Below are 144,179 nucleotides of genomic sequence, written 5' to 3'. Positions count from 1 at the left end.
AGTTAGCACGACTGTATTTGAAGGAAGTCGTATCCAGACATGGAATACCAATCTCTATTATCTCTGATAGGGATGGCAGATTTATTTCAAGATTCTGGCAGACATTACAGCAAGCATTAGGAACTCGTCTAGACATGAGTACTGCCTATCATCCACAAACTGATGGGCAGAGCGAAAGGACGATACAAACGCTTGAAGACATGCTACGAGCATGTGTTATTGATTTCGGAAACAGTTGGGATCGACATCTACCATTAGCAGAATTTTCCTACAACAACAGCTACCATTCAAGCATTGAGATGGCGCCGTTTGAAGCACTTTATGGTAGAAAGTGCAGGTCTCCGATTTGTTGGAGTGAAGTGGGGGATAGACAGATTACGGGTCCGGAGATTATACAAGAAACTACCGAGAAGATCATCCAAATTCAACAACGATTGAAAACCGCCCAAAGTCGACAAAAGAGCTACGCTGACATTAAAAGAAAAGATATAGAATTTGAAATTGGAGAGATGGTCATGCTTAAAGTTGCACCTTGGAAAGGCGTTGTTCGATTTGGTAAACGAGAGAAATTAAATCCAAGGTATATTGGACCATTCAAGATTATTGATCGTGTCGGACCAGTAGCTTACCGACTTGAGTTACCTCAACAACTCGCGGCTGTACATAACACTTTCCACGTCTCGAATTTGAAGAAATGTTTTGCTAAAGAAGATCTCACTATTCCGTTAGATGAAATCCAAATCAACGAAAAACTTCAATTCATCGAAGAACCCGTCGAAATAATGGATCGTGAGGTTAAAAGACTTAAGCAAAACAAGATACCAATTGTTAAGGTTCGATGGAATGCTCGTAGAGGACCCGAGTTCACCTGGGAGCGTGAAGATCAGATGAAGAAGAAATACCCGCATCTATTTCCAGAAGATTCGTCAACACCTTCAACAGCTTAAAATTTCGGGACGAAATTTATTTAACGGGTAGGTACTGTAGTGACCCGAACTTTTCCATGTTTATATATATTAATTGAGATTGATATTTACATGATTAAATGTTTCCAACATGTTAAGCAATCAAACTTGTTAAGACTTGATTAATTGAAATATGTTTCATATAGACAATTGACCACCCAAGTTGACCGGTGATTCACGAACGTTAAAACTTGTAAAAACTATACGATGACATATATATGGTTATATATATAGTTAACATGTTTTTATTATAAGTATGTATCTCATTAGGTATTTTAACAATGAGTTATATACATAAAAATGAGACTATTAATTTAAGAAACTCGAAAACGATATATATAACGATTATCGTTATAACAACGTCTTACTAGGTACATATGAATCATATTAAGATATTGATACACTTGGTTAATTATGTTAAATGATAAGTAAATATATTATTAAGTGTATTAACAATGAAATACATATGTAAAAATAAGACTACTAACTTAATGATTTCGAAACGAGACATATATGTAACGATTATCGTTGTAACGACATTTAACTGTATATACATCATACTGAGATATATTATATATCATAATATCATGATAATATAAAAATTTAACATCTCATTTGTTATAATAAACAATGGGTTAACAACATTCAACAAGATCGTTAACCTAAAGGTTTCAAAACAACATTTACATGTACCGACTAACGATGACTTAATGACTCAGTTAAAATGTATATACATGTAGTGTTTTAATATGTATTCATACACTTTTGAAAGACTTCAAGACACTTATCAAAATACTTCTACTTAACAAAAATGCTTACAATTACATCCTCGTTCAGTTTCATCAACAATTCTACTCGTATGCACCCGTATTCGTACTCGTACAATACACAGCTTTTAGATGTATGTACTATTGGTATATACACTCCAATGATCAGCTCTTAGCAGCCCATGTGAGTCACCTAACACATGTGGGAACCATCATTTGGCAACTAGCATGAAATATCTCATAAAATTACAAAAATATGAGTAATCATTCATGACTTATTTACATGAAAACAAAATTACATATCCTTTATATCTAATCCATACACCAACGACCAAAAACACCTACAAACACTTTCATTCTTCAATTTTCTTCATCTAATTGATCTCTCTCAAGTTCTATCTTCAAGTTCTAAGTGTTCTTCATATATTCTACAAGTTCTAGTTACATAAAATCAAGAATATTTTCAAGTTTGCTAGCTCACTTCCAATCTTGTAAGGTGATCATCCAACCTCAAGAAATCTTTGTTTCTTACAGTAGGTTATCATTCTAATACAAGGTAATAATCATATTCAAACTTTAGTTCAATTTCTATAACTATAACAATCTTATTTCAAGTGATGATCTTACTTGAACTTGTTTTCGTGTCATGATTCTGCTTCAAGAACTTCAAGCCATCCAAGGATCCGTTGAAGCTAGATCCATTTTTCTCTTTTCCAGTAGATTTATCCAAGGAACTTAAGGTAGTAATGATGTTCATAACATCATTCGATTCATACATATAAAGCTATCTTATTCGAAGGTTTAAACTTGTAATCACTAGAACATAGTTTAGTTAATTCTAAACTTGTTCGCAAACAAAAGTTAATCCTTCTAACTTGACTTTTAAAATCAACTAAACACATGTTCTATATCTATATGATATGCTAACTTAATGATTTAAAACCTGGAAACACGAAAAACACCGTAAAACCGGATTTACGCCGTCGTAGTAACACCGCGGGCTGTTTTGGGTTAGTTAATTAAAAACTATGATAAACTTTGATTTAAAAGTTGTTATTCTGAGAAAATGATTTTTATTATGAACATGAAACTATATCCAAAAATTATGGTTAAACTCAAAGTGGAAGTATGTTTTCTAAAATGGTCATCTAGACGTCGTTCTTTCGACTGAAATGACTACCTTTACAAAAATGACTTGTAACTTATTTTTCCGACTATAAACCTATACTTTTTCTGTTTAGATTCATAAAATAGAGTTCAATATGAAACCATAGCAATTTGATTCACTCAAAACGGATTTAAAATGAAGAAGTTATGGGTAAAACAAGATTGGATAATTTTTCTCATTTTAGCTACGTGAAAATTGGTAACAAATCTATTCCAACCATAACTTAATCAACTTGTATTGTATATTATGTAATCTTGAGATACCATAGACACGTATACAATGTTTCGACCTATCATGTCGACACATCTATATATATTTCGGAACAACCATAGACACTCTATATGTGAATGTTGGAGTTAGCTATACAGGGTTGAGGTTGATTCCAAAATATATATAGTTTGAGTTGTGATCAATACTGAGATACGTATACACTGGGTCGTGGATTGATTCAAGATAATATTTATCGATTTATTTCTGTACATCTAACTGTGGACAACTAGTTGTAGGTTACTAACGAGGACAGCTGACTTAATAAACTTAAAACATCAAAATATATTAAAAGTGTTGTAAATATATTTTGAACATACTTTGATATATATGTATATATTGTTATAGGTTCGTGAATCAACCAGTGGCCAAGTCTTACTTCCCGACGAAGTAAAAATCTGTGAAAGTGAGTTATAGTCCCACTTTTAAAATCTAATATTTTTGGGATGAGAATACATGCAGGTTTTATAAATGATTTACAAAATAGACACAAGTACGTGAAACTACATTCTATGGTTGAATTATCGAAATCGAATATGCCCCTTTTTATTAAGTCTGGTAATCTAAGAATTAGGGAACAGACACCCTAATTGACGCGAATCCTAAAGATAGATCTATCGGGCCCAACAAGCCCCATCCAAAGTACCGGATGCTTTAGTACTTCGAAATTTATATCATATCCGAAGGGTGTCCCGGAATGATGGGGATATTCTTATATATGCATCTTGTTAATGTCGGTTACCAGGTGTTCACCATATGAATGATTTTTATCTCTATGTATGGGATGTGTATTGAAATATGAAATCTTGTGGTCTATTATTATGATTTGATATATATAGGTTAAACCTATAACTCACCAACATTTTTGTTGACGTTTTAAGCATGTTTATTCTCAGGTGATTATTAAGAGCTTTCGCTGTCGCATACTTAAATAAGGTCGAGATTTGGAGTCCATGCTTGTATGATATTGTGTAAAAACTGCATTCAAGAAACTTATTTTGTTGTAACATATTTGTATTGTAAACCATTATGTAATGGTCGTGTGTAAACAGGATATTTTAGATTATCATTATTTGATAATCTACGTAAAGCTTTTTAAACCTTTATTGATGAAATAAAGGTTATGGTTTGTTTTAAAATGAATGCAGTCTTTGAAAAACGTCTCATATAGAGGTCAAAACCTCGCAACGAAATCAATTAATATGGAACGTTTTTAATCAATAAGAACGGGACGTTTCACGTATTATAGGTAAAATCTTGCTCGGTCCCGTGTGGTGGGGATTTCGCGCATGGTTTGTAATGCTCGAGTTCACGAGGTGAGTGGAATAATTATATGCGTAGGTATATAATGTATTTATTTGTTGTAGCGTGCGATGTGAAGTGTCGATGTGCTAAGACACCACATTTCATGTGACGAGTGAAGTGTCGATGTGCTAAGACGCCACTCAAAGTAATATGACGGGTGAAGTGTTGATGTGTTAAGACGCCACCCGGGGTGAAGTGTCGATGTGTTAAGACACCACCCGGAGTGAAGTATCGATGTGCTAAGATGCCACTCCAAGTAAGTTGAAGGGTGAAGTGCCGATATGTTAAGGCGCCATTCGAGGTGAAGTATCGACGTGTTAAGATGCCACCTCAAGTAAAATGAAGAGTGATGTGTCGAAGTGTTAAGACACCACTCAGGGTGAAGTGTCGACGTGTTAAGACGCCACCCAGGGTGAAGTATCGACGTGTTAAGATGCCACTCGTGGGGTTAGTGTACGAAGTGTTAAGTGCACTAATGGTTGTTATGAACTCCGACGGTCTTTAAACACCGTTCCCTCATTCGATTGGTCAACCATGGTTATTGTGTTGTAGTGTAGCATATTATATTGTTCGGGTTATATATATGCTATTGTTGTGCTAGCTTGTGATATTAAAGGTTATAGCTTTGTACTTGTGATGATAAGCTAATTGTGTTGCTAGCATGTATGCGGTATGTGAGTAAGTGTTTGCAAGTAGGTATATTATATATATATATATATATATATATATATATATATATATATATATATATATATATATATATATATATATATATATATATATATATATATATATATATATATATGTGTGTGTGTGTGTGTGTGTGTGTGTGTATAATTATTGCATTCACTAAGTGTTAGCTTACCCTCTCGTTGTTTACATTTTTATAGATTTGCGCGGAGGATGGCTCGGGTATGTGTGCGGGACTAGTGGACTTGCGTAGTTTGCTTTAGAAGACGTGATGTTGGATTTGATTAGGATTGGGTAGCGTATTCCTAATCGCCATGCTCGGTCTATGTTTTGTATTAAACTAAAATGGGTCGAAATGGTCACTTTGTCGTAATTTGGGTCGATGTGGTCCCGGTGATGTAAAACTCGATTTTATTGTGGGAAACTCTTAGTTTTACTTATATTGACGTATTATGATAAATTGTTTCATTTAAAAGAGTTGCGGAACGTGTTTTACGAACGAGCATAAAAAGAAAGTGGACAGGCCACTTTGGAGCGGCGCGCCCCTATTTGTAGCGGCGCTCCATATGCCTGAAACTGGATTGATTTAAAAAAAAAATTAACCGTTGTCGGTTGGATAATGGGTTAGGATGTTACAGATACCTATCAGTCCCCAGGTAGAGGAAGTCATCCCTCCCTATTCTGTAGAGCAGAGAGGCTGCTTCCTAGGGTTGGCTCATTTAATGTGTTGTTGTTATTTTCGCTGAAGTTTGGATGATTCCTCCACCCTGGGTTGTAGACTTGTAGGTGTTAGAATATGGATCATACATCCACCCTTAGACCTTTTTTCACTTACTCTTCCATCACTGATGATATCCCCCTTTTGCAACCGTTTACATAATGGGATGGATCTCCACAAATTGAGCACACGTCTTGAACCTGTACAAAATGGACACTACCACCCTGGTTCGGGTTGTTAAACATGGGAAGCAACATCTTTATCTCATCTAATTCCTTTTCTAAATTCGTAGTTGACCCTCCCGAATTAGACACATGGGTTAGCATGGGAAGGATTTTGAGTTTTTCATGCAACTGAAGCTTGGGTTTTTAAACCCTTACTTAGTTGTTCAAAGAAAGTCCATTCATCATCACTGGTTCGGGTTAGGAATGCCCCACCACTAGCGGCAAAAAGGAATTGTCTATTTTGAGAATCCAAACTATCATATACAACTTTGACCAATTCCCATTTTGGTATCTCGTGGTGTGGAAAATCTCTAAGTAATTCCTTAAGACGTTCGTACGCTTCATGAAATAGTTCACCAGGCAATTGCCTAAAAGATTAAATTTGCGTACGCATGTCCGAGGTCTTACTTATCGGGTAGAATTTCTCAAGGAATTTCTTATTCATCATCGCCCAAGTAGTAATACTCCGGACGGGCAAGGACAAAAACCATCTCTTAGCTTAATCTTTTAATGAATAAGGAAAAAGATGATGAAGTACCTCTTCATCAGTGAAGCCGTTTACCTAATTTGTAGCGCACATTTCATTGAACTTCGTTATATGCTCATATGGTTCTTCATTAGTCGCACCACGGTAGGTAGGCAAAATAGCAATTAATTGAGGTCGAACCTCAAATCGTCGGTTATTTCCCGCATTCAGAGCGGGGAAAACAATGGGTGAGTGATCCTCATAATCACCCGGTTGGTAATATGAGTCCTCTCCTCTTTCTTGTTCTGCCATTATGGTTGGTTGAACAAAAGTTTCCTCCTCGTCTTCGGAGTCTGTCTTAGGAGAATTTGGTGGAACTACTGAACGTGATTCCGGTGGTAGTTCTATTGTTGGTTGTGTTGATGCTGAAGCCACTGTCGAACCTTTCAAAATCCCTGTAGCTTTCCGATTAGCTTTTGCAGATTTCTCGATTTCTAAATTATAGCAATATTGAGGTTCGATTCTTGCTCAAAAGTCTGATTTCCTGATTTCCGAGTTTGCATACACTAACCTGCAGTTTACAAAAACAAGAACACCAAGCGTAAAACTGACAAAAACAAAATAAGAAGAAAGACAATATTTTTAGGTTTTTCTAGTTTTATAATTTTTAGGTTTTTTATAATTTTAAAAGAAAGCAATTAAATTAAGATCTTGCAATCAAGCGCACACTTCGCCGACAGCGGTGCCAAAATTTGATCGATGACGAAGGACCGGTAAAAAATGAACCTAATTACTCTACTTTAGATAGGGCAAGCGGCATTCGTTCAACAGAAAATAGTGGTTAAAAGCAAACAATTCTCAGGAGTTTGGTTTTATGATTAACTAAATAATTACTAATTCTAAGATTATCTAAAGACTTAATGATTCAAGAGATATGATCAATTAAATAACTAAAGTAAATAGTTGTAAACAATGATTTAAAAGGCCTTTATTCCTTCACAATCCCAATTATGCATGCATTCATTCAAACAAGTCTTGTGTTCAATAAATATTGATTAAATCTCATATACAAGAATTATTAAGGTTATTAATCACAATTATCTTATGCTTGAACTATATAATCTAGACACTTTGTCTTTCTCCTTAATCTAATTAACACTAAGTCGGATCAAGCACACAATGTTAAATTACTATAACTCAACTTGCAATAATCAACAATCAATGAAACTTGCATTAATCAATATCCAATTGGTTCATAGAATCATAAAAACAAACGACTTAAGTCTTACAAAATCATAAACCACACACTAATTTGAATGAAACAAATACATGCACTAATTGTTCATGGAAGAAATAAAGAGAAAGAAACTAACCACTCATGATGATGATGAAAAACTTGATCTTTTGATGAAAAAGCATGAAGAACACCACTTGAATCCTTGAACTTTAATAATGAATGATGAAGTTGTTGGTGTTTGCCTTCAAAATAAGCAGAGAATGGTCCCCAAATCGTGGTCTAGGGTTTGCTATTTATAAATATCATGTATCTTGTTCCCGAAGCAAAAATCCCCTCAAATTCGGCCTCAAAATATATCCAGAAATTTTCCCAGCCGCAATTTGCACCCGGTGGCCGCAAATTTCGGCCTGACCGCAAAAGTGGGCACAAAAAGGCGCCAGAATTGACTCTGTCAGCATCCAAAATCCACCAGCCAGCCAAAAATTGCGCCTGGCCACCGTAATTTGCATCTGGACCCATTTTTTCTTCTTTTTTCTCATTTAAACCCCATTTTTCCGCGTACTTGTCTCGAATCGTCACTTTTTATAAAAACCTCATAAACTAGCATTTTAAACCTCAAATATTCGCGTAAACTTCAATTCTTAATAGCAATATTGATCGACATTTATGATCCAATCAGTAGTCATCAAAAGGTTTCGGCCCCTCGAGGGCCCCGCCACTTTTTCCAACTTCTTGATGTTGTCGTGGCTCTTTTCCCCCATACCCAACTCAAGACACTCGGATTTCTGCTGATGCTCCTTTCGAAAGTTAAAACAAGTAATCATCTTAGAAGAGGAATTGGTACGATCACGGGCTATATGACCCCGCTGCCCGCAAGTGTAACACCTTGGGACACCATCACCCGAACCACCCTTCTTTACACTCCCCACACTCTCAGCCCCACTCTTCCCCTTCGTACTAGGCGCACTATTCGGCTCAAACTTCCTCTTACTAAAAGTAACAACATTCGCTTTCGGAACATCGGACTCAAAGCCTTTGGCCACATCAAATAACTCGGAAAAAGACTTAACGTGGCCAGGACTAATCTTCTTACGCATATCATCATTCAAGGTCTTATGGAAGTCTTCCATCAACATGCGGTCATTCCCCTCATACTCGAAGCAAAACCGTACCTTAGCAAGAAAAGTAGCCTTTAGAGTATTTAGGTCCATTGACCCTTGCCGCAAATTTCACAACTCATTCTTAATCCGAGTATGATCGGCTTGAGTGTAGCGACCCGACAAAATCGTCATTGACGGCGCCGCTAACTTAGGTCCCGTTACGTGGTCGCAGTCCCTATTTGAGACTCGTTTGACCGAAATTATGTCGCATTCATTTGAAACGTATAAGACTTGAAAATTTTAGTTTACAAAACTGCTCGACAACAAGTTTAAGTTTACAAAGGTATAAAGTATAAATGAAATAACTTGTGACATAATTAGTTTAAAATCACGGTTGCTATAAATAGCGTAAGTATGTAAACAAAATGTTTGGAACCAAAGGTGCTATCACTAGCGTATGTATGTATCTATGCTTGACTCCAAGCAAGTAATCAAAGTGTATGCATGTATGCTTGACTCCAAGCAAGTATAAGTGTACGCGGAAGCATGTATCAAATAGCCATGTATGAACCTGAGAAACATATAGAAAACTGTCAACGAAAAACGTTGGTGAAATCATAGGTGTTTGTAAACGTTGTTTTTGAACCACAAGATTTTGTATTTCCATAACGTTGATTATCTAAATCGTTTGCATTCCAAAAATTGTTGTTTGTATCGCGAGCACCCAATTATCAAGACTTAACTGTTTTGCACCCTTTGCATAGTGTTAGAACATACACTAGACCCGAAAATATATTTCATCCGCTAACGGTAGCGAACCGTCCGAATGAGGCTCGTCAAGCCCATGTGATCACATAATATAAGTTCACGTTTACACCCTGCAAGTGTAACTAATGATAATTGAATTGAGGCTTTTTGTTCAAACTCGCACGTGGAATGCTCTTTTCCGTACTTGTGTTCAAAGTATAAAAGTATGATACGTATATGTTTCTCATCCCATAGTTTCAAGCATAAAAGTTGTTTGAAAGATGGGACTATGATCTCACCTCGAGTGCACGAGTATAAATGTACTTCACAAAGTAAACGTGTGCATGAAAGTTTCTTAGCCTTAACCTAAACAAGTAAGTTGTATCAATTAACCGGTTACGACACAAGGTCGGGCGAAAGGTGTTCAATTAGTCATATGGCTCGTTACGACTCGAATATATAGCATGTGAGTCACGTTATCAAGTTTCATGCAAGAATCAAGTATGAAAGCATGTTAGAACGATTGCATAAGTGTTTTGTTAAGTTTTACTAAAAGTCAAACTTGGTCAAAGTCAACGGGGTCGGGTCCCGAACTATTTTCCTAAGCTTAGAAATCATATATGAGCATGTTGTCCAAGTTTCATGTTGATCGGGGGTGCGTAGCATGCTTAGAATTGAACAAAAATTGACGAAAATGGGCAGTTTGCCTCAGATGCGCCGCATCTGAGGCAGATGCACCGCATCTGCACCTGTACCAGCCATTTCTGGGCAGTTTAGCACTTAGGCGATTTCAACTTCAAACGATCATAACTTTTGACTCGTTAACATTCAAAACACGTATCTTATATCATTGGAAAGGTAATTTAAAGAGGAACACAACTAAACATATTTCATGAATCAAATTCATCATTAACAAAAATGAAAACCTCATCAAATGATCATTAAACGTTCAAAATCGAAGTTTCAAGTTCATAAAACGCATTTCTTAACTCGGGAATCCAATTTATACATATGATACATTGTTTTGAAGGTAATGAAACATACAATATAATTAAATACTTACTATCAACATTAACAAGCATTCAATGCATCAAAATCCCGTTTTAAAGTTCATCAAACCCTAACCAAAATCAAGAATTCAACAATTTTGTAAAGGAAGCTTTTCTAAATCAACCTACACATCAATTTGAAGCTAATGATACTAGTAACACTTTTAATACATGAACTTTAACATTTAAACAACATTAACTCATCCAAAATCAAAGATTAAGCACACCTATTTCAAGTTCATGCTAGTTACTCCAAAAACAACAAATCGAGCAAACCAAACATATATTCATGTTAGACTTGAGCCATAGACACTAACTAACACCATTTCAAGTATATAAAATGAATTTAGAGAAATCTAGAGTTTTTAGAAACCTTACCCCAAGTAGTGAAATCGGTACCAATTCGAAGAGGATGAAGAGAGGATCACGAATATGTAATTTATTTTGATGTTTGCTTGCTTGAATTAATTTAGATGATGAATCTTTGAAGATGTTTAAAATGGTTTCTTGGTAACTAGAGAGAAAAGAGAGAAATGGAAGAGGAAGTGAATGAGTGGTGGTAGTGGTGGGTTGACTAGTTGACCTAGTCAACTAGTTTGCCCACTTGACGCCAATAGTCCCTCGAGTTTAAAAGCGGGTGCGGGAATTAACCTAGCGGATATTTTAAACACGCGAGAGTAAACGGAATGTGTTATAATCCAATAACGGAAATATTAAGAACATTAGTTAACGAAAGTTTTAATTTAGATAATGGAAGATATTATCAAAAAAAAAAGACGGTGTTAAAATAAATTTAACGAAAAAACGCGGGATGTTACATTACCTACACCTTAAAAGAAATTTCGTCCCAAAATTTAGTTGGAAGTAGTAGTAGTTGTTTCTTCTCCGAAACCTTGCATTTCCAATTCCACGAATGAGTGAAGGTACTTCCTTGGACATTCCAACGAACTTTGACGGTCGGGAGTTTACGTTGTTTTAAAGTTTGATTTCACGATTCAAAATTTCAATCGGTTTTTCTCATGAAGTGGAGTTTGTTATCGATAGTAAGCTCATCAAAAGGAATAACAAGTTCTTGTTTGGTAAGACACTTTTTCAAGTTCGACACATAGAAAGTAGGATGAACGGAGCTCAAATGAGTCGGAAAAGTCTAAACGGCTAGCAACGGGTCCAAACGCCCCAAGATTTTTAAAGGATCAAAATATCGTGGATTTAGCTTTCTACATTTTCCGAAACGGATTGCACCTTTTCAAGGTGCGACTTTTAATGTTACGCGGTTACCCAAATGGAATTTGGGAGGTTTACGTCTGCATAGTGGCGATTACGAGCCGTCTCGAGCCTTTCTTGGATTTGAACAATTTTAACGGTTATTTCATGAATGAGTGCGGGTCCGGTGATTCGATTATCATTTACTTGGTTCTACAAAAGGAGAATGACGTTTCCAGTCACATAAGATTTCAAAAGGTGTGACGTTAAGACTTGAATGATAACCCTCGTCGTAAGAGAATTTAGTTAAGGGCAAAGACTTTTCTAAAGTAAATTTGAGGTTGATAACACAAATTCATATTATGGTTCCCGAGGTTCGAATCGTACATTTTCTTTGTTCGTCGGTTCATGGATGACATGCGGTACTTATGTCTAAATGTGGTCCCGAGACTTTTTGTAAGGCACCCCGAAATTTAGAAGTGAAACGAGGATCTCGATCCGAAACGAGGTACATTTCATTAAGGTATGTTTGAAAAAGTTTGTTAGGACTTGAAAATGTTTGTTGGAACAAGTTTCTGTTTCTCAAGAATTTCACGCCGCGGAAGATTTTTCGGTTTTCGAAAATGTTCGTTAGAGCATGTTTCTTATCTGGTTCTGAAAAACGTTCCTTGGGACTATTCACCCTCGTGGCGAATACTAGTATAACGTGAAGAGTCTCTCTCTCCATTGAGAATTTAGAATAAAGATTTCCTTAAACGGAAGTACGAGTATAAGGCGAGAGAAGTTTCCGCCTCGATATGAGCATACCAAACATTTTGTAGTTCGTCGATAAAACTGCTCGAAGACGAGATAGTATACACGTGTAACGTATGTTTGAAGTTGGAAGAATTTGTCATTCATTCGGAAGCATAAATATGGTTCGACAATAATCGATGATGTGTCCCGGGTATGGTTGTTATCAGTATTCTCGGAGTTTTCAGATATCCAAACAAGAAAAATAAAAATGAAGTCATGTACATGGCAGATGGTGGTGATTAGGTTGATCGAGTCCAATCACCATCACGTGTCATTAGAACTTTGGTATGACTTACCATAATATAACCACGTTGATCGAGTGTCATTATATTATGCTAACTCATACCTCCATTCTCACATCACTCCATAAAATCAAGTTCTTGTAATCGTGAAGATTTAAAATGAACAAAGTGTAACGACGTCTCAAACGTGAATCGTATTAATTGTAAGAATTAGTGCAACTCTATAGAAGCGTTCCCCGAGGGAAGTGTATAAATGATTGTTCACGTCCATGCGGTTCAAGTCAAATAATAATGTATTCCGGTATGAGAAGTGTAACGAATCATGATAACAAATAGTACGCAACCGTAGTGATAAGTAGTGACGACGATACTCACCTAGAGTAGTAATGGTAGTAACAAGAAGTGGTAGATAGTAAGGAACACCGGTGTGACACCGATAGTAAGTTGAGACGGTGGCGAATAACAATGTGGGAGACAGAGTTCCTGAATAAGTGTGACTAATGAAGTCGTCGTCATCCATACGCATATGAATCTTGAATTTACGTGTGTTACCAAAAAGTGGCAGAATACGGATTCGTACGATGAAAGTTTGGTACCATTAAAAAGTTTGCCTAAGAATGATTCAAGTATAATGCACAAGTAGTCAAGTAAGTGCTATCTATAGCAAATGTATGTCAGAATGCAATGGCTAACTATCCGGTTGTAGTCTAGATTCACTAATGCGTCCTAACGACTCTGTCAGACACACTAGTGCACATCCTAGATCCCTACAACCAATGCTCTGATACCATCTCTAACATCCCAGGTAACACGTTCCCCGTAGCATGATATTGTCCACTTTGCCCGTAGGCGCACGGATTTTTCTTGGCAACCACACACGACGAGCACTTTTCCAGGAGGTCACCCATCCTGGTAGTGCTCTCGCCTGAGCACGCTTAACTGCAGAGTTCTCATGGGATCTACTGCGCTTGTGGTCCCAAAATGCGTCATGCTAGGAAAGGTCTCCACACCCTTATAAGGCATGCTTCGTTCCCCTCTCCAACCGATGTGGGACGGATGTAACACGGATGTTACAATATTTCTGTAACACCCCAGCTTAACATGACCACAATATTGTCCGCTTTGCCCGTAGGCGCACGGCTTTTTCTTGGCGACCACACACGAGAAGCACTTTCCCAGGAGGTCACCCATCCTGGTAGTGCTCTCGCCCGGGCACGCTTAACTGCAGCGTACTCACACATCTGCTCTGCTTGTGGTCCCAAAACGCGTTGTGTCATTTAAGCGTGAGTATTACCTTATAATCCCATGATCACTCATGTATGTGGGCGATGTGGGATTTGCCTAGGGTGTTACATTGAGTGCGATACTCCAAAAAGAATTCGGTCTTGAAATCATTCCAAGACAAACTCATGAATTGATCTTCCCCCATCACAAGGATATTATCATCCAACCACGTCTTTATCGCACCCCTTAATAAGCTTGTAGCAAGCCTTGTCTTTTTATCGGGTGGGTACTCGTTTACCTGAAAACACCATTCAACGTCGGATATCCACCTAGTGCTTATGAGAGGATTGAGATTCCCTTCAAAGATCAGAGGCTTAGTTAGCTTAATGTCTTTGTAACTAAACCCCCTCCCATTGGTATTGTCGGGAACCCCATGATTAAGCGGCCCCTCATCGGCACCACCCTCGAATTGAGGCGTTGGAAACCTCTTTTCGAATTTTTCTTTCACCGCCTCACCTACACGTTCACGTATGAGATCAGTGATTTGTTCATCCACGGTTTGTTGAAATATCTCTTTCACCTTCCCGGTGAACACCGCAGAATAACTTTCAAGAGCGGCCTCAATCGTGGCTGTAAGATCATCATCGTTATTACCCTCATTGATTGGAACCTCATGATCCATTCCACTTCGTGTCCTCATTCTAATGAATAAAATATATTAGAACACAACATGAAAATAAACTACACATTTATCAACCCAATCTAGCTTGACGCTCATCGTACTTCATTCGTTTGACACGGCGTGCAACCATACTAATGGTGGCCAATCATTAATACACTTGCGCATCCTATCAAACTCCTTGATACAACGACCATCTCACTTGATGTTATCATATACACATAAATAAACAAACACATACACTAGAGTGTCCACATTAACCCTGTGGGCTCGTAACCCTACTAGTCATGCACAAAACACCAACTCAACCTAAGTCTAGCCACCCATCCCAAGGTAACCTAGATCCCTTAGGTCATGATCTGATACCACTTGAAACGACCCTGAACCGATTACACAAAATACTTGTAAATTATTTTTTTTAGCTGGGACGCCTCGCGTCGCGAGCCATCACAGTCGCGCCGTGAGGTCAAGTGCAAAATAAATGACGAGTGCTATACTAGAACAAACCACCTGACCAAGTGTATTGTCGCGTTGCGACCTTGCATGGTCTCGTCGCGACACCTCCTCAACTCAGCTGGTCTGGTCCTTAAATATGCTCGACATTCAAAACATACTGCGGGTCGCGTCGCGACATGGTAGTGTCGCCCCACGACACCAAGCTATTCCAGATTCTGATCATTTCCATTTTAACACAAGTCACAAAAATCCACAACACAAGTCCTTGATCTCCAAAACCTACTCATATGTTAAACATATTTCAAAATACACCAAGTTACATGTTTACAACATCAGGAATTCAAGTCCCACAAATTTAACAAATGTTTAACATGGCCCGTTTAACCAAAGTAACCCCAAAAGTGAGCATGACCGTCTGGACCATTACCAAGTTCTTCCCACCAACACCTACACGGAAGCTAAGCTAGTCCCTTACCCTTGTCCTTCGAAGTGCCACAATATATAAAAAGAGGAAAAGCAACTAGGGTAAGCAAAGTTTAGTGAGAAGAATAAGTACACGAATATGCATATAACTTACCAACTTGATTCACCACATAAAACAACACATATGCATATATATACTTAGCAACACAACTACCTAGCACAATAATTCCACAATAGCATGCTAGACACCAAAATATAAATCCCGCACGTCATGGTTAACCATTAGCACAAGGGAGTGGTTTATTAACATGACCACCGATCGTTCATAACAACCGTTAGTGACACGACACACGTTTTGTACTAACCCCGTGGTGACAAGACACACGTTTTCACTATAAGACTTATGTGGTGTCGACACACGACCTTGAGTGAGCCCCGACACACGTGGTAACACTCTAGTAAACCCCGACACACGCGGTAACACTAAACCACATCAAGCTCAAGAAAGTAAATTATACACATAAACGCATAAATATTCCACTCATTTTTGACAATTTGAGTTAGCACCAACACTTGAGCTTCGATATTCACAATTATCAAGTTACCTAACAATTACACATTACAAGCTATAATCAATTATAGCTCTTGCAACCCAAAACATGACAAGTGCAATTTAAACCCATTTTTGCACCCTAATTACCAACTTGGTCTAGCAAGACCCCAATACCCCAAAATCGCTAACAGCTAGTGATTTTGGCTCTAGCTTACCAAGATACAACAAATGGTCAAGTACTAGAAGTACTTCATGACCCAATTCAACCCATAAGACTTATTTAGACCCATATTAAGGACAACACCCAAAAATCAAGTTCAATGAACTACCAACCCACCAATTTGCAAGTGTTCAAGTGAACATCAAGCCATTGCAAGTCCATGCACTTGTAAAATCACCATTAAATCCAAAATCACGGATTAGGGTTCATACACCCAAATCATACCCCAAGAACCCTAATACTTCATGTAGTTAGGTCCTCGACTCATCTCTAACACAAACTCTAACCAAAATACGAAATTACACACAAATGTAGAGCTGGAGTCCTTACCATAAGTGTATAGAAACACTAGAACGTAGCTACAAGCAACTAGAACTTCAATGGAGGTTGGACTTTGAGCTTCTTCTTCACAAAATCAAGTTTCTCACTCTAGGGTTTCTCTTTCTAAAATTTGTGAGTGTTTGTTAAGAGAAGTGTGTGAGAAGTGAACTCAAAACTTATCCAAAAAGCATCCCAAATCGGCCATGCAAAATTGCCAACAAGTAACCCAACTAATTTTTATTTATTTGCAAAACAGTCCCTCCTAATCTGTCACACGTCGCCCCGCGACAAAGACGTGTCGCGCCGCGACGCCTCACTATTTCAGATTATTCGGGTTGTTACATAAATGCCTACCTGATCTACTTATTTAGGTTATGTATATGCTCATCAATATTACTTGCTTGCCGTGTGTCACGACCCTACTTTTTACGTTATTTTTTTATTAAATATTTAACTTTCGTTAGCGGGTATCCTTGCCATGTCATTTTTATGGGACTAGATTATATTCTATATAAATTAAATAATATTCCTATATTATTTATTAGATGAAAAGATGTGATTTCGTGTTAGTACGTTCCTACCTATAACGTTTATATTCGATGAATCGTCTCGGTTTCTAAACCAACGATTTTATATATTCGTGATTTCCAAATCCGAATTCTTTTATATGACATTCCTATGTCATTCGAGATAATAAAAATATTCCTATGTTTTATTTCATGAATTATTATTCTTCTCGCGTATTATAAATCGCGTAATGATTTAATTATTGGATCGAGTTCATTTTATCGTTCGGGTCAAGGTGAAAAGGCCGAGTTAATGAATTGGGCTATTTTAGCCCAATTGGCCTAACCATTTTGGTGGCCCAATGGGTTGTCCATTTCTTTCTTTCAATTTGTTTTAGCCCAAGTTCAAAATTTTAAATTATATTGCCCAATACCATAATAATCGAGTTTTCTTGTAAATGGGATTTTACTAATATAACAAGTATTATTATTATATTATGGTGACAATATTATGTAGCAGTGGCGGAATCGGGATTATTTTTCACCGGGGGCAAAAAACAATTAAAACAGTGGCAAGTTTTTTGGGCAAAATACAGAGTTTTGAAGGCAAAAAATGAAGATTTTTAGGCAAAATATGTAGGTTTTTGGACAAAATTTGAAGGTTTGTGGGCAAAATATAAAGTTTTTAGGGCAAAATTTGGAAAAATTTGGGAAAAATTCGAAGGTTTTAGGCAAATTATGTAGATTTTGGGACAAAAAGAAAATCCACTAAGAGCAAATTCGAAAAATCTAAAATTTTAACACTGAAAAATGCAAATTCATTGAGGGTGGGCGCCCCCCTCCCCCAAATAAAAACGCCCCTGTATGTAGCCAAATGTAAACTTAGAAATACGAGTAACTCGTTGGGAAAATTAGAATGGAGTCAAAATGCATGAAAAAAAAAAAGATAACACCAAATCTTTTATATTTGGAACATGAGTTGTACTTCCAACCAAAATACAATCAATTCTTTATATAGAGTTGTAATCCTTTGAATTCAATAATTTCCTTGAAATTCAACTGAACAATCAGAGCGCGATATATGACGCGACAATCAAATGTGATTGAAAAAAAAATTCAATTTTTTTTAATTAAAAGAAAATTAAAAATTTTTAAAAATTAAAAAAAAAATTATTTTTCTTGAAAAATTTTTAATTTTTTTTTTTTAATTTAGCATGTCAAATCCAATCACATGTGATTGTAAAGCCCAATCGCATGTGATTGTAAAACTCAATCACATGTGATTGTAAAACACAATCACATAAGATTCTGCATGTCAAATCCAATCATATGTGATTGAAAAAAAAAATTCAATTTAAAAAAAAAAATCAAATTTTTTTTTTCAAATTCTTTTAACCGGAAACAGAGTTCAATTCGTTGATTTGATCAAGGTTGTTAGCGTTTCGTGATTATATCTTCAAAATTTCAGACTTTAATTCAGTGATTTGATCAAGTTTTGATCAAAAACTTGGTGTTTAAAGGTTTTAGCACAAACTTACAGAAATTCGTCATTTTACTAAAAAAAAAATTTCAATCACATGTGATTGGATTTGACATGCAGAATCACATGTGATTGGGTTTTACAATCACATGTGATTGACATGCTGAATCACATGTGATTTACTGCATGTCAAATCCAATCACATGTGATTGGAAAAAAAATAAGAAAAAAAAAATTTCGAAAAAGTTTTTTTTTTTTTAATTTGAATTTTTTTTTTTTTTTTTCAATCAAATGTGATTATCGCGACACGTGTCGCACTCTGATTGGTACCTTGAATCTCAACTTAAAAGTTGATTTCATTTGAATATTTCTCTCTTTATATAATATTACCAATTCTCACAATCACAAAAAAGTGTACGGTCGTATAGAGAATATGATTGGTTCATAGTAAGAACGGAAGAGTTCGAAGTTAAAGTTGTCATATTCCTAGTCGCCCAACTCCTAAGGTAACCGACTAGCAATTTAATATTAATATATAATATATATGTTTATGTTTATTGTATTCTAATTATCTAATGTTCTTATATGTAATCGAAGTCTACCAAAACTAAGAGTTAAATATATTGTTTTGTTTATGATGTCAGGGACTGAGGACAAGTCTTGAAAATAAATCAACTTGAGGTTGTTAATCGAGGTCTAAAAGTTGTGCATATTACATCATTTTTCATATATATATATATATATATATATATATATATATATATATATATATATATATATATATATATATATATATATATATATATATATATATATATATATATATATATATATGGTAGCATTATTCCTGTGAGAATGTTTACACAAATATATATCACGAGAACAGGGATATATACTTAATTTTAACACCCTATTTTCGAGCATTGAATATTCAAATTTTAACTCTGATGCAAACTTACACAAACTTTATATAGTTACGTTTGCAATCAAACGGTATATATCCATTCCTTTAATCCAATAATTTACTCTTTAATTTATACTCCGTATTATTCTTCCTACGATGCAAATGAACCAGAATCAACATGACAACAAAGGATGCATGACATCATATTCCTGATGAGATTGAATAGCTTTAATAATAAATCACACAACTAATTATAAGAAAGAAAGAACACAAAAGATTTAAGTGGTTCACCTTTAAAAGGTTAATCCACATCAGCACTCCACTAACACAACTTGATTACAAAATGGAGACACTCATTCTCAACAATTTTGAAATCCTCACAATGTTTTCTCTCAAAAGGTTGCTCTCTCTTCTCACCCTAAAACCTAAAATGTAACACTTATATTTAAAGGCTACATTACTTGTTTCAAAATGGGCCTACAACTTATAACTTACACATTTAGGAAATATGAATAATACTTAACAAATCCTCCCTTGATTCAAATTTCCTAACACTTTATGTTCTCCCGTGAAATGTACTCTCTTATCGGTCTTCTTAACTTCGATGCCTTCACCATAACTCCTTCCTTGTAACGATTCTCCATCTAAGTAACATAAGTTCTTCAAATTTTTTCTCCCTTGAAGAACTAGTCTATCACCTCTATAAACCTTACAAGTATCTCCTTCTCCAACATAATGATACCCACGAGATGTCAAGACTCCAAGTGAAAGTATGTTCGTTGTCGCGCTTGGAACATAATTCACATCCAAGACGGTTCTCACATGACCATCATGAAGCTTGAATCGTACACGCCCAACACCTTTAACCTTCATCTTCTCTTTGTTACCGACTTTGATCTCTTCGAAATTTCCATCCCCATTTAATGTCTCAAACAAAGATTGGTCATTGCAAATGTGTACCGAAGCCGCAGAGTCTATGTGATGACCCGAAAAATTTAAACTTATTTAAACCAATTCTCTATACGATTTATTATTTTGACACGTTAAACAAAGTCTGTTAGATTGAGTCTCAAAATTTTAGAACTGTTTCATATATTCAATTACCTTTGACTACTCTCGACGATTCATGAACAATTATATGTATGTATATATATATTATAAGATATACAAGTAAAAAAATGACTTTCCTACAGTAAAAATGACTTTACTACAGTAAAACACTATTTGCTACAGTAACACTATTTGCTACAGTAACACACTATTTGATGTCGACAAACTAGCAAACAAAAGCGGATCAGGCGGCCATGCGAGCGCATGGCAAAAACACTGAAAACCCATGCGATCGCATGAGCTACAGTAAATGGAAAAGTACTATAAATACGCCAGTTTGCTCAACGAGTTCTTTACACCTTCTTTCTTTATTTTCTTCTGAATCTATATTTATAATTTATAATTTATAATTTATAATTTAAGTTTAATAATAATAAAGTATATTCGAGGGTGTTTTAATTCGGGTTTCAAATCGTTTTAAGCTAAGAAAATATTGGTTATTGTTCGGGGTATTGTTCTTGAATCCAAGGTCAACCATACAGTCGTCTATCATCATTACGTCTACGCAATTTGCCTACAATATTGAGTCTCAATATTGAACAGTGAGTTTATAGTCTCCCTTTTTAAATACTTTAAATATTTTTGGGCTGAGAATACATGCAATTTATTTTAAACGCAATAAGACACAAGTACATACTAAATTCTACACTGAGTTAAACCGAAAATCCCTTAGCTTTGGTAACTAGTAGCTGCCAGTACATAGGATATGGACTGGTGGGCGCGAATAATTGTATATTTATCCATAGGGCTTGACATCCCCGTCCGAACTAGAGCGCTAGCCTTTTAACGGACGTATGTTATTTGAGTTTATGACACGTTGGTTTGCGTGTATTAAAACGAATGGGGTAATTTTCATTATAGCGTTAAGTTTAGTTACGAGGGTGCTCTGTTACGTAGAATCTATTGATAAACTTTTGATGAAATCTTGTGGTCTATCTTTATATATATTTATGACTCGAGCAATTAAACCTATAACTCACCAACATTCGTGTTGACCTTTTTATCATGTTTTATTCTCAGGTCCTTAGACTGCTTCCGCTGTGATGTGCTTGTTGCCTGCATGGAGTCTCTCATGCTTTGTATAAAGTTTATTGCATTCTAAATAAAAATGCGTTGTGTAATAAATAATTTGACTGTGATGTCAAACTGTATGATAAAAACTTATGTATTTTGGGGATTTGCTTATACCTAAGCACTCACCCACATGTTTATAACTTTCTATGTTTAGAAAGTCACTTATTTTAATGAATGCAATATTTTATCAAAACGTATCATATAGAGGTCAAAACCTCACTGTGGAATCAATGATTAACGTGTCACGTCAATAGCGATTTTGACGGGTCGTTACAGTTGGTATCCGAGTTTGAGGTTATAGGGAACCAGAATTTGCATTAATGTGTTTAACTGGTAATTGTTAGTATGCATTATTGAGTCTGGACTATGACCATATCTGTTTTTACTGATTTTTGCTTATCATTTTGTCAAAAACACTATATATGATATATTTATATGCTAACGTAATTGTTGTTTCAATTATGTGATAGATGATTACTTCTAATCCTATCATTTTGTATGACTCGGAATCAGACACTGAATCTATTCTATCCACAACTAAAAAGGGTGTTCCAATACCTATTAAAGAAGAAATTGTGTTAGCCGGGGAATCTCAACTCCCGGTAAACCCAGAGGAGGTTCCAGCTCCACCCAACTCTAGTTTTCCGGAGCCACAGTATCGTTGGCATGGACTCATGATCCCTGGAACAAACGAGGATCATCCATTTCTAAACGAACATGGACATTGGGCCAGATACACCGCCGACGGGCGGGTTGTGAAGATTACGCCTGGCAGATTTCGGTTCATGACCACCGGTACATATTCTCGTACACATGATTCAGACAGTTCGTCATCATATGCTCCTACACATGACTCAGACAGTTGGTCATCAGACGAGATCAGTGAGGAGGAGGATTTCGCTAATGAAATAAAAGAAGTCACTAAGGAGAAATTTCAACTTGCTATAGATAATAAAAACAACCACAATAATAAAAAGTCCTTAATTATTAAAAAGAAACATGACCATTCGGTTCGTCACCACCCTTACCATAGTAAACCCACTGAGGCACCGGGCACCTTAAAACCCCAACCAAAAATTAAATACACTGCTAGAATGTCTGTCGGACCATGCACATACAAACAATTGGCAGAGAGAACCAAATGGGAAGAAGTTTCTGATAGTTCTGAATAAACGACCTCGTAACCATAAATCTTCCATGCGCTATTCTATTGCTTATGTGTGCTACTCTATCTTGTTATGTAGAATAAGCATATGTAAAATATCGATATTGTATGGTATTGTATTATTTTGGTTTATTAATAATAAATGCATGGAATGATTATTTGTATTATTACTACTTCTTATTATTATTATTATTACATAATAACGTAGTAACTCGCTATAATTTTTCATATTGGAATATTATTAAGATTTTAGTAGTTAATTCCTTGTACTAGCTATTATGTATGAACTTAACGGGTAGGTAATACCCTAGAAATAATTATAAAATGCTAATAAGAAGAAAAGACTTTTATAATAATTGGTTCGTATTATTAATATGCTACGATTAACTATTGACAACTCATTTTACCTATAATATTCTATATGATTAAATTATCTCTGTTGTGTTTATTGAAGAAACATGTCTCAAATGTCGGATGCTGAGTTTGAGGAACAAGTCGAGAAACGTGTGAATGAAAGAATTGCTGCAGCAGAGGCAGCAAAAACAGCAGCCGAAGCAGCAGCCAAAGCAGCAGCTGTGAACACAAACTCACGAAACGGATGCTCATACAAAACTTTTCACGAGGGACCAGTCGGTCTAACCCGATGGTTTGAAAAGATGGAGTCCGTTTTTAAAATCAGTAATTGTGTGTGATGACCCGGAAATTTCTGACCAAATTTAAACTTTATCTTTAAATGATTTAATGTTTTCGACACGATAAGCAAAGTCTATGAAGTTGAATCACAAAATTTTAGAACTGTTTCATGTATTAAATTACATTTGACTGCTCTCGACGATTCATGAACAATTATATGTATGTATATATAGATATGTACAAGTAAAAACAACTTTCCTACCGTAAAACACTATTTGCTACAGTAAAATGACTTTGCTACAGTAAAACACTATTTGCTACAGTGATTTGCTACATGTAACAACCCGCCTCCGATAACCGACCAAAAACAGTCCAAAAAAAAAAATTTAAACTGCCGCTCAGGTGTGGTGCGCGGCGCGCTCCACTGAAAGTGCGCGGCGCGCACAAGGCGTTCCAGGCTCTAATCAAACTGTTTTTAACTCGTACAAAGATGGACCACTTCCAGACATATTTAGACCGAACGCTTTTCACGGCAAACTTATATATGTAAAACTAACACGAATCAAACATAAAACGATGTTTTACAAGCGAGGCCCACACGACCCAAAATACAAGTTTAATACAAGTTTAGAGTTTCGACCACCAAAAAGTTTAAGTTCCAAACTACACAATGAGCATGGCGTTTGGGATTAAACTACCCAACTATCGGTCAAACTCCAAGAGCTACTAAAGCCAAAAGCGTCCCCTAGCATCAAGCGGGATCTCTAGTCCGAACGAATGCCCTTACGCTTATCCACGCCGGAACCTATAGAATGGTAAACAACGAGAGGGTAAGCTAATGCTTAGTGAATGCAATACTTATACATATACATATGTAATTTACCTACACGCATCCACCTACAAAACCATTACATACAACGAACAAACGAGTTAGCATCAACAAACACACGACTAGCAACAACGTTAGTATATAATTCAACACGATAATATACTAAACATAAAAGGGCATAAACACGCTAACCGTTCACCGCTTACTACTACCGACTTGTAGACGACCAAGATCATCGCGTCTCACTCGTACCATGTCACCTACTTGTGACTCGTCATATGGTGTCACCGACTTGTGAATCACCATGTAGCATCACCGACTTGTGAAGCCCCACCTAGTGTCACCGACTTGTGATCACTAAAAAATGTCACCGACTTGTGACTCATCATAAGGTGTCACCGACTTGTGAATCACCACTATTACTTATGGGTCACCGCCTCGTGAACGCCATGTGGCATCACCGACTTGTGAAGTACCACCAAGTGTCACCGACTTGTGAACACTATGGGGTGTCACCAACTAGTGCACCACCCAATACATATGAGGTCACCGACTTGTAAACCTCCAAGAGGTGTCACCGACTCGTGAGACACCTAGCTAGATACTACCGACCCGTAGTTCTCTTCACCCGAATACCAAATAAGCCACCAACTTGTGACATAACGCCCAACACTCACGATGTGGCGCCAAAGGCCCACATCGCGTACGAGTAAATAAACCACATACATACATGTATAAATATTCCACTCACTTTGATTTCAAGTAAGGAAACTTCCGCTTGAGCTCCTAATCGTCCGATGCAAATTACCTAAGTAATTTACAACCGAATAAGCTAAATACACTAGCTTATACACAAAACACCATAAGTGCAATATCGACCCATTTGCACATGCATCACTTTGACTAAGTCAAAACTCGCCCAAAACACCCCTAATCAAAATTAACTAATGATTATGTTCAAACACCCCCTTATGCTCAAGGTTCAACATCAAAACACTTACTTGCATCATTAAGACACAAAAATCCATTTTGACCCAAACTCAAGTCAACACCCATTTGCAAGTTTACACTTCTAATCACTTATAATCTTAATTAACTAGTGATTCCAACAACCAAACATGATTAACAACTAATCATCTTCATTAACAAACCCAAACCAACCAACAATGGTTATTAACACCATTTACTAGCTCAAACATCCAATTAACAACTAATGGGTTTATTTCAAGAACACCCATTTCAAAACCCCAATTATGAACACTAAATTAAACTATGAAAACTCGGAGTTAGAGATTACCAATACCACCACAACGTAGCCGTGAACAAGGTGAACAACTTTAACACTTGCAACTTCGTTTGATTCAAGCTCCTTCTTCCCCAAATGAAGCTTTCTCTCTCTAAGCTCTATTTCTCACTCTAGGGTTTGAGAGTGTGTGGAAGAGATGAAGATAAGATTGTGGACTTGAAAGAGTCCACCAATCTGCCTTTGTGGCCTAAAACCGACCCTCAAGTGAAAAGACCATAATGCCCTTCATTAAACTCAAAACAGAAAAACTGGGGTTCTGTCGCAGGGACAGTGCGCGGCGCTCACCATCACCCCTGCGCGGCGCGCACGAAGGGCTGGACAGGTTATGTCTTCGGTTTACTCACACAATTTTCCCCACACTTCATGCACTCTAATACACTTCTGTAAAATAAATAATCGGGTCTTACAACTCTCCCCCACTTAATTTGGATCGCGTCCTCGCGATATAAACCTCATCGCGAATGAAAACAACTCATTTTCCACAAGTCTTCGAGTTCTCACACAATCTCGGAAACTTTGAGGCCACCGTGCATCCTATCGATCACACTTTACCACCATGCAACGTTCCAATTGCACAATTAACCTTCATGATTTCCTTGGCATACTCCAACTCACGACTTAGAGTTCTAACTCCCATCGCCAATACTCTAGAGAGTTCGTTCCCGAACGCACTCTATCCTAACATGCCCCTACATGAGACAGTCCAAACTAACACTCTACGTCTCTAGTTGGCTCTCAAAACGAGATAACTTACGGCAAATGGCTCAAACACGCCTACCAAACCAAAGAAGCATCGTACCCTCCTGGTACATACTCCCCCACTTAGGGTTTTAACCCTACCTTATCATCGTCAAGATGATAATACCTTGCGAAATTTCAACATTCCACAACATACATGACCGGTACCAACGTCGATCATACTCAAAATTTTCCGCGGACTTACCACAAGATACTCGAACCTAGTCTTTTCGAATCGGCTAAACGTCAACGCCAGCTAGTCGTCGCAATAAACCATGATCGTACCTTCGGGTTTCCTCACCGGTACCCAAGTACAAAGTAATCACACCACCAGAGTGAAGCAGTCCACTTGCAGGTATATGGAGGGCACCTGACGTAGTGTTATGCAACTCCCATTACTACCACCGAGTCTCATTCACTTGCCCCTTTCGGGGTCCATCCTCGGCGTTATATGACACTTGACTATTCGAAGTCACCCAAACCCAATGAACATTACGGCTCAACGCCACAACTCCCTAGCAATCAACTGCTAGTCGAGATCTACCTAGGACACAAAGCAGGCCTAGCAAACTTTCACTTACAAAGGCGATGCTTGGTGCCACCAAGACTTATACCCTACCCGTACCGTCTCGACCGTTAACGCGGTCACTTACACACAAACAAAGATAGTCAACCACCATGACTATACTCGCACACATACAAAGTCAACGTGAACGCCTCTCGAACGGCATACCATTACTACGCTAAACCTTATGGAGCGCAATACAAGTAACCCTCTAATCAAATCACGGTTTCACCCGACTCGGTTAGGCCTCCAACTCGCCCGGTCAACCTACCTCGACCAACCCTTAACAAGAATTAATTAACCCGACCCGGTTAGTCAAATACGCTCGGTCAACCCGCCTCGATCAACACTTATCACCAAATTGATTAACCCGACTCGGTTAAGTCGAACTCACTTGGTCAACCCGACTTGGTCAACACTCCCAACAACTTATTGATTAACCCGACTTGGTTAGTCAAACTATCTCGGTCAACCCGACTTGGTTAATCGCCTAAAAACAATTTGATTAACCCGGCTCGGTTAGTCAAATACCCTTAGTCAACCCGCCCCGGTCAACGCCTAACAACAATTGATTAACCAGACTTGGTTAAGTCAAACACACTAGGTCAACCCGACTCGGTCAACACTTATCATTTAATTGATTAACCCGACCCGGTTAGTCAAACTCACTTGGTTAACCCGCCTCGGTCAACATCCGACATCCAATTGATTAACCCGACATGGCTAATCAAACCGCAATGGACTAACTCGACCTAGCTAGTCACTACAACACATGGATAAACTCAATCATTATCCAAAATCACCCGCATAAAGATAGTACTAAAATCAAATATTACCTGAATCAAGAATCGCTAGATTTTCGCGCTCCGTCACTATTCCACTCGGGACATTCCGACTTCCGGTGTCCCTCCTTCCGGCACTTAAAACATGTGACCTTACCCGACGGACAATCACGAGACTTATGCCCCATTTGCCCACAATTATAACACGCGAATTTAGAACCACCCGTGTCATTCATCTTTACGCTTCTGACACCTTCGGTAGCGCTTTTACTCTTCTTGTTCGAAAACGTCGCCGCTTCGAACTTCCATTTACTAACATCGGACACACTTGGCTTTGACACCTCCGGTTCGAAACCCCGCGCCAACTCAAACAGCTTTTCAAAAGACTTAGCCATTCCCCGACTAATCTTACCCTTCAACTCGTCATTCATGGTACGGTAAAAATCTTTCATCAACTTGTGATCGTCACCAAGATACTCCGGACAAAAACTAGTCTTTGCCAAGAAGGTAGACTTGAGAGTAACCAAGTCCATCGAACCTTGTCGCAAATTGTGTAACTCGTCCCGGATTCTATCAAGGTCGGAACAAGGTCGGAAGAAGTTCGGTATTCATCAAAGAACTCATTTTTGAACTCATCCCATACCAAGCTCATACATTGTTCCTCGCCATACAATTGAAACTTGTCATCCCACCACAACTTGGCTTCTTCACGTAACATACTAGAACCGTACCTCGTTTTCTTCTCGGGAGGACATTCACTAGTACGGAAAGCCCCCTCGATGTCTGAAACCCAACATGTATTCTTCAACGGATCCCTTACCCCATTAAACATAGGAGGTTGTGCATCCTTGAAGTTTTTGTAATGGAAGTCCCGCCTCCCATTTCCTTCACTCCCTTCGCCTCGGGGATAAATATTTCTAGCATCAAGCGCTTCCTCGATTGCGACCTTCACCCTTTCATCAATTAGATCGGTTAATTGCCCATCAACCGATTCCCGAAAAACTTTTCTAACATCCTCGAGAAACTCCGCTTTTTGACGTTTAAAGATGGCATCAACCTTAGCCGTGAACTCAACGTCTTCGTCTTGATCTTCGTTGGCTTGTTTGCTCCTTGTAGTCATTCTAAGAAATGAACTCGGTTAGGAACACAACATGAATAACTTACACACACCACCACGATCAATCGTTCACAAACATATAATATGACACAGTTCGTACATCCCATCTAGTTCAACACTTGTTGTACATCACTTGCATGACTTGGCTTGCAACCATAATAATGGTCGCGAAGCATTATTACGCTCACACGCCATGCCGAGCTCATGAATACAACAACTATCTCGCTAGATATTCAACGCAAACAACACGATTAATAACAACATAATCAATACATAGCTAGTTCACCCATTCTCTAAGGCACTAACTAAATCCCGAACCGACCCGCAATCCTACAAGTCTCGCATAATAGCACACACAAAAGTCTAAGTCTAGACGCCTATATCAAGTCACCTAAATCCCTTAGACCATGCTCTGATACCACTTGTAACAACCCGCCTCCGATAACCGACCAAAAATAGTCCAAAAAAAAAATTTAAACTGCCGCTCAGGTGTGGTGTGCGGCGCGCTCCACTGAAAGTGCGCGGCGCGCACAAGGCGTTCCAGGCTCTGATCAAACTGTTTTTAACGCGTACAAAGATGGACCACTTCCCGACATATTTAGACCGAACGCTTTTCACGGCAAACTTATATATGTAAAACTAACACGAATCAAACATAAAACGATGTTTTACAAGCGGGGCCCACACGACCCAAAATACAAGTTTAATACAAGTTTAGAGTTTCGACCACCAAAAAGTTTAAGTTCCAAACTACACAATGAGCATGGCGTTTGGGATTAAACTACCCAACTATCGGTCAAACTCCAAGAGCTACTAAAGCCAAAAGCGTCCCCTAGCATCAAGCGGGATCTCTAGTCCGAACGAATGCCCTTACCCTTATCCACGTCGGAACCTATAAAATGGTAAACAACGAGAGGGTAAGCTAATGCTTAGTGAATGCAATACTTATACATATACATATGTAATTTACCTACACGCATCCACCTACAAAACCATTACGTACAACGAACAAACGAGTTAGCATCAACAAACACACGACTAGCAACAACGTTAGTATATAATTCAACACGATAATATACTAAACATAAAAGGGCATAAACACGCTAACCGTTCACCGCTTACTACTACCGACTTGTAGCCGACCAAGATCATCGAGTCTCACTCGTACCATGTCACCGACTTGTGACTCGTCATATGGTGTCACCGACTTGTGAATCACCATGTAGCATCACCGACTTGTGAAGCCCCGCCTAGTGTCACCGACTTGTGATCACTAAGAAATGTCACCGACTTGTAACTCATCATAAGGTGTCACCGACTTGTGAATCACCACTATTACTTATGGGTCACTGCCTCGTGAACGCCATGTGGCATCACCGACTTGTGAAGTACCACCAAGTGTCACCGACTTGTGAACACTATGGGGTGTCACCGACTAGTGCACCACCCGTCAATACATATGAGGTCACCAACTTGTAAACCTCCAAGAGGTGTTACCGACTCGTGAGACACCTAGCGAGATACTACCGACCAGTAGTTCTCTTCACCCGAATACCAAATAAGCCACCAACTTGTGACATAACGCCCAACACTCACGATATGGCGCCAAAGGCCCACATCGCGTACGAGTAAATAAACCACATACATACATGTATAAATATTCCACTCACTTTGATTTCAAGTAAGGCAACTTCCGCTTGAGCTCCTAATCGTCCGATGCAAATCACCTAAGTAATTTACAACAGAATAAGCTAAATACACTAGCTTATACACAAAACACCATAAGTGCAATATCGACCCATTTGCACATGCATCACTTTGACTAAGTCAAAACTCGCCCAAAACACCCATAATCAAAATTGACTAATGATTATGTTCAAACACCCCCTTATGCTCAAGGTTCAACATCAAAACACTTACTTGCATCATTAGGACACAAAAATCCATTTTGACCCTAACTCAAGTCAACACCCATTTGCAAGTTTACACTTCTAATCACTTATAATCTTAATTAACTAGTGATTCCAACAACCAAACATGATTAACAACTAATCATCTTCATTAACAAACCCAAACCAACCAACAATGGTTATTAACACCATTTACTAGCTCAAACATCCAATTAACAAGTAATGGGTTTATTTCAAGAACACCCATTTCAAAACCCCAATTATGAACACTAAATCAAACTATGAAAACTCAGAGTTAGAGCTTACCAATACCACCACAACGTAGCCGTGAACAAGGTGAACAACTTTAACACTTGCAACTTCGTTTGATTCAAGCTCCTTCTTCCCCAAATGAAGCTTTCTCTCTCTAAGCTCTATTTCTCACTCTAGGGTTTGAGAGTGTGTGGAAGAGATGAAGATAAGATTGTGGACTTGAAAGAGTCCACCAATATGCCTTTGTGGCCTAAAATCGACCCTCAAGTGAAAAGACCATAATGCCCTTCATTAAACTCAAAACAGAAAAACTGGGGTTCTGTCGCAGGGACAGTGCGCGGCGCACACCATCACCCCTGCGCGGCGCGCACGAAGGGCTGAACAGGTTATGTCTTCGGTTTACTCACACAATTTTCCCCACACTTCATTCACTCTAATACACTTCTGTAAAATAAATAATCGGGTCTTACACTACAGTAAACACTATTTGCTACAGTAAAACACTATTTGCTACAGTAACACTATTTGATGTTGACGAACTAGCAAACAAAAACAGGATAAGGCGGCCATGCGATCGCATGGCAAAAACACTGAAAACTCATGCGATCGCATGAGGTACTGTAGCAGGCCACATACTATAAAAGCTCGATTCATTCCTCTGATTTTTTTTTATATTATTATTATTATTATTATTATTATTATTATTATTATTATTATTATTATTATTATTAAGATTAATATTATTATTATTAATCTTATTATAATATTATTATTAGTAGTATATATACCTAAAATACTACGACGAGGTTATGAGCGTGTCACCTTCAAAATGGGTTTTTGAGCGGGATAGAGCTAAGGAAATTATGGGTTATTGCCAAGGAGGTTATGGGTAATGTTCGAGGGTATATTTGTGAATCAAATCTAGTGATTATCATCTCTGTTGCATCTACGTACTTTCCTACAATATTGAATCTCAATATTGATACGTTGAGATCTACGGTTATTTGGTAATCCGAGTTTCGATCACATTTTGGTGAACGACTTTATATGCTGCTAAGGTGAGTTTCATTTGCTTCCTTTTTAATTGCTTTTGCAATATATATTTTTGGGCTGAGAATACATGCACTTTATTTTAAACGCAATCGATACAAGTACATACTAAATTCTACACTGAGTTTGAACCGAAAATCCCTTAGCTTTGGTAACTAGTAACTGCCAGTTATAAGAACTGGTGGGCGCGAGTAGTAGTATATGGATCCATAGGGCTTGATATCCCCGTCCGAGCTAGAGCACTAGCCTTTTAACGGACGTATGCTATTTGAGAAGCGTACACGTTGGTTTGCGTGTATTATTAAGATGATTATACAAAGGGTATAAAATATATATACGTTAAGTTTAGTTACCAGGGTGCTCAATTTCGTAGAATATTTTGATAAACGTTTCTGGATGAAACAATTGAAAACTTGTGATTCACCTTTATATACAGATTATACGAAACAATAAAACTATGAACTCACCAACCTTTGTGTTGACACTTGTTAGCATGTTTATTCTCAGGTTTACTATACGTCTTTCGCTGTTGCTTATATGTTAGACAAGCTATGTGCATGGAGTCTTACATGACATACTTTTCAAGGAAACGTTGCATTCACCAAATCATCACCATGTATCTTATTTTGACGGCATTGTCAACGAAAGTACTATTGTCAACTATTATTTACGGTGATTGTCTATATGTAGAAATCATCAGATGTCCAAAACCTTTGATTTAAATATTCATTTATGGTGTGCCTTTTCAAAAGAATGCAATGTTTACAAAATGTATCATATAGAGGTCAAATACCTCGCAATGAAATCAATGAATGACGTATTGTCCATTTGGATTTGGAGCAATCGTCACATTGTGCGAACGGAGACAAGTCAAAGTATGCTTCGTGCACGTTGCAAGACGGTGCACTTACTTGGTGGAACAATTATGTTAAAGTAGAAGGAATAGATACGGCATATGATATCTCTTGGGAAGAACTGAAAAAGATGCTAATCGAGGAGTACTGTCCTCGAAACGAGATCAGAAAAATGGAATCTGAGTTACGTAATCTGAAGGTTATAGGCGCGAATCTCAATAACTATGAAAAGCGTTTCATGGAACTAGCCTTGTTGTGTTCCGAATTGGTGCCAAACGAGAAACGAAAGATAGAAATGTATATTGAGGGTTTATCGATCAATATCAAAGGAAATGTTACATCGTCCAAACCGAATACGATACAGGAAGCCATGACAATGGCACACTAACTCATGGCCCAGATCACAGAGAGTTCGATTAAGGCACCAATTACCGAAGTCAAGACAACTGAAGGAAAGAGGAAATGGGAAGACTATAAGGGTAAAAGTACTCACCTGAAGAAGTAAGAAACTTTTAAAGGTAAACAAGATGGGGCAACTGCTAGTCCAAACTATAAAGGACCCCATCCGTTCTGCAAAAGATGTTACACACATCATGCAGGTTATTGCCAAGTGGTCTGTGATAAGTGCAACAAGAAAGGACATGTGGCGAAAGATCGTTATGCCACCGTTTTTGAAGTAAAGACAAAACCGACCGATGTCAAGAAATGTTTTCGATGCGGGAAGCCTGGTCACTTTATAAATCAATGCCCTGAAAAGGAGAAGAACAAAGAACCCTCACATGGGAGGGTATTTAATATTAGTGCCAGTGAAGCACGTGAGAATCCTAATCTTGTCACGGGTACGTTTACCGTTAATAATCAACTAGCTTCTATTATGTTTGATACGGGTGCTGATAGAAGTTATATGTGTAAAGACTTTAGTTCTAAACTAAAATGTGCATCATTGCCTCTAGACGATAAATATACTATTGAATTAGCTAATGGTAAACTGATAAAAGCCGATAAAATTTGCCATGGTTGCGAAATAAATCTCGCTAGTGAAACCTTCAAAATCGATTTGATACCCGTAGAATTAGGAAGTTTTGACGTAATCGTTGGCATGGACTGGATGTCCAAAACAAGAGCGGAAGTTGTTTGCGCTGAGAAAGCGATCCGCATCCCTCGAAAGGATGAAACGTCATTAATGATTTATGGGGAGAAGAGCAACTCGAAGCTGAACCTTATCAGCTGTATGAAGACCCAGAAACTTATAAGAAAACGTTTTTATGCTATTCTGGCACATGTAAAGAAGATCGATACTGAAGAAAGAAGCATTGATGACATGCCGGTTGTAAGAGAATATCCCGGAGTATTTTCAGAAGAATTACCGGGGCTACCTCCACACAGAAGTGTAGAATTCCAGATTGATCTCGTACCAGGAGCGGCACCTGTAGCCCAATCCCCATATAGACTTGCACATTCAGAAATGCAAGAATTACAAAATCAGTTGCAAGAATTATCGGACCGTGGATTTATTCGTCCCAGCTTTTCACCTTGGGGTGCTCCTATTCTTTTCGTCAAGAAGAAGGATGGGTTCTGTGAGAATGTGCATAGATTACCGATAATTAAACAAATTAACGATCAAGAATCGGTACCCATTACCGAGGATTGATGATTTATTTGATTAATTGCAAGGATCAAGTGTTTATTCTAAGATTGATCTGCGCTCCGGATATCATCAGCTGAGAGTGAAGGAAGAAGATGTTCCTACAACTGCGTTCAGAACCCGTTACGGTCACTATGAGTTTCTAGTCATGCCTTTTGGATTGACTAATGCTCCAGCACTATTCATGGATCTAATGAATCGCATCTGTAGACCGTATTTAGATAAATTTGTCATTGTTTTTATCGACGACATATTGATTTACTCGAAGAACAAGGAAGAACATGAGCAACACCTAAGACTGGTACTGGAGGTACTCAAGAAAGAAGAACTGTACGCAAAATTTTCGAAATGTGATTTCTAGTTACAAGAAGTACAGTTTTTGGGCCATGTTGTCAGTAAACATGGAATTAAAGTTGACCTTGCCAAGATCGAAGCCATTAGTAAATGGGAAACACCAAAGACTCCAACACAAATCTGCCAATTCTTAGGTATTGATGGTTACTAACGAAGATTCATTCAATATTTCTCTAGAATCGCCAAACCCTTAACTGCATTGACTCAAAAAGGAAAGAAGTATGATTGGTCCACGGAACAGGAATCCTCATTCCAGTTATTAAAGAAGAAGTTAACGTCTGCACCCATTTTGTCATTACCAGAAAGAAATGATGATTTCGTGATCTATTGTGAAGCTTCGTGCCAAGGTTTAGGATGTGTATTAATGCAACGCACAAAAGTTATCGCATATGCCTCACGACAACTAAAAATTCATGAAAAGAACTATACGATGCACGATTTGGAACTTGGAGCAGTAGTTTTTGCACTCAAAATATGGAGACACTATCTATATGGCACCAAGTGTACAGTGTACACCGACCATAAGAGTCTTCAGCATATTTTTGATCAAAAACAACTCAATATGAGACAACGTCGCTGGGTAGAGTTGTTAAACGATTACGATTGTGAAATCCGTTACCACCCCGGAAAGGCTAATGTTGTAGCTGATGCCCTAAGTCGGAAAGAAAGAGTAAAACCTCTTAGGGTCCGAGCTTTGAACATTACAATTCGTACCGATCTCACAAAGCAAATTCAAGCAGCACAGTTATAAGCTTTAAAAGAAGAAAATGAAAAAGGCGAAATGAGCAAAGGATTAGAAAAACAGCTTGAAGTAAAAGCAGATGGAACCCTGTATTTTGCTGGTAGGATATGGGTACCAAAACATGGTAACCTAAGGCAACTACTACTGGATGAAGCACATAAAACGAGGTACTCAATTCACCCAGGAAATGCGAAAATGTACCACGATCTCAAAAAGTTCTATTGGTGGCCTAATATGAAGACAGAAATTGCTACTTATGTAAGCAAATGTTTGACATGTGCGAAGGTCAAAGCTGAGCACCAAAAGCCGTCAGGATTACTGCAACAACCAGAAATTCCGCAGTGGAAATGGGAAAGAATAACCATGAATTTCATTACGAAATTGCCAAGGACTGCAAGTAGTCATGATACTATTTGGGTGATAGTTGATCGTCTAACTAAATCAGCTCACTTCCTACCAATAAAGGAGACAGACAGTATGGAGAAATTAGCACGCCTATATTTGAAGAAAGTAGTTTCCAGGCATGGTGTACCTATCTCCATCATATCTGATCGCGACACCAGATTCACATCACGTTTCTGGCAGTCATTACAAAAAGCATTGGGAACTCGATTAGATATGAGCACCGCTTATCACCCACAGACAGATGGTCAAAGTGAAAGAACAATACAAACATTGGAAGACATGTTACGGGCATGCGTGATTGACTTTGGAACCACTTGGGTTCGACACTTACCGTTGGCAGAATTTTCATACAATAACAGCTATCATACGAGCATCAACGCAACGCCATTTGAAGCACTTTACGGTAGAAAGTGCAGATCTCCTATTTGTTGGAGTGAAGTAGGAGAAAGACAATTTACTGGACCAGTAATTATTCACGAAACTACCGAAAAGATCATTCAAATACAACAGCGATTGAAAACGGCCATGAGTCGCCAAAAGAGTTATGCTGATGTAAGAAGAAAACCGCTAGAATTTCAAGTGGGCGACAAAGTCATGTTGAAAGTGTAACCCTGGAAAGGCGTTGTACGATCCTATTTGTTGGAGCAGTTGCTTATCGATTAAAGCTACCGCAAGAACTTAGTAGTGTTCATGACACATTTCACGTGTCAAATTTAAAGAAATGTTTAGCTGAAGAGGATGTCGTAATTCCTCTTGACGAAATACGAATCAATGATAAACTCCATTTTATCGAAGAACCGGTTGAAATCATGGACCGTGAGGTCAAACAATTAAAACAAAGCAAAATACCTATAGTTAGGGTTCGTTGGAAAGCTAGACGAGGACCCGAGTTTACTTGGGAACGTGAGGATCAAATGAAGCAAAATTTTCGGGACGAAATTTTCGGGACGAAAAACATGTACGACTCAAAATAGTTAGGGTTCGTTGGAAAGCTAGACGAGGACCCGAGTTTACTTGGGAACGTGAGGATCATAAAACATGTACGACTCAAAATTTCGGGACGAAATTTTCTTTAACGGGGAGGTACTGTGATGACCCGAAAAATTTCGACTTATTTAAACCAATTCTCTATACAATTTATTATTTTGACACGTTAAACAAAGTCTGTTATACTGAGTCTCAAAATTTTAGAACTGTTTCATATATTCAATTACCTTTGACTACTCTCGACGATTCATGAACAATTATATGTATGTATATATATATATTATAAGATGTACAAGTAAAAAACGAATTTCCTACAGTAAAAACGACTTTACTACAGTAAAACACTATTTGCTACAGTAAAACACTATTTGCTACAGTAACACTATTTGCTACAGTAACACACTATTTGATGTCGACGAACTAGCAAACAAAAGTGGATCAGGCGGCCATGCGAGCGCATGGCAAAAACACTGAAAACCCATGCGATCGCATGAGCTACAGTAAATGGAAAAGTACTATAAATACGCCAGTTTGCTCAACGAGTTCTTTACACCTTCTTTCTTTATTTTCTTCTGAATCTATATTTATAATTTATAATTTATAATTTATAATTGAAGTTTAATAATAATAAAGTATATTCGAGAGTGTTTTAATTCGGGTTTCAAACCGTTTTAAGCTAAGAAAATATTGGGTATTGTTCGGGGTATTGTTCTTGAATCCAAGGCCAACCATACAGTCGTCTACCATCATTACGTCTACACAATTTGCCTACAATATTGAGTCTCAATATTGAACAATGAGTTTATAGTCTCCCTTTTTAAATACTTTAAATATTTTTGGGCTGAGAATATATGCAATTTATTTTAAACACAATAAGACACAAGTACATACTAAATTCTACACTGAGTTAAACCGAAAATCTCTTAGCTTTGGTAACTAGTAGCTGCCAGTACATAAGATATGGACTGGTGGGCGCGAATAATTGTATATGGATCCATAGGACTTGACATCCCCGTCCGAGCTAGAGCGCTAGCCTTTTAACGGACGTATGTTATTTGGGTTTATGACACGTTGGTTTGCATGTATTAAAACGAATGGGGTAATTTTCATTATAGCGTTATGTTTAGTTACGAGGGTGATCTGTTACGTAGAATCTATTGATAAACTTTTGATGAAATCTTGTGGTCTATCTTTATATATATTTATGACTCGAGCAATTAAACCTATAACTCACCAACATTCGTGTTGACCTTTTTATCATGTTTTATTCTCAGGTCCTTAGACTGCTTCCGCTGTGATGTGCTTGTTGCCTGCATGGAGTCTCACATGCTTTGTATAAAGTTTATTGCATTCGAAATAAAACTGCGTTGTGTAATAAATAATTTGACTGTGATGTCAAACTGTATGATAAAAACTTATGTATTTTGGGGATTTGCTTATACCTAAGCACTCACCCACATTTTTATAACTTTCTATGTTTAGAAAGTCACTTATTTTAATGAATGCAATATTTTATCAAAACGTATCATATAGAGGTCAAAACCTCATTGTGGAATCAATGATTAACGTGCCGCGTCAATAGCGATTTTGACGGGTCGTTACAGTCTAGCACCCACTTTGATTTTTCCTTTTTCAAAATTCCACCGGTTGAAGTTTCTGCCAACATAAACTCATCATCGTACGTTGTCACTACATTTGTGTCACATTCATCACCCTTCTTCTTTCCCTTCGAATCTCGTAAGCTTCTCAAATCATTACGAAATTGAGGACAACGGAGTTGCATATGACCCTTTTCTCTGCAATAATAACATTCCACGTCACTCAAGTGTCAAAGTTGTCCTCCATGTCAGCATAGTCTGAACAAACGATTTATATGACCTTGGTAATGACGACATCAACAATAAGGCTTGTTCTTCATCCTTCATAATCTTATCCACATTAGATAAACGACAAACCAACTGATTAAACGAATTAATATGATCATGAAGATTACCTCCTTCTTCTAATTTTAGAGTATATAAATCCATCTTCATATATAGTCTATTTGTCAATGACTTGGATGCATAAATACTCGCGAGCTTATCACATATACCCTTCGGTGTGTTTTCCTTCAAAACACTATATCTTATCTCGGGAGCAAGTGCCAATCTAATTGTACTCGAAGCCTTCTTTTGCATCGTTTTCCACATATCCTCTTTTATAGTTTCCGGTCGTGTCTCTAGTAAAGCTTCATCAATACCTTGTTGAACTAACACATCTTCAATCGTCATTTTCCAGAACATAAAATCCATCTTTCCATCAAATATGGGAATCGAGAACTTTGATGTATCGCTAGACATGTTAAACAACAAAATCAGCAACTTAGAACGCTTATATCTCTTTGTAGAAATCTTTTAAATCTACTCCCACTGGTCAGAACCTAGATCTATGAATATTGAACAACATATCAAAAATTCACAATAATCTAACGGTTAACAAACTCACAACGTTCGTTTTGATTTCACGATTGCACAGAAACTAATGCAGTCCAGCAGCAAATTTCGACAATCAATTACTCTTAAAAGAAAACTTAGATCAAAGATCCCAACGGTCAATGTTTAGATCTGAGGATTACATACCAACAGCGTAAATATCACAGAGATCCAACGGTAAACGAACCTGGAATCTTCATTTTTGACAGCTGAGTCGGAATTGATGAAAAAACTGCAGCTAACTTTGACACCTAATAACTCCGAAATGGTAACTCTAATCACAGATCGCAACGGTCAACCTTTAGATCTATGAGTTTCGAACCTACAGCACAAATTTCATAAAGATCCAACGGTTGACGAAGCCGAATCGAACGTTTTTCTGAGACTGCGCAGAAAGTGACGAACACACACAATTTTTTTTTCTTTCTCAAATCCTACTCTCTTGATGTTGTGTAATTTATCTCCACTAACATAGCTCTTGATACCACTTTGATGAGATTGAATAACTTTAATAATAAATCACACAACTAATTATGAGAAAGAAAGAACACAAAAGATTTAAGTGGTTCACCTTTAAAAGGTTAATCCACATCAACACTCCACTAACACAACTTGATTACGAAATGGAGACACTCATTCTCAACAATTTTGAAATTCTTACAATGTTTTCTCTCAAAAGGTTGCTCTCTCTTCTCACCTAAAACTTAAAATGTAACACTTATATTTAATTAAAAGCTACATTACTTGTTTCAAAATGGGCCTACAACTTATAACTTACACATTTAGGAAATATGAATAATACTTAACAATTCCTACTGTTATGAATGATAATGAAGATCAATTGATATGAAAAATAACCAGCGTTTTATATTTTGACCAGAAGCTTATTTTATATTACATTTTGTATAACAACAACATAGAGTTTATAATCAAAATATAAAGCCAATGATTTCAAAATGATGATTGATCGTCGGAGAAGGTGGATGCATTTGAGAGTTCGGGCTATAAATCTAGATGTATCTTAGATCCAACTGATGAATGTAGTCATGTAGATTCACCCGAGATTCAAAGGGATGAACCTAGATGCACCCGAGACTGGATGCACGCACGATTCAAGGACTGAACGTAGATGCAAGACCCCAAGGCTTCAAGCGATGAAACCTGCAGATGCACTCGAGATTCAAGCGATTAACGTAGATGCCCCGGAGAGTTTCAAGTCATTAGATTGGATATACTTGATTGTGAATGGTGATAGTGGATGCACTTGATCGTACGTCAATGGAGATATTGGATGATTCCAACAACTTGAAAACCAGCATGTACATGTAACACCGTGTATTCTCTTAATCTACTCGGAAAAAAATTAGGGCCAATCACCGTATTTTCAGTTAGTAGTACTATCTTTTAATGAAGAGGGAGTCGGAATACATATAAACTTGAATAAATTTAGAGAGAGAAATAGCCAATTGTTGAACTAGAACCGAAATTTACTATGGCGGAGAAGTTTCCGTTGTTTAGATTCCATATATGCCCCTTTTCAATTATTTTAATTCTCAAAAGACTTCACAAATTTACAACCGTTGATTAAATATATCAATTGCCTAGATTTGTTCTCACCAATTTTATAAACGAGAACATTCTCATTTCAATACATATATATATATATATATATATAGTGAAAGGATCCCTAAAGAACTAGAGTATGTAGAGAACCCATAGAACTCATAGATTGAACTTCAATCTATGTGGAGATTGAGCTTCAATCTATGGAAAAAAAAACTGTAAAAAAAAAAACAGCGAATCTGCACAGAAAAAAAAAAGTGAATCTGCAAAAAAAAAAAAACTGCAAAAAAACGTCAATCTGCACACACACAAAAAAAGTCAAATCTGCACAGAAAAAAGTCGATCTGCAAAAAAAAAAACTGCAAAAAAAAAACGCAGATTGACTCAATCTGCTGAAAAAAAGTCGATCTGTAAAAAAAAAAAAAAAACTGGGAAAAATCGTCAATCTGCACGCAGATTGACTAAATCTGCAAAAAAAAATCTGAACAGAAAAAAAAATCTGCAAAAAAAAAAAAATATATATATATGTGAATCTGCACGCAGATTTAGTGAATCTGCACGAGTTCCATGAGTTCTCTACTACCATGAGTTCTCCATGGATCCTCCATGAATCTGTATATATATATATATATATATATATATATATATATATATATATATATATATATATATATATATATATATATATATATATATATATATATATATATATATATATATATATAGGATCAAGGGGGACGTAACCAATCGGGGGGAAGCGGGGGGAAGCAATTTTTTTTTTCGTTTTTTGTAAAAACTTTGTTCACGAACATTATAGATTGGATGAAAATATGAACATTTAATAAAGACACTTTGTGATAAATGTTTTTATTTTGACGGAAAAAAACTCGAAGAAGTAATATATAACAATTATCGTGTTTTTCGAGCATATGTTGAGGTTTTAGATATTATGGTTTAGATATTAGGGTTTAGATATTAGGGTTTATAGGGTTTAGATATTAGGGTTTAGAAATTTAGGGTTTAGGGTTTAGATTTAGGATTTAGATTGCGTTTTTAACACGAACTGTTTAGAATTTAAGGTTTGGTGTGTTGGGTTTATGGAATAAACCCAAAACACCAAACCCTAAACTCTAAATCGGGCTAAATTTTACTTCACAAAACATGAAAAAAAAACGTTCACATTCTTCACGAACAATATTATCTTGAATGTTATTTTGTCGATCGTTTTCCCGCCTAAATAATAACATTTATCACGAAGTGTATTTTCTAAATGTTCATATTTACGTGTGATCTTGATGCCGGAAAAAAAATTCTAAAAAAAACGAAATTTTTATTTTTTTTGCTTCCCCTCGATTGGTTACTTCCCCATTGATCCTAGGGGTGTTCATCGGTTTGGTTAAAACCATTTAAACCGAATACCAAATCGAAACCAAACCAAAAAAATCCAAACCGAATTTATAAAATGGTTTTCGGATCAAGCGAAATCGAAAACCGAATTAAAATTTGGTTTTCGGTTCGGTTTTTGGTTTTGAAATTTCTTAATTTAGTTAACCGAAAACTGAATATAAAACCAAATTTAATTTAGAAATTATAAAATAAATATATTAAGTTATTAATATTATTGTATACATGTGTTAGATATATGATTTGAGTAGATAATTTACATTTTCAAATCAAAGTTTGTTTACTCGATTTGAAATCCTATTTAAATTATTAATTCATATTTTTTCTAATTTCTTTCGTTCCGCATTCTTATACATGTAACCAATTTAAATCGACTTTCTCTTGGTTATTGATTTTGTTTATTTTTTAGATATAATATGTATTGTATTATAATATTTTATATGCTAATATAAACTTATTGTATTTTGTAAATTTGTATATACACGTTCGATTATATATATTATTTTAGTATGATATATTACAAAGTTAATAAAATAATATTTGTTTAGGATAAAAAGTAAAAATTTGATATTGAAAGTTGAATTCGGTTTTAACTGAAACCAAACCGAAAACCAAATATGAATTCGGTTTGGCTTTGGTTTCGGTTTTGATAGTTGAATTTGGTTTAGGTTTAGTTTTCGGTTTTAATTTTCAAGTTTCAAAACCGAAAAAAACCAAACCGAATGAACCGAAAAACCAAAAACCGAACCGATGAACACCCCCAATTGATCTTGCCCATATATATATATATATATATATATATATATATATATATATATATATATATATATATATATATATATATATATATATATATATATATATATATATATATATTTATATATATTGTAACGATCCTACTTTTTTCGATCTCTTTTACCGTTAATTATTTAACGACCGTTAACTGTTATTCGTGCCACGTCATTTTTATGACCTATATTATTATTTTTGTAATAATATATTAATTATTATGTGTTAAATGAATATTTGTATTCATATTTTAAATCGTACGTTTCTACGTGTCGCGGATTTCTATCCGGCGAATCTTTTCGGTTTTCAAACCAACGGTCGAGCTTTTGGGATTTTTAAGTTCTAATTATTTTAAATATGATATTTTAATGTCATGTGAATATATATAGTGTTTATATATATTTTTCGTCACGTATTTGTTATTTCTCCGGATTTTCAATCGCGTAGTCGTGTTTTCGCGTTTCGGGTTTCACTCGGGCTTTCGGGCCACAAGCTATTGATCTATACTTCAAAGTGGGCTAAAGGGAGCCCACTCCCTCCCATATCTCAGCCGAAAACCCCACCCATATGCCAAGGGTTTGTTTTGTCAATTTTGCTAATTATTTCTACACTTACACCACTTGATACATTTTACTTAAACCTAGAAAAACCCTCATTTTTCCTCTCCTCCCTCTTATGGATGACTTACTCCACCTTTTTCATCAAAATTCATCCAACCTAATCAACAATCAATTATTCATCATCTATCAAGATCAATTACATAATCGGATTCATCATTTCGCGATCTTTAATCTCCTTCTTCTCAATTTTTGATTTGGGTATGAACACAAACCCTAGCTTTTCAATTTTAATTTATTTTTACTGATTTTACATGTATGTTAATGTTATAGTACTTGTATTTGATTGTGGTATTGTTAGTTTGCTTAGAAATGCTCGATTTCGTATGTTTTCGGTTGATCAAAATTGGGATAGCAGCTATATCGATTAAATCAGTAACTTTGGCTAATGTTTTTGATTAATTTAAGTGTCTTAATGTGTTATTCACATTGAGTACATAATTTTAGGCTTTGGATTCATGTTGTTTTGAGTTTCGGATCAAAAGTTGTGCCCGATTTAGGGTTTTGTTGAAATTAAAATGTAAAAACAATTTTGATCAGTTGGGGTCCGACTTTGTGACCATATTTGGAGTCTCTAGGGTGTACCATTGGGTTAGGATGGATGATTGGATGAACATTCATGTTCGGGTCATCGAAATCCGAGCCACGGATCACCCGGAATGACTAAAACAAGATTTAAAACGGATTAATGAATATGTTTGGCTAATGGCTGTAGGTCATGACTTATGAACTGAACTTAGGGTGTTCTTGAGCTCACTAATGTGTCAGGTTGGTTGGTAGGACGAGGATATATATAAAATTCATCGAAAACCGACACCCGGGGCTCAAGTTATGACCCGACGAATGTTTAATTAAAACTTATGATTATAAAATGGAACTTATGATATAAATAATGATTTTAATTATTATTAAATTACTTATGATATAAAAGTAATTATTTTAATTAAATACTTATGATATATATATTTATTATATCATTTATTAATTACTTTATGGTTTAATTAAACTTATGATTAATAATACTTTTATTATTAATGAAAAATACTTAAGATAAGTATTAAACTTATGTTATGAGATTATTATTATAAGACTTATAATAAGGGTTAATTAATTATTTAATTATTATAAGGCTTAGTTATTATTTAATTATAATTTAATTATTAAATACTTATGATTTAATAATCATAATTAGAAACTTATGATATGATTGATAATTCATTATTAATTAACAATACTTATGATATGATTTAAAATTTATTATTAATTAGTAATACTTATATTAAGACTAATATTTAATTAATTAATTAAATACTTATATTAATTATATCATTTAAACTTATGTTAACTTTAATAATTCAATTTAAATTAATTAAACTTATGTTATGACATAATTATACATATATGACTTTAATTAACATTATATCCTATATTATTAATATAACCTATATTTTTAAAATTAATGTTGACTATGTTTGACCAAGGTTGACTTTTAAGTTGACTTTTGAGTTGACTTTGACTTTTAGTTGACTTTTGTTGACTTTCTAATTAAGGAAACTTTCCTAACTTATAAACTTTCTAAAAATAGAAACTTTCTAAATATGGAAAGTTTCTAAATTTGGAAACTTTTCAAAAATAGAAACTTTCCTAAAATAGAAACTTTCCTAAAATAGAAACTTTCCAAAAATAAAATTTTTCCTGAAATGGAAACCTGCCAAAAATAGAAACTTTCTAAAAATAGAAAGTACGTGTCCTTACGCTATCCTGATCAAACCGAAGCATACTGAGTGATGTTCTATGTTTACTTGCAATAAGTACTATAGCTATCATACTAAGACTTGACCTAAGTTAATTATTTATATCGACCTGCTTTATTTATAGGTCGGCGTTGTGATCATTCTTGATCACTTTACTTCGTTTGCTGTTTGCTTTTTGTGTCGTTACTTCATTTGCTTTAAGGTGAGTTATAGTCCCATTTTTCTATTTTATATCTTTTGGGATGAGAATACATGCATTTTATTTTTTATATTGGATACAAGTGGGAGTTAGTTTAAATTATTCATTGTGAGTTGAACAAAAATATTCCCTAATCTGGTAATTGTAATCACTGGTTTCTACTGGTGAACGCGAATCCTACGGATAGATCTATCGGGTTTGACAACCCCATTTCGAGCTAGTCGCGCTAGCAATTTATAATCGGAATGTTTAGTACTTCGTATTTAGTTGAAGATACACTTGTTCGGTGTATATTATTTATTGTGTTTGGCAAGGGTAAATAAAAGGTTAAGTGGTTACCAGGTGGCTCACGGAAAATGGAATAATGTTTTTATATGATTTCTAGCATATAATTTTGTGGTCCAAAAAGGAATTTTTATGTTTTCAAACATAAATTGTTATGGTTTAAATTAAATATCGTTTGCAATATTAAACCTGTAATTCACTCAACATTTTTGTTGACAGTTACTCGCATGTTTTATTCTCAGGTTCATGATTGATTACTTCCGCTGTGCTTAGAGAGTCTGCATATTTATGATGGCAGCTTTTGTTAAACATTAACTTGCATTCTATTTTGATATATTTAATAGTGAATGTTGTTGACTTGTTTTGGTCAACTTTTGGTTAAGTAATAATGTATGGTTTTTCTAAACTTACACATTTTGGTAGGTTTCCTTTTATAGGAAATCATTTTTAAATAAAGAATGCAAGGTTATTTATCAAATTCATATAGAGTTATGATCAAGTTGTGGGACCAAGATAACGATGGTCGTCAAGTGTACTTTGACGGGTCATTAAATTTGGTATCAGTGCGTTGGTTGTAGGGAATTAGGCTGCATTGATGTCGTTACTCGAGTCAATAGGGTGCATTAGTGAGTCTAGTCTACAGCCCGGCCTATAATACATTATTATATGTGATTATTTGTATCGTATTGGTATGTATATTGTTATCATATACATCTCTATTATGTTCTGAATCCAGGAGGAACTCCCATTCTGAGTTAAACGTATTCTCTGATTCATGCGAACTTATCCTTATAAGAACACCTCGGATAGTGAAACCGAGGGATGTCATTCTTGACTCCTGAAATTCTCGACATTTCTATGTCATCTATTATGATTATGGATATAACGTTTGAGTTATATTACGCGAGATGTCATTCTTGTCTTCTAAATGCTCGGCATTTCAATGTCAGCTATTATGTTTAGGTATATAACATTCTTGTTATATTACGTGCCTTTGTGCTGTTGTGCCTATGTGCTTTGGTTTTTGAACCGAAAAACGTCATTCTTGACTTTCAGAGATTCTTGGTACTTCGAAGACATTTTTATGTCATCATTACTCCTATTCATTACTTTTGATGTTTTTGTCTTTTGTGCTATCCTTAGCACATTTTTTAAGAAATCGTTTTTAGAAAAATTGTGTGGAAATTCGCGATTGATCGCGTGTCCTGACCTCATGTAGTGCTATTGGAATGGAACTATGAATTAGTGAAATATAATGGCATCAGGCCAACGTGATTATATTACGTTAATTCATAAAGAAGTCCCAATATTGTGACATGAGGAATAGAAAGCGAGTCAAAGAAAATTTTTTACACTACTGATTCAGAAATTCCGATGTATTACATGGGTAGGGAAAACATTCATTATCTTATTTGTTGATATACGAGAAGCTCGTTTTAACCAGATTATCTATCTCATGCTCAATCCTTCATAACTAGCTTGTTAGCAACAGCTTCGCTCAGGAACAGTTTTGGCCCAGGGATTTATGTCCTGATAACAGTCAAAACAACATTTAACTCATTGGTTTTCATGACCTCGTAACATTTGTTGGTCAAATGTCGCACGACGATTCAAGTCCTTTACTCGATCTTCCACGATCTTACTTCAACTTGTAACCTCTGAAATACAGATACTCTGTTTATCATCGGGAGTTTTACACATTTGTTTAATTGGGTGGTTCTCACGAGATTTATGGGCGAATAGAAGTAATGAAATATTTTGTCATGTATACAATTTATAAAATCATATATGTACGTATGGATTCAAATGAATAAATTTACCCTTACCTATTTTGGCTAGTATATACTAAATCACACATTCAAAATTATTTTAAAACCACACATTTATTGAGCTGTTTGACTAAGTCAATTTGTTTTATATAAAATGGTACATGTTGCACCTACTTCTAAATTTACTAAGAACTTCGTTCCGTTTATGTTGTCACATCACACGTTTAAAGCTTTTTCGAAACTCCTTTGATTGAATTTATCAAATTTTCGCATTACTCTACAGAATTTTTGGATCACAGTTCTTCTCATCCTCTATTTAATGATGAAACTTACCATTAAGTTCATTGATAGAAACTCTTACACCACTTTGGATTCTGGTTTTATAAAATTTGTTAGATAGTCTTTGCGCTCATAAAATTTTCCCTCTTATGGTTGGACATGGCCGAAACGTGGACCGATAAACCAATTTTCTGGAGTACACTCGGTGGTCACCCTATTGTAGAAAAGGCGGGTTTCTACCCCAACTGTTGTTATAGTGGGTATCATGGATATATATTACACTAGACCGTTTGAGGAGTTTCTACTCTCAATATTCGCTGTCAATCGCAACACCCTCGTAAATATCAATCCTAGGATTCAATACTTTGAGGTACACGAAATTATTTTTGGAGATTCATCTCACCTGGAGTCGACCATTCTTTATAAACCATGATTCGCGTTCTTTTCATCCGCACATAAATTTAAGAATAAGGATGAATCCTAGATTTCCTCGCTCATTGTACAAGGAAGTTCACTCTCGTTGAAATATCACACCTTTCGTACGTCATCATTTCGGAAATGTAATGAAAATTTACTTTGAAGTCCATGATCCTCGTTATCTCCTTTGAGAGAATTGCCTTATATATCTATGCCACCAATGTGACTACTCCATATATTTCTTCCTTCATTATTGCAACTATATTTCATTCATCCCAGTTCGTCCCCTTGGGGAGCTCCTGTTTTATTCGTTAAGAAGAAAGGTGGTTCGTTTCGTTTGTGTATTGATTATCGCGAGTTGAACAAGCTTACGGTTAAGAACCGTTATCCTCTTCTGAGAATTGATGATCTGTTCGATCAGCCTCAAGGTTTGTCCGTTTATTCTAGGATTGATCTTCGTTCAGGTTATCACCAACTGCGGGCTAAAAAAACTGATATTCCGAAAACCGCTTTCCGTACCCGCTATGGTCACTGCGAATTCCTTGTTATGCTGTCCGGATTGACAAACGCACCTGCTGTGTTCATGGACCTCATGAATCGTGTGTGTAGACCCTATCTGGACAAATTCGTTATCGTTTTCATCGACGACATTCTTATCTATTCCAAGAGTGATGAAGAACACGAAGAACACTTGAAGTTGGTACTTGATTTGTTGAGGAAAGAAGAGTTGTACGCTAAGTTCTCTAAGTGCGTGTTCTGGTTGAAAGGGGTTCAATTCCTTGGACACGTTGTTATTAAGAAGGGAATTCAAGTTGATCCTGCTAAGAATGAGGCGATTGGGAAGTGGGAAATTCTGAAAACTCCTACTCAGATTCGTCAGTTCCTAGGTTTGGCAGGCTATTATAGAAGGTTCATTCAAGATTTTTCACGAGTAGCGAAACCTCTGACTGCCTTAACGCATAAGGGGAAAAAGTATGAGTGGAAGGATGAACAAGAGACTGCTTTTCAAACTCTGAAGAAGAAGTTGACTACCGCTCCGATATTATCACTACCTGAGGGTAATGATGATTTTATTGTTTATTGTGATGCATCACGTCAGGGCTTTGGTTGTGTTTTGATTCAACGAAAGAAAGTCATTGCGTACGCGTCACGACAGTTGAAGATTCACGAACAGAATCATACAACCCATGATTTAGAGTTGGGAGCTGTTGTGTTTGCTCTCAAGATTTGGAGACATTATCTTTATGGGGTCAAAAGTACAGTGTACACATATCACAAAAGTCTTCAACATGTTCTTGATCAAAAATAGCTAATATGAGACAGCGAAGATGGATTGAGTTATTGAACGATTATTATTGTGAACTCCTCTATCATCCGGGAAGGGCCAATGTTGTGGCCAATGCTTTAAGTCAAAAAGAGAGAGTTAAACCTCGTAGGTTTAGAGCCTTGAGTATGACCATTTGAACTAACCTCGCTAGGCAGATTCTTGAGGTACAACAAGAAGCCTTGAAGGAGGAGAACTTCGTAACGGGAAGGTTCGGGGCTTGAGTAAACAGTTTGAGGTACGAACCGATGGTACTCGGTATTTTGCAGGAGGTCTTTAGGTTTTGAAGTTTGGTGATCTGCGACAATTTGTTTTGGATGAGGCTCATAAGTCCAGGTACTCTATTCATCCTGGTTCAGGAAAGATGTATCATGATTTTAAGGAGCTGTATTGGTGGCCTAATTTGAAAGCTGATGTGGCTACGTATGTGGCCAAGTGTTTGACTTGTGCTAAGGTTAAAGCTGAACATCAGAAACTGTCTGGACTTTTGGTGCAACCTGAGATTCCCGAGTGGAAGTGGGAAGGTATTACGATAGATTTTATTACGAAGTTACCGAGAGTTGTGGGTGGTTATGATACCATTTGGCTGATTGTTGACCGACTCACTAAGTCAGCTCATTTCTTGCCAATTAAGGAAACAGATTCGAAGGAGAAGCTTACTCGTTTGTATTTGAAGGAGATTGTCTCTAGACATGGTGTTCCTGTATCAATCATTTCAGACCGAGATAGTCGATTTATATCGAGGTTTTGGCGATCCTTACAGGAAGCTTTAGGAACTAAGTTGGATATGAGCACCGCTTATCATCCGCAGACGGATGGTCAGAGTGAAAGGACCATTCAAACGTTAGAAGATATGTTGCGAGCATGTGTTATTGATTTTGGTAATGGGTGGGATAGATATTTGCCGCTAGCTGAATTTTCTTATAATAACAGTTATCATGCAAGTATTAAAGCCAGACTGTTTGAAGCTCTATATGGTAGAAAGTGTAGGTCTCCTGTTTTTTGGAATGATGCTCAACTCACAGGTTCAGAAATTATTCTTGAGACTACCGAGAAGATCGTACAGATTAAGGAAAGATTGAGAACCGCCAGAAGTAGGCAAAAGAGCTATGCCAATAAGAGAAGGAATGATATTGAATATCAGGTCGGTGACCGTGTTATGTTGAAGGTATCACCTTGGAAGGGCGTGATATGTTTTGGTAAAAGGGGAAAGTTGAATCCTCGTTTTGTTGGACCTTTTGAGATTATTGAGAGAGTTGGACCCGTGGCTTATCGTTTGAAATTGCCACAAGAACTCAGTGCTGTTCATGACATTTTTCATGTATCGAATTTAAAGAAGTGTTTGGCCGAGGCCGATGAGACTATTCCTCTGGAGGAACTTCATGTTGATAAGCAACTTCATTTTATTGAGGAACTTGTTGAAATTATGGATCGAGAGGTTAAGACTCTTAAGCAGAGCAGAATTCGTATTGTCCGAGTTAGATGGAATGCCAGACGCGGTTCCGAGTTCACTTGAGAGCGTGAAGATCAGATGAAGTAGAAATACCCACATTTGTTCCCAGATGCTGAGTCAACCCCTGCACCTTCTTAAATTTCGGGACGAAATTTCCGTAACGGGAAGGTACTGTAACGATCCTACTTTTTTCGTTATCTTTTACCGTTAATTATTTAACGACCGTTAACTGTTATTCGTGCCACGTCATTTTTATGACCTATATTATTATTTTTGTAATAATATATTAATTATTATGTGTTAAATGAATATTTGTATTCATATTTTAAATCATACGTTTCTACGTGTCGCGGATTTCTATTAGGCGAATCTTTTCGGTTTTCAAACCAACGGTCGAGCTTTTGAGATTTTTAACTCCTAATTATTTTAAATATGATATTTTAATGTCATGTGAATATATATAGTGTTTATATATATTTTTCATCACGTATTTATTATTTCTCCGGATTTTCAATCGCGTAGTCGTGTTTTCGCATTTCGGATTTCACTCAGGCTTTCGGGCCACAAGCTATTGATCTATACTTCAAAGTGGGCTTAAGGGATCCCACTCCCTCCTATATCTCAGCCGAAAACCCCACCCATATGCCAAGGGTTTGTTTTGTCAATTTTGCTAATTATTTCTACACTTACACCACTTGATACATTTTACCTAAACCTAGAAAAACCCTCATTTTTCCTCTCCTCCCTCTTATGGATGACTTACTCCACCTTTTTCATCAAAATTCAGCCAACCTAATCAACAATCAATTATTCATCATCTATCAAGATCAATTTCATAATCGGATTCATCATTTCGCGATCTTTAATCTCCTTCTTCTCAATTTTTGATTTGGATATGAACATAAACCCTAGCTTTTCAATTTTAATTTATTTTTACTGATTTTACATGTATGTTAATGTTATAGTACTTGTATTTGATTGTGGTGTTGTTAGTTTGCTTAGAAATGCTCGATTTCGTATATTTTCGGTTGATCAAAATTGGGACAGCAGCTATATCGATTAAATCAGTAACTTTGGCTAATGTTTTTGATTAATTTAAGTGTCTTAATGTGTTATTCTCATTGAGTACATAATTTTAGGCTTTGGATTCATGTTGTTTTGAGTTTCGGATCAAAAGTTGTGCCCGATTTAGGGTTTTGTTGAAATTAAAATGTAAAAACAATTTTGATCAGTTGGGGTCCGACTTTGTGACCATATTTGGAGTCTCTAGGGTGTATCATTGGGTTAGGATGGATGATTGGATGAACATTCATGTTCGGGTCATCGAAATCCGAGCCACGGATCACCCGGAATGACTAAAACAAGATTTAAAACGGATTAATCAATATGTTTGGCTAATGGCTGTAGGTCACGACTTATGAACTGACCTTAGGGTGTTCTTGAGCTCACTAATGTGTCAGGTTGGTTGGTAAGACGAGGATATATATAAAATTCATCGAAAACCGACACCCGGGCCTCAAGTTATGACCCGAAGAATGTTTAATTAAAACTTATGGTTATAAAATGGAACTTATGATATAAATAATGATTTTAATTATTATTAAATTATTTATGATATAAAATTAATTATTTTAATTAAATACTTATGATATATATATTTATTATATCATTTATTAATTACTTTATGGTTTAATTAAACTTATGATTACTAATACTTTTATTATTAATGAAAAATACTTAAGATAAGTATTAAACTTATGTTATGAGATTATTATTATAAGACTTATAATAAGGGTTAATTAATTATTTAATTATTATAAGGCTTAGTTATTATTTAATTATAATTTAATTATTAAATACTTATGATTTAATAATCATAATTAGAAACTTATGATATGATTGATAATTCATTATTAATTAACAATACTTATGATATGATTTAAAATTTATTATTAATTAATAATACTTATATTAAGACTAATATTTAATTAATTAATTAAATACTTATGTTATATTAATTATATCATTTAAACTTATGTTAACTTTAATAATTCAATTTAATTTAATTAAACTTATGTTATGACATAATTATACATATATGACTTTAATTAACATTATATCCTATATTATTAATATAACCTATATTTTTAAAATTAATGTTGACTATGTTTGACCAAGGTTGACTTTTGAGTTGACTTTCGGTTGACTTTGACTTTTAGTTGACTTTTGTTGACTTTCTAATTAAGGAAACTTTCCTAACTTATAAACTTTCTAAAAATAGAAACTTTCTAAATATGGAAAGTTTCTAAATTTGGAAACTTTTCAAAAATAGAAACTTTTCTAAAATAGAAACTTTCCAAAAATAAAAATTTTCCTGAAATGGAAACCTGCTAAAAATAGAAACTTTCTAAAAATTGAAAGTACTTGTCCTTACGCTGTCCTAATCAAACCGAAGCATACTAAGTGATGTTCTATGTTTACTTGCAACAAGTACTATAGCTATCATACTAAGACTTGACCTAAGTTAATTATTTATATCGACCTGCTTTATTTATAGGTCGGCGTTGTGATCATTCTTGATCACTTTACTTCGTTTGCTATTTATTTTTTGTGTGATTACTTCATTTGCTTTAAGGTGAGTTATAGTCTCATTTTTTTATTTTATATCTTTTGGGATGAGAATACATGCATTTTATTTTTCATATTAGACACAAGTGGGAGTTGGTTTAAATTATTCATTGTGAGTTGAACAAAAATATTTCCTAATCTGGTAATTGTAATCACTGATTTCTACTGGTGAACGCGAATCCTACGGATAGATCTATCGGGTTTGACAACCCCATTTCGAGCTAGTCGCGCTAGCAATTTATAATCGGAATGTTTAGTACTTCGTATTTAGTTGAAGATACACTTGTTCGGTGTATATTATTTATTGTGTTTGGCAAGGGTAAATAAAAGGTTAAGTGGTTACCAGGTGGCTCACGAAAAATGGAATAATGTTTTTATATGTTTTCTAGCATATAATTTTGTGGTCCAAAAAAGAGTTTTTATGTTTTCAAACATAAATTGTTATGGTTTAAATTAAATATTTTTTGCTATATTAAACCTATAATTCACTCAACATTTTTGTTGACAGTTACTCGCATATTTTATTCTCAGGTTCATGATTGATTACTTTAGCTGTGCTTAGAGAGTCTGCATATTTATGATGGCAGCTTTTGTTAAACATTAACTTGCTTTCTATTTTGATACATTTAATAGTGGATGTTGTTGACTTGTTTTGGTCAACTTTTGGTTAAGTAATAATGTATGATTTTTTTAAAGTTACACATTTTGGTAGGTTTCCTTTATAGGAAATCATTTTTAAATAAAGAATGCAAGGTTATTTATCAAATTCATATAGAGTTATGATCAAGCTGTGGGACCAAGATAACGATGGTCGTCAAGTGTACTTTGACAGGTCTTTATATATATATATATATATATATATATATATATATATATATATATATATATATATATATATATAGGATCAAGGGGGAAGTAACCAATCGGGGGGAAGCAAATTTTTTTTTTTTCGTTTTTTGAAAAAACTTTGTTCACGAACATTATTGATTGGATGAAAATATGATCTTTTAATAAAGACACTTTGTGATAAATATTTTTATTTTGACGGAAAAACGCTCGAAGAAGTAATATATAACAATTATCGTGTTTTTCGAACGTATGTTGAGGTTTTAGATATTAGGGTATAGATATTAGGGTTTATAGGGTTTAAATATTAGGGTTTAGAAATTTAGGATTTAGGGTTTAGATTTAGGGTTTAGATTTAGGATTTAGATTGAGTTTTTAACACGAACGGTTTAGAGTTTAGAGTTTAGGGTTTAGGGTTTAGGGTTTTGTGTTTTGAGTTTATGGAACAAACCCAAAACACCAAACCCTAAACCCTAAACTTTAAATCGGGCTAAATTTTACTTCACATAAACATGAAAAAAAAACGTTCACATTGTTCACGAACAATATTATCTTGAATGTTATTTTTGTTGATCGTTTTCCCGCCTAAATAATAACATTCATCACGAAGTGTCTTTTCTAAATGTTCATATTTTCGTGTGATCTTGATGCCAGAAAAAAAATTCTAAAAAAACGAAAAAAAACTTTGCTTCCCCCCGATTGGTTACTTCCCCATTGATCCTGCCCCTATATATATATATATATATATATATATATATATATATATATATATATATATATATATATATATATATATATTCGACATACTCACAATTATAAAACAAGTAAAAAAAATTTGTCTCATCTCCATAATTGTTGATCATTCAAGACTTGTTGCGTATTATTACTCCGCTCGATCCGATCTAAATCATTATCATTCTAGAGTTCTTGTTAAGTAATCTTTATAAACCCTAACTATTTCAATTATTTCTTGTTTACTTGTTTTTATGCATGATATATTAGTTTTAGTGCTTGTGGATTGTTTTGGTGAAAGCTAAATAATTAAATCTTGTAAAAAATCATGTCTTTCGGTTTAATTAAATTTGGACAGAATTTAAATCAGTGAATTTGGGGACCGTGCCATGTTTTGATGAAAATTCGTAGCTCATCGTGTTCCTCTCAATGAGTAGTGCGATTTTCATTTAGGATGCGTGTTAAATGGACGAACAGAACTCAAGATATGAATTATTGAAGTTTATATAAATTAAATATATAAAATAATATTTATAGCTGATGTGACCTCAAAATTTGTGACCAATCTGGATTGATTTGAAAAGTTCATCATGTCGGGATCGATGTTGCGAATCAAAAATATATAAAGAATGTTAAAATCGGGTGAACGGTTTGAAAGATATGATCAAAACAAGTTTTGGATTAAATTATATAAAAAATACGAGTTTGATCAAGTTTGACCTCGGGATTCGAGCCTGATCTGAAAATAATAAGTTAATCATGTTGCCGGGTTCGTTAAGTCATATAAAAAGCATATAAGGATCATTAAAAACTGACGTGTAGTTTTGCATGTTACGAATTGTTTAAAATCGTACAAATCAATCATATAAAAGAAATTAAATTAAAAACTTATGATAGATAAATTGTATTATTATTTAATAATACTTTAGATAAAATATTATTTAATACTTAAGATATAATTAATTTATTAATTATTCACATTACGAAATGATTATTAATATGATATGATTAAATCTATTATGTTTAATAATTTATTTGTTTAATAAATACATATGATGTAAATTAATTAAAACTTTATTAATAAATACTTATGATAAAAGTTAAATTAATGCTTAATTAAATAAAGTCTCTGGTAAGATTTAATTATTTATTTCTTATGATATAATTTAAATATTAGTATACTTATGATATAATAATTGAATAAAAGAAATTATGTTATAATTAATATTTAATTATTAATTTAAAGTATTTATACTATAACTAATTATTAATTAAATACATATGCTATATATATTCATATCACTTAAACTTACTATGACTTAATTAAATTCATTTAAAATTTATTAAACTTATAATATAACTTATATTATATCAAACAATATTAAAATGGGTAATATTGAAATTAAGTATACATTAAATATCAAAGTTGACTTAGGTTTATTGGAGTTGACTTTTCAGTTGACTTTCTCGTTTGACATTCATTTTGACTTAAGTTGACTTTCTAAATAAGGAAACCTTCTAATAAGGAAACTTTCCCGTTAAGGAAACTTTCCAAAAAAATTACCTTTCCCAAAATGGAAACTTACTAAAAATAGAAACTTACTAAATATGGAAACTTACTAAAAATAGAAAGTACGCGTAATACTTCAACTTAATCAAATCTTTTGATACCGAATTCTAAATGTACTTCAAGCACAAGGACTATGATGCTATGTGAAATGTCCCGTTCTTATTGATTAAAAACGTTCCATATTAATTGATTTCGTTGCGAGGTTTTGACCTCTATATGAGACGTTTTTCAAAGACTGCATTCATTTTAAAACAAACCATAACCTTTATTTCATCAATAAAGGTTTAAAAAGCTTTACGTAGATTATCAAAAAATGATAATCTAAAATATCCTGTTTACACACGACCATTACATAATGGTTTACAATACAAATATGTTACAACAAAATAAGTTTCTTGAATGCAGTTTTTACACAATATCATACAAGCATGGACTCCAAATCTCGTCCTTATTTAAGTATGCGATAGCGGAAGCTCTTAATAATCACCTGAGAATAAACATGCTTAAAACGTCAACAAAAATGTTGGTGAGTTATAGGTTTAACCTATATATATATATCAAATCATAATAATAGACCACAAGATTTCATATTTCAATACACATCCCATACATAGAGATAAAAATCATTCATATGGTGAACACCTGGTAACCGACATTAACAAGATGCATATATAAGAATATCCCCATCATTCCGGGACACCCTTCGGATATGATATAAATTTCGAAGTACTAAAGCATCCGGTACTTTGGATGGGGTTTGTTAGGCCCAATAGATCTATCTTTAGGATTCGCGTCAATTAGGGTGTCTGTTCCCTAATTCTTAGATTACCAGACTTAATAAAAAGGGGCATATTCGATTTCGATAATTCAACCATAGAATGTAGTTTCACGTACTTGTGTCTATTTTGTAAATCATTTATAAAACCTGCATGTATTCTCATCCCAAAAATATTAGATTTTAAAAGTGGGACTATAACTCACTTTCACAGATTTTTACTTCGTCGGGAAGTAAGACTTGGCCACTGGTTGATTCACGAACCTATAACAATATATACATATATATCAAAGTATGTTCAAAATATATTTACAACACTTTTAATATATTTTGATGTTTTAAGTTTATTAAGTCAGCTGTCCTCGTTAGTAACCTATAACTAGTTGTCCACAGTTAGATATACAGAAATAAATCGATAAAGATTATCTTGAATCAATCCACGACCCAGTGTATACGTATCTCAGTATTGATCACAACTCAAACTATACATATTTTGGAATCAACCTCAACCCTGTATAGCTAACTCCAACATTCACATATAGAGTGTCTATGGTTGTTCCGAAATACATATAGATGTGTCGACATGATAGGTCGAAACATTGTATACGTGTCTATGGTATCTCAAGATTACATAATATACAATACAAGTTGATTAAGTTATGGTTGGAATATATTTGTTACCAATTTTCACGTAGCTAAAATGAGAAAAATTATCCAATCTTGTTTTACCCATAACTTCTTCATTTTAAATCCGTTTTGAGTGAATGAAATTGCTATGGTTTCATATTGAACTCTATTTTATGAATCTGAACAGAAAAAGTATAGGTTTATAGTCGGAAAAATAAGTTACAAGTCGTTTTTGTAAAGGTAGTCATTTCAGTCGAAAGAACGACGTCTAGATGACCATTTTAGAAAACATACTTCCACTTTGAGTTTAACCATAATTTTTGGATATAGTTTCATGTTCATAATAAAAATCATTTTCTCAGAATAACAACTTTTAAATCAAATTTTATCATAGTTTTTAATTAACTAACCCAAAACAGCCCGCGGTGTTACTACGACGGCGTAAATCCGATTTTACGGTGTTTTTCGTGTTTCCAGGTTTTAAATCATTAAGTTAGCATATCATATAGATATAGAACATGTGTTTAGTTTATTTTAAAAGTCAAGTTAGAAGGATTAACTTTTGTTTGCGAACAAGTTTAGAATTAACTAAACTATGTTCTAGTGATTACAAGTTTAAACCTTCGAATAAGATAGCTTTATATGTATGAATCGAATGATGTTATGAACATCATTACTACCTTAAGTTCCTTGGATAAACCTACTGGAAAAGAGAAAAATGGATCTAGCTTCAATGGATCCTTGGATGGCTCGAAGTTCTTGAAGCAGAATCATGACACGAAAACAAGTTCAAGTAAGATCATCACTTAAAATAAGATTGTTATAGTTATAGAAATTGAACCAAAGTTTGAATATAATTATTACCTTGTATTAGAATGATAACCTACTGTAAGAAACAAAGATTTCTTGAGGTTGGATGATCACCTTACAAGATTGGAAGTGAGCTAGCAAACTTGAAAGTATTCTTGATTTTATGAAACTAGAACTTTTGGAATTTATGAAGAACACTTAGAACTTGAAGATAGAACTTGAGAGAGATCAATTAGATGAAGAAAATTGAAGAATGAAAGTGTTTGTAGGTGTTTTTGGTCGTTGGTGTATGGATTAGATATAAAGGATATGTTATTTTGTTTTCATGTAAATAAGTCATGAATGATTACTCATATTTTTGTAATTTTATGAGATATTTCATGCTAGTTGCCAAATGATGGTTCCCACATGTGTTAGGTGACTCACATGGGCTGCTAAGAGCTGATCATTGGAGTGTATATACCAATAGTACATACATCTAAAAGCTGTGTATTGTACGAGTACGAATACGGGTGCATACGAGTCGAATTGTTGATGAAACTGAACGAGGATGTAATTGTAAGCATTTTTGTTAAGTAGAAGTATTTTGATAAGTGTATTGAAGTCTTTCAAAAGTGTATAAATACATATTAAAACACTACATGTATATACATTTTAACTGAGTCGTTAAGTCATCGTTAGTCGTTACATGTAAGTGTTGTTTTGAAACTTTTAGGTTAACGATCTTGTTAAATGTTGTTAACCCAATATTTATAATATCAAATGAGATTTTAAATTATTATATTATCATGATATTATCATGTATGAATATCTCTTAATATGATATATATACATTAAATGTCTTTACAACGATAATCGTTACATATATGTCTCGTTTAAAAATCATTAAGTTAGTAGTCTTGTTTTTACATATGTAGTTCATTGTTAATATACTTAATGATATGTTTACTTATCATAGTATCATGTTAACTATATATATATCCATATATATATGTCATCATATAGTTTTTACAAGTTTTAACGTTCGTGAATCACCGGTCAACTTGGGTGGTCAATTGTCTATATGAAACATATTTCAATTAATCAAGTCTTAACAAGTTTGATTGCTTAACATGTTGGAAACATTTAATCATGTAAATATAAATCTCAATTAATATATATAAACATGGAAAAGTTCGGGTCACTACAGTACCTACCCGTTAAATAAATTTCGTCCCGAAATTTTAAGCTGTTGAAGGTGTTGATGAATCTTCTGGAAATAGATGCGGGTATTTCTTCTTCATCTGATCTTCACGCTCCCAGGTGAACTCGGGTCCTCTACGAGCATTCCATCGAACCTTAACAATTGGTATCTTGTTTTGCTTAAGTCTTTTAACCTCACGATCCATTATTTCGACGGGTTCTTCGATGAATTGAAGTTTTTCGTTGATTTGGATTTCATCTAACAGAATAGTGAGATCTTCTTTAGCAAAACATTTCTTCAAATTTGAGACGTGGAAAGTGTTATGTACAGCCGCGAGTTGTTGAGGTAACTCAAGTCGGTAAGCTACTGGTCCGACACGATCAATAATCTTGAATGGTCCAATATACCTTGGATTTAATTTCCCTCGTTTACCAAATCGAACAACGCCTTTCCAAGGTGCAACTTTAAGCATGACCATCTCTCCAATTTCAAATTCTATATCTTTTCTTTTAATGTCAGCGTAGCTCTTTTGTCGACTTTGGGCAGTTTTCAACCGTTGTTGAATTTGGATGATCTTCTCGGTAGTTTCTTGTATAATCTCCGGACCCGTAATCTGTCTATCCCCCACCTCACTCCAACAAATCGGAGACCTGCACTTTCTACCATAAAGTGCTTCAAACGGCGCCATCTCAATGCTTGAATGGTAGCTGTTGTTGTAGAAAAATTCTGCTAACGGTAGATGTCGATCCCAACTATTTCCGAAATCAATAACACATGCTCGTAGCATGTCTTCAAGCGTTTGTATCGTCCTTTCACTCTGCCCATCAGTTTGTGGATGATAGGCAGTACTCATGTCTAGACGAGTTCCTAATGCTTGCTGTAATGTCTGCCAGAATCTTGAAATAAATCTGCCATCCCTATCAGAGATAATAGAGATTGGTATTCCATGTCTGGAGACGATTTCCTTCAAATACAGTCGTGCTAACTTCTCCATCTTGTCATCTTCTCTTATTGGTAGGAAGTGTGCGGATTTGGTGAGACGATCAACTATTACCCAAATAGTATCAAAACCACTTGCAGTCCATGGCAATTTAGTGATGAAATCCATGGTAATGTTTTCCCATTTCCATTCCAGGATTTCGGGTTGTTGAAGTAGACCTGATGGTTTCTGATGCTCAGCTTTGACCTTAGAACACGTCAAACATTCTCCTACGTATTTAGCAACATCAGCTTTCATACCCGGCCACCAAAAATGTTTCTTGAGATCCTTGTACATCTTCCCTGTTCCAGGATGTATTGAGTATCTGGTTTTATGAGCTTCTCTAAGTACCATTTCTCTCATATCTCCAAATTTTGGTACCCAAATCCTTTCAGCCCTATACCGGGTTCTGTCTTCCCGAATATTAAGATGCTTTTCCGATCCCTTGGGTATTTCATCCTTTAAATTTCCCTCTTTTAAAACTCCTTGTTGCGCCTCCTTTATTTGAGTAGTAAGGTTATTATGAATCATTATATTCATAGATTTTACTCGAATGGGTTCTCTGTCCTTCCTGCTCAAGGCATCGGCTACCACATTTGCCTTTCCCGGGTGGTAACGAATCTCAAAGTCGTAATCATTCAACAATTCAATCCACCTACGCTGCCTCATATTCAGTTGTTTCTGATTAAATATGTGTTGAAGACTTTTGTGGTCGGTATATATAATACTTTTGATCCCATATAAGTAGTGCCTCCAAGTCTTTAATGCAAAAACAACCGCGCCTAGTTCCAAATCATGCGTCGTATAATTTTGTTCGTGAATCTTCAATTGTCTAGACGCATAAGCAATCACCTTCGTTCGTTGCATTAATTCACAACCGAGACCTTGCTTTGATGCGTCACAATAAATCGAAAAAATTATCATTCCCTTCAGGCAATGACAATATAGGTGCCGTAGTTAGCTTTTTCTTCAATAACTGAAACGCTTTCTCTTGTTCATCATTCCATTCAAATTTCTTCCCTTTATGCATTAATGCAGTCAAGGGTTTTGCTATTCTGGAAAAGTCTTGGATGAACCTTCTGTAGTAACCAGCTAGTCCTAAAAACTGGCGTATGTGTTTCGGAGTTTTCGGAGTTTCCCACTTTTCAACAGTTTCTATCTTTGCCGGATCCACCTTAATACCTTCTTTGTTCACTATGTGACCGAGGAATTGAACTTCTTCCAACCAAAATGCACACTTTGAAAACTTAGAGTACAATTCTTCCTTTCTCAATACTTCTAACACCTTTCTCAAATGTTCACCGTGTTCTTGGTCATTCTTTGAGTAAATAAGTATGTCATCAATGAAAACAATGACAAACTTGTCAAGGTATGGTCCACACACTCGGTTCATAAGGTCCATGAACACAGCTGGTGCATTAGTTAAACCAAACGGCATGACCATAAACTCGTAATGACCATAACGTGTTCTGAAAGCAGTCTTTGGAATATCATCTTCTTTCACCCGCATTTGATGATACCCGGAACGTAAGTCAATCTTTGAATAAACAGACGAGCCTTGTAGTTGATCAAATAAGTCGTCGATTCTCGGTAGTGGGTAGCGGTTCTTGATGGTAAGTTTGTTCAACTCTCGGTAGTCGATACACAACCTGAATGTACCATCTTTCTTCTTAACAAACAAAACAGGAGCTCCCCACGGTGATGTGCTTGGTCGAATGAAACCACGCTCTAAAAGTTCTTGTAATTGGCTTTGCAGTTCTTTCATCTCGCTGGGTGCGAGTCTGTAAGGAGCATGAGCTATTGGTGCAGCTCCTGGTACAAGATCTATTTGAAATTCAACGGATCGGTGTGGGGGTAATCCCGGTAATACTTTCGGAAATACATCAGGAAATTCTTTTGCAATGGGAACATCATTGATGCTCTTTTCTTCAGTTTGTACTTTCTCGACGTGTGCTAGAACAGCATAGCAACCTTTTCTTATTAGTTTTTGTGCCTTCAAATTACTAATAAGATGTAGCTTCGTGTTGCCCTTTTCTCCGTACACCATTAAGGGTTTTCCTTTTTCTCGTATAATGCGAATTGCATTTTTGTAACAAACGATCTCTGCTTTCACTTCTTTCAACCAGTCCATACCGATTATCACATCAAAACTCCCTAACTCTACTGGTATTAAATCAATCTTAAATGTTTCGCTAACCAGTTTAATTTCTTGATTCCGACATATATTATCTGCTGAAATTAATTTACCATTTGCTAATTCGAGTAAAAATTTACTATCCAAAGGCGTCAATGGGCAACTTAATTTAGCACAAAAATCTCTACTCATATAGCTTCTATCCGCACCCGAATCAAATAAAACGTAAGCAGATTTATTGTCAATAAGAAACGTACCCGTAACAAGCTCCGGGTCTTCCTGTGCCTCTGCCGCATTAATATTGAAAACTCTTCCGCGGCCTTGTCCATTCGTGTTCTCCTGGTTCGGGCAATTTCTAATAATGTGGCCCGGTTTTCCACATTTATAACAAACTACATTGGCATAGCTTGCTCCGACACTACTTGCTCCGCCATTACTCGTTCCGACACCATTTGTTCCTTTCGTTCTATTAACCCCTGGTCCGTAGACCTCACACTTCGCCGCGCTATGACCATTTCTTTTACACTTGTTGCAAAATTTGGTGCAGAACCTCGAGTGATACTTTTCACACCTTTGGCATAGCTGCTTCTGATTGTTGTTGTTGTTGCGGTTATTATTGTTGTTGGGATGATTGTTGTAGTTGCTGTTGTTGTTGTTGTTGTTGTTGTTGGGCCGTTTGTTGTAGTTGCGATTGATGTTGCGATTGTTGGGATAATTGTTGCGATTGCTGTTGTTGTTGTATTGGTGATTCTTATCACCATTTTCCTCCCACTTTCTTTTGACTTGCTTCACATTGGCCTCTTCAGCAGTCTGTTCTTTAATTCTTTCTTCAATCTGGTTCACTAGTTTGTGAGCCATTCTACATGCCTGTTGTATGGAGGCGGGCTCGTGTGAACTTATATCTTCTTGGATTCTTTCCGGTAATCCTTTCACAAACGCGTCGATCTTCTCTTCCTCATCTTCGAATGCTCCCGGACACAATAGGCACAATTCTGTGAATCGTCTTTCGTACGTGGTAATATCAAATCCTTGGGTTCGTAACCCTCTAAGTTCTGTCTTGAGCTTATTGACCTCGGTTCTGGGACGGTACTTCTCGTTCATCAAGTGCTTGAATGCTGACCACGGTAGTGCGTACGCATCGTCTTGTCCCACTTGCTCTAGATAGGTATTCCACCATGTTAACGCATAACCTGTGAAGGTATGCATAGCGTACTTTACTTTGTCCTCTTCAGTACACTTACTTATGGCAAACACCGATTCGACCTTCTCGGTCCACCGTTTCAATCCGATCGGTCCTTCGGTTCCATCAAATTCCAAAGGTTTGCAGGCAGTGAATTCTTTGTAGGTGCATCCTACACGATTTCCTGTACTGCTAGATCCAAGGTTATTGTTGGTATGTAGCGCAGCCTGTACTGCGGCTATGTTTGAAGCTAGAAAAGTACGGAATTCCTCTTCATTCATATTCACTGTGTGTCGAGTAGTCGGTGCCATTTCCTTCAAAATAGTCAAATGGAACAAGTTAATCATACAGAATATTAAGAGTAGTTAATAGTATTTCGTAGCATAATATGAACTCATTTATAAAAGCTTTTTCTTCATATTAGCGTTTTATAAGTTTAAATTCGGGTAGTACCTACCCGTTAAGTTCATACTTAGTAGCTAATATACAATTCAACTACTACAATTCTATATGAAAAACTGATTATAATAATATTTAGCGTTCAAACTTTTATACAATATTTTACAAACTTACAATACCGCTTATTTTACATAAAGCATGAAATATAGCACACAATAACTTTGATACAAGATAGTTGTGAAGATAATTCTAGCTAGTACACAAGTCGTTCAGCAAAGGCAATAAAGACACGTAATTCATACGTCCAGAAACAAGTCATGCATTCTGGTTTTACTAGGACTACTTCCCATCCTTGGTCTTGTGGAACATAACCATTATGGCCATTGATAAGACAGCTTGTTGTAACGTCGTCAAAGGGACGAGGGTTACGTAATGTCCAACAGTCCCGTAACAATCTAAAAACCTCATTTATTACCCCAATTACCGACTCCGTCACTTGTGGGAACGTTTTGTTTAATAGTTGTAGCCTGATGTTCTTGTTCTCACTTTGGTGAGAAGCGAACATTACTAATCCGTAAGCATAACATGCTTCTTTATGTTGCATGTTAGCCGCTTTTTCTAAATCACGAAGTCCAATATTCGGATATATTGAGTCAAAATAATTTCTTAACCCATTGCGTAAAATAGCATTTGGGTTCCCCGCAATATATGCGTCAAAGTAAACACATCGTAACTTATGGATTTCCCAATGTGATATCCCCCATCTTTCGAACGAAAGCCTTTTATAAACCAAGGCATTCTTGGAATGTTCTTCGAATGTCTTACAAACTGATCTCGCCTTAAATAGTTGTGCCGAAGAATTCTGACCGACTCTAGACAAGATTTCATCAATCATGTCTTCGGGTAGGTCTCTTAAAATATTGGGTTATCTATCCATTTTGTGTTTTTATACTGTAAAATAGACAAGAGTTAGATTCATAAAAAAATACTTATTAATACAAGTAATTTTTACATATATCATAAAGCATAAGCACACTATATTACTTATATTACACCACACGAATACAACTATCTTATTCCGACTCGCTTGTTTCTTCTTCTTCGGTTTTGGTTCGTTTTGCCAAGTTTCTAGGGATATATGATGTTCCCCTAATACGAGCCGTCGTTATCCACATTGGTTTAGAAAAACCTGGTGGTTTAGAGGTTCTCGGGTCATTGTTAAAACTTAAGGACTTCGGGGGTTGACGATACATATAAAGTTCATCGGGGTTGGAATTAGATTTCTCTATTTTTATGCCCTTTCCCTTATTATTTTCTTTTGCCTTTTTAAATTCAGTTGGGGTAATTTCTATAACATCATCGGAATTCTCGTCGGAATCTGATTCATCGGAGAATTGGTAATCCTCCCAATATTTTGCTTCCTTGGCGGAAACACCATTGACCATAATTAACCTTGGTCGGTTGGTTGAGGATTTTCTTTTACTTAACCGTTTTATTATTTCCCCCACCGGTTCTATTTCTTCATCCGGTTCCGATTCTTCTTCCGGTTCCGATTCTTCTTCCGGTTCCGACTCTTCTTCCGGTTCCTCTTCGGGAACTTGTGAATCAGTCCACGAATCATTCTAATTTACATTTGACTCTTCATTATTATTAGGTGAATCAATGGGACTTGTTCTAGAGGTAGACATCTATCACATAATATCAAACGCGTTAAGAGATTAATATATCACATAATATTCACATGTTAAAAATATATAGTTTCCAACAAAATTTGTTAAGCAATCATTTTTCAAGTAAACACGGTCGAAGTCCAGACTCACTAATGCATCCTAACAAACTAGATAAGACACACTAATGCAAAATTCTGGTTCTCTAAGACCAACGCTCGGATACCAACTGAAATGTCCCGTTCTTATTGATTAAAAACGTTCCATATTAATTGATTTCGTTGCGAGGTTTTGACCTCTATATGAGACGTTTTTCAAAGACTGCATTCATTTTAAAACAAACCATAACCTTTATTTCATCAATAAAGGTTTAAAAAGCTTTACGTAGATTATCAAAAAATGATAATCTAAAATATCCTGTTTACACACGACCATTACATAATGGTTTACAATACAAATATGTTACAACAAAATAAGTTTCTTGAATGCAGTTTTTACACAATATCATACAAGCATGGACTCCAAATCTCGTCCTTATTTAAGTATGCGATAGCGGAAGCTCTTAATAATCACCTGAGAATAAACATGCTTAAAACGTCAACAAAAATGTTGGTGAGTTATAGGTTTAACCTATATATATATATATCAAATCATAATAATAGACCACAAGATTTCATATTTCAATACACATCCCATACATAGAGATAAAAATCATTCATATGGTGAACACCTGGTAACCGACATTAACAAGATGCATATATAAGAATATCCCCATCATTCCGGGACACCCTTCGGATATGATATAAATTTCGAAGTACTAAAGCATCCGGTACTTTGGATGTGGTTTGTTAGGCCCAATAGATCTATCTTTAGGATTCGCATCAATTAGGGTGTCTGTTCCCTAATTCTTAGATTACCAGACTTAATAAAAAGGGGCATATTCGATTTTGATAATTCAACCATAGAATGTAGTTTCACGTACTTGTGTCTATTTTGTAAATCATTTATAAAACCTGCATGTATTCTCATCCCAAAAATATTAGATTTTAAAAGTGGGACTATAACTCACTTTCACAGATTTTTACTTCGTCGGGAAGTAAGACTTGGCCACTGGTTGATTCACGAACCTATAACAATATATACATATATATCAAAGTATGTTCAAAATATATTTACAACACTTTTAATATATTTTGATGTTTTAAGTTTATTAAGTCAGCTGTCCTCGTTAGTAACCTATAACTAGTTGTCCACAGTTAGATATACAGAAATAAATCGATAAATATTATCTTGAATCAATCCACGACCCAGTGTATACGTATCTCAGTATTGATCACAACTCAAACTATACATATTTTGGAATCAACCTCAACCCTGTATAGCTAACTCCAACATTCACATATAGAGTGTCTATGGTTGTTCCGAAATATATATAGATGTGTCGACATGATAGGTTGAAACATTGTATACGTGTCTATGGTATCTCAAGATTACATAATATACAATACAAGTCGATTAAGTTATGGTTGGAATATATTTGTTACCAATTTTCACGTAGCTAAAATGAGAAAAATTATCCAATCTTGTTTTACCCATAACTTCTTCATTTTAAATCCGTTTTGAGTGAATCAAATTGCTATGGTTTCATATTGAACTATATTTTATGAATCTGAACAGAAAAAGTATAGGTTTATAGTCGGAAAAATAAGTTACAAGTCGTTTTTGTAAAGGTAGTCATTTCAGTCGAAAGAACGACGTCTAGATGACCATTTTAGAAAACATACTTCCACTTTGAGTTTAACCATAATTTTTGGATATAGTTTCATGTTCATAATAAAAATCATTTTCTCAGAATAACAACTTTTAAATCAAAGTTTATCATAGTTTTTAATTAACTAACCCAAAACAGCCCGCGGTGTTACTACGACGGCGTAAATCTGATTTTACGGTGTTTTTCGTGTTTCCAGGTTTTAAATCATTAAGTTAGCATATCATATAGATATAGAACATGTGTTTAGTTTATTTTAAAAGTCAAGTTAGAAGGATTAACTTTTGTTTGCGAACAAGTTTAGAATTAACTAAACTATGTTCTAGTGATTACAAGTTTAAACCTTCGAATAAGATAGCTTTATATGTATGAATCGAATGATGTTATGAACATCATTACTACCTTAAGTTCCTTGGATAAACCTACTGGAAAAGAGAAAAATGGATCTAGCTTCAATGGATCCTTGGATGGCTCGAAGTTCTTGAAGCAGAATCATGACACGAAAACAAGTTCAAGTAAGATCATCACTTAAAATAAGATTGTTATAGTTATAGAAATTGAACCAAAGTTTGAATATAATTATTACCTTGTATTAGAATGATAACCTACTGTAAGAAACAAAGATTTCTTGAGGTTGGATGATCACCTTACAAGATTGGAAGTGAGCTAGCAAACTTGAAAGTATTCTTGATTTTATGAAACTAGAACTTTTGGAATTTATGAAGAACACTTAGAACTTGAAGATAGAACTTGAGAGAGATCAATTAGATGAAGAAAATTGAAGAATGAAAGTGTTTGTAGGTGTTTTTGGTCGTTGGTGTATGGATTAGATATAAAGGATATGTTATTTTGTTTTCATGTAAATAAGTCATGAATGATTACTCATATTTTTGTAATTTTATGAGATATTTCATGCTAGTTGCCAAATGATGGTTCCCACATGTGTTAGGTGACTCACATGGGCTGCTAAGAGCTGATCATTGGAGTGTATATACCAATAGTACATACATCTAAAAGCTGTGTATTGTACGAGTACGAATACGGGTGCATACGAGTCGAATTGTTGATGAAACTGAACGAGGATGTAATTGTAAGCATTTTTGTTAAGTAGAAGTATTTTGATAAGTGTATTGAAGTCTTTCAAAAGTGTATAAATACATATTAAAACACTACATGTATATACATTTTAACTGAGTCGTTAAGTCATCGTTAGTCGTTACATGTAAGTGTTGTTTTGAAACTTTTAGGTTAACGATTTTGTTAAATGTTGTTAACCCAATGTTTATAATATCAAATGAGATTTTAAATTATTATATTATCATGATATTATCATGTATGAATATCTCTTAATATGATATATATACATTAAATGTCTTTACAACGATAATCGTTACATATATGTCTCGTTTAAAAATCATTAAGTTAGTAGTCTTGTTTTTACATATGTAGTTCATTGTTAATATACTTAATGATATGTTTACTTATCATAGTATCATGTTAACTATATATATATCCATATATATATGTCATCATATAGTTTTTACAAGTTTTAACGTTCGTGAATCACCGGTCAACTTGGGTGGTCAATTGTCTATATGAAACATATTTCAATTAATCAAGTCTTAACAAGTTTGATTGCTTAATATGTTGGAAACATTTAATCATGTAAATATAAATCTCAATTAATATATATAAACATGGAAAAGTTCGGGTCACTACACTATGACCCGACCTAAGTTAGATTATATTATGACCTACTTTATTATTTAGGTTAGAGTCTAGATCATTTTTGATCTTCGTTATTCACGTGCTTGTTATTTCATCAGTGCATTCTAAGGTGAGATATAGTCCCACCTTTTCTACTATTTTAAATCCTTTTTTGGAGGAGAATACATGATTTTCGTCTTACATGTTAGACACAAGTAATCAAAATTATAAATTATTCATTGTGAGTTGAACAAAAATATACCTTAGCTTGGTAACTTGTAACTACTGGTTTCTACAGCGGTAGGCGTGAATCCTATTGATAGATCTATCGGGCTTGACCGCCTCATTCCTTGCTAGACGCGCTAGTCTTTAAGGGAATGTCTAGTACTTCGTAGAAGATACACCCGTTCAGTGTATGGTCCATATAAGGGTAGATAAAATGGGTTAAGTTGGGTTGCCAAGTGCTCACGGGAAAATGGAATAATTATTTTAAGACATTTCTTAACATTAAATATTGTGGTCTAATGACATTCGATTTGTTATATTAAACCTGTAACTCACCAACATTCTTTTGTTAACAGTTTACTTGCATGTTTTATTCTCAGGTGATGATTGATTATTTGTTTCTCTGGCTAGAGAGTCTGCATATTGTGTCACAGATTTTCTTTAAATATTTATTAATATTGCATTCAATTTACATACATTTTATTACTATGGTTGTTGGTTAATATTTTAGGCCAACATTTATTACATTAAGTTGTCTTTAAAACTTTTAAAATGTTTAGATTTTCTTTTTGGGTAATCCCTTTCAATAAATAAATGAAATGGTTGTTTAAAAATGTTCGTATAGAGTTTTCGATCAAGGTTATGGGACCAAGTAAATGTTGGTCGCCAAGTGTAATTTGACGGGACGTTTCACTATGCATGATTGTTACTTGTAGTGTGAACTCTAATTGAGTTTGTTATGCATGATTGCTTGTTTTGATGTGATATATGCTTACTATAATGAAAATTATTCTTGAGTTCTATGTATGCATATATTTCTAACAATGCATGTGAGACTTCAAAAGCACTGTTATGCTCATCACTTATGCAAAGGAAAGTCCCAATATGTCACACTTTCGAGCCGTTGAAAGGATCTCTCGAGAAATCTAAAGGGATCTATGCATCGTAAATATCATGTGCCTTGGAGATTCGGATGATGGTGGATCGCTACTGTTTTGAAGAGTGATGTATTTGCATTAGTTGGTTTATGCATAACCTTTTGGCTCTCAAAGAAACAAACACATGTAGCTCTCTCTACTACCAAAGTCGAGTATGTAGCGATTGAAAGATCATGTGCTCAAAGCTTATGGATGAAACTAACTTTCCTCGATTATGGTACCATTTCTTTCGAAACTCATATATGTGTGCATTCTCGTGCTAAATTGGACTAGTCAACCTAATAAGTGATTATCTAAACACTAATTTAGCTTTGATCATTATGTGATAAGTGAAATATTAACATGCTCTATATGTTTAGGTTATACATATTTTCATCACTAAGTATACAAAGAGATATGCTCTTAGTTGAATAACCTGAAACGTAGTGTATTATTTTTCAACGATAACTTATCATGTGGATAACGTTTCGACTTATCATATATGTCATATTGATCACTATTACTTGACATGCTTCGACTAGTATGCTCATAATGTTGAATAGATGTGCCTCATGCATGTTTTAAGCCTATATATAAATTAGATTACGTATATTAGCTTCAACATTCTACTCTTACTTATGTTCTTACAATATGTATCTAACATGCTATGCTTATATTACGTGCAATATGTTTGATTTTCTATGCTTATAATATGTGCAATATGTATGCTATGTTTGTATCTTTACACGCTTGTTTGAAACTACTATGATAGTGTATGAATTACCTGTGCTACTCTTACTTGAATGACATGCTATGTTATGCTTGTGTTTTAACATGCTTGTTTGAACCTACTTTCTTTCATACATGCTCTAGCATCTAAGCTTATGAATATGATTGTTATGCATGACTATTTGCGTGACAATTGATCTCTTGTAATTATCTTTTTCATGCTACTCTCACTTATGTTTCTACATTGTGCTATGTGCAGTATGTATACCATGTTATGCTATATGGTTCTACATGTTTGTTTAAACCTACTTGCTTCTATACATGCATGAAATTGGTAGAACTAGTAGAGTAATGTTGGTACTTTATTATAGTTTTGCATGATATACTAAGTCTTCTGCTCACTACATGTTATTGCACACATTCATGCTATACTATTCATTAACTCTGATATGTGGTGGTTCATATGCACTTTTGATCTTACATGGTCTCTAACGATCACATATATTGGTTAAAGTGCTCGCTCCACTATCTTAGTTATGTATGACGCAAAATGATTCTTATGTCTGCTATATATTATTATATGTGTGCACTAACCCTTGATTATAGGTTTATATAGCTCATTGAGTTCATACGATTCCTTACTTAGTCTTATGACTATGTATGTTTCAAGGGGGAGCATTACTCTCACACGCGCTTAGTTCCATGGGGAGCTAACCTTTTTGCTTCGACAAAAGGGGGAGAAAGTGTATGGTAAGTGATGTTAACACCTGTGTTGTACTATATGTCTAAGCACACTTACTTATGTTTGTCATCATCAAAAAGGGGGAGAATGTTGGTTAGTGATCCAATGATAATATTCAAATGTTAATCACTTTGTTTTGATAATGACACCAAGTCTTAAGTGTTTAAAAGCATATAGAACAACACAAGTTCACGAGCCTACATGATCTCTAGCAAACAACCGATACACATAATAATCAAGTCAAAAGAGTCATTTAAAAAACTCAGGAAGTACACGGCTAGGTCCACGATCGATCACAGGTCAGACCGTGGGTGTCATGTACCTTGGTTTCTGAGAAACTAGGTACACGATCGACTCCACGGCCGATCGTGAATCGACCGCAGTTCGTTATGTCCAAATTTCTTGACCAAATAAAGTTTTACCACTTCGGGGCATCTATAATTCTCGAAACCTTTTTCAACACACTTAGAATAGTTGCCCCTTTCATATCAAAAAGAGTTTTGGTCTCTAGGGTGTTAATCTTTATTAATATCACCTAATGACACTGATATGGCCGAAATGGATGGTTTTTATTTGCGCAGTGTCGTCGGGCCGCAGCTCACCAGGATCAGCCACTCGTGGGAGGAAGGTACTGTTTTAAATTTATATTTAGCGGGGCCTAAATCTTACTACTCCTTATAAGTAAGGGAAGTATGACCTAGGGTCGTATTTTTGAGATATCAGTAGAATCGAACCTATATTTTAGCCTAAGATAGTTAAGGAGTAGTGAATATTTATTTTCGGATTTTCTAATTTATAAGACAGATAAGGTAAATACGAAAAAATTCGTAATTCAGATAAGGTTAAAGTGAGTGCATACTATGACTTCATCAGTTATTCTGCCGAGATTATGGAATGCTGGTTCATGAATAGGCAGGGGCCTTGTATTCATTACACTGGTCCTAAACGCCCCTGTCATAAGACATGTCACTGGGTACTGCGTCAGGCTTGAAATTCTGAATAGGCAGCAACGTCCCTTACCCCGACGCCCATGCATTCTGACTACAGGCATACACGTTCAGATGGCTCATCCAATTGAGCGACTCGGTTGGGTGACGTATTAACATTCCAAAATGGTCTAAACTTTCTTAAGCATAATAGAATACATGGTTTACCATATTCGAGAGACGTGATGTGTTTCAGTGCTTTCGTTAATGATTGGTAAAAGATAGTTAGGCCCTTAAAAAGAGTTCAACCATAAAGAACACCATGGCCAAGTCAAGCTGACTTTCATGAACACGTTCGGTTATCCTAACGGTCCAATCCTTTATGTGTCTAAACAAATAGTTCCTTAATTAACTAAGAATCCCTCAAGCGGGGTGCAATGCTTGAGACCGCGTTATGGTGCAGTGTACTGGTCAACACTAACCGTGTTCCATGGCCTTACTTAGCAGAGGTGCAGCTTACAACAACCGCTGTGCTTCAGTGTGCACGTACGAAGTTTATATGCTTGGTGACTACAATAGCATGGTCTAGGACTGACAATGTACTAAGGGTCTAGTCAGACGTTTCACTACGAAAGAGTCCTCAGTTGGAATCCAAAGCTTGATAGACTTACTACAACCAGTGTGCCTCAGTCGATCTTACGTTGTATCCGATAGACTTCTCTTACCAAGGGGTGACACAGATAGTGTACTCTGAATCGAGGTTCGCGACTTCCCAATAACAGAGCCTATAACTACGTTCTATTAGTTGGAAAAGCAATTGAGTTTAAAGCATAATCGAAAAGCATTTCAACAGCATACACAAACCATAATATTATTTTGACATTATAACTGCTTACATCATAGCATACACTAAAGATAACTACTCACTAATCATGGCAATAATATCATAAAATATTATATAAGATAAAGGATAGAAGTACCAGTAGATTAAACGAGTTCTGAATACAAAAGTGACAACTTCAAGACTCCAGACCGCTCCTAATACAATCTTCAGCGTTCTTCTCTGGGTACTAGGTTTCCCGCACGGAGTCGAAGGCCTTGAGAGTATGACAAATATTGTACAAGAGAGAGAAAGAAGTGAATTGAAGTGTGTGTTGGAATGAATGACAAAAACCCTTTAAATAGACTTGGAATTTTCCAAAATACGGCCAGCAGGCCGTTTGGCAGGCCGGATGGTGGCCCGTATTTGGCAGGCCGTATGGCTGGTAGCCCATTTCTTGGGGGTGTTTGCTGGGCCGTATGGTAGGCCGTATCCCATACAGGCAGGCCGTATGGTAGCCTGTATGGCAGGCCGGTTCTGATGCTGGTCAGCCTTAATTCCTTGGATCGTAACTTGATTTCTTGTCTTTCACCATTTTTGTTCTAGAATCTTCGTTTTAGCTCCGATTCTCTTGATTCTTTTTGCACCGCCTTCGTAATTACTTGTTCTTCAATTCTAACCGACGAAGTGGGTATTTTGCCGACAAAGTTCAATTCTTTCTTGTTTTTAGGCCTTAATATCGGGGTGAAAACGTGACTTTTTAGCCGATATCAAATTTTCCACACTTAGACTTTGCTTATCCTCAAGCAAACTCTCATTCTTAAGAATCTTTTCGGTGTTTCTTTTCTAATAGCCTAAGCGGTTTGCTTTTATTATAAGAGTAAAAAGATAAGGTGAGTCATCTATGTTAGGATTGAAATTATCTCTGCAAGCATGCGAGGAGGTTACATGACTGATGTTTGCAGCGGGGTATACGAAATATTTATATTTTTACTAGGAAATACTATTAAATACGATACATTTTTACACAAGATATTTATTTATTTATAGAATGGATATACTTAAACCTTGCTACAACACCTATAGGCAGTGTACCTAATCGTACAGTAGTGTAGTTTTTAGTAAGTCCGGTTCGTTCAACAGGGAAATCTTTAAACAAAGCTTAACGCTATATTAGTTTACTTTTATAAAAATACAAATATATATATAAGTAATATTATTATTATAAAGGGGGGTTTTTACCGTTTAATGACCGGTTTGTCGATTTTAAAACTTTAGTCGCAGTTAAAACCAAATGTAAAATAATAAATAAATACAAGACTTAATTTAAAGCGTAACGATAATGAAATTGCGAATAATAAAAGTGCGATAAAATAAACTTGCGATAATTAAAAAGTACGATAATTAAAAGTGCAATTAAATACAATAACAATAAAAATGCGATAATTAGAAGTGCAATTAAATATAAAATAAAGGAAATTAAATATGAAATAAAAGAATTATGCTTATTTAAACTTCCGTAATCATGATGTTTGACGTGTTGATTTTAGTTTTATGCCCATGGGTTAATTGTCCTTTGTCCTGGATTATTTAATATGTCCATACGGATTTTGTCCATAATAGTCCATCAGTCATAAATATAAAGAGCGAAAGCCTTCGTCAAATTATTCTTATTCCCGAAGTCAAATATCCCAACTAATTGGGGATTCGAATTGTAACAAGGTTTTAATACTTTGTTTAATGAATACACCAGGTTATCGACTGCGTGTAAACCAAGGTTTTACTACTTTGTTAACAATTACACCAATTACCCTTGAATGTAATTCACCCCTGTTTCAACAAGTCTATTAACTATTAATCCAGTTCCGTATCCGGTAAAATGAATAATTATTGGTATTTATAGATATCCTGCCCACCATACCCAGTCAAGCATATGTGGTTATATATAAAAACGTCGAATTATAAGTTTGTATATTAAATTAACAAGGTATTGTTTAGTTAATATAAAACCCATTAATAGCCCATAGTCTAATTTTCACAAGTGTCGTTCTTTTATCCAAACCCCAATTATGGTACAAAGCCCAATTACCCAATTTTAGTAATTAGCCCAACATCATGATTACTTCGGATTAAATAAGCATAATAATAACTTAGCTACGAGACATTAAATTAAAAAGGTTGAACATAACTTACAATGATTAAAAATAGCGTAGCGTTACACGGACAGAATTTCGACTTACACCCTTACAACATTCGCTAACATACCCTTATTATTAGGATTAAAATTAAAATTAAAATTAAAATTAAAATATAAATATATATATTTACGTATATATTGAGAGAGATATATGATGATGAAAAATGCTCAGAATTCGGTTGCTTTTATAGGGAGTTTCAAATTTTGGGGCTCCGCGACTCGCGGCCCTTTTGGCCTTCAAACTCCGCGAGTCGCGGAGTTTGTAAATACAGCTCACCAGCTTTTGGAGTCTTTCTTGCCGACGATTTATTTATAAATATAATATATATATATAATTAATATAATTAATTATATATTATATTATATTTATATACATAGTTAACTTGTAATTTTTAGTCCGTTGCGTCGAGCGTTGAGAGTTGACTCTGGTCCCGGTTCCGGATTTTCGAACGTCCTTGCGTACAATTTAATATCTTGTACTTTGCGTTTTGAATCTTGTACTTTTGTAATTTCGAGACGTTTCTTATCAATAATTGGAACCTCTTTGATTGTCTTTTGTACTTTTGAGCTTTTTGGTCGTTTGCGTCTTCAATTCGTCGAATCTGTCTTTTGTCTTCACCTTTTATTATTTAAACGAATATCACTTGTAAATAGAACAATTGCAACTAAAAGCTTGTCTTTCTTGAGGAATAATGCTATGAAATATATGTTCGTTTTTAGCATTATCAAATATTCCCACACTTGAGCATTGCTTGTCCTCAAGCAATATCGTCTTGAAATACTAGAATCACTTCTTTATTCTTCACACTTTGTACATCAGTGATTTATATACGGCGGTATGAACAATGGTAGTAACGATATGGTTTACAGTCCCACATGACTATAAAAATTTAGATCCATTAAGGAAATTGGATCTTTATGAAAATATTTGATCTTTTGAAAATTAAATCTAGTTTTTACCCTAGATAAGTTTTCCGGAATAACCCTTCACCGGTATTTGCAAAATATTTTTGTGGGTTTGATGGGTTTCATATTTGAAAATTTTAGCTCAAAACTTGCGGTTTTGTGTCACCCACTTGCTAACCTTGTATTAGGAAAGCAACACGTCCAGTTTACTTGTCCCGTATATTACCTTTCGGTAAACTACCGTCCGGTTGTAAAGGAAAGCGTTGAACAAGCAACTGTTAAGGCAATGTACCCTGACATGCTTTTAATTATGGTCTATAACGTGTCGGACGCAATTACTATCCTTGGTAGGAGCAATAGTAAAGCTCACCCTTATGATTTTTCGGTCTGGCACAAGGTCCTGTCTTTGACCACTATGCAACCACCGTTCTTACGGTTGACACCCGATTTTGTTCAGGTGACCTAATGAATTCCAGGTGAATTCCTAGGATTTTACGTTCAATGGTAATGAACGCATTGAAAATAGGGTTTTCAGAAAACAAATCGGTTTGTAATTTTGATCAAAATATTTTCTCGTTTAAGCTCGAGTTTAGATATCATTGAATTCCATGAGTTTGTAATTCTCAATCTTTAAGGTCAATCTCAAGGATTGAGTAATATCAGGCTTAAAAGCTGATTTTTGATCTTTTAAGGAGATTATCCTTTTTGGGGATCTGATTCATTAGTCTTATCTAGCTAATTTGCATGGTGCCCCCCCATTGTACGAGATAAATCCTTCTCATGGTTAGGATAAATCTGACCACTTGGCGACCCTGTTTAATGCTGAGGTCCGTGGATTTCCTGCTGATTTTAGTGATGACTTTTCTAGATTTTTCGTCAACCTACAGCTGGTCTGGATGACAACTTCATGACCTAAATCAAGAAGCGCGTGTCTTTTTTCGGAAGACTTTACTTCCTTTTAATGATGGAATTGATTCATCGTGTAGATCCATCTTTCTTACAGTAAATCAGGTAAAACTTTTTAGTTTAGTCCAAGGCAAAAGTATTTTCAGTTATTTGTACAAAAATATGTGATATATGTTTTGAATAACTTGGAGAATTTTCCCACACTTGGCTTTTATTTTCCTTTTTATCGTCCTCTATTCCATTTTAAATGAATTTTAACATTTTGGTTTGTTTCTCAATTTATGTCCTTTCCGAGGTTACAATAATTTCGGTGTTAAAACCTAGTTTTATCGTTCATAAATATGTATAAACATGATTTTGAGTTCATTTAATTGAAAATTTTGAAAAATTTTACTAGAATTGGGTAGTCAGTATATAAGACTAGGGCTGTTCTTTATTATCAGAGAGCACTAGATTCTAGTACAACTACTGCTTTACTAGTATTTTTAATGGTAACCAAGTGTTTAAGATAGAAATTATAAAATCCGAAAGAATTTAACCCCTTCCCACACTTAAGATCTTGCAATGCCCTCATTTGCAAGAAATCAGTAACAATTTAAATTATTGAGGGTGATTTGTGTGAAAATGATTAAATTTTTACCAAAGTTTCCAAATATATTGGCGTTTGTTTGCTGAATGATAAATGGTGCACATCATTTGTTCATTCCGTCTTGTTGTTATTTCACATATATTTTGCATCTTGTCGTCAAAAATTAGTTACTTTTGCTGAACTTAATGCCAGTCTTTGAAAATGCGTTGTTTTACCCTGTTGTGTACATAAGATAAACTGCAAACATATATACATATTTTTGAAGTTTGGTATATTACCCCACATTCAAAAATTATTAAAATCTAAGAATAAAAGTTAGACAATTAAAAAAACTATTACAATATTAACATAAGTATTAAACGTATCAACATTACAAATTACAAAATAAATAAAACTAAGTAGACTATGGATGATACTGATACCAATAGGGGTTCCAAGCATAACCATAGGTGCTATAAAATGCTTCGGCAGGGTTATACGTAGGATACGTTGGTTGCATCTCTATAGACCAGGGAGGGAATATGGGTTTCGGTGTAGGAATATAGTTTCTACCTATATGTTGGCAATGAGCTATGATTTGGTTCTGATGAACTTGCCAATCTTCAAATGCTCTCTGTCTAGCATTTTCGTATTCCTGTGAAGCTATAAACCTTTGCATTTCTTGCATCTCATTTCCCCCTCCTACATTACCTTGCTGTTGGTTTCTCTCAACCTGTGGATGTCTACCATGGTATTGTACTGCGGCGTTATTTCGCCTCTTCAAAACTTTCGCACCATGGTATACATTTAAACCTATAGTATCGCGGGGTTCTGGTTCTTCTACTAATAATCCCCCCCGACTTATATCCACACCGAGATATTCAGCAATCAAAGTAATAAAAATACCACCTCCTATTATGCTATGTGGTCTCATCCCCCTAACCATAGCTGATAAATAGTAACCCACACAATAAGGTATACTTACAGCGCTTTGTGGGTCTCGAATACACATATGGTAAAACAAATCCTGTTCATTTACCTTTTCCTTGTTCTTACCTCTTTGTGTAATCGAATTAGCTAAAAACCTATGAATCACTCTTAATTCAGATCTATCTATATCCAAATGAGAGTAATTTCCCCCTTTGAAATGGTGATGGCTTGTCATTTGACTCCACACACCGTGTGTATCAAAATTTTCATCTATCTTTCTACCATTTAGTATCAACCCTCTACAATCGACAGATGCTAACTCCTCAGGCGTATATATACGTAAAGCCTGAGCCATGTCTAATAAAGACATGTGGCGCATCGAACCTCCTAACAAAAATCTAATAAAAGATCGATCGGTTAAACTAGCTACCCGATCATTCAACTCTATACTACACAACAATTCTTCACACCATACTTTACATACAGGTCTACGCATGGTGAATAAACGTACCCAGTCATTAAAAGTAGAATTACCATACCTCTGTACAAGTAATTCCCTAATTGGCCCGGCCAATTCTACAGCTTCTAAGGGTCCCCATTCTATGACCCTAGGTACCTCAACAACTTTAGAATGAAGAGTATGCAAACCCCTTTGGTATTTTGGATAATCTATCCAAAGTCTGTCAAATCTCAGGCTCGGGTGCAACTCTTCCAAGTGCATATCAGAAAATGTCATGACTGGATGAGGTATATCTTGCTTGTAGTAGTTATCCACCTCCTGTTGTTCCGCATTCTCAGAAGGAGCATTGCGAGCTTGGGATGAAGATTCACCCCTTTCAGTCTGCAAAACACATCAAACACAATTTTTGTGCATCCAAATATGCATTAGTGTCAGCAAAATCATTAATCAAAATAATTATAATGACATGATCAATTTATATCAAACTTAAGCTCATTTTCACATTTTTATCAAATCTACACTTTTTCAAATAAGCATATACGAAAATGTTCGCCAAGTTCATAAGCATTCAACTCAAATAACATGTCAAAATAATCACTACTAGCAATTAAACAAGTTTCAAATGGCATTATCTCTCAAAAATTAAGTTCATGAATTTTTAGACTTGAAAAAGTCCACTTTAATTCTCAAAATCATGTTTAGGCTCAAAGTTTGGATCATTTAACTACCTAGACATGTTACACTACTTAATTTAATAATAATTCATGACAAAAATCAGCCATAACCTGTTTATATCAAAAAGTCCCAAATTTGCTCAAGAACACAAACCCTAGATTACTCAAAATTTGAAGTTTAAGGCTTCTAATCATGTTAAATAGCATCAATCTAGGTTATACAAGCATAATACATAAACAATTTAAGCCTAATTACACTAAAAAGCATCAAAATCAAATTGGAGAAAAAATTGCTCAAGAACACTAATTTCGGATTAAATGGTGTTTAGGTGTAGAAATTTACCGTTTTTCTTGAGTAATTCCTTGATAGCATCCTTCTCAACATGATTTTAGTAAAAGATTTGATGAGTAACGGTTAAAAATTGTGATTTTGGGGGTGTTTTTGGGGTTTTTCGCGCAGTATTTTCGGCTGTTCTTTGCTGTGTTTTACTTGTGGTGTGTGGACTGAGCTGTTTAGCTCGATTTTATTTTTTCTGTATTTCGATCCCTCCGCGAGTCGCGGAGATTTCCCCTTCAAACTCCGCGAGTCGCGGAGTTTTTTTTTATTTTTTTATTTTTTTTATATAACATCTTATCTTATATTAATTAAAACAATTAAGTAATTAATTTTAAAATTTTGTTTCCCTTGTTATTTAGGACGAGGTAGTTTCGGATTGATGTCCTAGTCCGTCCTTCGACAAAATTTTAAAATTTGTCTTTTTGTAGCGATTGTTTTAAAAGCTAAGATTTTTGGGTTTTTTAATGTTTTTGGCATACTTTAATTCAATAAGATTAAAAATAATGATAATAAAAGTTCTCGTCCCTCCCTCGGGTAAAGCAATTTCGGTTCAAAAACCTAGTCTTCAACTTACGACGAATTTTAAAAATCATATTTTTAACTTAATGAGATAAAGTAAATTTTTGTTTTTAAATTCACACAACTTAAATATAAAATTCAAAATTAATATTAAAAATTCACACCAAACTTAAAATTTGAAATTAAAAATTCATATTTTAATAAAATAAAAATAAAAAAAATTCACACCAAACTTAATTTAAAAATTCATATTATAAATTCACACCAAATTTATATTAATTTTTCAAATATTCACAATTTTAAATATATTGATTTTACAAAGTTTACAATATTAATTTAAGATTTAAATATTAATTTTAAAAACATGGTAAAAATAAAATTAAAAATCTTTTTGGCTTTTTATCCCACTTTAATCAATCAAATATTATCAAAAATATGCGCCCCTCTTTTCGGTAAAGTAATTTCGGTTCCAAGACCTAATTTAACTCATGACGAATTTTTGAAATATTTTGGGTTGATTGATTAAAGATATTTATACCTTAAGAATAAACGTTAAATTTCGCAGTGATGTAATAAATTTTTGTATGATATCAATAATTTCGGTCGCCAAACCTAATTTTATTCAATACCAATTTAATACTTTTTAGCGAACAAATTAGCGTTTATTATCAAAAGGTTAAAAATAAAAAAAATAAAATAAAAACTGTACAAACATACCTGTGAAATAGATTTCTTAGTTATATGATCTATCCCATTCATAAGATAGTCGGTTTAATTGGTTTTCCATAGCTACATAGGCGTAACCTCGAGCATTCAGCGTCTTTTCTTCTAAACATATGAACGGTCCGTCTCTGCATAAAGTAACAAATTCGGTGTTTGAATAGGTTTGATTATTTGAACATTTACCTCCATGTGACCATTTTCCGCATTTGTGACATCGTTCTAGGTGTCGTGCTCTTCTTTTCGCTGCGGATTTTGATTTTCCTTTACCAAATTGTAACTTATTATCTTCGCATCTGGATTCTTTTCTAACTCCGTCCATTCTTTCTCTGATTACTGATACTATTTCACTCGGTAGTGTGTCATTATTACGTTTAGTGATCAAAGCGTGTAGCATTAGACCATGGTTTAGTTCACAGGCAGTCTTCATTTCGTAAAAACCTAAAAAAATAAAAATTCAGAATGGGGTAAGAAGACTAGTTCTTTAGGGTCTGCTAGGGAAAGACCATTCGGGTTCCATTTTCGAGAACTACACAAAAACAGACAATCTAACTCTAACAGAAATACATATTATCCTTTAAAGACTTGATTCTCCCCACACTTAGTTAGCTGTGGTGTCAAAATTGTGATTAACTTCGTTGTCGACTTCCATCGGACCATGTATGTAATGTTTAACTCTGTGACCATTAACTTTAAATTCAATCCCATTTGAATTTATCAATTCTACTGTTCTGTATGGGAAAACTCTTTTGACTATGAATGGTCCAGACCATCTTGATTTCAATTTTCCAGAAAATAGCTTGAATCGTGAATTGAAAAGAAGAACTCTGTCTCCTTCTTTAAATTCTTTTGAACTTCTGATTCTTTTATCATGCCATTTCTTCGTTCTTTCTTTATAGATTAACGAATTTTCGTATGCTTCATGTCTTAATTCTTCTAATTCGTTTAGTTGACTTAATCGTAGACGTCCAGCTTCATGTAAATCAAGATTACATGTCTTCAAAGCCCAAAATGCCTTGTGTTCAATTTCTACTGGAAGATGACATGCTTTTCCATAAACAAGTCTAAAAGGTGTGGTTCCAATTGGAGTTTTGTAGGCTGTTCTAAAAGCCCAGAGTGCATCCTCCAATTTAATGGACCATTCCTTCGGATTTGATCCTACGGTTTTCTCTAGAATACGTTTTAAAGCTCGGTTGGTATTTTCAACTTGTCCACTTGTTTGTGGATGATATGCGGTGGAGATTTTATGAGTTACTCCATATCTTTTAAGAACTTTCTCAAGTTGATTATTACAGAAATGAGTACCCCGATCACTTATTAAAGCTTTCGGTGTTCCAAACCTTGCAAAAAGACGTTTTAAAAAGTTGACTACAACTCGTGCATCGTTAGTTGGGAGAGCTTGTGCTTCCGCCCATTTAGATACATAATCAATGGCTACGAGAATATAGAGATTTTTATGAGATTTTGGAAATGGACCCATAAAGTCAATACCCCAAATGTCAAATACTTCACATACTTGGATGACATTTTGTGACATTTAATCACGTTGACTTATTTTTCCGGCCCTTTGACATGCATCACAGGATTTGCAAAGAAGGTGTGCGTCTTTGTAAATTGTAGGCCAATAGAATCCAGCATCATAAACTTTTCTCGCTGTTAGTTGAGGCCCATAATGCCCTCCTGTTGGTCATATGTGACAATGGTTTAATATTTTACTAGCTTCATCTCCAAATACACATCGGCGTATTATTCCATCGGGACAACTTTTAAACAGATGTGGATCTTCCCAAAAATAGTGTTTTATATCACTGAAGAATTTCTTTCGTCTTTGGTACGATAATCCTTTTTCAAGGAATCTACATACTAAGTAGTTTGCATAGTTTGCAAACCATGGGATTTCTTTATAATCTATCTTCAATAGATATTCATCAAGAAAGTTGTCTTGTATGGCAGATTCATTTAGAACTTCTAATTCGGGATTTTCAAGACGAGAAAGATGATCAGCGGCGAAATTTTCTGCTCCTCTTTTATCTCGGATTTCAATATCAAACTCTTGTAAGAGTAAGATCTAACGGATTAATCTTGGTTTAGCATCTTGTTTTGAAAATAGGTATCTAAGAGCAGAATGGTCGGTATAGACCACCGTTTTTGCTAGAACGAGATATGATTGAAATTTGTCAAAAGCAAAGACAATAGCAAGGAGTTCTTTTTCAGTAGTTGTATAGTTCGTTTGTGCTCCTTGTAAAGTCTTACTAGCATAATATATAGGTTGAAATCCTTTTTCAATCCTTTGTCCTAAAACGGCTCCCATTGCAAAATCACTTGCATCGCACATTAGTTCAAATGCTAGATTCCAATTTGGTGTTATCATGATCGGCGCATTAGTGAGTTTTTCTTTAAGAATATTAAAAGATTTGATACACTCATCTGAAAAGATGAATGGAGCATCCTTTTCTAGGAGTTTATTCATAGGAGTGGCAATTTTAGAAAAATCTTTTATGAAACGTCGGTAAAAACCGGCATGCCCTAGAAAACTCCTAACTCCTCTAACATTGGTGGGATGTGGAAGTTTAGCAATTACATCTACTTTAGCTCTATCCACTTCAATTCCTTCTTTTGAAATTTTATGTCCAAGAACGATGCCTTCTTTAACCATGAAATGGCATTTCTCCCACTTAAGTACTAGATTTGATTGTTCGCATCTAATAAGCATTCGTTCAAGATTAACTAGACATGATTCAAATGTATCACCGAAGACTGAAAAGTCATCCATGAAAACTTCCATGCATTCTTCTATCACGTCGTGAAAAATCGCCATCATACAACTTTGAAAGGTTGCAGGGGCGTTGCAAAGTCCAAATGGCATGCGTTTGTAAGCAAAAGTACCATAAGGGCACGTGAATGTGGTTTTCTCTTGATCTTCGGGTGCTATTGGAATTTGAAAATATCCGGAAAATCCATCTAGAAAACAATAGTAACTATTTCCGGCTAATCATTCCAACATTTGATCTATGAAAGGTAAGGGAAAGTGATCTTTTCTGGTGGCGTCATTTAATTTTCTATAATCAATACATACACGCCATCCTGTTACAGTTCTAGTAGGAATAAGCTCATTTTTCTCATTTATAATGACAGTCATGCCACCCTTCTTAGGCACGCATTGAACTGGGCTTACCCATGGACTATCAGAGATTGGATAAATTAGACCTGCATCTAGCAGTTTAATAATCTCTTTCTTAACTACATCTTGCATATTAGGATTTAGTCTTCATTGGCGTTGCACATACGTTTTATGACCTTCTTCCATAAGGATTTTATGTGCGCAATACGAAGGACTTATTCCTTTAATATCATGAATCTTCCATGCAATGGCTGGTTTATGAGCTTTTAACACAGAAATGAGTTGTGATTTCTCATTTTCAGTAAGAGAAGACGATATTATTACAGGTAATTCAGATTTACCATGTAAATAAGCGTATTCCAAATGGTTTGGAAGTGGCTTTAACTCTAATTTCGGAGGTTCTTCTATCGATGATTTGTATCGATATCTGTCTTCTTCTTTTAGCATTTGAATTTCTTCTGTTGTTGGTTCATATCCATTAGCTATAAGTGTAGCTAACATTTCAGCTTCATCAATTGGTTCATTACCTTCTCCTAAAGAACATTCTCCTGTTCCTTGTAATTCTGAAAATTCTTCTAATAATTCTGCATGTGCATCTATAGTTTGAATATAATAACATGTATCATCTGCAGATTTTGGTTGTTGCATTGCTCTATCAACTGAAAAGGTAACACTCTCGTCCTCTATACTTAGGGTCAATTTCTTACCGAACACGTCTATCATTGCTTTAGCCGTGTTTAAGAATGGTCTTCCTAATATGAGAGGAACTTGAGAATCTTCTTCCATGTCTAAAACAACAAAATCTACTGGAAATACTAAAGTACCAACTTTAACTAGCATGTTCTCCATTATCCCTCTAGGATATTTTATTGATCTATCGGCTAGTTGTATGCTTATTCTGGTTAGTTTCAATTCTCCAAGGTCTAGTTTAGCGTATAGTGAATACGGCATTAGATTTATACTAGCACCTAAGTCTGCCAATGCTTCTATTGAACTAAGACTACCCAGAAAACATGGAATTGTGAAACTTCCTGGATCAGATAGTTTTTCTGGTATCTTATTCAACAGCACTGCTGAACAATTAGCATTCATAGTAACAGCCGAGAGTTCTTCCATTTTCTTTCTATTTGAGATTAGATCTTTCAAGAATTTAGCATATCTAGGCATTCCTGAAATCACATCAATGAAAGGAAGATTTACATTTATCTGTTTAAACATATCCAAGAATTTGGATTGCTCGGCTTCAAGTTTCTCTTTCTTCATTTTACTCGGGTAAGGAAGTGGTGGTTGGTATGGTTTAACATAAGGTTTACCCTTAGCTGTGTTATCTTCATTAACCTTTTCAACTACCGGTTCTTTTTCCTTATCTTGATCAGGTTGTGGTTCTTGTGGAGTAGGGATAGCTTCATCAGAAGTTACAGGTATTTCAGGTGGTTTAAGTGTTGTACCACTTCTTGTGGTAATGGCTTTAGCTGTTTCATTCCGGGGGTTAGCATTTGTATCACTAGGTAAACTTCCCGGTTTTCTTTCACCTATTAACCTTGCTAGGTTACTTACTTCTTGTTCTAAATTTTGAATAGAAGCTTGTTGATTTTTAAATGCTTGAGCATTTTGTTCATTGGTTTGTTTTTGAGATGTGAAAAACTGCGTTTGAGTTTCAACTAGCTTCGTCATCATATCTTCTAAATTCGGCTTTTTATCATCGATTTGTTGTGGTGGTTTGTTTTGAAAATTAGGTCTTTGCTGATTGTAAGTATTATTGGATACTTGTTGATTGCTAGGACCTTGTTGGTTGTTGTATGGAATATTTCGGTTATAATTCTGGTTTTGATTGTAAATTGGTCTTGGCGGTTGATAATTATTCTGATAATTATTTCCAGGCCTTTGGTTTATGTATGAAATATTCTCTCTTTGTTCCATTGTTAATTCAATACTGAGACAATCTTTTGTCAAATGTGGTCCTCTACACTGCTCACAACTAATTCGTATTTAGTGAATATCTTTAGTCATCTTTTCCATTCGTCTCTCCACAGCATCTATCTTTGCGGAAATGGAATCTAAGTCATGGCTAGAATCGGCTCTAGCTGCTTTAGATGATCTAACAATATCTTTTTCTTGGTGCCACTCATGTGAGTGGGAAGCAGTGTTATCAATAATTTTGTAAGCATCAGTTTCGGTTTTCTTCATAATAGAACCACCAGCTGCTATATCTATGTCTTTCCTTGTAGTGATGTCGCTTCCTTGGTAGAATATTTGTACTATTTGACAGGTGTCTAAACCATATTGCGGACATCCTCTTAATAACTTTCCATATCTAGTCCACGCCTCATATAGAGTTTCATTCGGTTTCTGTGTGAACGTAACAATTTCTGCTTGAAGTCTTACGGCTTTAGATGCAGGAAAAAATTGTTTAAGAAATTTTTCAACTAAAACGTCCCATGTATCGATCGCCCCTTCAGGTAACGATTCCAACCAATCTTTGGCTTCTCCCTTTAAAGTCCAGGGAAATAACATGAGATATATCTGTTCATCCTCCACTTCTCGGATTTTAAATAGTGTGCAGATCCTATTAAAGGTACGTAAATGTTCATTTGGATCTTCCTTCGGTGCACCACTAAATTGGCATTGATTAGTCACCATGTGTAGAATTTGTCATTTGATTTCATAATCTGGCGCATTAATGTCTGGATGAGTAATTGCGTGACCTTGGCCAGTGCGTTTAGCTCTCATTCGTTCTTCCATACTTAAAGGTTCCAGATTCTCCATAATTGAATTTGTTGAATCGGAATCACTAGAGGATTCTGATTTTATGGTTCGTTCCTCAACAATCTCTGTTTGAATGATTGGTGGTTCCGGAGGAAAATTTAATGGTTCAGGATCTACGAATCGTTCCTGAATATTCTCCGGATTCTCAATTGTGAGGTCGGGTTCAAAAAATGGATTATCGGAAATTTGAACTGGAGTACTTGGTCGACTGGATGACGATTCTAAAGAAAAATCAACGGCAGTAATATTTGCTAAATGTCTTGATCTAGTTACAGGTGGTGAACATACAAAAGGTGGTGAACGTCTTGCTCGGTGCATTCACTGAATATCCTATTAGTTTTTAAAAGGAAAGAAAAATTATAATAAGTTATCCAATTAATAGACTTTTCTGATTTTGCCCACGTTTTGAATAGCCAAAAGATGCAGCAGAGGGGCAGGATTCGTTTGGTCTCAATATAATTGAGGACTGTTTGGCTCCAATAACCCGATCCACGTACAAATCCAACTATTACTACGAACCAGAAAATTTTGATGTCTATTAATTTAACTACTTAAAATAAATTTTCGTAATTTTAAGAAATTTAGATAAGAAGTAGAATAAAAATCTATGTCCTAAAACTAGAATAGCGAGAAATAAGAAAGAAAAAGAGCGTGTCGAAAAAGGTCGAAAAAGAAAAATGGTTGAAAAATAAAAGGTGACGGAAAAATAAAAAAAACTTATAAAACTTAAAAATACTTGACTAACCTAACCTTATTACTACTACTAACTTAAAATTATAATCGCAAATTGAGATTACTAATTGGAATGATAATTGATACATAGGTAAAAGTCGTCTAAAAATATTAAAGCTTACAATAAAAACTAAATCCCAAATGGAAATAACTTAAAAAGCAACGAAAACTTAAAAAGGCGTCGCAAAATTCTAAAGCACCTAAATCTTAGTCTAATGAAAAAGCACTTAAGGAATTCTACAGCAAAGCCTAAAAATCTAGAAGTAAAAATAACTATGGCAAAAACTAAGTTTAAAACTAAATATGAGCTAAAAATACAAATATTACGCTAAAACAATTAAAAAGGGACAAAATATAAAAATATACAAAAAGTTGTAAAAAGTACAAATTTTATAAAAATATTATTTTTATATTATTTATTTTATAAAAGTATTACTTTTATAAACTAATTAAACTAATTAAAACTAAATAAAACAAATTAAATAAATAAACTAAACTAATTAATAAATAAATAAAACCTATTTAGGGTTTTTAATTAAATAATAATAATAATAATAATTACACCGTAATTAATGCCTGATTAGGGCTTCTGTCCGTGTGTCAGAGAAACTCCGCAAGTCGCGGTATTTCAAGCAGCAAACCCCGCGAGTCGCGGGGTTCTAGTTTTCAACTCTGGTACAGTTTTAATTCGACGTTTTTTTTTTCTTTTTTTTATGTTTTCTAATTTTCTGTTTTTATATAAATAAAAGATATTTAAATAAAACTTATATTTTTATAAACTAAAATAAAAATAAAGAAACTTATAAAACTTTTAACAACCTCTTAAAAATATATAAATTTTTGTTTTTCTTTTTATATTTTCGAATATTTAAAACGTACTTTTATAAAAACGAATTTTAATAAAAGTAAAATAAAAATCTTTTTTTTTTATTAGCGTTGCGCTTTCGGCTTTTAAAAGAGTCCCCGGCAGCAGCGCCAAAAATACTTGATGTTTGCAGCGGGGTATACGAAATATTTATATTTTTACTAGGAAATACTATTAAATACGATACATTTTTACACAAGATATTTATTTATTTATAGAATGGATATACTTAAACCTTGCTACAACACTTATAGGAAGTGTACCTAATCGTACAGTAGTGTAGTTTTTAGTAAGTCCGGTTCGTTCCACAGGGAAATCTTTAAACAAAGCTTAGCGCTATATTAGTTTACTTTTATAAAAATACAAATATATATATAAGTAATATTATTATTATAAAGGTGGGTTTTTACCGTTTAATGACCGGTTTGTCGATTTTAAAACTTTAGTCGCAGTTAAAACCAAATGTAAAATAATAAATAAATACAAGACTTAATTTAAAGCGTAACGATAATGAAATTGCGAATAATAAAAGTGCGATAAAATAAACTTGCGATAATTAAAAAGTACGATAATTAAAAGTGTAATTAAATACAATAACAATAAAAATGCGATAATTAGAAGTGCAATTAAATATAAAATAAAGAAAATTAAATATGAAATAAAAGAATTATGCTTATTTAAACTTCCGTAATCATGATGTTTGACGTGTTGATTTTAGTTTTATGCCCATGGGTTAATTGTCCTTTGTCCTGGATTATTTAATATGTCCATACGGATTTTATCCATAATAGTCCATCAGTCATAAATATAAAGAGCAAAAGCCTTCGTCAAATTATTCTTATTCCCGAAGTCAAATATTCCAACTAATTGGGGATTCGAATTGTAACAAGGTTTTAATACTTTGTTTAATGAATAAACTAGGTTATCGACTGCGTGTAAACCAAGGTTTTACTACTTTGTTAACAATTACACCAATTACCCTTGAATGTAATTCACCCCTGTTTCAACAAGTCTATTAACTATTAATCCAGTTCCGTATCCGGTAAAATGAATAATTATTGGTATTTATAGATATCCCGCCCACCGTACCCAGTCAAGCGTATGTGGTTATATATAAAAACGTCAAATTATAAGTTTGTATATTAAATTAACAAGGTATTGTTTAGTTAATATAAAATCCATTAATAGCCCATAGTCTAATTTCCACAAGTGTTGTTCTTTTATCCAAACCCCAATTATGGTACAAAGCCCAATCACCCAATTTTAGTAATTAGCCCAACATCATGATTACTTCGGATTAAATAAGCATAATAATAACTTAGCTACGAGACATTAAATTAAAAAGGTCGAACATAACTTACAATGATTAAAAATAGCGTAGCGTTACACGGACAGAATTTTGACTTACACCCTTACAACATTCGCTAACATACCCTTATTATTAGGATTAAAATTAAAATTAAAATTAAAATATAAATATATATATTTACGTATATATTGAGAGAGATATATGATGATGAAAAATGCTCAGAATTCGGTTGCTTTTATAGGGAGTTTCAAATTTTGGGGCTCCGCGACTCGCGGCCCTTTTGGCCTTCAAACTCCGCGAGTCGCGGAGTTTGTAAATACAGCTCACCAGCTTTTGGAGTCTTTCTTGCCGACGATTTATTTATAAATATAATATATATATAATTAATATAATTAGTTATATATTATATTATATTTATATACATAGTTAACTTGTAATTTTTAGTCCGTTGCGTCGAGCGTTGAGAGTTGACTCTGGTCCCGGTTCCGGATTTTCGAACGTCCTTGCGTACAATTTAATATCTTGTACTTTGCGTTTTGAATCTTGTACTTTTGTAATTTCGAGACGTTTCTTATCAATAATTGGAACCTCTTTGATTGTCTTTTGTACTTTTGAGCTTTTTGGTCGTTTGCGTCTTCAATTCGTCGAATCTGTCTTTTGTCTTCACCTTTTATTATTTAAACGAATATCACTTGTAAATAGAACAATTGCAACTAAAAGCTTGTCTTTCTTGAGGAATAATGCTATGAAATATATGTTCGTTTTTAACATTATCAATGACATAGGCTAACTTTCACGGGTCTCTCAAATCACTCAAGTGTTTAGGGTTCCCTATAGATCTAAGAAATGAATTCACTCATAGCCAGTCATGCTGCACCCATCGTCATAGGCTTGATAAAGACTCAAATCCTTGCTGCTAATTCGAGAACGGTAGTAATCTCAGCTTTTATAGGTCATTTGTCAATGATGGGAAAGAAATTTTGGAGTGGTAGTGAAGTTGTTTTTGAGGGGTGATATAAAAGGGTAATGTAGTCTTTATACAGATTTTTATTCGGATAGATAATAGTGCTGAAGTATTTTGAGAAGCACTTTTGAACTTTTCTTCATTTGATAATCATTTTCGGTCGAGTTCTCTTCGGCGTTTCTCTTATTTAGTTCTGCTGCTTTTTTCAGAACTTGAATTTTTTTTTTTTTTTTTTTTTTGAGACTTCATCTCGAGAAACTTTTAGCCGGTAAACTTTTTCAAGACCTTTTCCATGATACTTGAGGGGTTTATAACATCGAGTTTTCGAAAGTAATCTCATTTTCTGGATTTTTCGAGTAAATAATAAAGGTGATGTGGATGTGGTGGTGGAGTAGAAGTAGTGGAGGTGCGGAAGGTTTATGTTTGACAAATGGCTAGCTATTTTGATTACCGTCAAACCACGTTTCGCTGCTTGGAGATGTAGATCTAAAGCAAGTTCTGATTCTGAGCACAGACATCGGCACTCTCAACGGAAAATAGTGAAGCATTAAAGATGAATGCTGGTCTTATTTGGAGTGCCTCACCATAATCAATTTAGGTCGATAATGCCTTAATCAGGCAATGCTCTATTAGAGATTTCAATCTAACAAGATTTTTGTAGTGACCCGAACTTTTCCATGTTTATATATATTAATTGAGATTGATATTTACATGATTAAATGTTTCCAACATGTTAAGCAATCAAACTTGTTAAGACTTGATTAATTGAAATATGTTTCATATAGACAATTGACCACCCAAGTTGACCGGTGATTCACGAACGTTAAAACTTGTAAAAACTATATGATGACATATATATGGATATATATATAGTTAACATGATACTATGATAAGTAAACATATCATTAAGTATATTAACAATGAACTACATATGTAAAAACAAGACTACTAACTTAATGATTTTTAAACGAGACATATATGTAACGATTATCGTTGTAAAGATATTTAATGTATATATATCATATTAAGAGATATTCATACATGATAATATCATGATAATATAATAATTTAAAATCTCATTTGATATTATAAACATTGGGTTAACAACATTTAACAAGATCGTTAACCTAAAGGTTTCAAAACAACACTTACATGTAACGACTAACGATGACTTAACGACTCAGTTAAAATGTATATACATGTAGTGTTTTAATATGTATTTATACACTTTTGAAAGACTTCAATACACTTATCAAAATACTTCTACTTAACAAAAATGCTTACAATTACATCCTCGTTCAGTTTCATCAACAATTCTACTCGTATGCACCCGTATTCGTACTCGTACAATACACAGCTTTTAGATGTATGTACTATTGGTATATACACTCCAATGATCAGCTCTTAGCAGCCCATGTGAGTCACCTAACACATGTGGGAACCATCATTTGGCAACTAGCATGAAATATCTCATAAAATTACAAAAATATGAGTAATCATTCTTGACTTATTTACATGAAAACAAAATTACATATCCTTTATATCTAATCCATACACCAACGACCAAAAACACCTACAAACACTTTCATTCTTCAATTTTCTTCATCTAATTGATCTCTCTCAAGTTCTATCTTCAAGTTCTAAGTGTTCTTCATAAATTCCAAAAGTTCTAGTTTCATAAAATCAAGAATACTTTCAAGTTTGCTAGCTCACTTCCAATCTTGTAAGGTGATCATCCAACCTCAAGAAATCTTTGTTTCTTACAGTAGGTTATCATTCTAATACAAGGTAATAATCATATTCAAACTTTGGTTCAATTTCTATAACTATAACAATCTTATTTCAAGTGATGATCTTACTTGAACTTGTTTTCGTGTCATGATTCTGCTTCAAGAACTTCGAGCCATCCAAGGATTCGTTGAAGCTAGATCCATTTTTCTCTTTTCCAGTAGGTTTATCCAAGGAACTTAAGGTAGTAATGATGTTCATAACATCATTCGATTCATACATATAAAGCTATCTTATTCGAAGGTTTAAACTTGTAATCACTAGAACATAGTTTAGTTAATTCTAAACTTGTTCGCAAACAAAAGTTAATCCTTCTAACTTGACTTTTAAAATCAAATAAACACATGTTCTATATCTATATTATATGCTAACTTAATGATTTAAAACCTGGAAACACGAAAAACACCGTAAAACCGGACTTACGCCGTCGTAGTAACACCGCGGGCTGTTTTGGGTTAGTTAATTAAAAACTATGATAAACTTTGATTTAAAAGTTGTTATTCTGAGAAAATGATTTTTATTATGAACATGAAACTATATCCAAAAATTATGGTTAAACTCAAAGTGGAAGTATGTTTTCTAAAATGGTCATCTAGACGTCGTTCTTTCGACTGAAATGACTACCTTTACAAAAATGACTTGTAACTTATTTTTCCGACTATAAACCTATACTTTTTCTGTTTAGATTCATAAAATAGAGTTCAATATGAAACCATAGCAATTTGATTCACTCAAAACGGATTTAAAATGAAGAAGTTATGGGTAAAACAAGATTGGATAATTTTTCTCATTTTAGCTACGTGAAAATTAGTAACAAATCTATTCCAACCATAACTTAATCAACTTGTATTGTATATAATGTAATATTGAGATACCATAGACACGTATACAATGTTTCGACCTATCATGTCGACACATCTATATATATTTCGGAACAACCATAGACACTCTATATGTGAATGTTGGAGTTAGCTATACAGGGTTGAGGTTGATTCCAAAATATATATAGTTTGAGTTGTGATCAATACTGAGATACGTATACACTGGGTCGTGGATTGATTCAAGATAATATTTATCGATTTATTTCTGTACATCTAACTGTGGACAACTAGTTGTAGGTTACTAACGAGGACAACTGACTTAATAAACTTAAAACATCAAAATATATTAAAAGTGTTGTAAATATATGTTGAACATACTTTGATATATATGTATATATTGTTATAGGTTCGTGAATCAACCAGTGGCCAAGTCTTACTTCCCGACGAAGTAAAAATCTGTGAAAGTGAGTTATAGTCCCACTTTTAAAATCTAATATTTTTGGGATGAGAATACATGCAGTTTTTATAAATGATTTACAAAATAGACACAAGTACGTGAAACTACATTCTATGGTTGAATTATCGAAATCGAATATGCCCCTTTTTATTAAGTCTGGTAATCTAAGAATTAGGGAACAGACACCCTAATTGACGCGAATCCTAAAGATAGATCTATTGGGCCTAACAAACCCCATCCAAAGTACCGGATGCTTTAGTACTTCGAAATTTATATCATATCCGAAGGGTGTCCCGGAATGATGGGGATATTCTTATATATGCATCTTGTTATTGTCGGTTACCAGGTGTTCACCATATGAATGATTTTTATCTCTATGTATGGGATGTGTATTGAAATATGAAATCTTGTGGTCTATTGTTACGATTTGATATATATAGGTTAAACCTATAACTCACCAACATTTTTGTTGACGTTTTAAGCATGTTTATTCTCAGGTGATTATTAAGAGCTTCCGCTGTCGCATACTTAAATAAGGACAAGATTTGGAGTCCATGCTTGTATGATATTGTGTAAAAACTGCATTCAAGAAACTTATTTTGTTGTAACATATTTGTATTGTAAACCATTATGTAATAGTCGTGTGTAAACAGGATATTTTAGATTATCATTATTTGATAATCTACGTAAAGCTTTTTAAACCTTTATTGATGAAATAAAGGTTATGGTTTGTTTAAAAATGAATGCAGTCTTTGAAAAACGTCTCATATAGAGGTCAAAACCTCGCAACGAAATCAATTAATATGGAACGTTTTTAATCAATAAGAACGGGACATTTCAGTTGGTATCCGAGCGTTGGTCTTAGAGAACCAGAAAATTTGCATTAGTGTGTCTTATCGAGTTTGTTAGGATGCATTAGTGAGTCTGGACTTCGACCGTGTTTTCTTTAAAAATGATTGCTTAACATTTTTGTTGGAAACTATATATTTTTAACATATGAATATTATGTGATATATTAATCTCTTAACGTGTTTGATATTATGTGATAGATGTCTACCTCTAGAACAAGTCCCATTGACTCACCTAATAATAATGAAGAGTCAAATGTAAATTGGAATGATTTGTGGACTGATTCACAAGTTCCCGAAGAGGAACCGGAAGAAGAGTCGGAATCGGAAGAAGAATCGGAACCGGAAGAAGAATCGGAACCGGATGAAGAAATAGAACCGGTGGGGGAAATAATAAAACGGTTAAGTAAAAGAAAATCCTCAACCAACCGACCAAAGTTAATTATGGTCAATGGTGTTTCCGCCAAGGAAGCAAAATATTGGGAGGATTACCAATTCTCCGATGAATCGGATTCCGACGAGAATTCCGATGATGTTATAGAAATTACCCCAACTGAATTTAAAAAGGCAAAAGAAAATAATAAGGGAAAGGGCATAAAAATAGAGAAATCTAATTCCAACCCCGATGAACTTTATATGTATCGTCAACCCCCGAAGTCCTTAAGTTGTAACAATGACCCGGGAACCTCTAAACCACCAGGTTTTTCTAAACCAATGTGGACAACGACGGCTCGTATTAGGGGAACATCATATATCCCTAGAAACTTGGCAAAACGAACCAAAACCGAAGAAGAAGAAACGAGCGAGTCGGAATAAGATAGTTGTATTCGTGTGGTGTAATATATGTAATATAGTGTTCTTATGCTTTATGATATATGTAAAAATTGCTTGTATTAATAAGTATTTTTTTTATGAAACTAACTCTTGTCTATTTTACAGTTTAAAAACACAAAATGGATAGACAACCCAATATTTTAAGAGACCTACCCGGAGACATGATTGATGAAATCTTGTCTAGAGTCGGCCAGAATTCTTCGGCACAACTATTTAAGGCGAGATCAGTTTGTAAGACATTCGAAGAACGTTCCAAGAATGTCTTGGTTTATAAGAGACTTTCGTTTGAAAGATGGGGGATATCACATTGGGAAACCCATAAGTTACGATGTGTTTACTTTGACGCATATATTGCGGGGAACCCAAATGCTATTTTACGCAACGGGTTAAGAAATTATTTTGACTCAATATATCCGAATATTGGACTTCGTGATTTAGAAAAAGCGGCTAACATGCAACATAAAGAAGCATGTTATGCTTACGGATTAGTAATGTTCGCTTCTCACCAAAGTGAGAACAAGAACATCGGGCTACAACTATTAAACAAAACGTTTCCACAAGTGACGGAGTCGGTAATTGGGGTAAGAAATGAGGTTTTTAGATTATTACGGGACTGTTGGACATTACGTAACCCTCGTCCCTTTGATGACGTTACAACACGCTGTCTTATCAACGGCCATAACGGTTATGTTGCACAAGACCAAGGATGGGAAGTAGTCCTAGTAAAACCAGAATGCATGACTTGTTTCTGGACGTATGAATTACGTGTCTTTATTGCCTTTGCTGAACGACTTGTGTACTAGCTAGAATTGTCTTCACAACTATCTTGTATCAAAGTTATTGTGTGCTATATTTCATGCTTTATGTAAAATAAGCGGTATTGTAAGTTTGTAAAATATTGTATAAAAGTTTGAACGCGAAATATTATTATAATCAGTTTTTCATATAGAATTGTAGTAGTTGAATTGTATATTAGCTACTAAGTATGAACTTAACGGGTAGGTACTACCCGAATTTAAACTTATAAAACGCTAATATGAAGAAAAAGCTTTTATAAATGAGTTCATATTATGCTACGAAATACTATTAACTACTCTTAATATTCTGTATGATTAACTTGTTCCATTTAACTATTTTGAAGGAAATGGCACCGACTACTCGACACACCGTGAATATGAATGAAGAGGAATTCCGTACTTTTCTAGCTTCAAACATAGCCGCAGTACAGGCTGCGCTACATACCAACAATAACCTTGGATCTAACAGTACAGGAAATCGTGTAGGATGCACCTACAAAGAATTCACTGCCTGCAAACCTTTGGAATTTGATGGAACCGAAGGACCGATCGGATTGAAACGGTGGACCGAGAAGGTTGAATCGGTGTTTGCCATAAGTAAGTGTACTGAAGAGGACAAAGTGAAGTACGCTACGCATACCTTCACAGGTTCTGCGTTAACATGGTGGAATACCTATCTAGAGCAAGTGGGACAAGATGATGCGTACGCACTACCGTGGTCAGCATTCAAGCACTTGATGAACGAGAAGTACCGTCCCAGAACCGAGGTCAATAAGCTCAAGACAGAACTTAGAGGGTTACGAACCCAAGGATTTGATATTACCACGTACGAAAGACGATTCACAGAATTGTGCCTATTGTGTCCGGGAGCATTCGAAGATGAGGAAGAGAAGATCGACGCGTTTGTGAAAGGATTACCGGAAAGAATCCAAGAAGATATAAGTTCACACGAGCCCGCCTCCATACAACAGGCATGTAGAATGGCTCACAAACTAGTGAACCAGATTGAAGAAAGAATTAAAGAACAGACTGCTGAAGAGGCCAATGTGAAGCAAGTCAAAAGAAAGTGGGAGGAAAACGGTGATAAGAATCACCAATACAACAACAACAGCAATTACAACAATAATCGCAACAATTATCCCAACAATCGCAACATCAATCGCAACTACAACAAACGGCCCAACAACAACAACAACAACAACAACAACAACAACTACAATAATCATCCCAACAACAATAATAACCGCAACAACAACAACAATCAGAAGCAACTATGCCAAAGGTGTGAAAAGAATCACTCGGGGTTCTGCACCAAATTTTGCAACAAGTGTAAAAGAAATGGTCATAGCGCGGCGAAGTGTGAGGTCTACGGACCAGGGGTTAATAGAACGAAAGGAACAAATGGTGTCGGAACGAGTAATGGCGGAGCAAGTAGTGTCGGAGCAAGTTATGCCAATGTAGTTTGTTATAAATGTGGAAAACCAGGCCACATTATTAGAAATTGCCCGAACCAGGAGAACACGAATGGACAAGGCCGTGGAAGAGTTTTCAATATTAATGCGGTAGAGGCACAGGAAGACCCGGAGCTTGTTACGGGTACGTTTCTTATTGACAATAAATCTGCTTACGTTTTATTTGATTCGGGTGCGGATAGAAGCTATATGAGTAGAGATTTTTGTGCTAAATTAAGTTGTCCATTGACGCCTTTGGATAGTAAATTTTTACTCGAATTAGCAAATGGTAAATTAATTTCAGCAGATAATATATGTCGGAATCGAGAAATTAAACTGGTTAGCGAAACATTTAAGATTGATTTGATACCAGTAGAGTTAGGGAGTTTTGATGTGATAATCGGTATGGACTGGTTGAAAGAAGTGAAAGCAGAGATCGTTTGTTACAAAAATGCAATTCGCATTATACGAGAAAAAGGAAAACCCTTAATGGTGTACGGAGAAAAGGGCAACACGAAGCTACATCTTATTAGTAATTTGAAGGCACAAAAACTAATAAGAAAAGGTTGCTATGCTGTTCTAACACACGTCGAGAAAGTACAAACTGAAGAAAAGAGCATCAATGATGTTCCCATTGCAAAAGAATTTCCCGATGTATTTCCGAAAGAATTGCCGGGATTACCCCCACATCGATCCGTTGAATTTCAAATAGATCTTGTACCAGGAGCTGCACCAATAGCTCGTGCTCCTTACAGACTCGCACCCAGCGAGATGAAAGAACTACAAAGCCAATTACAAGAACTTTTAGAGCGTGGTTTCATTCGACCAAGCACATCACCGTGGGGAGCTCCTGTTTTGTTTGTCAAGAAGAAAGATGGTACATTCAGGTTGTGTATCGACTACCGAGAGTTGAACAAACTTACCATCAAGAACCGCTACCCACTACCGAGAATCGATGACTTATTTGATCAACTATAAGGCTCGTCTGTTTATTCAAAGATTGACTTACGTTCCGGGTATCATCAAATGCGGGTGAAAGAAGATGATATTCCAAAGACTGCTTTCAGAACACGTTACGGTCATTACGAGTTTATGGTCATGCCGTTTGGTTTAACTAATGCACCAGCTGTGTTCATGGACCTTATGAACCGAGTGTGTGGACCATACCTTGACAAGTTTGTCATTGTTTTCATTGATGACATACTTATTTACTCAAAGAATGACCAAGAACACGGTGAACATTTGAGAAAGGTGTTAGAAGTATTGAGGAAGGAAGAATTGTACGCTAAGTTTTCAAAGTGTGCATTTTGGTTGGAAGAAGTTCAATTCCTCGGCCACATAGTGAACAAAGAAGGTATTAAGGTGGATCCGACAAAGATAGAAACTGTTGAAAAGTGGGAAACCCCGAAAACTCCGAAACACATACGCCAGTTTTTAGGACTAGCTGGTTACTACAGAAGGTTCATCCAAGACTTTTCCAGAATAGCAAAACCCTTGACTGCATTAACGCATAAAGGGAAGAAATTTGAATGGAATGATGAACAAGAGAAAGCGTTTCAGTTATTGAAGAAAAAGCTAACTACGGCACCTATATTGTCATTGCCTGAAGGGAATGATGATTTTGTGATTTATTGTGACGCATCAAAGCAAGGTCTCGGTTGTGTATTAATGCAACGAACGAAGGTGATTGCTTATGCGTCTAGACAATTGAAGATTCACGAACAAAATTATACGACGCATGATTTGGAATTAGGCGCGGTTGTTTTTGCATTAAAGACTTGGAGGCACTACTTATATGGGGTCAAAAGTATTATATATACCGACCACAAAAGTCTTCAACACATATTTAATCAGAAACAACTGAATATGAGGCAGCGTAGGTGGATTGAATTATTGAATGATTACGATTTTGAGATTCGTTACCACCCGGGGAAGGCAAATGTGGTAGCCGATGCCTTGAGCAGGAAGGACAGAGAACCCATTCGAGTAAAATCTATGAATATAATGATTCATAATAACCTTACTACTCAAATAAAGGAGGCGCAACAAGGAGTTTTAAAAGAGGGAAATTTAAAGGATGAAATACCCAAAGGATCGGAGAAGCATCTTAATATTCGGGAAGACGGAACCCGGTATAGGGCTGAAAGGATTTGGGTACCAAAATTTGGAGATATGAGAGAAATGGTACTTAGAGAAGCTCATAAAACCAGATACTCAATACATCCTGGAACGGGGAAGATGTACAAGGATCTCAAGAAACATTTTTGGTGGCCGGGTATGAAAGCCGATGTTGCTAAATACGTAGGAGAATGTTTGACGTGTTCTAAGGTCAAAGCTGAGCATCAGAAACCATCAGGTCTACTTCAACAACCCGAAATCCCGGAATGGAAATGGGAAAACATTACAATGGATTTCATCACTAAATTGCCAAGGACTGCAAGTGGTTTTGATACTATTTGGGTAATAGTTGATCGTCTCACCAAATCAGCACACTTCCTGCCAATAAGAGAAGATGACAAGATGGAGAAGTTAGCACGACTGTATTTGAAGGAAGTCGTCTCCAGACATGGAATACCAATCTCTATTATCTCTGATAGGGATGGCAGATTTATTTCAAGATTCTGGCAGACATTACAGCAAGCATTAGGAACTCGTCTAGACATGAGTACTGCCTATCATCCACAAACTGATGGGCAGAGCGAAAGGACGATACAAACGCTTGAAGACATGCTACGAGCATGTGTTATTGATTTCGGAAACAGTTGGGATCGACATCTACCCTTAGCAGAATTTTCCTACAACAACAGCTACCATTCAAGCATTGAGATGGCGCCGTTTGAAGCACTTTATGGTAGAAAGTGCAGGTCTCCGATTTGTTGGAGTGAAGTGGGGGATAGACAGATTACGAGTCCGGAGATTATACAAGAAACTACCGAGAAGATCATCCAAATTCAACAACGGTTGAAAACCGCCCAAAGTCGACAAAAGAGCTACGCTGACATTAAAAGAAAAGCTATAGAATTTGAAATTGGAGAGATGGTCATGCTTAAAGTTGCACCTTGGAAAGGCGTTGATCGATTTGGTAAACGAGGGAAATTAAATCCAAGGTATATTGGACCATTCAAGATTATTGATCGTGTCGGACCAGTAGCTTATCGACTTGAGTTACCTCAACAACTAACGGCTGTACATAACACTTTCCACGTCTCGAATTTGAAGAAATGTTTTGCTAAAGAAGATCTCACTATTCCGTTAGATGAAATCCAAATCAACGAAAAACTTCAATTCATCGAAGAACCCGTCGAAATAATGGATCGTGAGGTTAAAATACTTAAGCAAAACAAGATACCAATTGTTAAGGTTCGATGGAATGCTCATAGAGGACCCGAGTTCACCTGGGAGCGTGAAGATCAGATGAAGAAGAAATACCCGCATCTATTTCCAGAAGATTCGTCAACACCTTCAACAGCTTAAAATTTCGGGACGAAATTTATTTAACGGGTAGGTACTGTAGTGACCCGAACTTTTCCATGTTTATATATATTAATTGAGATTGATATTTACATGATTAAATGTTTCCAACATGTTAAGCAATCAAACTTGTTAAGACTTGATTAATTGAAATATGTTTCATATAGACAATTGACCACCCAAGTTGACCGGTGATTCACGAACGTTAAAACTTGTAAAAACTATATGATGACATATATATGGATATATATATAGTTAACATGATACTATGATAAGTAAACATATCATTAAGTATATTAACAATGAACTACATATGTAAAAACAAGACTACTAACTTAATGATTTTTAAACGAGACATATATGTAACGATTATCGTTGTAAAGATATTTAATGTATATATATCATATTAAGAGATATTCATACATGATAATATCATGATAATATAATAATTTAAAATCTCATTTGATATTATAAACATTGGGTTAACAACATTTAACAAGATCGTTAACCTAAAGGTTTCAAAACAACACTTACATGTAACGACTAACGATGACTTAACGACTCAGTTAAAATGTATATACATGTAGTGTTTTAATATGTATTTATACACTTTTGAAAGACTTCAATACACTTATCAAAATACTTCTACTTAACAAAAATGCTTACAATTACATCCTCGTTCAGTTTCATCAACAATTCTACTCGTATGCACCCGTATTCGTACTCGTACAATACACAGCTTTTAGATGTATGTACTATTGGTATATAAACTCCAATTATCAGCTCTTAGCAGCCCATGTGAGTCACCTAACACATGTGGGAACCATCATTTGGCAACTAGCATGAAATATCTCATAAAATTACAAAAATATGAGTAATCATTCATGACTTATTTACATGAAAACAAAATTACATATCCTTTATATCTAATCCATACACCAACGACCAAAAACACCTACAAACACTTTCATTCTTCAATTTTCTTCATCTAATTGATCTCTCTCAAGTTCTATCTTCAAGTTCTAAGTGTTCTTCATAAATTCCAAAAGTTCTAGTTTCATAAAATCAAGAATACTTTCAAGTTTGCTAGCTCACTTCCAATCTTGTAAGGTGATCATCCAACCTCAAGAAATCTTTGTTTCTTACAGTAGGTTATCATTCTAATACAAGGTAATAATCATATTCAAACTTTGGTTCAATTTCTATAACTATAACAATCTTATTTCAAGTGATGATCTTACTTGAACTTGTTTTCGTGTCATGATTCTGCTTCAAGAACTTCGAGCCATCCAAGGATTCGTTGAAGCTAGATCCATTTTTCTCTTTTCCAGTAGGTTTATCCAAGGAACTTAAGGTAGTAATGATGTTCATAACATCATTCGATTCATACATATAAAGCTATCTTATTCGAAGGTTTAAACTTGTAATCACTAGAACATAGTTTAGTTAATTCTAAACTTGTTCGCAAACAAAAGTTAATCCTTCTAACTTGACTTTTAAAATCAAATAAACACATGTTCTATATCTATATTATATGCTAACTTAATGATTTAAAACCTGGAAACACGAAAAACACCGTAAAACCGGACTTACGCCGTCGTAGTAACACCGCGGGCTGTTTTGGGTTAGTTAATTAAAAACTATGATAAACTTTGATTTAAAAGTTGTTATTCTGAGAAAATGATTTTTATTATGAACATGAAACTATATCCAAAAATTATGGTTAAACTCAAAGTGGAAGTATGTTTTCTAAAATGGTCATCTAGACGTCGTTCTTTCGACTGAAATGACTACCTTTACAAAAATGACTTGTAACTTATTTTTCCGACTATAAACCTATACTTTTTCTGTTTAGATTCATAAAATAGAGTTCAATATGAAACCATAGCAATTTGATTCACTCAAAACGGATTTAAAATGAAGAAGTTATGGGTAAAACAAGATTGGATAATTTTTCTCATTTTAGCTACGTGAAAATTAGTAACAAATCTATTCCAACCATAACTTAATCAACTTGTATTGTATATAATGTAATATTGAGATACCATAGACACGTATACAATGTTTCGACCTATCATGTCGACACATCTATATATATTTCGGAACAACCATAGACACTCTATATGTGAATGTTGGAGTTAGCTATACAGGGTTGAGGTTGATTCCAAAATATATATAGTTTGAGTTGTGATCAATACTGAGATACGTATACACTGGGTCGTGGATTGATTCAAGATAATATTTATCGATTTATTTCTGTACATCTAACTGTGGACAACTAGTTGTAGGTTACTAACGAGGACAACTGACTTAATAAACTTAAAACATCAAAATATATTAAAAGTGTTGTAAATATATTTTGAACATACTTTGATATATATGTATATATTGTTATAGGTTCGTAAATCAACCAGTGGCCAAGTCTTACTTCCCGACGAAGTAAAAATCTGTGAAAGTGAGTTATAGTCCCACTTTTAAAATCTAATATTTTTGGGATGAGAATACATGCAGTTTTTATAAATGATTTACAAAATAGACACAAGTACGTGAAACTACATTCTATGGTTGAATTATCGAAATCAAATATGCCCCTTTTTATTAAGTCTGGTAATCTAAGAATTAGGGAACAGACACCCTAATTGACGCGAATCCTAAAGATAGATCTATTGGGCCTAACAAACCCCATCCAAAGTACCGGATACTTTAGTACTTCGAAATTTATATCATATCCGAAGGGTGTCCCGGAATGATGGGGATATTCTTATATATGCATCTTGTTATTGTCGGTTACCAGGTGTTCACCATATGAATGATTTTTATCTCTATGTATGGGATGTGTATTGAAATATGAAATCTTGTGGTCTATTGTTACGATTTGATATATATAGGTTAAACCTATAACTCACCAACATTTTTGTTGACGTTTTAAGCATGTTTATTCTCAGGTGATTATTAAGAGCTTCCGCTGTCGCATACTTAAATAAGGACAAGATTTGGAGTCCATGCTTGTATGATATTGTGTAAAAACTGCATTCAAGAAACTTATTTTGTTGTAACATATTTGTATTGTAAACCATTATGTAATGGTCGTGTGTAAACAGGATATTTTAGATTATCATTATTTGATAATCTACGTAAAGCTTTTTAAACCTTTATTGATGAAATAAAGGTTATGGTTTGTTTAAAAATGAATGCAGTCTTTGAAAAACGTCTCATATAGAGGTCAAAACCTCGCAACGAAATCAATTAATATGGAACGTTTTTAATCAATAAGAACGGGACATTTCAATTTTCACCCTACTTAAGCCTTATTTTTATTGACAAACATTTCAGGTTTTCAAAAATACTCTTTCGAAAAGGGTATCTTTTGCAAAAAAATTTGAAATTTGGCTTAAGGACTTGGAATCTTCGTAATGGTTTATTATAATACAGCATAAAAAGATACCAACATCCCACACTTAGACGAACATTATTCTCAATGTTCCTAGTGTATCCCACACTTAGGAGTTTTAGTTGAAGATTTAAGAGTATTTGTCTAGTGCTTTTATTGGGTGTTATCCCACACTTAGTGATAAGCTAGGATGTGGCATAGTTTGAATCTTGAGCTAGTAGCGAAATAAAGAAATACCCCTAGCAGATGCAGCTAGCTTCCTTGCTTCTTTATCGGCTCATTTGTCATCCTTTATTCTTCTACTCTACTTTATTGCACGGGTTACCTCCCGAGAAGCGCTTTTGTTTAAGGTCGTTGGCTCGACCGTAGTGACACTTCAAAAAGCAAGCATTCCTCGCTGGTGGTTGTCTTGGTCTTCTCGAGGGAATGTGAGTCTTGGTGGATAAATCCTGAGAAAGTGTCGGACCAATAGTGGTAACAGATCCGGTACTTCTCTTGAAGATCTTCTGAAAGATAAGTAGTGCGCAGTTTCGGCTCTTGATAAGTCTTGAAGTCCGATGAGAATATGGTCCACAGCTCTGCTGGTTAACCCATGAATGTCAATCATAGAAGCAGTGCTGATATTGATGATTTCTCTGACGGGATGCTCATTTCGGAGGTCTTCAAACAATGTAAGAAACTGTATCTTTAGAATTTCGAAGTCTTCGGAACGGTGATCTCCACAGTAAGAGTCTGTTGCTTTCTACAGATTAGTTAAGAGACGAAGCTGGAAAGAAGTGAACAACAATCCTGATCCGAGTATTAATTTCACCGTATTTGAGTATATCTCCTGACATCCAGCTTTAAATGTGAAACTAAGATCTGTGGACTAGTGGAAGATACGTGATAGCTGCTTTGTAACTTAGGTGGAAATATTGACTCGATCTGGTTCAAGATGAGAGAACAGATTGTTTCGCCTTGCTTCCTCCATTACAACGTCTTGTAACTCTTTGATAATCAGATCAGCGTGGTGATCAATTGTTACGTAAATCACTAGTCTGTCTGGTGTGCTTTCGAAATTATCTCTATCCAAAAGAGCGAAAAGGCTGTGAATATCCTCGATCATTTGCAAATCAGAGTGATAAGTTGGGCGTCCGGTGGAAAGATCCATGTACTTCCGGATGAGAGTCAGTAGTGCTCGTTGGTTTCGTGAGAACGGAAGTGCAGATCCGGCTAAGGCGTTATAAACCCTAGAGTAAATGATCTTCTGATCTCGACAGAATCTTGTTTCGAGAATAGTGCGAACCACTGAATTATGCTCTCGTTACCTTTCTTCGTGATAGATATGATCGTGAAGAGAATTGATAAAGTCTTGAATGCCTTCTTCTAGGATTTCAACATCATTGTCTTCTCTTCGGAGATAGAGGTGGTGTTCCTCTCTCTGATAGCCATGATTCGTTCTGTTAAGCGTAGCGAAAAGTCAATGGTTGACTTCTGGATGGATTCGAGAATGTCTTCAAATTCATCGGTATCATTGATGAAGGTTATCATGTCTGCATGTGTGGATATAACCGGAATTCGATCTGAAGAAGAGTCCGGCTCCCCTTGATCTGGTTCAGTTGGAGAGTGTGAGTTATTCAGAATGTCTTCATTTTGCTCTTCTTCATCATCATCGGTGTCTGGTTCTGATGAACGGGTTTCTTCAGTATTCTGATTCTCCACTTTGATACTTACAGGATCAATTTCTATATCTTTAACCTCAGCCTTATCGGTCTTCTTCTTGAAGCGAATGATTAAACTGTGATCTTCCGTTTCAAGCCTCATTATTTCTTCATGATGCTCAGTGTTTGGAACGGGTAATGTCGCAGTTTCTTTTACGTCTTCCATTTCCTCTTCCTCTTCAGATTCCTCCTCTTCCTCTATTTCTTCGCTGGGATCCCCTTCTTCCATTTCTGGGTCGTCTACAGACTGTGATTCGACACCCATCTCGATATAATCGGTTGGTGGAGAAGACTCATCATCGGAAGTCATCCGTCTGGTGGAAATAGCAAACATCTCTGCCTGTCCAGAAAGATCGGTTGGTTGGTCAATTTTGAAGGTAACGCTCTCCCCATGTGATCGTAAGATCAAGGTTTGATTGTACACATCAATGACAGTCCTAGCCGTATTCATGAAAGGTCTTCCTAACACTACTGGGGTGTGTAGGTCTTCCTTGATATCCATTACTACGAAATCCGTAGGGTACAAGAATTTGTCGACTTTCACCAAGATGTTCTCAACTATGCCCTTAGGATATCGAATTGTATGATCGGCAAGTTGGATTGTCATTTTGGTTGGTGAAAAGTCTCTAACTCTAATCTATTATAGAGAGAGTAGGGGATTAGGTTGATACTTGCTCCTAAATCTGCTAGCACATGAATGGTTCCAGATTGGTAGATTGAACACGGGAAAATGAATCGGCCCGTATCTCCTAGCTTAGGTGGTAGAGAGTTTCTGAGTAATGCAGAGCATTCTTCACTCAGTGAAATTTTGTTAGAGTCTGGTATCCTTTCCTTTGTAGAAAGAAGCCTTCGGATGTATCTCTTCTGGTTGGGAACTTTGGACATGGTCTCCAGGAATCTTCCATCAAGTTTGAAGGAATCAAGCTTGGATGGTTCTTCTTATAGCCTTCCAGGATAAGGTATGCGAACTGGAGTTTCAGGGGTCAACTTCTGAGTATATGTCAATTTGTTTTTGAGCCTAGTTGACCTTCTCCTTGGTTTTTCCTCTGGGATTACGGAATCCATTTGCTTTGCTTCTTCTATGTGGGGATTTTGGATAGTATTACTTGGCAATCTTCCCTGCGATCGGGTTTCAAGGCGTTGTGATAACTGTCTGAGCTGCGCTTCCAAACTTTTGAGCAGAGCCAGTTGATTTCTCATTAGTATCTCCGTCTGATCTTGTCTGGATGCAGTTCTATGATTTAGCTATTGTTGTCCTTGAATGAACTGAGTTAACTGATCATCAGCTCCGAGAGTGGGGTTAGCTGCTTTTGTAATCTGGGTGGTAGGGGAATTCTCCTCAGCTGGGGGACCAGTGAGTGGAAGTGGTTGATCGTAGGTCAATTGAGATTGTTGGGCTGGATAAGGTGGGTAGCGATAACGGAAAGGTTGATTGCTTCGCTGAAATTGATTAACCCTAGGTGGTTGATTGAATCCGGGATTTGGTGGACGAGCTGGGTATTAGACGTAACAGACTGAACCGTCAGGGTTTTCGTATTCAACTTGATATTCTTCAGTTGGTTGCGGGTTGGTACAATTAACACAAGCTTGAGCTTGGTTAACCTGCTGCGGCTGCGTCTTCAATTCTCCGAGTTGTTTAGCAAGAGATTCCATCTTATCCGTGAGGGACTTGATGGCCTCCGTTTGATTGTTAAGTGGGAGTGGGGTAGATGATGAAGTTGATTCACCACTGGTCCAGTCATGATTGAAATGTCCCGTTCATATTGATTATAAACGTTCCATATTAATTGATTTTGTCACGAGGTTTTGACCTCTATATGAGACGTTTTTCAAAGACTGCATTCATTTTTAAAACAACCATAACCTTTATTTTATCGATAAAGGTTTAAAAAGCATTACGTAGATTATCAAGTAATGATAATCTAAAATATACCGTTTACACACGACCATTACATAATGGTTTACAATAAGAATATATTACATCAAAAATAAGTTTCTTGAATGTAGTTTTTACATAATATCATACAAGCATGGACTCCAAATATTGTCCTTATTTTAGTATGCAATAGAGGAAGCTCTTAATAATCACCTGAGAATAAACATGCTTAAAAGGTCAACAAAAATGTTGGTGAGTTATATGTTTAACCTATATATTATCAAATCATAATAATAATAGACCACAAGATTTCATATTTCAATATACATCCCATACATAGAGATAAAATTTCATTCATATGGTGAACACCTGGTAACTGACATTAACAAGATGCATATAAGAATATCCCCTATCATTTCGGGAAATCCTTCGGACATGATAAAAATGAATTCGAAGTACTAAAGCATCTGGTACTTTAGATGGGGTTCGTTAGGCCCAATAGATCTATCTTTAGGATTCGCGTCAATTAGTAGATCGGTTTACTAATTCTTAGGTTACCAAGCAAAAGGGGCATATTCGGCTTCGATCATTCACCCATATAATGTAGTTTCAATTACTTGTGTCTATTTCGTAAAACATTTATAAAACTGCATGTATTCTCATCCCAAAATATTAGATTTTAAAAGTGGGACTATAACTCACTTTCATAGATTTTAACATCGTCGGGAAGTAAGACATGGCCACTGGTCGATTCACGAACCTATAACAAATATGTACATATATATCAAAGTATGTTCAAAATATATTTACAACACTTTTAATACATTTTGATGTTTTAAGTTTATTAAGTCAGCTGTCCTCGTTAGTAACCTACAACTAGTTGTCCATAGTTAGATGTACAGAAATAAATTGATATATATTATCTTGAATCAATCCATGACCCAGTGTATACACTTCTCAGGCTAGATCACAACTCAAAGTATATATATTTTTGGAATCAACCTCAACCCTGTATAGCTAACTCCAACATTACTGCATATAGAGTGTCTATGGTTGTTCCAAATAATATATATAGATGGGTCGATATGATATGTCAAAACATTTGCATACGTGTCAATGGTATCCCAAGATTACAAAATATATGAATATACATGTATAATACAATATAAGTTAGCTAGGATATGATTAATATAAATTTGTTACCAGTTTTCACGTAGCTACAACAAGCAAAAACATCCAATCTTGTTTTACCCATAACTTCTTCGTTTTAAATCCGTTTTGAGTGTTTCAAGTTGCTATGGTTTCATATTGAACTTAAGTTTATGAATCTAAATGGAAAAAGTATAAGTTTATAGTCAGAAATACAGGTTACAAGTTGTTTTTGTAAAGGTAGTCATTTTAGTCGAAAGAACGAAGTCTAGATGACCATTTTGGAAAACATACTTCCACTTTGAGTTTAACCATGATTTTTGGATATAGTTTCATGTTCATAAGAAAAATCATTTTCCCAGAAGAACAACTTTTAAATCAAAGTTTATCATAGTTTTTAATTAACTAACCCAAAACAGCCCGCGGTGTTACTACGACGGCGTATATCCGGTTTTACGGTGTTTTTCGTGTTTTTAGGTTTTAAATCATTAAGTTAGCATATCATATAGATATAGAACATGTGTTTAGTTGATTTTAAAAGTCAAGTTAGACGGATTAACTTTTGTTTGCGAACAAGTTTAGAATTAACTAAACTATGTTCTAGTGATTTCAAGTTTAAACCTTCGAATAAGGTAGTTTTATATATATGAATTGAATGATGTTATGAACATCATTACTACCTAAGGTTTTGTGTATAAACCTACTGGAAACAAGAAAAATAGATCTAGCTTCAAAGGATCCTTGGATGGCTTGAAAGTTCTTGAAGCAGAATCATGACACGAAAACAAGTTCAAGTAAGATTTTTACTCGAAATAAGATTGTTATAGTTATATAAATTGAATAAAAGTTTTAATATGAGTATTACCTTGTATTAGAAAGATATATTACTGTAAATAAGAAAGATTTCTTGAGGTTGGATGATCACTTTACAAGATTGGAAGTAAACTAGCAAACTTGGAAGTATTCTTGATTTTATGAAACTAGAACTTATATAATTTATGAAGAACACTTAGAACTTGAAGATAGAACTTGAGAGAGATCAATTAGATGAAGAAAATTGAAGAATGAAAGTGTGTGTAGGTGTTTTTAGTCGTTGGTATATGGATTAGATATAAAGGATGTGTAATTATGTTTACTTGTAAATAAGTCATGAATGATTACTAATATTTTTGTAATTTTATGAGATATTTCATGCTAGTTGCCAAATGATGGTTCCCACATGTGGTAGGTAACTCACATGGGCTGTTAAGAGCTGATCATTGGAGTGTATATACCAATAGTACATACATCTAAAAGCTGTGTATTGTACGAGTACGAATACGGGTGCATACGAGTAGAATTGTTGATGAAACTGAACGAGAATGTAATTGTAAGCATTTTTGTTAAGTAGAAGTATTTTGATAAGTGTATTAAAGTCTTTCAAAAGTGTATGAATACATATTAAAATGCTACATGTATATACATTTTAACTGAGTCGTTAAGTCATCGTTAGTCGTTACATGTAAATGTTGATTTGAAACCTTTAAGTTAACGATCTTGTTAAATGTTGTTAACCCAATGTTTATTATATCTAATGAGATGTTAAATTATTATACTATCATGATATTATGATATATTAATATATCTTAATATGATATATATACATTTAAATGTCGTTACAACGATAATCGTTACATATATGTCGCGTTTCGAAATTCTTAAGTTAGTAGTCTTGTTTTTACATATGTAGTTCATTGTTAATATACATAATGACATGTTTACTTATCATTTATCATGATTAAACATAGTGTAACAATATCTTAATATGATTCATATATAATTAGTAAGATGTTGTTATAACGATAATCGTTATGTATATCGTTTCGAGTTTCGTAATTCAATAAACTCAATTTTATGTATATAACTCATTGTTAAAATACCTAATGAGATACTTACTTATTATAATATCATGTTAATTATATATATAATCATATATATGTCATCATATAGTTTTTACAAGTTTTAACGTTCGTGAATCACCGGTCAAATTGGGTGGTCAATTGTCTATATGAAACCTATTTTAATTAATCAAGTCTTAACAAGTTTGAATGCTTAACATGTTGGAAACACTTAATCATGTAAATGTCAATTTCATTTAATATATATAAACATGGAAAAGTTCGGGTCACTACAGTACCTACCCGTTAAATAAATTTCGTCCCGAAATTTTAAGCAGTTGGAGGTGTTGACGTATCTTCTGGAAATAAGTGCGGGTATTTCTTCTTCATCTGATCTTCTCATTCCCAGGTGAACTCAGGTCCTCTACGAGTATTCCATCGAACTTTAACAATTGGTATCTTGTTTTGTTTAAGTCTTTTAACCTCACGATCCATTATTTCGACGGGTTCTTCGATGAATTGAAGTTTTTCGTTGATTTGGATTTCGTCTAATGGAATAGTGAGATCTTCTTTTGCAAAACATTTCTTCAAATTCAAGACGTGGAAAGTGTTATGTACAGGCGCGAGTTGTTGAGGTAACTCAAGTCGGTAAGCTACTGGTCCTACACGATCAATAACCTTGAATGGTCCAATATACCTTGGATTTAATTTCCCTCATTTACCAAATCGAACAACGCCTTTCCAAGGTACAACCTTAAGCATGACCATCTCTCCAATTTCAAATTATATATCTTTTCTTTTAATGTCGGCGTAGCTCTTTTGTCGACTTTGGGCGGTTTTCAACCGTTGTTGAATTTGGATGATCTTCTCGGTAGTTTCTTGTATGATCTCCGAACACGTAATCTGTTTATCCCCCACTTCACTCCAACAAATTGGAGACCTGCACTTTCTACCATAAAGTGCTTCAAAGAACACCATCTCAATGCTTGAATGGTAGCTGTTGTTGTAGGAAAATTCTGCTAACGGTAGATGTCGATCCCAACTGTTTCTGAAATCAATAACACATGCTCGTAGCATGTCTTCAAGCGTTTGTATCATCCTTTCGCTCTGCCCATCAGTTTGTGGATGATAGGCAGTACTCATGTCTAGACGAGTTCCTAATGCTTGCTGTAATGTCTGCCAGAATCTTGAAATAAATCGGTCATCCCTATCAGAGATAATAGAGATTGGTATTCCATGTCTGGAGATGACTTCCTTCAAATACAGTCGTGCTAACTTCTCCATCTTGTCATCTTCTCTTATTGGCAGGAAGTGTGTTGATTTGGTGAGACAATCAACTATTACCCAAATAGTATCAAAACCACTTGCAGTCCTTGGCAGTTTAGTGATGAAATCCATGGTAATGTTTTCCCATTTCCATTCCGGGATTTCGGGTTGTTGAAGTAGACCTGATGGTTTCTGATGCTCTACTTTGACCTTAGAACAGGTTAAACATTCCCCTACGTATTTAGCAACATCAGCTTTCATACCTGGCCACCAAAAATGTTTCTTGAGATCCTTGTACATCTTTCCCGTTCCAGAATGTATTGAGTATCTGGTTTTATGAGCTTCTCTAAGTACCATTTCTCTCATATCTCCAAATTTTGGTACCCAAATTCTTTCAGCCCTATACCGGGTTCCATCTTCCCGAATATTAAGATGCTTCTCCGATCCTTTGGGTATTTCATCCTTTAAATTTCCCTCTTTTAAAACTCCTTGTTGCGCCTCCTTTATTTAAGTAGTAAGGTTAGTATGAATCATTATATTCATAGCTTTTACTCGAATGGGTTCTCTGTCCTTTCTGCTCAAGGCGTCGGCTACCACATTTGCCTTCCTCGGGTGGTAACGAATCTCAAAGTCGTAATCATTCACCAATTCAATCCACCTACGCTGCCTCATATTCAGTTGTTTCTAATTAAATATGTGTTGAAGACTTTTGTGGTCGGTATATATAATACTTTTGACCCCATATAAGTAGTGCCTCCAAGTCTTTAATGCAAAAACAACCGCGCCTAATTCCAAATCATGCATCGTATAATTCTGTTCGTGAATCTTCAATTGTCTCGACGCACAAGCAATTACTTTCGTTCGTTGCATTAATACACAACTGAGACCTTGCTTTGAGGCATCACAATATATCACAAAATCATCATTCCCTTCAGGTAATGACAATATAGGTGCTGTAGTTAACTTTTTCTTTAACAATTGAAATGCTTTCTCTTGTTCATCTTTTCATTCAAATTTCTTCCCTTTATGCGTTAATACAGTCAAGGGTTTTGCTATTCTGGAAAAGTCTTGGATGAACCTTCTGTAGTAACCAGCTAGTCCTAAAAACTAGCATATGTGTTTCGGAGTTTTCGGTGTTTCCCACTTTTCAACGGTTTCAATCTTTGCTGGATCCACCTGGATACCTTCTTTGTTCACTATGTGACCGAGGAATTGAACTTCTTCCAACCAAAATGCACACTTTGAAAACTTAGCGTACAGTTTTTCTTTTCTCAGTAACTCTAGCACTTTTCTCAAATGTTCTTCGTGCTCTTAATCATTCTTCGAGTAAATAAGTATGTCATCGATGAAAACAATGACAAACTTGTCAAGATATGGCCCACACACTCGGTTCATGAGGTCCATGAACACAGCTGGTGTGTTAGTCAATCCAAACGGCATAACCATAAACTCGTAATGACCGTAACGCGTCCTAAAAGCAGTCTTTGGAATATCATCCTCCTTCACCCGCATTTGATGATATCCAGAACGTAAATCGATCTTCGAATAAACAGACGAGCCTTGTAGTTGATCAAATAAGTCGTCGATTCTCGGTAGTGGGTAGCGGTTCTTGATGGTAAGTTTATTCAACTCTCGGTAGTCGATACACAACCTGAATGTACCATCTTTCTTCTTCACAAACAAAACAGGAGCTCCCCATGGTGATGTGCTTGGTCGAATGAAACCATGCTCTAAAAGTTCCTGTAACTGACTTTGCAATTCTTTCATTTCGCTGGGTGCGAGTCTGTATGGAGTACGAGCTATTGGTGCAGCTCCTGGTACAAGGTCTATTTGAAATTCAACGGATCGATTTGGGAGTAATCCCGGTAATTCTTTCGGAAATACATCGGGAAATTCTTTTGCGACGGGAACATCACTGATGTTTTTTTCTTCAAGTTTAATTTTCTCGATGTGTGCTAGAATGATGTAACAACCTTTTCTTATTAGTTTTTGCACCTTCAAACTACTAATAAGATTTAATTTCGCGTTGTTCTTTTCTCCGTACACCATTAAAGGTTTTCCTTTTTTCACGCATAATGCGAATCACATTTTTATAACAAACGACCTCTGCTCTCACCTTTTTCAACCAGTCCATACCAATTATTACATCAAAACTCCCTAACTCGACTGGTATTAAATCAATTTTAAAAGTTTCATCCCCCATTTTAATTTCTCTCTCCCGACATATATTATCTGCTGAAATTAATTTACCGTTTGCTAATTCGAGTAAAAATTTACTATCCAAAGGCGTCAATGGGCAACTTAATTTAGCACAAAATTCTCTACTCATATAGCTTCTATCAGCTCCCGAATCAAATAAAACATAAGAAGATTTATCATCAATAAGAAACGTACCCGTAACAAGCTCCGGGCCTTCCTGTGCTTCTGCCTTATTAATATAGAAAACTCTTCCACGACCCTGCCCATTAGTATTCCCCTGATTTGGGCAATTTCTAATAATGTGGCCCGGTTTTCCACATTTATAACAAACAACGTTGGTATTACTTGCTCCGACATTATTCATTTCGGCATTACTTGTTCCGACATTATTTGTTCCTTTAGTTCTGTTAAACTTTGGTCCGTAGACCTCACACTTTGTCGCGCTATGACCATTTCTTTTACACAAAATGTCGTGTAAAACCCCTGATGATTTTCTTCACACCTATGACATGGCGGTTTTTGGTTTTTGTTGCCGTTATTGTTATTGAGGTAGTTGTTGGGATTGTTATTGTTGTTGAAATGGTTGTTGTAGTTGTTGGGATGTTTGTTGTAGTTATTGTTAGAATTGCGGTTATTGTTGCGATTGTTGTTGCGGTTGTTGGGATAGTTGTTGCGATTGTGGTTGTAATTGTTGTTGTTGTTGTACTGGTGACTCTTGTCACCGTTTTTCTCCCACTTCCTCTTGAGTTGTTTCGTGTTGGCTTCTTCGGCCGCCTGCTCTTTAATTCTTCCCTCAATCTGATTTATGAGTTTATGAGCCATTCGACTTGCCTTCTGTATAGAAGCGGGCTCGTGTGAACTCACATCTTCTTGAATCCTTACTGGTAACCCTTTTACAAACACGTCGATCTTCTCTTCTTCATCTTCGAATGCTCCCGGACACAATAGGTACAACTCTGTGAATCGTCGTTCATATGTGGTAATGTCGAACCCTTGTGTTCGTAACTCTCTAAGTTCTGCCTTGAGTTTATTGACTTCGTTTCTAGGACGGTACTGCTCGTTCATCAATTGCTTGAATGCCGACCACGGTTGTGTGTAAGCAGCATTTTGTCCTACCTATTCAAGATAGGTGTTCCACCATGTTAGCGCAGTACCTATGAAGGTATGCGTAGCATACTTAACTTTGTCCTCTTCAGTACACTTACTTATGGCAAACACCAATTCGACTTTCTCGGTCCACCGTTTCAATCCAATTGGTCCTTCGGTTCCATCAAATTCCAAAGGTTTGCAGGCAGTGAATTCTTTGTAGGAGCATCCTACACGATTTCTTGTGCCATTAGCTACATTGCTAGATTCAGAGTTATTGTTGGTATGTAGCACAGCCTGTACTGCGGCTATGTTTGCAGCAAGAAAGGTACGAAATTCCTCTTCGCTCATATTCATGGTGTGTCGAGTAGTCGGTGCCATTTCCTTCAAAATAGCCAACTGAATCGAGTAAATCATACAGAATATTAAGAGTAGTCAATAGTATTTCGTAGCATAATATGAACTCATTTATAAAAGCTTTTCTTCATATTAGCGTTTTATAAGTTTAAATTCGGGTACTACCTACCCGTTAAGTTCATACTTAGTAGCTAATATACAATTCAACTACTACAATTCCATATGAAAAACTGATTATAATAATATATCACATACAAATATTCTTCAAACTTACAACTTCGCTATATTACATATAACATGAAATATAGTACACTTTGATACAGGACAGTTTTGAAGATAAACCTAGTTAATACGCAAGTTGTTCAGCAAAGGAAATAAAGACACGTAATTCATAAGTCCAGAAACAAGTCATGCATTCTGGTTTTACTAAGACGACTTCCCATCCTTGGTCTTGTGGAAAATAACCATTATGACCATTGGCTAGGCAGCATGTTGTAATGTCGTCAAAAGGATGAGGGTTTCGTAATGTCCAACAGCCCCGTAATAATCTAAAAACCTTGTTTCTCACCCCAACTACTGAATCCGTCACTTGTGGGAAGGTTTTATTTAAAAGTTGCAATCCGATGTTCTTTTTCTCACTTTGGTAAGAAGCGAACATCACTAACCCGTAAGCATAACATGCTTCTTTATGTTACATTTTAGAAGCTCTTTCTAATTCACGAAATCCTATGTTGGAATATGTTGAGTCAAAATAGGTTTTTAACCCGTAGCGTAAAATTACATTTGGGTTCCCCGCATTTAACGCTTTAAAGAAAACATGGCGTAACTTACGGTCTCCCCAATGTGATATACCCCACCTATCAAAGGAAAGCCTTTTATAAACTAAGGCATTTCTGGAAAGTCTTTAAAATGTTTGACAAGTTAATTTTGCCATAATTAATTGTGCTGATGAATTCTGACCGACTCTAGACAAGATTTCCTCAATCATATCCTCTGGTAGATCTTCTAAAATATTCGGTTGTCTACCCTTAACGTCCATTTTATTTTCATACTGTAAAATAGACAAGGATTAGATTCGTAAAAGATAATTAACAAACAATACAAGCAATTTTTACATAGAACATAAAAGTACAAGTACACTACAATACATATAATACACAACATGATTACAACCCTCTAATCTGAATCACTGGTTTCTTCTTCTTCGGACTTGGTTCGTTTTCCTAATTTTCTAGGAATATATGGTGTTCCTCTAATACGAGCCGTCATTTTCCATAATGGTTTAGAAAAACTTGGTGGTTTAGAGGTTCTCTATTCATTGTTACATTTTAGGAAATACGGATGTCGCCGATACATATAAAGTTCATCGGGGTTGGAATCGGGTTTCTCTATTTTTATACCTTTTCCCTTATTATTTTCTTTCGCTTTATTGAATTGGGTCGAGGTAATTTCTATAACATCATCGGAATCCTCATCGGGATTCGATTCATCAGAAAATTGGTAATCTTCCTAATATTTTGCTTCCTCGGCGGAAACACCATTGACCATTATTAACTTTGGTCCGTTGGTTGAGGATTTTATTTTATTTAATCGATTTACTATAGGTATCAATATTTCTTCCTCCAGAACCTCTTCTTCTTCTAGTTCCATCTCTTCCGATTCCTCCTCTTCTGGTTCCTCTTCTTCCGGTTCCTCCTCTTTCGGTTCCTCCTCTTCCGGTTCCTCCTCTTCCGGTTCCTCTTCGGGAATTTGTGAATCTTCCCAAAATATATTCGACTCTTCATTATTATTAGGTGAATCAATGATATTTGTACTAGAGGTAGACATCTATCACACAATATCAAACACGTTAAGAAATTAATATATCACATAATATTTACATGTTAATAATATATAGTTTCCAACAAAAAAAATGTTAAGCAATCGTTTTTGAAGAAAAACACGGTCGAAGTCCAGACTCACTAATGCATCCTAACAAACTCGGTAAGACACACTAATACAATTTTCTGGTTCTCTAAGACCAACGCTCTGATACCAACTGAAATGTCCCGTTCATATTGATTATAAACGTTCCATATTTATGCATTTCGTCGCGAGGTTTTGACCTCTATATGAGACGTTTTTCAAAGACTGCATTCATTTTTAAAACAACCATAACCTTTATTTTATCGATAAAGGTTTAAAAATCATTACGTAGATTATCAAGTAATGATAATATAAAATATACCGTTTACACACGACCATTGCATAATGGTTTACAATAAGAATATATTACATCAAAAATAAGATTCTTGAATGCAGTTTTTACATAATATCATACAAGCATGGACTCCAAATCTTGTCCTTATTTTAGTATGCAACAGCGGAAGCTCTTAATAATCACCTGAGAATAAACATGCTTAAAACGTCAACAAAAATGTTGGTGAGTTATAGGTTTAACCTATATATTATCCAATCATAATAATAATAGACCACAAGATTTCATATTTCAATATACATCCCATACATAGAGATAAAATTTCATTTATATGGTGAACACCTGGTAACCGACATTAACAAGATGCATATAAGAATATCCCCTATCATTCCGGGAAATCCTTCGGACATGATAAAAATGAATTCGAAGTACTAAAGCATCTGGTACTTTGGATGGGGTTCGTTAGGCCCAATAGATCTATCTTTAGGATTCGCATCAATTAGTAGATCGGTTTACTAATTCTTAGGTTACCTAGAAAAAGGGGCATATTCGGCTTCGATCATTCACCGATATAATGTAGTTTCAATTACTTGTGTCTATTTCGTAAAACATTTATAAAACTGCATGTATTCTCATCCCAAAATATTAGATTTTAAAAGTGGGACTATAACTCACTTTCACAGATTTTAACTTCGTCGGGAAGTAAGACTTGGCCACTGGTCGATTCACGAACCTATAACAAATATGTACATATATATCAAAGTATGTTCAAAATATATTTACAACACTTTTAATACATTTTTATGTTTTAAGTTTATTAAGTCAGCTGTCCTCGTTAGTAACCTACAACTAGTTGTCCATAGTTAGATGTACAGAAATAAATTGATATATATTATCTTGAATCAATCCATGACCCAGTGTATACACGTCTCAGGCTAGATCACAACTCAAAGTATATATATTTTTGGAATCAACCTCAACCCTGTATAGCTAACTCCAACATTACTGCATATAGAGTGTCTATGGTTGTTCCAAATAATATATATAGATGGGTCGATATGATATGTCAAAACATTTGCATACGTGTCAATGGTATCCCAAGATTACATAATATATTAGAATACATGTATAATACAATATAAGTTAGCTAGGATATGATTAATATAAATTTGTTACCAGTTTTCACGTAGCTACAACAAGCAAAAACACCAAATCTTGTTTTACCCATAACTTCTTCGTTTTAAATCCGTTTTGAGTGTTTCAAGTTGCTATGGTTTCATATCGAACTTAAGTTTATGAATCTAAATGGAAAAAGTATAAGTTTATATTCAGAAATACAGGTTACAAGTTGTTTTTTGTAAAGGTAGTCATTTTAGTCGAAAGAACGAAGTCTAGATGACCATTTTGGAAAACATACTTCCACTTTGAGTTTAACCATGATTTTTGGATATAGTTTCATGTTCATAAGAAAAATCATTTTCCCAGAAGAACAACTTTTAAATCAAAGTTTATCATAGTTTTTAATTAACTAACCCAAAACAGCCCGCAGTGTTACTACGACGGCGTATATCCGGTTTTACGGTGTTTTTCGTGTTTTTAGGTTTTAAATCATTAAGTTAGCATATCAAATAGATATAGAACATGTGTTTAGTTGATTTTAAAATTCAAGTTAGACGGATTAACTTTTGTTTGCGAACAAGTTTAGAATTAACTAAACTATGTTCTAGTGATTTCAAGTTTAAACCTTCGAATAAGGTAGTTTTATATATATGAATTGAATGATGTTATGAACATCATTACTACCTAAGGTTTTGTGGATAAACCTACTGGAAACAAGAAAAATAGATCTAGCTTCAAAGGATCCTTGGATGGCTTGAAAGTTCTTGAAGCAGAATCATGACACGAAAACAAGTTCAAGTAAGATTTCCACTCGAAATAAGATTGTTATAGTTATAGTAATTGAATGAAAGTTTGAACATGAGTATTACCTTATATTAGAAAGATATCTTACTATAAATAAGAAAGATTTCTTGAGGTTGGATGATCACTTTACAAGATTGGAAGTAAGCTAGCAAACTTGGAAGTATTCTTGATTTTATGAAACTAGAACTTATAGAATTTATGAAGAACACTTAGAACTTGAAGATAGAACTTGAGAGAGATCAATTAGATGAAGAATATTGAAGAATGAAAGTGTTTTTAGATGTTTTTGGTCGTTGGTATATGGATTAGATATAAAGGATGTGTAATTTTGTTTACTTGTAAATAAGTCATGAATGATTACTAATATTTTTGTAATTTTATGAGATATTTCATGCTAGTTGTCAAATGATGGTTCTCACATGTGTTAGGTGACTCACATGGACTACTAAGAGCCGATCATTGGAGTGTATATATGATGTCAAAGCAGAGGGGTATAAAATACTATTAATTTTTAGCAGAAAATACTATTAAATACGATACAATTTTACACAAGATATTTATTTATTTATAGAATGGATATACTTAAACCTTGCTACAACACTTATAGGCAGTGTACCTAATCGTACAGTAGTGTAGTTTTTAGTAAGTCCGGTTCGTTCCACAGGGAAATCTTTAAACAAAGCTCAACGCTATATTAATTTACTTTTATAAAAATACAAATATATATATAAGTGATATTATTATTATAAAGGGGGGGTTTTTACCGTTTAATGACCGGTTTGTCGATTTTAAAACTTTAGTCGCAGTTAAAACCTAATGTAAAATATAAAATAAATACAAGACTTTAAATTAAAGCGTAAAGTAAATAACGATAATGAAATTGCGAATAATAAAAATGCGATAAAATTAAATTGCGATAATTAAAAGTACGATAATTAAAAGTGCGATTAAATAAAATAACAATAATTAAAAGTGCGATAATTAGAAGTGCAATTAAATATAAAATAAAGGAAATTAAATATGAAATAAAAGAATTATGCTTATTTAAACTTCCGTAATCATGATGTTTGACGTGTTGATTTTAGTTTTATGCCCATGGGTTAATTGTCCTTTGTCCTGGATTATTCAATATGTCCGTCTGGTTTTTGTCCATAACAGTCCATCAGTCATAAATATAAATTGCAAGTGTCCTTGTCAAATTATTATTATACCCGAAGATAAATATTCCAACTAATTGGGGATTCGAATTGTAACAAGGTTTTAATACTTTGTTTAATGAGTACACCAGGTTATCGACTGCGTGTAAACCAAGGTTTTACTACTTTGTTAACAATTACACCAATTACCCTTGAATGTAATTTCACCCCTGTTTTGATTATTCTAGTGGCTATTAATCCATTCCCGTGTCCGGTTAAATGAACGATTATTCGTACATATAAATACCCCGCCCATCGTGTCCGATTGAGTATATATGGTAGTTTATAGGGACGCCCAATTGTAAATCTTTATATTAACATTAACAAACTTTCATTTAGTTAAACAAATATAAAGCCCATTAATAGCCCATAGTCTAGTTTCCACAAGTGTCGTTCTTTTGTCCAAACCCCAATTATGGTACAAAGCCCAATTACCCAATTTTAGTAATTAGCCCAACATCATGATTACTTCGTTTTAAACAAGCATAATAATAACTTAGCTACGAGACATTAATATAAAAAGGTTGAACATAACTTACAATGATTAAAAATAGCGTAGCGTTACACGGACAGAATTTCGACTTACACCCTTACAACATTCGCTAACATACCCTTATTATTAGAATTATAATTAAAATTAAAATATAAATTATAAATATAAATATATTTACGTATATATTGAGAGAGAGATTGAGAAAATAATATGTAAAATTTGATCAGAATTCGGTTTGCTTTATAGCCAGAAGTGAATTTTGGGGCTCCGCGACTCGCGGCAAAATGGCCTTAAAACTCCGCGAGTCGCGGAGAGATATTTACAGCTCACACCCTTGGAGTTTCTTGCTGCCGACGGTTTTTATTATATATATATAATATATATATATAATTAATATAATTAATTATATATTATATTATATTTATATACATAGTTAACTTGTAATTTTTAGTCCGTTGCGTCGAGCGTTAAGAGTTGACTCTAGTCCCGGTTCCGGATTTTCGAACGTCCTCGCGTACAATTTAATATCTTGTACTTTGCGTTTTGAATCTTGTACTCTTGTGATTTCGAGACGTTTCTTATCAATAATTGGAACCTTTTTGATTGTCTTTTGTACTTTTGAGCTTTTTGGTCGTTTGCGTCTTCAATTCGTCGAATCTGTCTTTTGTCTTCACCTTTTATTATTTAAACGAATATCACTTGTAAATAGAACAATTGCAACTAAAAGCTTGTCTTTCTTGAGGAATAATGCTATGAAATATATGTTCGTTTTTAGCATTATCAAATATTCCCACACTTGAGCGTTGCTTGTCCTCAAGCAATATCGTCTTGAACTACTAGAATCACTTCTTTATTCTTCACACTTTGTACATCAGTGATTTCTATACGGCGGTATAAACAATGGTAGTAACGATATGGTTTACAGTCCCACATGACTATAAAAATTTAGATCCATTAAGGAAATTGGATCTTTATTAAAAACATTTGATCTTTTGAAAATTAAATCTAGTTTTTACCCTAGATAAGTTTTCCGGGATAACCCTTTACCGGTGTTTGCAAAATATTTTTGTGGGTTTGGTGGGTTTCAGATTTGAAAATTTTAGCTCAAAACTTGCGGTTTTGTGTCACCCACTTGCTAACCTTGTATTTGGAAAGCAACACGTCCAGTTTACTTGTTCCGTATATTACCTTTCGGCAAACTACCGTCCGGTTGTAAGGAAAGCGTTGAACAAGCAACTGTTAAGGCAATGTCCCGTGACATGCTTTTGATTATGGTCTATAACGTGTCGGACGCAATTACTATCCTTGGTAGGAGCAATAGTAAAGCTCACCCTTATAATTTTTCGGTCTGGCACAAGGTCCTGTCTTTGACCATGTTATGCAACCACCGTTCTTACGGTTGACACCCGATTTAGTTCAGGTGACCTAATGAATTCCAGGTGAATTCCTAGGATTTTACGTTCAATGGTAATGAACGCATTGAAAATAGGGTTTTTAGAAAACAAATCGGTTTATAATTTTGATCAAAATATTTTCTCGTTTAAGCTCGAGTTTAGATATCATTGAATTCCATGAGTTTGAATTCTCAATCTTTAAGGTCAATCTCTAGGATTGAGTAATATCAGTCTTAAAAGCTGATTTTTTATCTTTAAGGAGATTATCCTTTCTGGGGATCTGATTCATTAGTCTTATCCAGCTAATTTGCATGGTGCCTCCCCATTGTACGAGATAAATCCTTCTCATGGTTAGGATAAATCTGACCACTTGGCGACCCTGTTTGATGCTGAGGTCCGTGGATTTCCTGCTGATTTTAGTGATGACTTTTCTAGATTTTTCGTCAACCTACAGCTGGTCTGAACGACAACTTCATGACCTAAATCAAGAAGCGCGTGTCTTTTTCGGAAGACTTTACTTCCTTTTAATGATGGAATTGATTCATCGTGTAGATCCATCTCTTCTTTTCTTTTATTGGGTAAAACAGTTTAGTTTAGTCCAAAGCAAAAGTATTTTCAGTTATTTGTTACAGATATATGTGACATATGTTTAAGATAACTTGGTAAATTTTCCCACACTTGGCTTTTTATTTTTCTTTTTATCGTCCTCTATTCCATTTTAAATGAATTTTAACATTTTAGTTTGTTTCTCAATTTATGTCCTTTCTGAGGTAACAATAATTTCGGTGTTAAAACCTAGTTTTATCGTTCATAAATATGTATAAACATGATTTTAATTCATTTAATTGAAAATTTTGAAAACTTTTACTAGAATTGGGTAGTCAGTATATAAGACTAGGGCTGTTCTTTTTTATCAGAGAGCACTAGATTCTAATACAACTACTGCTTTACTAGTATTTTTAATGGTAACCAAGTGTATAAAGTAAAAATTTTTAAAATCCGAAAGAATTTAACCCCTTCCCACACTTAAGATCTTGCAATGCCCTCATTTGCAAGAAATCAGTAACAATTTAAATTATTGAGGGTGATTTGTGTGAAAATGATTAAATTTTTACCAAAGTTTCCAAATATATTGGCGTTTGTTTGCTGAATGATAAATGGTGCACATCATTTGTTCATTCCGTCTTGTTGTTATTTCACATGTATTTTGCATCTTGTCGTCAAAATTAGTTGCTTTTGCTGAACTTAATGCCAGTCTTTGAAAATGCGTTGTTTTACCCTGTTTTGTACATAAGATAAACTGCAAACATATATACATATTTTTGAAGTTTGGTTTATTACCCCACATTCAAAAATTATTAAAATCTAAGAATAAAAGTTAGAAATTATAAAAATGATTACAATATTAACAAAAATATTAAATGCATCAATAATTACAAATTACAAAATAATAAAAAAAATAATAATAAGTAAACTAAGGATGATATTGGTACCAATAGGGGTTCCAGGCATACCCATACGTGCTATAGAATGCTTCGGCAGGATCATACGTAGGATATGGTGGCTGCATCTCTATCGACCAAGGAGGGAAGACGGGTTTCGGTGTAGGAATATAGTTTCTACCTATATGTTGGCAATGCGCTATGATCTGGTTCTGATGAACTTGCCAATCTTCAAATGCTCTCTGTCTAGCATTTTCGTATTCCTGAGAAGCTATAAACCTATGCATTTCTTGCATCTCATTCCCCCCTCCTACATTACCTTGTTCCTGGTTTCTCTCTACCTGTGGATGTCTACCATTGTATCGTACTGCGGCGTTATTTCGCCGCTTCAAAACTTTCGCACCATGGTATACATTTAAACCTATAGTGTCGCGGGGTTCTGGCTCTTCTACTAATAATCCCCCCCGACTTATATCCACACCGAGATATTCACCAATCAAAGTAATAAAAATACCACCTCCTATTATGCTATGTGGACGCATCCCTCGAACCATAGCTGATAAATAATAACCCACACAATATGGTATACTTACAGCGCTGTGTGGGTCTCGAATACACATATGGTAAAACAAATCTTGTTCATTTACCTTTTCTTTGTTTTTACCCCTTTGTGTAATCGAATTAGCTAAAAACCTATGTATTACTCTTAATTCGGCTCTATCTATATCCAAATAAGAGTAGTTTCCCCCTTTGAAACGGTGATGGCTTGTCATTTGACTCCACACACCGTGTGTATCAAAATTTTCATCTATTTTCCTACCGTTTAGTATCAATCCTCTACAATCGGCAGACGCTAATTCCTCAGGCGTATATATACGTAAAGCCTGAGCCATGTCCAGTAAAGACATGTGGCGCATCGAACCGCCTAACAAAAATCTAATAAAAGAACGATCGGTTAAACTAGCTACCCGATCATTCAACTCTATACTACATAACAACTCTTCACACCATACTTTATATACAGGTCTGCGTATGGTGAATAAACATATCCAGTCATTAAAAGAAGAATTACCATACCTCTGTACAAGTAATTCCCTAATTGGCCCGGCCAATTCTACAGCTTCCAAGGGTCCCCATTCTATGACCCTCGGTACCTCAACAACCTTGGAATGAAGAGTATGCAAATCCCGTTGATATTTTGGATAATCTATCCAAAGTCTGTCAAATCGCAGGTTCGGGTGCAACTGTTCCAAGTGCATATCTGAAAAGGTCATGACTGGATGAGGTACATCCTGCTTGTAGTAGTTATCTACCTCCTGTTGTTCCAAGTTCTCAGCAGGAGCATGGCGGGCTTGGGATGAAGATTCACCCCTTTCATTCTGCAAAACACATCAAACACAAATTTTGTGCATCCAAATATGCATTAGTGTCAGCAAAATCATCAATCAAAATAATTACAATGACATTATCAATTTATATCAAACTTAAGCTTATTTCCACATTTTTATCAAATCTACACTTTTTCAAATAAGCATATACGAAAATTTTCGCCAAGTTCATAAGCATTCAACTTAAATAACATGTCAAAATAATCATTACTAGCAAATAAACAAGTCTCAAATGGCATTATCTTTCAAAAATCAAGTTCATGAATTTTGGACTTGAAAAAGTCCACTTTAATTCTCAAAATCATGTTTAGGCTCAAAGTTTGGATCATTTAACTACCTAGACATGTTACACTACTCAATTTAGCAACAATTCATGACAAAAATCGGCCATAACCTGTTTATATCAAAAAGCCCCAAATTGCTCAAGAACACAAACCCTAGATTATTCAAAATTTGAAGTTTAAGGCTTCTAATCATGTTAAACAACATCAATCTAGGTTATACAAGCATAATACATAAACAATTTAAGTCTAATTACACTAAAAAGCATCAAAATCAAATTGGGGAAAAATAGCTCAAGAACACTAAAATTCGAATTAAATGGTGTTTAGGTGTAGAAATTTACCGTTTTTCTTGAGTAGTTCTTAGATATCATCCTTCTCAACATGATTTTAGCAAAAAATTTGGTGATTAACGGTTAAAAATTGAGATTTTTGGGGTGTTTTTGGGTGTATTTTCGGGTTCTTTTTCGCAGTTTGTTCGCAGTGTTTTTGTGTGGGGGAGGTAAACTGATCGAGCAGCTCTTTTATTTTTTTTTCTGGGTTTTGGACCCTCCGCGAGTCGCGGAGGTTTGCACTTCAAACTCCGCGAGTCGCGGAGTTTATCTTTTTTTTTTTTTTTTTTTTTTTTTTTTTATATAATCTTTAACTTATAAAACAATTAAGAAATTAATTTTAAAATTTTGTTTCCCTTGTTATTTAGGACGAGGTCGTTTCGGATCGATGTCCTAGTCCGTCCCTCGACAAAATTTTAAAATTTGTCTTTTTGTAGCGATTGTTTTAAAAGCTAAGATTTTTGGGTTATTTTTTTATTGTTTTTGGCATACTTTAAATCAATAAGATTAAAAATAATGATAATAAAAGTTCTCGTCCCTCCCTCGGGTAAAGCAATTTCGGTTCAAAGACCTAGTCTTCAACTTACGACGAATTTTAAAAATCATATTCTTAACTTAATGAGATAAAGTAAATTTTTGTTTTTAAATTCACACAACTTAAATATAAAATTCAAAATTAAAAATTAAAAATTCACACCAAACTTAAAATTTGAAATGCATAAAATTTAAATTTCATATTTTAAAAATTAAAAATTCACACCAAACTTAATTTAAAAATTCATAAATTCATACCACACTTATATTAATTTTTCAAATATTTATAATTTTAAATATATTATTTTTACAAAGTTTACAATATTAATTTAAGATTTAAATATTAATTTTAAAAACATGGTAAAAAAATAAATTAAAAATCTTTTTGTCTTTTTATCCCACTTTAATCAATCAAATATTATCAAAAATATGCGCCCCTCTTTTCGGTAAAGTAATTTCGGTTCCAAGACCTAATTTAACTCATGACGAATTTTTGAAATATTTTGGGTTGATTGATTAAAGATATTTATACCTTAGGAATAAACGTTAAATTTCGCAGTGATGTAATAAATTTTTGAACGATATCAATAATTTCGGTCGCCAAACCTAATTTTATTCAATACCAATTTAATACTTTTTAGCGAACAAATTAGCGTTTATTATCAAAAGGTTAAAAATAAATATAAAAAATAAAAACTGTACAGACATACCTGTGAAATAGATTTCTTAGTTATATGATCTATTATATTCATAAGATAGTCGGTTTAATTGGTTTTCCATGGCTGCATAAGCGTAACCTCGAGCATTCATTGTCTTTTCTTCTAAACATATGAACGGTCTGTCTCTGCATAAAGTAACAAATTCGGTATTTGAATAGGTTTGATTATTTGAACATTTACTTCCATGTGACCATTTTCCGCATTTGTGACATTTTTCTAGGTGTCGTGCTCTTCTTTTCGCTGCGGATTTTGATTTTCCTTTACCAAATTGTAACTTATTATCTTCGCATCTGGATCCTTTTCTAACTCCGTCCATTCTTTCTCTGATTACTGATACTATTTCACTCGGGAGTATGTCATTATTACGTTTAGTGATCAAAGCGTGTAGCATTAGACCATGGTTTAGTTCACAGGCAGTCTTCATTTCGTAAAAACCTAAAAAAATAAAAATTCAGAATGGGGGGAGAAGACTAGTTCTTTAGGGTCTGCTAGGGAAAGACCATACGTGTTCCATTTTCGAGAACTACACGAAAACAGACAATCTAACTCTAACAGAAATACATATTATCCTTTAAAGACTTGATTCTCCCCACACTTAGTTAGCTGTGGTATCGAAATTGTGATTAACTTCGTTGTCGACTTCCATCGGACCATGTATGTAATGTTTAACTCTGTGACCATTAACTTTAAATTCAATCCCATTTGAATTTATTAATTCTATCGTTCCGTATGGGAAAACTCTTTTGACTATGAATGGTCCAGACCATCTTGATTTCAATTTTCCAGGAAATAGCTTGAATCGTGAATTGAAAAGAAGAACTCTGTCTCCTTCTTTAAATTCTTTTGAACTTCTGATTCTTTTATCATGCCATTTCTTCGTTCTTTCTTTATAGATTAACGAATTTTCGTATGCTTCATGTCTTAATTCTTCTAATTCGTTTAGTTGACTTAATCGTAGACGTCCGGCTTCATGTAAATCAAGATTACATGTCTTCAAAGCCCAAAATGCTTTGTGTTCAATTTCTACTGGAAGATGACATGCTTTTCCATACACAAGTCTAAAAGGTGTGGTTCCAATTGGAGTTTTGTAGGCTGTTCTAAAAGCCCAGAGTGCATCCTCCAATTTAATGGACCATTCCTTCGGATTTGATCCTACGGTTTTCTCTAGAATACGTTTTAAAGCTCGGTTGGTATTTTCAACTTGTCCACTTGTTTGTGGATGATATGCGGTGGAGATTTTATGAGTTACTCCATATCTTTTAAGAACTTTCTCAAGTTGATTATTACAGAAATGAGTACCCCGATCACTTATTAAAGCTTTCGGTGTTCCAAACCTTGCAAAAAGACGTTTTAAAAAGTTGACTACAACTCGTGCATCGTTAGTTGGGAGAGCTTGTGCTTCCGCCCATTTAGATACATAATCAATGGCTACGAGTATATATAGATTATTATGAGATTTTGGAAATGGACCCATAAAGTCAATACCCCAAATGTCAAATACTTCACATACTTGGATGACATTTTGTGGCATTTCATCACGTTGACTTATTTTTCCGGCCCTTTGACATGCATCACAGGATTTGCAAAGAAGGTGTGCGTCTTTGTAAATTGTAGGCCAATAGAATCCAGCTTCATAAACTTTTCTTGCTGTTAGTTGAGGCCCATAATGCCCTCCTGTTGGTCCTGTGTGACAATGGTTTAATATTTTACTAGCTTCATCTCCAAATACACATCGGCGTATTATTCCATCGGGACAACTTTTAAACAGATGTGGATCTTCCCAGAAATAGTGTTTTATATCACTGAAGAATTTCTTTCGTCTTTGGTACGATAATCCTTTTTCAAGGAATCCACAAACTAAGTAGTTTGCATAGTCTGCAAACCATGGGATTTCTTTATAATCTATCTTCAATAGATATTCATCAGGAAAGTTGTCTTGTATGGCCGATTCATTCAGAACTTCTAATTCGGGATTTTCAAGACGAGAAAGATGATCAGCGGCGAGATTTTCTGCTCCTTTTTTATCTCGGATTTCAATATCAAACTCTTGTAAGAGTAAGATCCAACGGATTAATCTTGGTTTAGCATCTTGTTTTGAAAATAGGTATCTAAGAGCAGAATGGTCGGTATAGACCACCGTTTTTGCTAGAACTAGATATGATCGAAATTTGTCAAAAGCAAAGACAATAGCAAGGAGTTCTTTTTCAGTAGTTGTATAGTTCGTTTGTGCTCCTTGTAATGTCTTACTAGCATAATATATAGGTTGAAATCGTTTTTCAATCCTTTGTCCTAAAACGGCTCCCATTGCAAAATCACTTGCATCGCACATTAGTTCAAATGGTAGATTCCAATTTGGTGTTATCATGATTGGTGCATTAGTGAGTTTTTCTTTAAGAATATTAAAAGATTTGATACACTCATCTGAAAAGATGAATGGCGCATCCTTTTCTAGGAGTTTATTCATAGGAGTGGCAATTTTAGAAAAATCTTTTATGAAACGTCGGTAAAAACCGGCATGCCCTAGAAAACTCCTAACTCCTCTAACATTGGTGGGATGTGGAAGTTTAGCAATTACATCTACTTTAGCTCTATCCACTTCAATTCCTTCTTTTGAAATTTTATGTCCAAGAACGATGCCTTCTTTAACCATGAAATGGCATTTCTCCCAATTAAGTACTAGATTTGATTTTTCGCATCTAATTAGCATTCGTTCCAGATTAACTAGACATGATTTAAATGTATCACCGAAGACTGAAAAGTCATCCATGAATACTTCCATGCATTCTTCTATCATGTCGTGAAAAATTGCCATCATACACCTTTGAAAGGTTGCAGGGGCGTTACAAAGTCCAAATGGCATGCGTTTGTAAGCAAAAGTACCATAAGGGCACGTGAATGTGGTTTTCTCTTGATCTTCGGGTGCTATTGGAATTTGAAAATATCCGGAAAATCCATCTAGAAAACAATAGTAACTATTTCCGGCTAATCTTTCCAACATTTGATCTATGAAAGGTAAGGGAAAGTGATCTTTTCTGGTGGCGTCATTTAATTTTCTATAATCAATACATACACGCCATCCTGTTACAGTCCTAGTAGGAATAAGCTCATTTTTCTCATTTGTGATGACAGTCATGCCACCCTTCTTAGGCACGCATTGAACTGGACTTACCCATGGACTATCAGAAATTGGATATATCAAACCTGCATCTAGCAGCTTAATAATCTCTTTCTTAACTACATCTTGCATATTAGGATTTAGTCTTCGTTGGCGTTGCACATACGTTTTATGACCTTCTTCCATAAGGATTTTATGTGTGCAATACGAAGGACTTATTCCTTTAATATCATGAATCTTCCATGCAATGGCTGGTTTATGAGCTTTCAACACAGAAATGAGTTGTGATTTCTCATTTTCAGTAAGAGAAGACGATATTATTACAGGTAATTCAGATTCACCATGTAAATAAGCGTATTCCAAATGGTTTGGAAGTGGCTTTAACTCTAATTTCGGAGGTTCTTCTATCGATGATTTATATCGATATCTGTCTTCTTCTTTTAGCATTTGAATTTCTTCTGTTGTTGGTTCATATCCATTAGCTATAAGTGTAGTTAACATTTCAGCTTCATCAATTGGTTCATTACCTTCTCCTAAAGAACATTCTCCTGTTCCTTGTAATTCTGGAAATTCTTCTAATAATTCTGCATGTGCATCTATAGTTTGAATATAATAACATGTATCATCTGCAGATTGTGGTTGTTGCATTGCTCTATCAACTGAAAAGGTAACACTCTCATCCTCTATACTTAGGGTCAGTTTCTTACCGAACACGTCTATCATTGCTTTAGCCGTGTTTAAGAATGGTCTTCCTAATATGAGAGGAACTTGAGAATCTTCTTCCATGTCCAAAACAACAAAATCTACTGGAAATACTAAAGTACCAACTTTAACTAGCATGTTCTCCATTATCCCTCTAGGATATTTTATTGATCTATCGGCTAGTTGTATGCTTATTCTGGTTGGTTTCAATTCTCCAAGGTCTAGTTTAGCGTATAGTGAATACGGCATTAGATTTAAACTAGCACCTAAATCTGCTAATGCTTCTATTGAACTAAGACTACCCAGAAAACATGGAATTGTGAAACTTCCTGGATCAGATAGTTTTTCTGGTATCTTATTCAACAGCACTGCTGAACAATTAGCATTCATAGTTACAGCCGAGAGTTCTTCCATTTTCTTTCTATTCGTGATTAGATCTTTCAAGAATTTAGCATACCTTGGCATTCCTGAAATCACATCAATGAAAGGAAGATTTACATTTATCTGTTTAAACATATCCAAGAATTTGGATTGCTCGGCTTCAAGTTTTTCTTTCTTCATTTTACTCGGGTAAGGAAGTGGTGGTTGGTATGGTTTAACATAAGGTTTATCCTTAACTGTGTTATCTTCATTAACCTTTTCAACTACCGGTTCTTTTTCCTTATCTTGATCAGGTTGTGGTTCTTGTGGAGTAGGAATAGTTTCATCAGAAGTTACAGGTATTTCAGGTGGTTTAAGTGTTGTACCACTTCTTGTGGTAATAGCTTTAGCTGTTTCATTCCGGGGGTTAGCATTTGTATCACTAGGTAAACTTCCCGGTTTTCTTTCACCTATTAACCTTGCTAGGTTACTTACTTCTTGTTCCAGATTTTGAATAGAAGCTTGTTGATTTCTAAATGCTTGAGCATTTTGTTCATTGGTTTGTTTTTGAGATGTGAAAAACTGCGTTTGAGTTTCAACTAGCTTCGTCATCATATCTTCTAAATTCGGCTTTTTATCATCGGTTTGTTGTGGTGGTTTGTTTTGAAAATTTGGTCTTTGCTGATTATAAGTATTATTGGATACTTGTTGATTGCTAGGACCTTGTTGGTTGTTGTATGGAATATTTCGGTTATAATTCTGGTTTTGATTGTAAATCGGTCTTGGCGGTTGATAATTATTCTGATAATTATTTCCAGGCCTTTGGTTTATGTATGAAATATTCTCTCTTTGTTCCATTGTTAATTCAATACTGAGACAATCTTTTGTCAAATGTGGTCCTCCACAATGCTCACAACTAATTCGTATAGCATGAATATCTTTAGTCATCTTTTCCATTCGTCTCTCGAAAGCATCTATCTTTGCGGAAATGGAATCTAAGTCATGGCTAGAATCGGCTCTAGCTGCTTTAGATGATCTAATGATATCTTTTTCTTGGTGCCACTCATGTGAGTGGGAAGCAGTATTATCAATAATTTTGTAAGCATCAGTTTCGGTTTTCTTCATAATAGAACCACCAGCTGCTATATCTATGTCTTTTCTTGTAGTGATGTCGCATCCTTGGTAGAATATTTGTACTATTTGGCAGGTGTCTAAACCATGTTGCGGACATCCTCTTAACAATTTTCCATATCTTGTCCATGCCTCATATAGAGTTTCATTTGGTTTCTGTGTGAACGTAACAATTTCTGCTTGAAGTCTTACGGCTTTAGATGCAGGAAAGAATTGTTTAAGAAATTTGTCAACTAAAACATCCCATGTATCGATCGCCCCTTCAGGTAACGATTCCAACCAATCTTTGGCTTCTCCCTTTAAAGTCCAGGGAAATAACATGAGATATATCTGTTCATCCTTCACTTCTCGTATTTTAAATAGTGTGCAGATCCTATTAAAGGTACGTAGATGTTCATTTGGATCTTCCTTCGGCGCACCACTAAATTGGCATTGATTAGTCACCATGTGTAAAATTTGTCCTTTGATTTCATAATCTGGCGCATTAATGTCTGGATGAGTAATTGCGTGACCTTGGCCAGTGCGTTTAGCTCTCATTCGGTCTTCCATACTTAAAGGTTCCAGATTCTCCATAATTGAATTTGTTGACTCGGTATCACTAGATGCTTCAGATTTAATGGTTCGTTCCTCAACAATCTCTGTTTGAATGATTGGTGGTTCCGGAGGAAAGTTTAATGGTTCAGGATCTACGAACCGTTCCTGAATATTTTCTGGATTCTCAATTGTGAGGTTGGGTTCAAAAAATGGATTATCGGTAATTTGAACTGAAGTACTTGGTTGACTGGATGACGATTCTAAAGAAAAATCAACGGCGGTTATATTTGTTAAACGATGTCTTGATCGAGTTACAGGTGGTGAACGTACAAAAGGTGATGAACGTCTTGCTCGGTGCATTCACTGAATATCCTATTAGTTTTTAAAAGGAAAGAAAAATTATAATAAGTTATCCAATCAATAGACTTTTCTGATTTTGCCCACGTTTCGAATAGCCAAAAGATGCAGCAGAGGGGCAGGATTCGTTTGGTCTCAATATAATTGAGGACTGTTTGGCTCCAATAACCCGGTCCACGTACAAATCCAACTATTACTACGAACCAGAAAATTTTGATGTCTATCAATTTAACCACTTAAAATAAATTTTCGTAATTTTAAGAAATTTAGATAAGAAGTAGAATAAAAATCTAAGTCCTAAAAACTAGAATGGCGAGAAATAAGAAAGACAAAGAGTTCGTCGCAAAAGGTCGAAAAAGAAAAAATGGTTGAAAAATAAAAGGTGACGGAAAAATAAAAGAAACTTATCAAAACTTAAAAATATTTAACTAATTTAACCTTATTACTACAACTAACTTAAAATTATAATCGCAAATTGAAATTACTAATTGAAATGATAATTGGTACATAGTAAAAGGTGTCTAAAAATATTAAAGCTTACAAGGAAAAACTAAATCCCAAATGGAAATAACTTAAAAAGAAACTAAAACTTAAAAAGGGCGTCGCAAAATTCTAAAGCACCTAAATCTTAGTATAAAGAAAAAGCACTTAAGGAATTCTACGGCAAAGCCTAAAAATCTAGGAGTAAAAATAACTATAGCAAAAACTAATTTTAAAATTAATTATGAGCTAAAAATACAAATATTACGCTACAACGATTAAAAAGGTACAAAATATAAAAATATACAAAAAGTTGTAAAAAGTACAATTTTTATAAAAATATTATTTTTATATTATTTATTTTAATAAAACTACTAATTTTACAATTTTATTAAAAACTAATTAAAACTAAATACAACAAATTAAATAAAAAGTAAAATTAAAACTAAAACTAATAATAATAATAATAATAATTAAGTTTTAATAATAATAATAATAAATTAAAACCCGTAATCAATGCTTGATTAGGGTTTTGTCCGTGTGTCAGAAACCCTCCGCGAGTCGCGGCAAAGAGAGAAGAAAACCCCGCGAGTCGCGGGGTTCAGAATTTGAGCTGACAGGTTTCACTTTTTACGCGTTTTTCTTTATTTTTTTTTTTATTTTGTTTTCTGTTTTTTAAATAATTAAAAGATATTAAAATTAAAACTTATATTTTTATAAACTAAAATAAAAATAAAGAAACTTATAAAACTTAAATATTTAACAAAATCCTAAAAATACTTATATTTTTGTTTTTCTTTTTATATTTTTCGAATTTTTAAAACGTAATTTTACAAAAAAAATGACTTTTAATAAAAGTAGATAAAAATCTTTTTTTTTTTATATTAGCGTTGCGCTTCCGGCTTTTAAGATATTTTTTCTCAAAATTTTGCTACAAAAATACTTGATGTCAAAGCAGAGGGGTATAAAATACTATTAATTTTTAGCAGAAAATACTATTAAATACGATACAATTTTACACAAGATATTTATTTATTTATAGAATGGATATACTTAAACCTTGCTACAACACTTATAGGCAGTGTACCTAATCGTACAGTAGTGTAGTTTTTAGTAAGTCCGGTTCGTTCCACAGGGAAATCTTTAAACAAAGCTCAACGCTATATTAATTTACTTTTATAAAAATACAAATATATATATAAGTGATATTATTATTATAAAGGGGGGGTTTTTACCGTTTAATGACCGGTTTGTCGATTTTAAAACTTTAGTCGCAGTTAAAACCTAATGTAAAATATAAAATAAATACAAGACTTTAAATTAAAGCGTAAAGTAAATAACGATAATGAAATTGCGAATAATAAAAATGCGATAAAATTAAATTGCGATAATTAAAAGTACGATAATTAAAAGTGCGATTAAATAAAATAACAATAATTAAAAGTGCGATAATTAGAAGTGCAATTAAATATAAAATAAAGGAAATTAAATATGAAATAAAAGAATTATGCTTATTTAAACTTCCGTAATCATGATGTTTGACGTGTTGATTTTAGTTTTATGCCCATGGGTTAATTGTCCTTTGTCCTGGATTATTCAATATGTCCGTCTGGTTTTTGTCCATAACAGTCCATCAGTCATAAATATAAATTGCAAGTGTCCTTGTCAAATTATTATTATACCCGAAGATAAATATTCCAACTAATTGGGGATTCGAATTGTAACAAGGTTTTAATACTTTGTTTAATGAGTACACCAGGTTATCGACTGCGTGTAAACCAAGGTTTTACTACTTTGTTAACAATTACACCAATTACCCTTGAATGTAATTTCACCCCTGTTTTGATTATTCTAGTGGCTATTAATCCATTCCCGTGTCCGGTTAAATGAACGATTATTCGTACATATAAATACCCCGCCCATCGTGTCCGATTGAGTGTATATGGTAGTTTATAGGGACGCCCAATTGTAAATCTTTATATTAACATTAACAAACTTTCATTTAGTTAAACAAATATAAAGCCCATTAATAGCCCATAGTCTAGTTTCCACAAGTGTCGTTCTTTTGTCCAAACCCCAATTATGGTACAAAGCCCAATTACCCAATTTTAGTAATTAGCCCAACATCATGATTACTTCGTTTTAAACAAGCATAATAATAACTTAGCTACGAGACATTAATATAAAAAGGTTGAACATAACTTACAATGATTAAAAATAGCGTAGCGTTACACGGACAGAATTTCGACTTACACCCTTACAACATTCGCTAACATACCCTTATTATTAGAATTATAATTAAAATTAAAATATAAATTATAAATATAAATATATTTACGTATATATTGAGAGAGAGATTGAGAAAATAATATGTAAAATTTGATCAGAATTCGGTTTGCTTTATAGCCAGAAGTGAATTTTGGGGCTCCGCGACTCGCGGCAAAATGGCCTTAAAACTCCGCGAGTCGCGGAGAGATATTTACAGCTCACACCCTTGGAGTTTCTTGCTGCCGACGGTTTTTATTATATATATATAATATATATATAATTAATATAATTAATTATATATTATATTATATTTATATACATAGTTAACTTGTAATTTTTAGTCCGTTGCGTCGAGCGTTAAGAGTTGACTCTAGTCCCGGTTCCGGATTTTCGAACGTCCTCGCGTACAATTTAATATCTTGTACTTTGCGTTTTGAATCTTGTACTCTTGTGATTTCGAGACGTTTCTTATCAATAATTGGAACCTTTTTGATTGTCTTTTGTACTTTTGAGCTTTTTGGTCGTTTGCGTCTTCAATTCGTCGAATCTGTCTTTTGTCTTCACCTTTTATTATTTAAACGAATATCACTTGTAAATAGAACAATTGCAACTAAAAGCTTGTCTTTCTTGAGGAATAATGCTATGAAATATATGTTCGTTTTTAGCATTATCAATATACCAATAGTACATACATCTAAAAGCTGTGTATTGTATGAGTACGAATACGGGTGCATACGAGTAGAATTGTTGATGAAACTGAACGAGGATGTAATTGTAAGCATTTTTATTAAGTAGAAGTATTTTGATAAGTGTATTGAAGTCTTTCAAAAGTGTATGAATACATATTAAAACACTACATGTATATACATTTTAACTGAGTCGTTAAGTAATCGTTAGTAGTTACATGTAAATGTTGATTTGAAACCTTTAAGTTAACGATCTTGTGAAATGTTGTTAACCCAATGTTTATTATATCTAATGAGATGTTAAATTATTATATTATCATGATATTATGATATATTAATATATCTTAATATGATATATATACATTTAAATGTCGTTACAACGATAATCGTTACATATATGTCTCGTTTCGAAATCCTTAAGTTAGTAGTCTTGTTTTTACATATGTAGTTCATTGTTAATATACATAATGACATGTTTACTTATCATTTATTATGATTAAACATAGTGTAATAATAACTTAATATGATTCATATATAATTAGTAAGACGTTGTTATAACGATAATCGTTATATATATCGTTTCGAGTTTCTTAATTCAATAAACTCAATTTTATGTATATAACTCATTGTTAAAATACCTAATGAGATACTTACTTATCATAATATCATGTTAATTATATATGTAATCATATATATGTCATCATATAGTTTTTAAAAGTTTTAACGTTCGTGAATTACCGGTCAACTTGGGTGGTCAATTGTCTATATGAAACCTATTTCAATTAATCAAGTCTTAACAAGTTTGAATTCTTAACGTGTTGGAAACACTTAATCATGTAAATATCAATTTCATTTAATATATATATAAACATGGAAAAGTTTGGGTCACTACAATGATGATGCATCGTCATGTTTTCGAGCAATTCCCATGCTTCGTCTGCGGTTTGGTTCATCAGATTCCCTTGAGCTGCTGCATCGATCGTCGTCCTATGATTTAATGTAAGACCATTGTAGAAGGTACAAATTTGGGCTGACCGTTCTAGTTGGTGATTAGGGTATTTCTTCAGCAGGGTTTTGAATCGCTCCCATGCAGTGTAAAGAGATTCATCATAACTTTGTTTGAAGTTAATGATGTCATTCTTCAGTTTGGTTTGTTTAGAAGGAGTGAAATATTTGGTTAGGAATTTAGTAGCCATCTCCGTCCATGATGTGATGGAATCTTTTTCTAGTCCTTCGAGCCAAGTTTGAGCTTGATGAGTGAGAGAATAGGGGAACAAGTATAGCCGGACTATATCTTGTCCTATCCCTGGCTGTTTGTAGGAGTTCGAAAGGGATATGAATTTATCAAGGTGAGAATTAGGATCGTCATTCGGTAATCCATGAAACTGACAGCTATTCTGAATGAGCTGGATGATGTGATGTTTTAACTCGAACGAGTGTCCTTGAATCTCTGGAAATCTGATTGGTCCTCCTCGACCTTCAATCGAGGGTTTGGTATTTTCTACTAAAATAACGTGTAATGCCATTTGATTTCTGATTCGTGCTTCCTTGCGTGCTTTAGAGATTATTGTGTCTGGATCAGGTACGAATAACAACGGCCCTGGTCTAGATCGGGTTTGGGTCATACACTGGGTATGCCTTTTTGTTTTTAATTTTTCGCAAATAAACTAAATTATAATAAGCTAAACTAATCTAATCTATTCTAGGATAATCTAATTCTAAAGTAATCTAATTTAATCTAAGGTAATCTAAGGTAATCTAAAGTAGTCTAATCTAAGGTAGTCTAATTTATTTAACTAACTATCCTACGGTGGAATATATTTTTGGTTCTGGCTACTGATTCCCTGGTATTTCGGTAATAGAGCTCCGCACGAACTATTCAACAAACCAAGTGGCCAGGCTGACTACGGAGAGGCGGGATCCTTTTGGTCCCAATATAATTGGCGACTGTTCGGAAAATCCAAAAACCAAGTCCGTGTATAATTGTCTTTCTTAGACACCACTAAATGCTTGTGAATAAGTTTGATAAAGAGCAGTATTTCCTGATACCAGTTCCCCGGCAGCGGCGCCAAAAACTAGTATCCTCCCGTGATATGGCCGAAATGGACGGTTTTTATTTGCGCAGTGTCGTCGGGCCGCGGCTCGCCAGGATCAGCCACTCGTGGGAGGAAGGTACTGTTTTAAATTTATATTTAGCGGGGCTGAAATCTTAATACTCCTTATAAGTAAGGGAAGTATGACCTAGGGTCGTATTTTTGAGATATCAGTAGAATCGAACCTATATTTTAGCCTAAGATAGTTAGGGAGTAGTGAATATTTATTTTGGGATTTTCTAATTTATAAGACAGATAAGGTAAATACGATAAAATTTGTAATTCAGATAAGGTTAAAGTGAGTGCATACTATGACTTCATCAGTTATTCTGTCGAAATTATGGAATGCTGGCTCATGAATAGGCAGAGGCCTTGTATTCATTACACTGGTCCTAAACGCCCCTATCATAAGACATATCACTGGGTACTGCGTTAGGCTTGAAGATTCTGAATAGACAGCAACGTCCCTTACCCCCGACGCCCGTGCAGTTTGACTACCGGCATACACGTTCAGACTGCTCATCCAATTGAGCGACTCGATTGGGTGACATATTAACATTCCAAAATGGTCTAAACTTTCTTAAGTGTAATAGAATACATGGTTTACCATATCCGAGAGACGTGATGTGTTTCAGTGATTTCGTTAATAATTGGTAAAAGATAGTTTGGCCCTTAAAAAGAGTTCAACCATAAAGAACACCATGGCCAAGTCAAGCTGAATTCCATGAACACGTTCGGTTATCCTAACGGTCCAATCCTTTATGTGTCTAAACAAACAGTTCCTTAATTAACTAAGAATCCCTCAAGCGGAGTGCAATGCTTGAGACCGCATTATGGTGCAGTGTACTGGTCAACACTAACCGTGTTCCATGGCCTTACTTAGCAGAGGTGCAGCTTACAACAACCGCTGTGCTTCAGCGTGCACGTACGAAGTTTATATGCTTGATGACTACACTAGCATGGTCTAAGACCGACAATGTACTAAGGGTCTAGTCAGACATTTCACTATGAAAGAGCCCTCAGTCTGAATCCAAAGCTTGATATACATACTACAACCGTTGTGCCTCAGTCGATCTTACCTTGTATCCGATAGACTTCTCTTACCAAGGGGTGACACAGATAGTGTACTCTGAATCGGGTTTCGCGACTTCCCAATAACAGAGCCTATAACTACGTTCTATTAGTTGGAAAAGCGATTGAGTTTAAAGCATAATCAGAAAGCATTTCGACAGCATACACAAACCATAATATTATTTCGGCATTATAACTGCTTACATCATAGCATACACTAAAGATAACTACTCGCTAATCATGGCAATAATATCATAAAATATTATATAAGATAAAGGATAGAAGTACCAGTAGATTAAACGAGTTCTGAATACAAAAGTGACAACTTCAAGACTCCAGACCGCTCCTAATACAATCTTCAGCGTTCTTCTCCGGGTACTAGGTTTCCCACACGGAGTCGAAGGCCTTGAGAGTATGACTAATATTGTACAAGAGAGAGAAAGAAGTGAATTGAAGTGTGTGTTGGAATGAATGACAAAGACCCTTTAAATAGACTTGGAATTTGCCAAAATATGGCCGGCAGGCCGTTTGGCAGGCCGGATGGTGGCCCGTATTTGGCAGGCCGTATGGCTGGCAGCCCGTTTCTTGGGGGCGTTTGCTGGGCCATATGGCAGGCCGTATCCCATATAGGCAGGCCGTATGGCAGCCCGTATAGCAGGCCTGTTCTGATGCTGGTCAGCCTTGATTCCCTGGGTCGTAACTTGATTTCTTGTCTTTCACCGTTTTTGCTCTAGAATCTTCGTTTTATCTCCGATTCTCTTGATTCTTTTTTCACCGCCTTCGTAATTACTTGTTCTTCAATTCTAAATGACGAAGTGGGTATTTTGCCGAAAAAGTTCGAATCTTTCTTGTTTTTGGGCCTTAATACTGAAAGGACCCGTTCATATACATTATAAACGATTCACAATAGTTGATTACATTGCGAGGTATTTGACCTCTATATGATACATTTTACAAACATTGCATTCGTTTTTAAAAGACAATCTTTCTTTACATCGAAAATTGACAGGCATGCATACCATTTCATAATATCCACTATCCAACTATAAATTGATTTAATAATAATCTTTGATGAACTCAATGACTCGAATGCAACGTTCTTCGAAATATGCTATGAAAGACTCCAAGTAATATCTTTAAAATGAGCAAATGCACAGCGAAAGATTTCTTTAACATCTGAGAATAAACATGCTTTAAAGTGTCAACCAAAAGGTTGGTGAGTTCAT

Source organism: Rutidosis leptorrhynchoides, chromosome 11, assembly GCF_046630445.1.
Source record: "Rutidosis leptorrhynchoides isolate AG116_Rl617_1_P2 chromosome 11, CSIRO_AGI_Rlap_v1, whole genome shotgun sequence".
In the NCBI taxonomy this organism is placed as follows: domain Eukaryota; kingdom Viridiplantae; phylum Streptophyta; class Magnoliopsida; order Asterales; family Asteraceae; genus Rutidosis; species Rutidosis leptorrhynchoides.
Note: the sequence above shows the minus strand (reverse complement) of the source record.